Raw genomic sequence first — 119,396 nt, 5'->3', positions numbered from 1 at the left:
ACATTAATGTCTTGTTCAAGTCTTGTTTTAACTTTGCATATTCCCAGGTTTTTAATTATTTTCCATGTCTGAGCAGTGGAAGATGCGTTATTGAATTTATGGGAATAGAAATTTGCCTTGGCGGTGTCAGTAAGTTTGGTCACTTTTTTTCTCAATGACTTGAACACTGCGTAAGCTTGAGGTGTCCTGTACCTTCTCCACTTATTGTACGCCCCGTCACGCTGTAATATTGCGTCTTTGATGTTTCTTTGGAACCATGGTTTTTCAGAAAAACGAATAACTTTGCTACGAACAGGTACGAAACAGTTATATAAATAACAAATATTGTTTTGTAAAAGGTTAACTTGTTCGTCTACTTCGGAAAGGGAATATATGTCATTCCAATTGCACAAATTAAAGGTGGAGTCCAAAAGGTCATAGTTGATATTTCCAAAGTCCCTAAAAACTATTGGATGGTCAAGGTATTGTAGGTCAAGTGCGTAAGTCAAGTATATGAGGTCATGTTTTGAGAACGATGGGACAATAAGTTGGTCATATGTAGCTACTTTGTCTGTATTAGACACAAAAAATAAGTCTAAAAGCGAGTTGCGGGTTTTGGTAAAATGCGTAGGGGACACAAAGTTAACCAACTTCATCCCCAGCGATTTCATGTCCTCTGCAAGGTGGGAATCCCTTAAAATATCGCTATTAAAATCGCCTGTTATAATTACGTCTGAATAATTAATTGACACGTCAGGAATGATGTTTAAAAATTGTTCATAGTCAATACGGCAGTTAGGTCGGTATACACACCCAATTAGTAGCTTATCAGCATATCTTTGGCATCTAATTTCTATAAATAAGTATTCAATTGCACTACTGGTTGAGTGTTTACATATAAACGTGGAACATAACTTTTTACTAACATATATTGCAACCCCACCCCCATGACTATCACGATCATAGCGATGCAAATTATAACCATCACATTCAACTTAAACATCACATAAATTAGGAACAAACCAAGTTTCAGAAACACATATAACATCTACACTCGAATTGATAAAGAGGTATCTAAATTATTCAATTTTTCGTGTGAGGCTTTGAGCATTTATATGACACACATTAAGACCAGCTCTCTTCTCTCCGAGAACCCTTAACATCGCATGGCTATTTGATCGATTTGGATTTATGCTTATGTTATTGTTGTTGCTGTCACCCATTTTAAATTATTTAATTGAAATATTAGCTGCGCTCGCAGTCTATAAATATTTATGACATAAAGACACACCACACCAAGAAACAAAATAAAATTAATGCGACTGATACTAATCCTAAATAAATATAATAAAACTACTGATAATTTCACAACAATGGTATATAAATATAAGCGCCTCTTAGGTGCGAAATGAATTATCATTTAATGTCCCAGAACTAGCAGCTTCCAGCGCAGCTAATTCCTCGGGGGTGCAAATCTCCATTTGAGCCAGTTCGCCCAGGCTTTGCACGCAAATGGCCTCCCCTCCCTTTCTCTCCTTTACGAAGATATCTCCACGGCGAGAGAAAACAGCTGTTAGGCGCTTCAGCCTCTTGAGATGCATCGCCCACTTGAAAATTTCATATTTTGTTTTGGTCAGCTGTTCGTTTATATATAAACGCTGGCGAGTCTAGGCCGATGAGCTTTAAGCTCAATTGCGTTTTGTTTTATTTTCGGTATGCCCCGATCGCACGCAGCAGTGTCGCCTTATCGTGCACGTGTTCCATTTTAATAATTATAATTGGATCCACTTTTGTACGGGTCGATTTTCGCGGTCGCGTTCGAAAAATCGTACGTACTTTAGGCGGCGAGGTCAGTTTGAGAGAGAAGCACAGTGCGTGAAAAAGTGCTTTCACATTTTCCCCCTGGACTTGTGGGACCCCATGCCAACGCAAGTCACAGGCGACTTCAGACGCCGCCTGTGCGTTGCAGGAGGCCACCCACTTTGCCTCCAACTCGTCAACGCGCTGATCCTGGCAGTTTTTAGACAGTTTCGCCTCCAGCTCCTGGACCCGCTGCCTCAGAATCCCCATCTCTCTCACCTCGCTCTCCAATTGAGTGACTCTCAGTGTGAGTTTGTTGCAGTCAGCTGCTATTAACTTAAATTTTTCTTCCAGAGTGCCGGTTATACGTGCCTCGCCATCACGGATCTTCCCTGCAAGACTTTCCTTTAGCTCGGAAAATCTGAGGTCGATCGTGTGAAGCAGTTGAGCATCGGAGTCACGGGCTCCCTTCAGATCGGAGTGAGTTTCCTTCCTAAGACGCTTTGCTGCTGAAGACATTATTGTGTTGGTGCCGAGAGGGTTGAGTGTTTTGATGTGTTGAGTGTTTTGATGTGCTGAGTGTTTTGTCTCTGTGCTCTTGTGTTTTGCTATGCACTGTTTCTTTATTGGATTGTTGTTGCACTTAATTGTGGATTTATTAAGAAGCGATTTACTGCTTAAAACCGATTTATTCCGGGCAACAAGAACTTTTACGTGTTGTACTCTTATTTATGATGCTGCCGTAAGCAGTTTTTAATTTTTTAAGCCGAGTTTAAGGTGTTTGTCGGTGTTTAAACCGGAGCTTCACAAAAGTGCGTCTATTTCTCTCTCACGGTTTGTTAATGCTTGAACGAATCGAAATGATAGATCAGGGAATAATTCGTAAATCGAAATCTCCTTACTGTTCACCCATCTGGATGGTCCCTAAGAAAACTGATAGATAGTAATAGACTACAGAAGTTTAAATGAAATAACAATTAATGACAAATTCCCAATACCCAGAATGGATGAAATATTAGATAAATTGGGAAGATGTCAATATTTCAATACAATTGATTTAGCTAAAGGATTCCATCAAATTCAAATGGACCCTGAATCAATTGCCAAAACAGCATTCTCCACAAAGAATGGTCATTACGAATATACACGAATGCCATTCGGACTTAAAAACGCACCTGCCACCTTCCAAAGATGTATGAACAATTTACTAGAAGACTAATTTATAGGGATTGTTTAGTTTACTTAGATGATATAATAATTTTTTCCACTTCATTGGAAGAACATATTTTATCATTGAGAAAAGTATTTGGAAGACTTCGGAATGCAAATTTAAAATTACAACTAGATAAATGCGAGTTTTTGAGAAAGGAAACAGAATTTCTAGGTCACGTAGTCACCACAACAGGCAAAAAACCAAATCCCAAAAAGATTAGTGCAATTATAAATTTTCCTTTACCAAAAACGCCAAAAGAAATAAAATCATTTTTAGGACTATGTGGATTCTATAGGAAATTTATACCAAACTTTGCAAACGTAGTTAAACCCATGACCTTGAAATTGAAAAAAGGTGCCACAATAAACATTAAAGAAAAATCATACATTGAAGCATTTGAAAAAATGAAAGTTTTAATCACCTCTGACCCCATATTAATTTATCCCGACTTTGATAAAACATTTTCTTTAACTACAGACGCTAGCAACATAGCTATAGGAGCAGTTCTATCACAAAACCATAAACCAATATGTTATGCTAGCCGAACGTTAAATAAACATGAAATTAATTATTCAACAATAGAAAAGGAACTTTTAGCAATTGTATGGGCCACGAAATATTTCAGATCATATCTTTACGGCAGACCTTTTGAAATCTTAAGTGATCATAAACCTTTAGTTTGGTTAAACAATATCAAAGAACCAAATATGAAACTACAAAGATGGAAGATTAAATTAAATGAATTCGATTATCAGATAAATATTTACCAGGAAAAGAAAATTATGTTGCCGACGCACTATCAAGGGTTAAAATAGAAGAAAATATGTTCGAAGACATCCCCGAAGAAAATTTATTAGGAGAAGCTGCAAATAGCATAGATGCAACAGTGCATAGCGCAATTGAAGTTAATCAGAATTACATTGCAATCACATAAAGACCAATCAACTATTATTCTCGACAGATCGAATTTGTTAAGGGAAATGAAGAAATTAGAGATATACAACATTATTTTCATAAACTAAAAATCAAAAAAACTTACATAAACATGTCAAACACTTTCGCAAAAGATATCATCAAGGAATATTTGTGTACAAAAAAGAGTGCATTATACTTTCATGATGATTCAGATTTTCTCATATTCCAACAAGCATATCTAGAAATAATCAACCCAAATCATTTAACAAAAGTAGTAAGATGCACCAAAAAATTAGAAGATATCCTCACTTATGCAGAATTCAAGGAAAAAATATTAAAAAGACATAAAGACTTATTACATCCGGGAATTGAAAAAACAGCTAATTGGTTTAGAGGCGAATATTATTTCCCTGACTATCAAAAATTAATACAAAACATAATTAATGAATGTGAAATCTGTAACATCGCAAAAACAGAACATAGGAACACGAATTTATCTTTCGAAACTACACCAGAAATACAAAATATAAGAGAAAAATTTGTCATAGATTTTTATATAGTAGGAAACCAACAATTCTTGTCCTGTATCGATATTTACTCCAAGTTCGTCACTCTCATAGAAGTCACAAGTAAGGATTGGTTAGAAGCTAAAAGAGCTATAATAAGGGTATTTAATGAAATGGGAAAACCACAGGAAATTAAGGCAGATAAAGATTCAGCATTTATGTGTGTAGCCTTACACAATTGGTTAAATTCAGAAGGAGTTCAAAATCAAGTAACTACGAGCAAAAACGGTATATCTGATATAGAAAGGTTCCATAAAACAGTAAACGAAAAATTAAGGATAATAGGAAACGAAACAGACATAGAAAACAAGTATACTAGGCTCGAATTAATTCTTTACATTTATAATAACAAAACTAAACATAATGCGACGAATAGAATACCGGCTGACATATTCATGTATGCAGGAAGTCCCGAATATAATACACAAGAAAGAAAAACGAAAAAGATTGACAGGCTAAATGAGAAACGACATGATTTTGAAATAGATACAAGATTTAGACAATCACCATTAGTAAAGTCGAAAACTACAAACCCATTTAAAAAAACAGGAAGTTTGAGGAAAATAGACGATAAACATTTTGAAGAAACTAATAGAGGTAGAAAGATAACTCATTATAAATCAAAGTTTAAAAAAAAAAGAAAATTAATAAAAGTAAATACTATAATTCCAGGGAAGCAGAAGGAAACCAAAGTGCACAGCAATCTGTTTAAGATTATCACTCTGTCGAAAATTTTATTGACTATAACTAAAATGGCAAAGGGACAAAACATTGAGATAAATTCGATTAAAGCCCAAAATGGATACCTTGTATTCAAAACCGGCTCAATAGATATTCCAACCAATTTTGAATATCATTATCTAAGCATAAACATAACCAAAACTGAGCAAATATTTGAAAGTCTTTTAAAAGAAGCAAATGAATTTAATGACATTTTACAAATTCGTTAATTAGCAGCAAACTCAAACGAGAAATAAATGGAATTAAACTAGCCAAACGTAACAAACGAGGATTATTTAATATTATTGGCACAACTTACAAATATTTATTCGGAACATTAGATCAAGATGATAAGGAAGAGTTAGAGCAGAAAATAAGTAACCTATCAGAAAATAGCATACAAAACACGGATTTAAATATGATTATTGATGTAATAAATAATGGCATTGAAGTTATTAATAAGTTGAAAGAAGATGATGAAAGGGAGCAACAAGTTAGTGTTTTAATATTTAACTTACAACATTTTACGGAATACATAGAGGATATTGAGTTGGGAATGCAGTTGACGAGACTTGGTATATTTAATCCAAAATTATTAAAACATGATTATTTAACAAGAATAAGTTCTGAGAAATTGTTGAAAATTAAAACTTCCACTTGGCTAAAAACAGACACAAATGAAATTTTGATAATTTCCCACATTCTTACAGAAATCATAAAAGCACCAATTTTTGAAATAATTCCGTATCCAGATGATAATAATACCATTCTAACAGAAAATATATTTGATAAGTATTACCTTCACGAAGAAAAAGTACTTAATAAAGAAACAGGAAAAGTAGTATTCGATGAATGTATAAATGGAATAATCAAACAAGAATCCACAAGCTGTAAATATACCAGAACACATAAAAATTTCCAAATTAATTATGTTGAACCAAATATTTTATTGACATGGAATATCCCTTAATTGTTCAGTACAGCTCGATGAATTCATACTTTCAAATACCAATTTAGAATATACACAAAGCATTTATATAAACAATAATGTAACAAAATTAGAACCGCTGTCATATATCCAAACAAAAGAAATTATAAAAGCACATACAAAATATAATAATGTATTTCAAATAATAACAGCAACTACTTTTGAAATTACAATCATAAGCATATTGTTGTATCTATTCTATAAGTTTAAGAACATACCAAGAAAGTTAATTGTAAAATATGTAAAACCAAAGGAAGAGACACTAAAAAGTACAGAAATTGTAAACGATCTACCAAACTCAGTTAAGATAGAAGAAAATATAATGTTATATCCACCCCTTTCCACCTGAAGACAGGCCAAATTCAAAGTATGGGGGAGTGACATATCCATAATCCCATATAAATCTTATGCACATGTCCACACACCTACATACACATACACCCTTAGTACCCAAATCAGCCGATATCTAATTGCCTTAGACTAAACATCCAAAACGAATCAGCCGATACCCGATACCCATGCCTTAGACTAAACATCCAGAACGAATCAAATTACGTTATCAGTTCGTTCCCACACTTTCGGATCCCCAGGGAAAATTACCATGCGAGCAAAACCCCAAGATTCTAGGCTAAACAATTGGATTGAGTGGCTGGTGCATTATCAATCAACAATCCAAAGGGCAATTAGAAAACTCACTCAATTAACGCCAACTCCACTCTTAGAAAGCTCTAAAGCTCAAAACCGAGGTATGATCGTCAAAGAAGTTTAAGTTAAGAAGCGAGTTCAGTTTGAGACCTAAAACATATAGGACGTGTTCTTCCAAATAATAATAATTGTACTAGTTGATAAATAAAATTAAATAAAGTTTTTTTATGTAAAACTTATAGTACGAATATTTAATTATATATATTTTATATACATTCTTTTTAGAATACATGCTTAAAAATTATAAATTTTTTCCGAGAGCTGCGACATAAAAAAATATCCAAAGCTTGAGCAACCAATTCCACTTGGGACAGTGGAAATATTCAACAGGTATTTATTGTTACATTCCATTCATTCCGTCACATTAATGGCATATATTAATTATGTAAATATCAGTGCGTCATTCCATACTCAAAATAATAATAACCAACTCAAGCAAGCAACCTGAGGGCAAACAAAATATAAATTAATAATAATATACGAAAATAAATAATACATCTTTAATTGTTTTGGTGTGTTCCGACTAACATTATAATTAATTTTTCATCATACATTCACTACTAAGTAATCATTGCCAAATCCCACAGCAGCGTGACTGTTCGGGATATACAAAAATTACATTTTTTAATATATATTTTCGCGATCTTAGCTCTCTGCGAGATTCTTTTGGGTGCGTGCTATTCCTTACTTGCTTCCTCCAAGGTACCGAGCAGTGAAGTCTTCCACGAATTCTGGTTTTCGCCATCGCCGCCTCGCAGGCGTTGCTCGTGTTGTCGTGATCTATAATTCTAATTGTACCAATATCTTGGATTATAACGAATAGTTTAAAGACAATTAAAATTACACTGCGAATCATTAAAAATAAATCAACCAAAGATCACTGAACATAACATTGTTCATTGTTGACAAGTGTCCTACATACATATAAGTAAAACATTTTACTGCTACCTCTCATTTGAATTTGTTGCTGAAATATTATAAAATATATTATAACATATAATATTCATATTTTTATCATAACCCAATAGTGAGTACGCCCATATTGCTAGGGTACTAAGTTTGAAAAGTAGGAAAAGACAAAATATTCTTGATGCGCCGAAATGAAATAAACGCATACATGCTCCCGTTTATGAGAATGTGTCCGCGCCAAGGAGGGCCACTGTCGATGTTATTCTTTAACAGTCTAGAGCAGTTATGGCCAGATGAATTCTCATCTCGCTCTCGGTCTATTAACATTATCCACCCCCGCTCTCCTAGCATTAGATTTAAGTAGAGTTAGTTAGTTACAATTATGAAGGCTAAAATTTAAGTTCATTATTGTGATCGTGATATGTAATAAAAGTGGAAAATAAATTAAACCAGCGAGTCGCCATTTACTACCAGCAAATTCTACAAGCAGAAATCCGCCACCCTCCCAAATACTAATTTTGGTTCTTCGGCCGGATCGATCTGCAATTTCCAGCGGCACCGGTGGATGTCCGTCAATTTCCAGAATAATCCGAGATAAGTACGATTTTACCATTTGCAACCGATCGCCATTTTGCGACTCCACGGTTTTTTCCATTTCCATTTTTATGTACATAACTACAGACTACGTACATTTCCAAACCCATATTCACATACATACATACGTACATTTTTAAAGCCATATATATAGGAGATCGGGGGTCTGGTTCGTCTGCCATTATGGAATTTTATTTTCTTCAGCGCAGCGAGTCGCAATGATTTCTCTGCATGGTCGTCTGTTCAGTTTCGCACTCTTTCTTGAACTGCCTTCCTCTCGCTCAAAATTCTCTACCTCTCATTGCGCCACGCTCAGCAGGGATTTCGCTCTCCTTCCCCACCGCGCTCTCACTCAAAAGCTTCTCTCTTCCTTATATCTTTTTAACTTTATTTATTCAATGCACTCAGAGACTTACAATCATTGCATTTCAAATTAATCTCCGACATATACAAATTAATCTTAGTTGTATGCCGGCTAGCGGCTTGTGGTTGCCTCTCGTAGATGCGGGGGAATGAGTCGGCACCCGCACGTGAGGGTAGGCTTTTGGAAACTGCTACTTGGAGTCGCCTCCCGTAAACGCGGGAGGAATGTGATTTTTGCTGGTCGCACTTGCTGCAGCCCGCTCGGAAGTGCGGGAAGAGGAGTTGTTCTTAAATTCGTTGTTGTACTTGGAGATCGGGGATCCCTCGTCGCAGTCAGAGCCGGATGGTTGGGAGGTGACTACCCCCTTCGCCTGCTGGCCTAGAGACTCAGTCAGTGCAAAATAATAAAGATAGTTTAACGGCTATTGCCAGAGTTTACTGTATGAGCGATGTGCTCTTTATTGAATCTAAATCAGAAATGAACTTAAGGGATTGACTTAAAGTTAACAGAAGTTCGCAGCGGCCTCGCAAATATGCAGTGCTTGCCGTCTGCGCACGAGCATTCGGCTCATTGCATGGTCAGCAATTTGGCCGGAGCGATGGCCACAGTTAACTACTCCCTTTTCTAAGTTAAAGCCGCCCTCGGCCGATCCTTCCCTGCAATTACTTCCCTTATTTGGATTGCGGATCTTTTTGCTCTACTAAGTCGCTGGTAAGTTAGGCCAATGCAGATGAGCGCGCAGCATATTGCTCCTACAATAGTTGCTGCGAGATGCGTTTGGTTGTTGTCGATCTCATTTCTGAGATTTCTCCGCCGCATGTCTAGGATCTGCAGCATTGTCTCTCTATGGGCGACTGGAAAAATGGTTAATTTTATTTTAGGAAATTTTATGATGAAGTGTAAAACGTTAACGGACTGTAGAATCTGCAAAATATCCCCTATGGGAGTGTTGGTGATTTCCTCAAGCCAAACTGATTTTTAGTCTTCGTGGTCTAAAATATTTGGAATAACAATATTAATTTTGGCAAGGGTTATTATTAAGTTCTGTAATTCCATCATCAGCATTCTGTTCCTAGCAAGTAGTGTCTCATATAAGTGTCCAGTATCTACTTGTGATTTTTTGGCTGATCTCAGAATTTGATTAACGGTAAAGGTTAGCTGATTATTTTGATTTTGAATTTTAGTGTTTATTTGAATTTGCCTATTACTTGACTCAACTAACTTCATTTCGGTAAATCTGATTTTTTCTAAAACGCCGGCGTCCGGTCTCCCTGCTACGACCTTTAGCACTGATCCTAAGAAATCTAAACTCCTAGCTACTCGATGATGAATGCCAGCGACTCCAACAAGTCCTGGAGGTGGGCGGTATTGACGCTTATAAGCTTCTTCATATGGGACAGTGGAAACATGCTGATCAAATTTTCTGTTTCCCTCCACTAAGCGCGCATAATCCGAGAGGTTCGCTGTATGGGTGACGAACGCGAACTCCTCACACACTAGTATTTGGCCGTCAATAATGGGAATATACTTGGCGTGCGAATAATCAGTTATGTGAGCCGACGCCAAGGATAGGAAGAGATAAAATATGAGTCCGAACCTGTGGATTTGAACATTATCTATTTTTTGCTCATAGAGTGGTATCCCACCACCAATAAAATAACGTAAACCAAGAAGTATGCCGACTGCGCACGAGCATCCGGCTCATTGCATGGTCAGCAATTTGGCTGGAGCGATGTTGTTTACGTAAACTGTGGTCAGCGACTTTGGTTTGGCTGTCCACAGTTAACTACTCCCCTAAGCCGCCCTCGGACGATCCAAAATCTGCAATTACTTCTCTTATTCGGATTGCGGATCTTTTTGCTCTACTAAGTCGCTGGTAAGTGAGGCCAATGCAGATGAGCGCGCATCATATTCCTCCTACAATAATTGCTGCGAGATGCATTTGGTTGATGTCGACCTCGTTTCTGAACTCCTTGATAAACTCCAAGTTTCGTTCACTCAAGCGGTGAAGGTACGGGAGGCTGAGAACATCTTGGTTGGCAGTGATGTTCAATAGGGGGGAACTTACTGCCCCCGGAGTTCTCTTCTGAGCGTTAGCGTTTTTGATGAAGAGGGCTTCGTTTATCATGGCCCGTTTGTCGAAGGAGATGAGGTGATGAGGACTTCTGTCCCATTGTCCACCCGAACCTTGGCTGACCTGTCGTTGATGGTTATGATCCCTTCATCCACGTATGTGATTGGGTGTAGGTCGCTCTGTTGTGTTCGGCAATGCGCCACCCCACCTGCATGCAGTTCTTTGGCGCGTGAATTCTCTGACGCCAAACGGCAGAATGTGGCTCCCGGTGAAATGGAGCAGTTTTTAATGGCGTGAATTCCGCCGCACTCCGCTATAATGTTGCCTAGTATCTGAAGCATTGTCTTACTATTCTATTTTATTTTAGGAAATTTTATGATGAAGTGTAAAACGTTAACAGACTGTAGAATCTTCACGGACGAAACAGACAAAAGATCTCCTATGGGAGTGTTGGTGGGTTCCTCAAGCCAAACTGATTTTAGGTCTTCGTGATCTAAAATATCCGGACTAACAATATTAATTTTGGAAAGGGTTATTGCAAGCGTTAAATTCTGTAATTCCATCATCAACATTCTGTTTCTAGCAAGTACACTAGTCGGCATAATTATTTTGACGAAAAACTAATGGTTCAAATTTGTATGTAACTTTTAATGGTTTAATATAACTCAATGATTTTTTTTCTTACTTAGTGCTAATACAAAAATAATTAATTCAACATTTTGTCATATGAACTTAAAAAAATATAAGCTAAGTAATTTTCATGTGGTGGCATAAGTATTTTTACAAGCACCTTTTAATATGAATAAAAAAGTTTAAACTTAAAAAAAACCAATAAAAAAAAATAATTTAGAAAAATATATAATTTTCTTTGGTTTTAACAACTTTTTGAATCGACCAAATTTTGGATAATCTCTAGAGATATCTCTTCCAAAGGGAAGTGACCTCAGAAATTGTCACCTCTCTGGTTTTATTCAACGATACTGTTCTTTTACGTTTTATAAGAGACCAGACGTTTTCAATTATATTTAAATTAGGATTTTGAGGTGGCCAGTCCAAAGTGGTAAAACCAACATCCTTAAAAAGTGTTGTAATCATCTTGGCTTTGTGGCATGGGGAGTTATCCTGTTGCAAAATGAAGGTTTGTCCAATAAGCCTGTCTCCGGAACTAAACGCATTATCATTTAGAACCCGCAAATATTGGCCTTGGTTCATCGAGCCAATGACAGGAATGAGGTCACCCAGTCCATTATACGCCACAGAACATCACAGACCCTCCAACTTGGCTTAATTTTTGGCAAACGGGCCGCCGTTTCTGCCTTTGTACCATTGGTAATCTTAAAAAAAATGTATTTTTTGATGAATTATACTCAAAGGAGCTTTCATCTGTCCATAGAACGCTTCTCCAGAACTCCTTTGGCTTATGAAGATGTTCCTTTGCGAAAGACAGTCTTTTGAGCTTGTTTTTTTCGCATTCTTTTAATCGCCGACGGACTGTGCGCTCACTAATTGGTGTCTTAGCTGTCAAAGGAATTGATCTGGTGCGGATTGGTGCTTTAAAAAAATATTCTTTTTAAATTCCCGTAGAAGGACCCGGTCTTCACTGAGATCTGTTTTGCGCTTAGCACCCGATCTTTACTAAATCCTTATGCTTTTAAAACTTTTTAATTTGGTAGTGCACAGTTTGACGCGACACATTAAACTCATTGGCAATGTCTTTGACTGCTATTCCAGCGTTAAACTTTGCTACTATTGAAGATCTGGTAACCAAACTTAGCTCAGCCGTTTTACCGATGTTATTGACTATTTTTTACTACCATTCTGTTTTAATAACAACGTTTAATATTACTCAAAGTTAAACACAGAAGTTCATTATTTCTCGCGTGCTTAAAAGTGTGAAAATATTTTTATAAAGATGCTGTCAAAATACTTGTGCCACGCAAAAAAACCGTTGTCTGCATGCATTCATATCAGTGGAAGGTGAATGCAAAAGGTAAAGGAAATAATATTAGGCATGCACATAGTTAAAAATATATTCCTTGCTTTGCGCCTCATTTTCGCACCGTTATTTGACAATTTCAAGCAATGCTAAGTTCAATAGTCAAAAAAGAGTTTCGTCAAAATAATTATGCCGACTAGTTTAGTGTCTCTTATAAGTGTCCTTGTGATTTTTTGGCAGATCTCAGAATTCGATTAACGGTCGAGGTTAGCTGATTAATTTGATTTTGAATTTTAGTGTTTGTTTGAATTTGCCTATTACTGGACTCATTTCGGTAAATCTGATTTTATTTTAGAATCTTCTTCATATGGGACAGTGGAAGCATGCTGATCATATTGTCTGTTTTCTCAACTAACTTCATTTCGGTAAATCTGATTTTTTCTAAATCGCTGGCGCCCGGTGTCCCTGCTACGAACTTTAGCACTGATCCTAAGAAATCTAAACTCCTAGCTACTCGATGATCAGTGCCCATCGACTCCAACAAGTCCTGGAGGTGGGCGGTACCTACGCTTAGAAGCTTCTTCATATGGGACAGTTGAAACATGCTGATCATATTGTCTGTTTCCTCCACTACGCGCGCATATTCCGAGATGTTAGCTGTATGAGTGTCGAACGCGAACTCCTCCCACACTAGTATTTGGCCGTCAGTTATGGAAATATACTTGGTCTGCGAATAATCAGTTATGTGTGCCGACGCCAAGGATATGAAGAGATAAAATATGAGTCCGAACCTGTGGAATTGAACTTTAGCTATTATTAGCTCATAGAGAGGTATCCCACCACCAATGAAATAAACTTAAACCAAAAAGTATGCAGGTGGCAATGAATCTTATAGCTAGTCAGAATTTATGCCAAGTGGCTTAAAGGCGTAATAAAAATGAATAAAGAAGGACATCGTTGGTTGTATCATTTAAGATTGTCCTTGTGGACCACCCTCCCCTTAATGAGGACCGTGGTCCCCAAATCCGCTTCTACGGCTCTCTCCTCACACAAGGGTGTAAGCTTATTTCCTAGACTTCTGTTGGATTTTACCAATACCTTTTCCCCAACCTCGAAGAACTTATTCTCCGCTATAATGTTGCCTAGTATCTGTAGCATTGTCTTACTATTCTATTTTATTTTAGGAAATTTTATGATGAAGTGTAAAACGTTAACAGACTGTAGAATCTTCACGGACGAAACAGACAAAAGATCTCCTATGGGAGTGTTGGTGGGTTCCTCAAGCCAAACTGATTTTAGGTCTTCGTGATCTAAAATATCCGGACTAACAATTTTAATTTTGGAAAGGGTTATTGCAAGCGTTAAATTCTGTAATTCCATCATCAACATTCTGTTTCTAGCAAGTACACTAGTCGGCATAATTATTTTGACGAAAAACTAATGGTTCAAATTTGTATGTAACTTTTTAATGGTTTAATATAACTCAATGATTTTTTTTCTTACTTAGTGCTAATACAAAAATAATTAATTCAACATTTTGTCATATGGACTTAAAAAAATATAAGCTTAGTAATTTTCATGTGGTGGCATAAGTATTTTTACAAGCACCTTTTAATATGAATAAAAAAGTTTAAACTTAAAAAAACCAATAAAAAAAATAATTTAGAAAAATATATAATTTTCTTTGGTTTTAACAACTTTTTGAATCGACCAAATTTTGGATAATCTCTAGAGATATCTCTTCCAAAAGGGAAGTGACCTCAGAAATTGTCACCTCTCTGGTTTTATTCAACGATACTGTTCTTTTACGTTTTATAAGAGACCAGACGTTTTCAATTATATTTAAATTAGGATTTTGAGGTGGCCAGTCCAAAGTGGTAAAACCAACATCCTTAAAAAGTGTTGTAATCATCTTGGCTTTGTGGCATGGGGAGTTATCCTGTTGCAAAATGAAGGTTTGTCCAATAAGCCTGTCTCCGGAACTAAACGCATTATCATTTAGAACCCGCAAATATTGGCCTTGGTTCATCGAGCCAATGACAGGAATGAGGTCACCCAGTCCATTATACGCCACAGAACATCACAGACCCTCCAACTTGGCTTAATTTTTGGCAAACGGGCCGCCGTTTCTGCCTTTGTACCATTGGTAATCTTAAAAAAAATGTATTTTTTGATGAATTATACTCAAAGGAGCTTTCATCTGTCCATAGAACGCTTCTCCAGAACTCCTTTGGCTTATGAAGATGTTCCTTTGCGAAAGACAGTCTTTTGAGCTTGTTTTTTTCGCATTCTTTTAATCGCCGACGGACTGTGCGCTCACTAATTGGTGTCTTAGCTGTCAAAGGAATTGATCTGGTGCGGATTGGTGCTTTAAAAAATATTCTTTTTAAATTCCCGTAGAAGGACCCGGTCTTCACTGAGATCTGTTTTGCGCTTAGCACCCGATCTTTACTAAATCCTTATGCTTTTAAAACTTTTTAATTTGGTAGTGCACAGTTTGACGCGACACATTAAACTCATTGGCAATGTCTTTGACTGCTATTCCAGCGTTAAACTTTGCTACTATTGAAGATCTGGTAACCAAACTTAGCTCAGCCGTTTTACCGATGTTATTGACTATTTTTTACTACCATTCTGTTTTAATAACAACGTTTAATATTACTCAAAGTTAAACACAGAAGTTCATTATTTCTCGCGTGCTTAAAAGTGTGAAAATATTTTTATAAAGATGCTGTCAAAATACTTGTGCCACGCAAAAAACCGTTGTCTGCATGCATTCATATCAGTGGAAGGTGAATGCAAAAGGTAAAGGAAATAATATTAGGCATGCACATAGTTAAAAATATATTCCTTGCTTTGCGCCTCATTTTCGCACCGTTATTTGACAATTTCAAGCAATGCTAAGTTCAATAGTCAAAAAAGAGTTTCGTCAAAATAATTATGCCGACTAGTTTAGTGTCTCTTATAAGTGTCCAGTATCTACTTGTGATTTTTTGGCAGATCTCAGAATTCGATTAACGGTCGAGGTTAGCTGATTAATTTGATTTTGAATTTTAGTGTTTGTTTGAATTTGCCTATTACTGGACTCATTTCGGTAAATCTGATTTTTTTTTAGAATCTTCTTCATATGGGACAGTGGAAGCATGCTGATCATATTGTCTGTTTTCTCAACTAACTTCATTTCGGTAAATCTGATTTTTTCTAAATCGCTGGCGCCCGGTGTCCCTGCGTGTATCATTGCTAGCGTATGCAGGTCGCAATGAATGGCATTTACGCCCTTGGGGACTATGGTGTCCGCGAGCTCCTCAAGCAGAGACTCCATGCATGTGAAGTCAATGTTGTGCCGTCTATTATTTCCAAAGAGCACGAAGCTGCGTTTAGACGGAAAGCGTGCTTCCTCCAGAGTTATCTGATTCTGAAAGCAATTCAATGGCTTCTCCGTTGCATCGATGGTGTGTGTGAGCGACACTTCACTGCACACGAATAAGCTTCTTCCGCCTCCACAACGTTAAGTTGCTGTCTGGAGAGGGCATCCGAGACGAGATTCTCCTTGCCGGGCTTATAAAACATTTTAGCGCCGGACTCGTTGATGCGAGCTTTCCATCGTTTGATTTTCGCATTCGGATTGGATTCCGATACTGCGAATGTTAATAGCTGGTGGTCAGTATAGATGTTTATATCTTTTACTGCATATAAATAGTTTCGCAGCTTGGCCAGTGCCCAAATTATGGCAAAGAGTTCTCTCTCGTTTGTGGCGTAGTTAACCTCCCTGTCCTTGAGATCACTGTTATTGGGCGACCCTCTTGGGACAATACTGCGCCAATGCAGTCACTCGCAGTCAGAGCCGGATGGCTATCCCTTCACAATTGCTGATTAGGATGACTTACGTTGGGAGGTGACTGCCCCCTTCGCCTACTGGCCTAGAGACTCCGTCAGTGCAAAATTTAACGGCTGTTGCCGGAGTTTACTGTATGAGCGATGTGATCTTTATTGAATCTAAATCAGAACTGAACTTAAGGTATTGACTTAAAGCTAACAGAGGCTCGCAGCGGCCACGCAAATATGCAGTTTTTGCCGTCTGCGCACGAGCATCCGGCTCATTGCTTGGTCAGCAATTTGGCCGGAGCGATGTTTACGTAAACTGTGGTCAACGACTTTGGTTTGGCTGGCCACAGTTAACTTACATACGTACATAATTTAAAAGAATAATTTTACATGTCCACATTTATATATCCGTGAAACATGTATACGAAAACAAAATACAATACAGTCCACAACCAAAAAACATTTCCAATTGTCGAAGAAATATTTTTTCCACACATATATTTTCTTCCCACACACAAACATTTCCAGCGTTCATTGCGTCAAAAATTGAATTCCAAATTCACAAACACAATAATTACATCCCAGCCGTTTGTGTGTGTTGACAAATAAACACCTAGTAAACATATTTCAAATAAATTTATATTTTTGTCAAGTATTTATTTACATATATTTAAACAAGTTTATGTGAGAAATACCCAGACATAACAATAGGGCTCTACGCACTACACAACGAAGCAGCAAATAAATTTAATACCGAAATTCTCCAGCTCCACTTGCGTTTTTTGTAAATTTATTTCCTTATATATACATTCTGTTTACAATACATGCTTGAAGTTTATAAATTTTTCCGGGAGCTGCGAAATAAAAAAAATATCCAAAGTTTGAGCAACCAATTTCACTTGGGACAGTGGAAATATTCAACATTCGACATATTCGCCATTCCATACACAATATAATACAAAGTAACTCAAGTAAGTAACCTGAGGGCAACCAAAACATAATTAAATAATAACATACGAAAATAAATAATACACCTTTAAAATTGTTTTGGTGTGTTCCAACTAACGTTAATTATTAATTTTTCCTCATAGAGTTACTAAGTAGTCATTGGCAAATCCCACAGCAGCGTGACTGTTGTAAATATACAATTTATATTTTGATATATTTCTTATATATTTTGTTCCAAAAATTGCCATTGCTCCATTTCATAAATTCCAGGTTTTATTTACTGCTTATTAACCAATTCATATTAAAATAATTTTGGAATCAATATCAATACGAGTCCATTGATTTTAATAGAAATTTTTTTCTTTATTTACGGCGAATAGAAACAATTTCTGAGCATTATACTAGCATGCCCATAGGGGATAAGAAAAATTTGAAGACAGCTTTGCGGGTAAGCTTAGAGCGACCACGATCAGCGTCTTCTTGCGTGGCTCAGGGTAAACAAAAACCCAAAGCTTTGATTTCCAACGCAAAAAGCGACAGCTTTTGTCATCGGTCGAAAAACGTTTCCATCTCAACGCTATAACTAGCGGCGAGGCTAAGGCAGTACTAGCCAAGTCTTCTCTTACAAATGAGGGTTTCGATTCAGCATGGGAAGCGCTTCGAGACCATTTCGAAAATAAAAGACTGCTAGTAAATAGCCAACTCAAACTCCTTTTAAATTTGGGTTCCGGAAATCCCGAATCTGGCCAATCTAGATCCAGCGCTGGCTCAATCCAACATTTCCAAAGAGAACTGGGACTGTCTCCTGGTATTCCTGGTATGGGAGCAGTCCCTGTCATCCAAGTCCGATATTTCGACCTGGGATGAAATGAAACCGTTTCTTAGCTAACGATACCGAACGCTAGAGGCGATTGACCATATGAAACCCAGCCATAGCAATTACTCTAACGCTAAAATTCAATCCGTTCCCAGGAAGCTCAACACTTTCGAAGATAAGGTGGTCACTAAACCAAAGAATTGCGACCACTGCCCAAAAAGAGTCATCCAGTGCGCTTATGCCAGCGTTTTATCCAGATGTCTGTGGATGCGCGAACGATCTACATTAAAGCAGCTTTACCAAAATTGTTTTGCTAGAGGACACCAGCTACGTGAATGTACTAGCACTCACAGCTGTTTCACATGCCGAGCTCGGCGTCATACAGTGTTGCATAAAGGCAACCCCATTTCCCGTGGGTCAACTTCCGCAATTAGTTCTTCTGCAAGCCCACAAAATCCAGCGGTACAGGGGTCCGCCAACGGTTTAGAAAAGCCGCCCAGTATCCAGAACTATTTCGCAACCGGTGCTAGAGCGGTTTTGCTGTGCCACTTGGGAACGAACTACAGGTCTCGTGCTTTAATAGACTCGGGTTCTGAGGCCACATTTACATTTGCTGTGCCACTTGGGAACGAACTACAGGTCTCGTGCTTTAATAGACTCGGGTTCTGAGGCCACATTTATTTCGGAACGCCTGTTCAAGCTGATTAAGCTGCCATTCCGCCTTATCCAAGCCCAAGTTTTGGGCTTAAACCAGACCGTTTCCGCTCAAGCGACCAGGCTCTGCCAGTTTTCTATTTCTACTGGGTGCTTACCGGACCAGTGTCCAACGAATCAAGCCAAAAGCGGGTAGCCGCTTTCACGTCCCAGATAACCGAAACGAGTGACAGGGTCTTAGAAAAACTTCTCACTACGTTTGGGAGGTGGAGAATATACCAACAAAGACGGTAAAGGAATCCGATTCCTATTGCGAGAGCAATTTTTCTCCAAACCACCACTAGAGACGCAAGCGGGAGATACGTGGTAAATTGGGGCACTCGCGATCCATTGCCGCGAGAACACTTAAACGGCCAACGCCAATTCCAACAACCTGCCCAATCTGTTTTGTCCGGTTGCCGACTACCGCCATGCGATACTGAGGTTTTCGAAGGAGACTATTTGAAATGGCCAACATTTAGGGATCTTTTTACAGCAGTTTATGACAACAATCTTAGGTTGACAATTTCCTGAGCCTTATCTAAGCATGCCCATAGGGGAAAATAAATATTTGAAGACAGCTCCGCGGGTAAGCTTAGAGCGACCACGATCAGCGTCTTCTCTCGTGTCTCAGGGTAAACAAGAACCCAAAGCTTTGATTTACAACGCAAAAAGCGACGGCTCCTTAAACTCTCCTGTAGTTCCACAGATAAAAGTCACGCGATCTAGCGTAAAGACGGCCCAACACGACGCAGTATTAGACAAATGTATTTCGATCGCTGACCGTCTGAGCACATTTGAAGCCAGAATAAACGTTTCAGGCGCTTCAGATCCTACGGTCCACGTAGTGACCAAGTTCGAAGTGACCAAGTCAAGGCATTATGGGACAGAGAACGAATACATACAATGTTAGAACTTTGGCAAGCCAAATATGAGCACTGCTATGAAGTTTACGAATTTTCTACCGCGAAACTCAGTTAACAAATTGAGCGAGTGAAAACTCAAACGACCAACGCCAATTCCAACACCCTGCCCAATCCGTTTTCGTACGCTTGCCGACTACCGCCATGCGATACTGAGGTTTTCGAAGGAGACTATTTGAAATGGCCAACATTTAGGGATCTTTTTACAGCAGTTTATGACAACAATCCTAGGCTGACATCGGTCGAAAAACTTTTCCATCTCAACGCTAAAACTAGCGGCGAGGCTAAGGCAATCGTAGCCAAGTCCCCACTTAAAATTGAGTGCTTCGATTCAGCATTGGAAGCGCTTCGAGACCGTTTCAAAAATAGTAGCAAACTCAAACTCCTTTTTAATTTGGGTTCCGTAAATTCAGAATCTGCCCAGGCTCTGAAAGACCTACGGAGCACAATCCAAGGGTGTTTGATAGCGCTGGCTCAATCCAACATATCCAAAGAGAATAGGGACTGTCTCCTGGTATTCCTGTGCGCCAGTAGATTGCCAAAACTGACCCTCTCCTTATGGGAGCAGCCCCTGTCATCCAAGTCCGACACTCCGACCTGGGATGAAATAAAACCGTTTCTTAGCAAACGAAACCGAACGCTAGAGGGATTGAGGATATGAAACCCAGCCACACCAATCACTCTAACGATAAGAGTCAACCCGTTCCCAGGAAGCTCCTTCGAACCCAAGGTGGTCACTAAACCAAAGAATTGCGACCTGAGCTTAAAAGAGAGTCATCCAGTGGGCATATGCCAGCGTTTTCTCGAGATGTCTGTGGATGCGCGAACGATCTACAACAAAAAAAAGCAGCTTTGAATAAATTGTTTTGATACAGGACACCAGCTACGTGAATGTACTAGCAGTCACAGCTGTTTCACATGCCGAGCTCGGCATAAAGGCAACCCCATTTCCCGTGGTTCAACTTTCGCAACTAGTTCTTATGAAAACCCACAAAATCCAGCTGTACAGGGGTCCGCCAACGGTTTAGAAAAGCCGCGCAGTGTCCAGAACTATTTCGCAACCGGTTCTAGAGCGGTTTTGCTGTGCCACTTGGGAACGAACTACAGGTGTCGTGTTTTAATAGACTCGGGTTCTGAGGCAACATTTATTTCGGAACGCCTGTTCAAGCTGGTTAAGCTGCCATTCCGCCTTATCCAAGCCCAAGTTTTGTGCTTAAATCAGACCGTTTCCGCTCAAGCAACCAGGCTCTGCCATTTTTCTATTCAAGCCCCTAACAAGCCAGGCCTTCAGCTAGAAACCACAGCTTACGTTTTGCCCGAACTGGCTGGAATGCTTCCGTCGTACCCAATTCCACGAGATGCGCTGGTTGATTTACCGGCCATTCCCCTGGCAGATCCAACATTTTTGGAGAGTTCCCAGATAGATATTCTGATCGGAGCCGACATTTCACCGTCCGTGTTGCTGAGCGGCACGCGCACCAACATTTGCGGCTCTCTGCTGGGTCAAGTAACTATTTTCTGCTGGGTGCTTACCGGCACAGTGTCCAACGAATCAAGCCAAAAGCGGGTAGCCGCTTTTAGGTCCCAGATAACCGAAACGAGTGACAGGGTCTTAGAAAAACTTCTCACTATGTTTTGGGAGGTAAAGATTATACCAACAAAGAGGAAAAAGGAATCCGATTCCTATTGCGAGAGCAATTTTCTCCAAACCACCACTAGAGACTCAAGCGGGAGATACGTGGCAAATTGGGGCACTCGCCATCCATTGCCCTAGCTCAGTTTCTTAGGAACGAAAACCGTTTGAAAAGAGACTTTCCACTAAAAGAGCAATAAGACTCAGTCATTCAAGAATATTTGGATCTGAGTCACATGAGAGAAGTTCCCCCGTCTTACGATACTCCGAACTATTATCTTCCACACCACGTTGTGATCAAACTCAAGAGCACCACCACTAAACCTCGCGTGGTATTCAATGCGTCTAGCTCTTCAGCAAATGGGAAAAGCTTGAGGAATATTACTCATTCATTCAAGAACATCTGGGTCACATGAGAGACGTTCCCCCGTCTTAAGCAAATGGGACAAGCTTGAACGATTTTCTTCATGCTGGTCTAGTCCTCCAATCTGATTTAACCATTCAGATCTTAAAGTGGCGTTATTTCCAGTACGTGTTCAATGCAGACATTAAAAAAAAAAGTACCGTCAAATCTGAGTCGATCCCGAGCATACGCCGTACCAAAGAATTTTTTATGTCCTACTTCAACCCGCAAGTATATTGCGGCCCCATATGCCTTCTGCGACGCATCACAAAACCCATGATGCTTTACCTTCACTTCTGGCTGGAAACCAACCCACCTAGGAATACGGATGTGCTTGAGCTCGGAATAACTGCGCAAAAACTCTTGCCATCTTTGATTCATTTCTGTGGGGATATTTTCATCCCATCCCAACTCTTGCTACCAAATTTCTTGCATAAAGAGCGGATATTGAACGGTGGCTGTCCCCGGGGTCAAAAAGTTTCGTGAATTGGAAAAGAACCTCTCTCTTCGTATCAATATATTTAATCGAAACTAGCGCTGGAACAAAATAGAACTCGTACGGGGTCGCATTCCAACACCATGTGTTTTGGCAGTGCTTTCGGAATTGATATCGCGAAAGTCATCGTGGAGTAGGTTCTCGTTAGGATATCTTCGAGTATGCTATTCTGATTAGCTGTCCACTTTTTCAACGGGAACCCGGCGAGGTTAAAAGCGTGGCAAAGCTCGCTGATAGTAAGTCGAGCCTCTTCTATGCAATTGGCCCCTGCCAGTACGTCGTCTACTTACATAAAATGCCGAATTATATTGGTTGCTTTGGGTAAATCCGTTTCTACATCGTCTGCTAATAATTGGAGTACGCGCAGTGCCAGAAACGGTGCACAGTTGATACCAAAGGTGACGCTTTTTAGCTCGAAATCGCTTACTTCTCCTTTTTTATTCCGGAATAAAATTCTTTGGAATGGCGTATGCTTGGGATCGACCCAGATTTGACGGTACATTTTTGTAATGTCTGCACTGAATACGTATTGGAAATAACGCCATTTCAAGATCTGAATGGTTAAATTAGATTGTAGGACTGGACCAGCATGAAGAACCCAGCTTGTCCCATTTGCTGAAGGGCTAGAAGCATTGATCACAGCGTGGTGTGGAAGATAATAGTTTGGAGTATCGTAAGATGGGGAACTTCTCTCATGTGACCCAGATCCAAATACTCTTGAATGACTGAGTCATATTGCTCTTTTAGTGGAAAGTCTCTTTTCAAACGGTTTTCGTTCCTAAGAAACTGAGCTAGGGCAATGGATCGCGAGTGCCCCAATTTGGATCCGAAATTTCAGGTTCGCGAAACGGTAAAGTTACCACGTAACTCCCGCTTGCGTCTCTAGTGGTGGTTTGGAGAAAATTGCTCTCGCAATAGGAATCGGATTCTTGTACCTTTTTTGTTGGTATATTCTCCACCTCACATATCTTAAAGAAAATTTTTCTAGCACCCTGTCACTCGTTTCGGTTATCTGGGTCGTATACGCTTCTACCCGCTTTTGGCTTGATGCGTTTTTATCTAAAGGCCTGGCTTGTTACGGGCTTGAATAGAAAAATGGCAGAGCCTGGTCGCTTGAGCGGAAACGGTCTGATTTAAGCTCGAAACTTGGGCTTGGATAAGGCGGAACGGCAGCTTAAGCTATTAGAGTTCGATCCCAAGTGGCATATATCAATAATGGCCGTGCCTAACAAAACCGCTCTAGCACCGTTTGCGAAATAGTTATCCACACTGGGCGCATTTTCTAAACCGTTGGCGGACCCCTGTACAGCTGGACTTTGTGGGTTTTCATAAGAACTAGTTGCGAAAGTTGAACCACGGGAAATGGCTGTGAGTGCTAGTACGTAGCTGGTATTCTCTAGCAAAACAATTTAGGCAAAGCTGCTTTTTTTTATGTAGATCGTTCGCGCATTTACAGACATCTGCAGAAAACGCTGGCATAAGCGCACTGGATGACTCTCTTTTGAGCACAGGTCGCAACTCTTTGGTTTAGTGACTACCTTGGCTTCGAAGGAGTTGAGCGTTTTGGAAACGGGTTGACTCTTAGCGTTAGAGTGATTGCTGTGGCTGTGTTTCATATCCTCAATCGCCTCTAGGGTTTGGTATCGTTCGCTAAGAAACGGTTTCATTGCATCCCAGGTCGGAATGTAGGACTTGGATGACAGGGACTGCACCCATAAGGAAAGGGTCAGTTTTGGCAATCTACTGGCGCACAGGAATACCAGGAGACAGTCCCAGTTCTCTGTGCAAATGTTGGATTGAGCCAGCGCTATCATCACCCTTGGATTGTGCTCTGTAGGTCTTTCAGTGCCTGGCCAGATTCGGGATTTACGGAACCCAAATTTAAAAGGAGTTTGAGTTGTCATTTACTAGCAGTCTCTTATTTTCGAAATGGTCTCGAAGCGCTTCCCATGTGATTTGTTCTCGCTCACTCGCTCAATTTGTACTCAGAGTTTCGCGGAACAGGGTTCGTAAACTTCATAGCAGTGCTCATATTTGGCTTGCAGAAGTTCTAGCATTGTAAGTGCCTCCCCGCCCCCCCGCAAGAATACCGTCTGTACACACTTCGTATTAGTTGTGTACCATGTCCCATAATGCCTTGATTTGGTCACGTCGAACTTGGCACGTGTGGATCTGAAACCCCTGAAACGCTTATTCTGGCTTCAAATGTGGTCAGACGGTCAGAGATCGAAATAAATTTGATTACTTAGTATCTCTATGAGGAAAAATGTTAGTTGGAACACACTAAAACCATTTTAAAGGTGTATTATTTATTTTCGTGTATTATTATTTAATTAAGTTTTGGTTGCCCTCAGATTACTTGCTTGAGTTATTATTTATTATTTTGTGTATGGATGGCGCACTGATGTTTATAAATAATATTATTAATATATGCCATATATGTGACGGAAAGAATGAACAATAAATACCTGTTGAATATTTCCACTGTCCCAAGTGGAATTGTTTGCTCAAGCTTTGGAAATTTTTTTTATTTCGCAGCTCCCGGAAAATTTATAATCTTCAAGTATGTATTGTAAGCAGAATGTATATAAAAGGAAATAAATTTACAAAAAAAAACGATATTGTCCCTATTCGCCGTAAATAAGGAAACATATTTCTATTAAAACCAATGGACTCGTATTGATGTTGATGCCAAAATTATTTTAATAGGAATTGGTAAATAAGCAGTAAATAAAACCTAGAATTTATGGAATGGAAAAAATGGCAATTTTTGGAACAAAACATATAAGAATAAATGAAAAAATATAAACTGTATATATCCCGAACAGTCACGCAGCTGTGGGATTTGCCAGTGACTAGTAACTCTATGAGGAAAAATGTTAGTTGGAACACACCAAAACAATTTTAAAGGTGTATTATTTATTTTTTTATACTATTATTTAATTATGTTTTGGTTGCCCTCAGATTACTTGCTTGAGTTATTATTATTTTGTGTATGGCGCACTGATGTTTATAAATAATAATCAATAATATAAATATAAGCCATATATGTGACGGAATTGATGAACAATAAATACCTGTTGAATATTTCCACTGTTTCAAATGGATTTTGTTGCTCAAGCTTTGGATATTTTTTTATTTCGCAGCTCCCGGAAAAATTTAAAATCTTCAAGCATGTAGTGTAAACTGAATGTATATATAAGGAAATAAATTTACAAAAAACGCAAGTGGAGCTGGAGAATTTCGATATTAAATTTATTTGCTGCTTCGTTGTGTCGTCTGGGTATTTCTCACATACACTTGTTTAAATATATGAAAATAAATACTTGCCAAAAATATAAATTAACTTAAAATATGTTTACTATGCGTTTATTTGTCAACACACATAAACGACTGGAATGCAACATTTGACGCTATGTTTGCTGGAAATGTTTGTGTGTGGGAAGAAAGATCTGTTTCGCGGATATAGAAAAGTGGATATGGAAAATTATTCTTTTAAATTATGTACGTGTGTATGTATGGCTTTAAAAATGTACGTATGTGAATATGGCTTTGGAAATGTACGTCGCAAAATGGCGATCGGTTGCATATGGATTATTCTGGAAACTTACGGAAATCCGCCGGTGCCGCTGGAAATCGCAGATCGATCCGGCCGAAGAACCAAAATGAGTAGTTGGGAGGGTGGCGGATTTCTGCTTGTAGAATTTGCTGGTAATAAATGGCGACTCGCTGGTTTAATTTTTTTTCCACTTTTATTTCATATCACGATCACAATAATGAACTTCAATTTTAGCCTTCATAATTGTAACTAACTAAGAAGTGTTACTTAAATCTAATGCTAGGAGAGCGCGGGTGGAGAATGTTAACAGACCGAGAGCGAGATGAGAATTCATCTGGCCATAACTGCTCTCGACTGTTAACGAATAACATCGACAGTGGCCCCTTCTTGGCGCGGACACATTCTCATACACGTTTATTTCATTTCGGCCCATCAAGAATATTTTGTCTTTTGCTACTTTTCAAACTTGGTATTTTCTATTGGGTTATAATAAAAATATGAATATTACATGTTATAATATATTTTATAATATTTCAGCAACAAATTCAAATGAGAGGTAGCAGTAAAATGTTTTCATATATGTATGTAGGACACTTGTCAAAAATGAACAATGTTATCTTCAGTGATCTTTGGTTGATTTATTTTTTATTGATTCGCAGTGTAATTTTAATTGTCTTTAAACTATTCGTTATAATCCAAGATATATGTACAATTAGAATTATAAAATTATTATCATTAAATATTATTTGAACAAAAAATGCTGATTTTTATATTTGTTCTAAGCATGCAAACCTCTGCGATCCGCCAACTCAGGAGGCCCAAGAAGCCATGAAATGCAGCGCTCTCAGGTCAAGCGGAGGACAGGGGGATGTAAGACACTATTGCGATCGATATAACGGACATCGACGAGTCGACAATAGGCGATGAAGTCCAGCGAGGAACGCAAGCTGCGGTGATTAGGATGAAACCCAGCCTCGCCGAGCATCGGATAAATAGTCTGCAGAATTAGGCGAAAAGTGGAAGTAAGAAGATGCTTCCAGTGCATGATGCATGGATACACCGCCGTGTCTAAGGAAACGTGCTTCAAAAGCGGACAACCTGGCCACTTCTTCGACCTGGTCAGCGATACGCGCGGAAAGTTACCAGTAATCATTGATGGAGATTTCAACGCCTGGCAAACGGGAGCGTTGAAGACTACGCAAGCACGATAGCACGAGCCACGCCTGCGAGGCTGCGAAGCCCCACAGAGTGGGGATCCAGACTCACAAGGCCGCGAGGAACATCGCTGCTGGATGCTTTGACTGCTCTAAATGTATGCATATTTAACGTCGAAAGCCAGCCAACTTACAGCAAGGCAGAGAAGGAGTCGATCATCGACCTGATCTTGCAGAACCTTCAGGTGGACAATGGAACCCCTATAGACCCACAGCGATCACTTCCGGGTGATTACGAATTCTGGCGCCGATAGCGTCAAAACCTCTTTTACGCCTGGAGCCACACGATATAGGGAGGGAACGCTGAACAAAAGGCTGCTCCTTCGTGCAGTACTTGGCCTGACGGCAAACGGGAGCGCTGAAGACTACGCGAACACGACAACACGAGGCGGCGATGGCGAAAACCAGAATTGGTGGAAGACGTCACTGCCCGGTAGCTTGGTGGAAGCAAGTAAGGAATAGCACGCACCCAAAAGAATCTCGCAGAGAGCTAAGATCGCAAAAAACAAGATCAACCATGCGCAAGTCCTCTTTAAAGAGAGGTCTTAAAAGATGACATCATGCGAAGCTAGCGCTAGTACAGCTATAAAACAAAATAAAACTCTTCCGATATTTCTCGACGGCTTCTTTATGGTCGTTCCAGTTGCTAGGTTGAGCACGAGGCCCATATTTAATAACAAACGGATACTTAACAGGTTAAGGAATTGCAAAGTAATTCATTTTTATTTAGAATTATTTAAGTACATTATTTTGCTTTTTATTATTAATTGTATTTTTTAACAGTCAGCTTTTTGTAAAAAATTTGAAAAATTTCGGCTTTTTCCTTGAACTTACGACGTCCTTATCCACTTCAGTCCTACAAGGACTGCGATTATTTGCTACTACCAGTGAGATCTGTGCCAATGGCAGCTCCATGCAGCCTTACGCCAAGTTACTCCTTCCTACTCTCTAAAGTATCAAAATTTATATTACAAGTAATATACATCATCTACGGTACGCCACACATTTTAAGGGCTAGTTGCATTGACAGGTGTGTTGTTACACACTCCTGCTGTTTTAAGCAACCAACGCCTTTAAGTCTCTGCAAGAGTTGTTCACAGCGCCAGTTCTGTTTGCCAAAAGTGGCAACCTAAAACTTCATCTCAAGGAAGTTAAGATTCTTACCCATTTCAAGTTGTAGAATAGGTTAAGATCGTTTCGACCCTATGGCCTCTAATCATTCGCTTTACCAGATAAGATTATTTTATATAACATTAAAATGCACCATCTACTAGATGGTTCGATTGGCCTTTAACCCCTCTACTCAATTCTTGACTTCAACCTGCTAATAAAGCAAACAAGGCACACTATTATTATAATATTATTTTAATTATTCATTTTTAATGACGAATATTCAGGTTTATCGGTCTTAACCTCTAAGCAGTTTCACATACTGTTTACCTCTCTATTCAGAGTACTTTTCAACTTTCACTCACAGTCCTTGTTTAGTTTTAGACGGAGTTTACCACCCACTTAGTGCTGCACTATTAATCAACACGACTCTTTGGAAATCATTAACCTTATACGGGCCTGGCACCCTCTATGGGTAAGAGGCCTCATTTAAGAAGGACTTAAATCGTTAGTTTCTCATACTAGGGTATTCACGCTCCATACACTAAATCTCACATTTGTTATATAGACAAAGTTACTTAGTGCTGAACTGAATTCTTTTCGCTCGCCGCTACTAAGAAAATCCTTGCTAGTTTCTTTCCTCCCCTAATTAATATGCTTAAATCAGGGGTAGCCCCATATGAGTTGAGGTTGTATATAACTTTATACTAATTAATTCTTTGTATATTATAAGAAAAAATTTTATAAATTCGTTTATAATAACGAAGAGCAATAACCTTTCCAAAAGCTTTCGGTTTTCTAATAATTAATAAGGGAAAATTCTATATTAAAATCATTTAAAAATTTGTTATGCCAGACATTTCTCAGTATCATTTGATTGAAAACGAAAATATTTTTCTTCGTTTATCAAATTTCATATATTTTTTAATTATATTTTACAATGACCAAATACCAGCATTTCTATCGCAGCATGCCTCTTTGGACTCAGCATCTTGCCAATTCCATTTTACAACGGACACAAGAAATGACAAGGCAAAAGGATTTGTTGGAGAGGTTAATGCAGCTCGATCGCAACTGTAAAAAGAAACGCCCAATCAGAACATCAAAGCCTTATTTCCTTCAGCGCCTTATCATGTTGGATGAATATTTTTCGACAAATCTGTACAACCAATTTGTTAAAGAATATAATCGGATTTATTGCGTCATTTTTTTCTTAGCCTTCCTTTTATGATAGTTTCCTACTGCTTATACTCGAAAATGGTTGCCTCTCTTACAAGGTCGGGACCACATGGCGCTGACCGAATCCGCGTATGCTGTTGCCTGGGATCCCGTTGTGAAACGCTTCAAACAATGCACACTATGACTTCACTCTACGGGCACGATCAGGTTTACAAGGAAGCTGCTGAAGGTATTAGGCGGGACGCCTAAAAATAAACATTGACTCTTGCAATCACTAGCTAGTGCACACCCTGCTTACCAAGCTGCCATGCACCACCACGCATGCCTGGGAGCACTCGCTGTGAAGCACGGTCGTATGACCCACCTTTTTGATGTTGGAAAAGTTTCTATGGGAGTGGCTTGTCAAGCAACACATAGTCCGTCCATCCACGGGCTTAAAAAAGACTTAAGAACAGCCTTACGAACCGAAAGCACAGTTTCCATGTCACTACGGAACCCAGGACAACACAGTGTACTTTGCCAACGGAACCACGTTCTACGGAGTCGTTCGGATTTTCTCGCATAGGACTGCTTTGTTCGTAAGACGATCGTGGATCGATTGTCTCATTTCGGTAGCAGTAGCTCTCGCAATTGCTTACAGTGCGGCCAACGGCATCACACGCTCCTAAATTTTCCAAGTGTAGCACCCCATTCTAGCAGCTCTGGCCTATCGCGACAGCCAATAACGAACGGTGGTTGTAGCGCCTAGTCAGACCAGCAGAGCGCAACAGCACAAATCATCCTCCGGCTCATCGGTTTCGAAAAACATGAAACTCCTCAAGGCAGTTTCCACCACAGTTCTGGCTACAGCCCAAGTCCGAATGTCGGGGGTATCACACATCGCGAGACGATCGACCGGTAAAACAACGATACTACCTAAAGAATCCAGAGTTATCGACGAACACTGTGAATGAATTATTAATCGAAGGACAGTTAAAACCGTCCAAAAGCCCATACAGAGCACCAATCGTCCTAATGCTTAAAAATAACGACGAGTGGCGGATGTGTGTGTCGATTTCCGACAATTAAACGCGAGATCCATTTCAGACGCCTACACGACTCCTCGTATTAATTATATCCTACATTTTCGGAGACTGAGGGTAGCCAACCTACGTGATAACTGTCTGGGGAACGGGATGCAGTTTTGGGAAAGTTAAAATCTTTCGGGGCACTGTCGTGGGAACTGAGGAAAGGCTAACGCAGCACAGCCGTGCGAAAGTTTAAGGTCTTTCAGGGCGCTGGCTTGGGGAAGTCAAATAGGGAACAGTCTGAGAAAATTGAAATCTTTCGGGAAACTGTCTGGGGATCACGAAGAATAGAAGTTTGGCGGGGAATTAGAATAAGCATCAGGGACGGGGAAGTCACCACTTTCAGTATGTTTTCGAAGAAAGGAGGAAATGTGAGGAATCTGGGCAGACAGGCCAAACGGTAAACAATAGACCTTGGACCTTCACGGTTTGCTCGGGTCCAAGGTCTATTGTTTACCGTACCAAGCTGGACTTTGGATTCTCATAAGGCGTGGGTGGACTTCGGACCCGTACAAAAAGCAAACTTTCATACTCTATAGAAGCTTTAACGACAAAAGGTGCATGTAAGCTCAAGAAACCATAGTATACGGCAACGGCTTTAACGACAAAAGGTGCATGTAAGCTCAAGAACCCAAAGTATACGGCAACGGCAAAAATTGCAAAGCCTCTGATCTGATCCTAAGAGAAGTTTTCGACGTTTAGCCGCTGTACCCAGAGATAGCTGATGAGTCTGCGGTGATGTGCAGACACTCCCTGGGGAATGCTCGTGTGATGAAAGTTATCTAAAAATTTGTGTTATAAAGATTTATAACTAGTGCTAGGTCGTGGTTAAATCGAGTTTAAGGATTCCTACTTCTACTCGTTAGGAGATACACCTTGCCGGCCACAGTAGTGAGGTTCGCATAACATCCAGAGTCTTGGTGGAGCCGTCACGATTCTGACACCAGCAAGCCAACGACGAGGAGCGACGCCGCAAAATACAGCGATGAGATGCGACGACGAGGAGCACCACTGGCGGAAGAGCCGCGAGGCTATATTTAAGGAGACTGTTGCAAATATTAAATAAGTTGAGATTTAATTAGTGGAACACGTTTATATTGAAATGAAATTAAAAAAGTTTATTTCTGGTATTCTTTAAATACAGCTTTAAAAGTTCCTCTTTTTGGTTCTCTGCAACAAAATTATATATATTGTGCTTTCAATTGGAGGTGATAAAGCCTATCTGGATGCACTGCGGATTGGACTTGTATCAAAGAATTAAACAATTATCAACAGAGAAAAATAAAACTCTTACGATCCCAACACAACCCTTGCGTAATCTTTTGGTCAAAGGCAATCCCCCTATATAAATTTGCTGGAACGATCCCATAACCTCTCAGAGCTAGCAGCTCTTCGAGCTGTTCAGGCGCAATATGGAGAAGGCGGCGCAAAATATGGCGCGCGAGTATTCAAAACACGGTCTAGGCTCAGGAGCACCACTTGTCCAAGGATCGAGAAGGTATCGCAGCAATATTGGTCCCTAGATAGGAAGAGCCATTAAAAATAACACACGTAAGCCAGCTAAAGACCAAATGCGCGGATATCGTTGGTAACGAACACATACAAAGGAAAAATCCATAAGAGGCACGGAGGGTGAGTCCCGTTATCGGTACGGGACTCTGCGAACAACATAACCGATAAACTAACTGCACGGAACAGGTCTTTTCAAAGAGATCTATCGATCTATCTATCGAGAGGCAAATGTCGCAGGCGCGCTTTGCGAATGCAATGCGCACTATCGAGTTGGAGGGGCGGTGGTGGCATCAGCAGTCGACGGCGTGTGCACGGCCAGCAGATTCTTCATGCTCAAGTCTATTCCAATTAAGGTAAAACAAATGTCACGTCCTTCACTTCAGTGCAATGTTCCACACTCTAAATTATTTAAGAATGTCTAAAGAAAGACGATAGGGTACTAGCAGCTGCAAAAAATGCAGTGTCATCTGCAAAGGTGGCAGAGTGTGTACCGCAAGCAAGTGTATAAGACCAGTCCAAGGTCGCTTTCTTGCGGGACTCCTGCACGAATAGGCCGTAGTCCAGATCGATGTCCACGGATACCTACACCAAACTCCTTTTTATCCAAAAATGACACAATCAGCTTCCGTATTCTCTCAGCCACAGTCTGAAAAACAAACCTTGACGAACATAGAAACTTGACGTTGAACACACTAGACACACTGCAGAGCAATATTAAGATAGAAAAATAAAATTAAATATCAAAATCTAGAGCTAACGCATATCTGTATATGTATTTATGCATGTATATATGTTTGTATTTCTTTTTTTTAACAAATCATCGTAGGAGAAAAGCCCTACCTTCTCGCCCACGGTTTAAAGAGAGTGATGCTCTAAAGTGATCAACAGTGAAGCTTGTGTAAATTTGACTTTCCCAGGCTTTCTCGTGTAAAAATTAAAACAATGTTTACCATAGTGGTCAAACTCTTTTTTCTTTAAGAGTTAAACATAATTTTAAATATTGTTTCTTAAAAAAATGTGTACCTTGAATGAAAATTTTTGGTTTTATTTAACAAACATGGAATGCAAACAAAATTGATTTAAAATTAATTGCTTTACATCAATTACTTTTATCCACCTTTATTGACTTGATTATAAATTACAATACAAATATAATATTTATGTGTATATTGAATAGCTTAACTTTGGATTCTGCATTTTAATGAATAAATTAACAGGCATCTCTGTTAAGCCGTACCAAGCTGGACTTTGGATTCTCATAAGGCGTGGGTGGACTTCGGACCCGCACAAAAAGCAAACTTTCATACTCTATAGAAGCTTTAACGACAAAAGGTGCATGTAAGCTCAAGAAACCATAGTATACGGCAACGGCTTTAACGACAAAAGGTGCATGTAAGCTCAAGAACCCAAAGTATACGGCAACGGCAAAAATTGCAAAGCCTCTGATCTGATCCTAAGAGAAGTTTTCGACGTTTAGCCGCTGTACCCAGAGATAGCTGATGAGTCTGCGGTGATGTGCAGACACTCCCTGGGGAATGCTCGTGTGATGAAAGTTATCTAATAATTTGTGTTATAAAGATTTATAACTAGTGCTAGGTCGTGGTTAAATCGAGTTTAAGGATTCCTACTTTTACTGGTTAGGAGATACACCTTGCCGGCCACAGTAGTGAGGTTCGCATAACATCCAGAGTCTTGGTGGAGCCGTCACGATTCTGACACCAGCAAGCCAACGACGAGGAGCGACGCCGCAAAATACAGCGATGAGATGCGACGACGAGGAGCACCACTGGCGGAAGAGCCGCGAGGCTATATTTAAGGAGACTGTTGCAAATATTAAATAAGTTGAGATTTAATTAGTGGAACACGTTTATATTGAAATGAAATTAAAAAAGTTTATTTCTGGTATTCTTTAAATACAGCTTTAAAAGTTCCTCTTTTTGGTTCTCTGCAACAAAATTATATATATTGTGCTTTCAATTGGAGGTGATAAAGCCTATCTGGATGCACTGCGGATTGGACTTGTATCAAGGAATTAAACAATTATCAACAGAGACAAATAAAACTCTTACGATCCCAACACAACCCTTGCGTAATCTTTTGGTCAAAGGCAATCCCCCTATATAAATTTGCTGGAACGATCCCATAACCTCTCAGAGCTAGCAGCTCTTCGAGCTGTTCAGGCGCAATATGGAGAAGGCGGCGCAAAATATGGCGCGCGAGTATTCAAAACACGGTCTAGGCTCAGGAGCACCACTTGTCCAAGGATCGAGAAGGTATCGCAGCAATATTGGTCCCTAGATAGGAAGAGCCATTAAAAATAACACATGTAAGCCAGCTAAAGACCAAATGCGCGGATATCGTTGGTAACGAACACATACAAAGGAAAAATCCATAAGAGGCACGGAGGGTGAGTCCCGTTGCGAATGCAATGCGCACTATCGAGTTGGAGGGGCGGTGGTGGCATCAGCAGTCGACGGCGTGTGCACGGCCAGCAGATTCTTCATGCTCAAGTCTATTCCAATTAAGGTAAAACAAATGTCACGTCCTTCACTTCAGTGCAATGTTCCACACTCTAAATTATTTAAGAATGTCTAAAGAAAGACGATAGGGCAGGCAGCTGCAAAAATGCAGTGTCATCTGCAAAGGTGGCAGAGTGTGTACCGCAATCAACTAGGCTTGGAAATAAACAGTGTATAAGACCAGTCCAAGGTCGCTTTCTTGCGGGACTCCTGCACGAATAGGCCGTAGTCCAGATCGATGTCCACGGATACCTACACCAAACTCCTTTTTATCCAAAAATGACACAATCAGCTTCCGTATTCTCTCAGCCACAGTCTGGAAAAACAAACCTTGACGAACATAGAAACTTGACGTTGAACACACTAGACACACTGCGGAGCAATATTAAGATAGAAAAATAAAATTAAATATCAAAATCTAGAGCTAACGCATATCTGTATATGTATTTATGCATGTATATATTTTTGTATTTCTTTTTTTTAACAAATCATCGTAGGAGAAAATCCCTACCTTCTCGCCCACGGTTAAAAGAGAGTGATGCTCTAAAGTAATCAACAGTGAAGCTTGTGTAAATTTGACTTTCCCAGGCTTTCTCGTGTAAAAATTAAAACAATTTTTACCATAGTGGTCAAACTCTTTTTTCTTTAAGAGTTAAACATAATTTTAAATATTGTTTCTTAAAAAAATGTGTACCTTGAATGAAAATTTTTGGTTTTATTTAACAAACATGGAATGCAAACAAAATTGATTTAAAATTAATTGCTTTACATCAATTACTTTTATCCACCTTTATTGACTTGATTATAAATTACAATACAAATATAATATTTATGTGTATATTGAATAGCTTAACTTTGGATTCTGCATTTTAATGAATAAATTAACAGGCATCTCTGTTAAGCCGTACCAAGCTGGACTTTGGATTCTCATAAGGCGTGGGTGGACTTCGGACCCGCACAAAAAGCAAACTTTCATACTCTATAGAAGCTTTAACGACAAAAGGTGCATGTAAGCTCAAGAAACCATAGTATACGGCAACGGCTTTAACGACAAAAGGTGCATGTAAGCTCAATAACCCAAAGTATACGGCAACTGCAAAAATTGCAAAGCCTCTAATTTGATCCTAAGAGAAGTTTTCGACGTTTAGCCGCTGTACCCAGAGATAGCTGATGAGTCTGCGGTGATGTGCAGACACTCCCTGGGGAATGCTCGTGTAATGAAAGTTATCTAATAATTTGTGTTATAAAGATTTATTACTAGTGCTAGGTCGTGGTTAAATCGAGTTTAAGGATTCCTACTTCTACTGGTTAGGAGATACACCTTGCCGGCCACAGTAGTGAGGTTCGCATAACATCCAGAGTCTTGGTGGAGCCGTCACGATTCTGACACCAGCAAGCCAACGACGAGAAGCGACGCCGCAAAGTACAGCGATGAGATGCGACGACGAGGAGCACCACTGGCGGAAGAGCCGCGAGGCTATATTTAAGGAGACTGTTGCAAATATTAAATAAGTTGAGATTTAATTAGTGGAACACGTTTATATTGAAATGAAATTAAAAAAGTTTATTTCTGGTATTCTTTAAATACAGCTTTAAAAGTTCCTCTTTTTGGTTCTCTGCAACAAAATTATATATATTGTGCTTTCAATTGGAGGTGATAAAGCCTATCTGGATGCACTGCGGATTGGACTTGTATCAAGGATTTAAACAATTATCAACAGAGACAAATAAAACTCTTACGATCCCAACACAACCCTTGCGTAATCTTTTGGTCAAAGGCAATCCCCCTATATAAATTTGCTGGAACGATCCCATAACCTCTCAGAGCTAGCAGATCTTCGAGCTGTTCAGGCGCAATATGGAGAAGGCGGCGCAAAATATGGCGCGCGAGTATTCAAAACACGGTCTAGGCTCAGGAGCACCACTTGTCCAAGGATCGAGAAGGTATCGCAGCAATATTGGTCCCTAGATAGGAAGAGCCATTAAAAATAACACATGTAAGCCAGCTAAAGACCAAATGCGCGGATATCGTTGGTAACGAACACATACAAAGGAAAAATCCATAAGAGGCACGGAGGGTGAGTCCCGTTATCGGTACGGGACTCTGCGAACAACATAACCGATAAACTAACTGCACGGAACAGGTCTTTTCAAAGAGATCTATCGATCTATCTATCGAGAGGCAAATGTCGCAGGCGCGCTTTGCGAATGCAATGCGCACTATCGAGTTGGAGGGGCGGTGGTGGCATCAGCAGTCGACGGCGTGTGCACGGCCAGCAGATTCTTCATGCTCAAGTCTATTCCAATTAAGGTAAAACAAATGTCACGTCCTTCACTTCAGTGCAATGTTCCACACTCTAAATTATTTAAGAATGTCTAAAGAAAGACGATAGGGTACTAGCAGCTGCAAAAAATGCAGTGTCATCTGCAAAGGTGGCAGAGTGTGTACCGCAAGCAACTAGGCTTGGAAATAAACAGTGTATAAGACCAGTCCAAGGTCGCTTTCTTGCGGGACTCCTGCACGAATAGGCCGTAGTCCAGATCGATGTCCACGGATACCTACACCAAACTACTTTTTATCCAAAAATGACACAATCAGCTTCCGTATTCTCTCAGCCACAGTCTGGAAAAACAAACCTTGACGAACATAGAAACTTGACGTTGAACACACTAGACACACTGCGGAGCAATATTAAGATAGAAAAATAAAATTAAATATCAAAATCTAGAGCTAACGCATAAATGTATATGTATTTATGCATGTATATATGTTTGTATTTCTTTTTTTAACAAATCATCGTAGGAGAAAATCCCTACCTTCTCGCCCACGGTTAAAAGAGAGTGATGCTCTAAAGTAATCAACAGTGAAGCTTGTGTAAATTTGACTTTCCCAGGCTTTCTCGTGTAAAAATTAAAACAATTTTTACCATAGTGGTCAAACTCTTTTTTCTTTAAGAGTTAAACATAATTTTAAATATTGTTTCTTAAAAAAATGTGTACCTTGAATGAAAATTTTTGGTTTTATTTAACAAACATGGAATGCAAACAAAATTGATTTAAAATTAATTGCTTTACATCAATTACTTTTATCCACCTTTATTGACTTGATTATAAATTACAATACAAATATAATATTTATGTGTATATTGAATAGCTTAACTTTGGATTCTGCATTTTAATGAATAAATTAACAGGCATCTCTGTTAAGCCGTACCAAGCTGGACTTTGGATTCTCATAAGGCGTGGGTGGACTTCGGACCCGCACAAAAAGCAAACTTTCATACTCTATAGAAGCTTTAACGACAAAAGGTGCATGTAAGCTCAAGAAACCATAGTATACGGCAACGGCTTTAACGACAAAAGGTGCATGTAAGCTCAATAACCCAAAGTATACGGCAACTGCAAAAATTGCAAAGCCTCTATCCTAAGAGAAGTTTTCGACGTTTAGCCGCTGTACCCAGAGATAGCTGATGAGTCTGCGGTGATGTGCAGACACTCCCTGGGGAATGCTCGTGTAATGAAAGTTATCTAATAATTTGTGTTATAAAGATTTATTACTAGTGCTAGGTCGTGGTTAAATCGAGTTTAAGGATTCCTACTTCTACTGGTTAGGAGATACACCTTGCCGGCCACAGTAGTGAGGTTCGCATAACATCCAGAGTCTTGGTGGAGCCGTCACGATTCTGACACCAGCAAGCCAACGACGAGGAGCGACGCCGCAAAGTACAGCGATGAGATGCGAGGACGAGGAGCACCACTGGCGGAAGAGCCGCGAGGCTATATTTAAGGAGACTGTTGCAAATATTAAATAAGTTGAGATTTAATTAGTGGAACACGTTTATATTGAAATGAAATTAAAAAAGTTTATTTCTGGTATTCTTTAAATACAGCTTTAAAAGTTCCTCTTTTTGGTTCTCTGCAACAAAATTATATATATTGTGCTTTCAATTGGAGGTGATAAAGCCTATCTGGATGCACTGCGGATTGGACTTGTATCAAGGATTTAAACAATTATCAACAGAGACAAATAAAACTCTTACGATCCCAACACAACCCTTGCGTAATCTTTTGGTCAAAGGCAATCCCTCTATATAAATTTGCTGGAACGATCCCATAACCTCTCAGAGCTAGCAGCTCTTCGAGCTGTTCAGGCGCAATATGGAGAAGGCGGCGCAAAATATGGCGCGCGAGTATTCAAAACACGGTCTAGGCTCAGGAGCACCACTTGTCCAAGGATCGAGAAGGTATCGCAGCAATATTGGTCCCTAGATAGGAAGAGCCATTAAAAATAACACATGTAAGCCAGCTAAAGACCAAATGCGCGGATATCGTTGGTAACGAACACATACAAAGGAAAAATCCATAAGAGGCACGGAGGGTGAGTCCCGTTATCGGTACGGGACTCTGCGAACAACATAACCGATAAACTAACTGCACGGAACAGGTCTTTTCAAAGAGATCTATCGATCTATCTATCGAGAGGCAAATGTCGCAGGCGCGCGGTGGTGGCATCAGCAGTCGACGGCGTGTGCACGGCCAGCAGATTCTTCATGCTCAAGTCTATTCCAATTAAGGTAAAACAAATGTCACGTCCTTCACTTCAGTGCAATGTTCCACACTCTAAATTATTTAAGAATGTCTAAAGACGATAGGGTACTAGCAGCTGCAAAAAATGCAGTGTCATCTGCAAAGGTGGCAGAGTGTGTACCGCAAGCAACTAGGCTTGGAAATAAACAGTGTATAAGACCAGTCCAAGGTCGCTTTCTTGCGGGACTCCTGCACGAATAGGCCGTAGTCCAGATCGATGTCCACGGATACCTACACCAAACTACTTTTTATCCAAAAATGACACAATCAGCTTCCGTATTCTCTCAGCCACAGTCTGGAAAAACAAACCTTGACGAACATAGAAACTTGACGTTGAACACACTAGACACACTGCGGAGCAATATTAAGATAGAAAAATAAAATTAAATATCAAAATCTAGAGCTAACGCATAAATGTATATGTATTTATGCATGTATATATGTTTGTATTTCTTTTTTTTAACAAATCATCGTAGGAGAAAATCCCTACCTTCTCGCCCACGGTTAAAAGAGAGTGATGCTAAATTAAATTAAACTTTCCCAGGCTTTCTCGTGTAAAAATTAAAACAATGTTTACCATAGTGGTCAAACTCTTTTTTCTTTAAGAGTTAAACATAATTTTAAATATTGTTTCTTAAAAAAATGTGTACCTTGAATGAAAATTTTTGGTTTTATTTAACAAACATGGAATGCAAACAAAATTGATTTAAAATTAATTGCTTTACATCAATTACTTTTATCCACCTTTATTGACTTGATTATAAATTACAATACAAATATAATATTTATGTGTATATTGAATAGCTTAACTTTGGATTCTGCATTTTAATGAATAAATTAACAGGCATCTCTGTTAAGCCGTACCAAGCTGGACTTTGGATTCTCATAAGGCGTGGGTGGACTTCGGACCCGCACAAAAAGCAAACTTTCATACTCTATAGAAGCTTTAACGACAAAAGGTGCATTTAAGCTCAAGAAACCATAGTATACGGCAACGGCTTTAACGACAAAAGGTGCATGTAAGCTCAAGAACCCAAAGTATACGGCAACGGCAAAAATTGCAAAGCCTCTGATCTGATCCTAAGAGAAGTTTTCGACGTTTAGCCGCTGTACCCAGAGATAGCTGATGAGTCTGCGGTGATGTGCAGACACTCCCTGGGGAATGCTCGTGTGATGAAAGTTATCTAATAATTTGTGTTATAAATATTTATAACTAGTGCTAGGTCGTGGTTAAATCGAGTTTAAGGATTCCTACTTCTACTGGTTAGGAGATACACCTTGCCGGCCACAGTAGTGAGGTTCGCATAACATCCAGAGTCTTGGTGGAGCCGTCACGATTCTGACACCAGCAAGCCAACGACGAGGAGCGACGCCGCAAAGTACAGCGATGAGATGCGACGACGAGGAGCACCACAGGCGGAAGAGCCGCGAGGCTATATTTATGGAAACTGTTGCAAATATTAAATAAGTTGAGATTTAATTAGTGGAACACGTTTATATTGAAATGAAATTAAAAAAGTTTATTTCTGGTATTCTTTAAATACAGCTTTAAAAGTTCCTCTTTTTGATTCTCTGCAACAAAATTATATATATTGTGCTTTCAATTGGAGGTGATAAAGCCTATCTGGATGCACTGCGGATTGGACTTGTATCAAGGATGTAAACAATTATCAACAGAGACAATAAAACTCTTACGATCCCAACACAACCCTTGCGTAATCTTTTGGTCAAAGGCAATCCCCCTATATAAATTTGCTGGAACGATCCCATAACCTCTCAGAGCTAGCAGCTCTTCGAGCTGTTCAGGCGCAATATGGAGAAGGCGGCGCAAAATATTTAGCGCGAGTATTCAAAACACGGTCTAGGCTCAGGAGCACCACTTGTCCAAGGATCGAGAAGGTATCGTAGCAATATTGGTCCCTAGATAGGAAGAGCCATTAAAAATAACACACGTAAGCCAGCTAAAGACCAAATGCGCGGATATCGTTGGTAACGAACACATACAAAGGAAAAATCCATAAGAGGCACGGAGGGTGAGTCCCGTTATCGGTACGGGACTCTGCGAACAACATAACCGATAAACTAACTGCACGGAACAGGTCTTTTCAAAGAGATCTATCGATCTATCTATCGAGAGGCAAAAGTCGCAGGCGCGCTTTGCGAATGCAATGCGCACTATCGAGTTGGAGGGGCGGTGGTGGCATCAGCAGTCGACGGCGTGTGCACGGCCAGCAGATTCTTCATGCTCAAGTCTATTCCAATTAAGGTAAAACAAATGTCACGTCCTTCACTTCAGTGCAATGTTCCACACTCTAAATTATTTAAGAATGTCTAAAGAAAGACGATAGGGTACTAGCAGCTGCAAAAAATGCAGTGTCATCTGCAAAGGTGGCAGAGTGTGTACCGCAAGCAACTAGGCTTGGAAATAAACAGTGTATAAGACCAGTCCAAGGTCGCTTTCTTGCGGGACTCCTGCACGAATAGGCCGTAGTCCAGATCGATGTCCACGGATACCTACACCAAACTCCTTTTTATCCAAAAATGACACAATCAGCTTCCGTATTCTCTCAGCCACAGTCTGGAAAAACAAACCTTGACGAACATAGAAACTTGACGTTGAACACACTAGACACACTGCGGAGCAATATTAAGATAGAAAAATAAAATTAAATATCAAAATCTAGAGCTAACGCATATCTGTATATGTATTTATACATGTATATATGTTTGTATTTCTTTTTTTTAACAAATCATCGTAGGAGAAAATCCCTACCTTCTCGCCCACGGTTAAAAGAGAGTGATGCTCTAAAGTGATCAACAGTGAAGCTTGTGTAAATTTGACTTTCCCAGGCTTTCTCGTGTAAAAATTAAAACAATGTTTACCATAGTGGTCAAACTCTTTTTTCTTTAAGAGTTAAACATAATTTTAAATATTGTTTCTTAAAAAAATGTGTACCTTGAATGAAAATTTTTGGTTTTATTTAACAAACATGGAATGCAAACAAAATTGATTTAAAATTAATTGCTTTACATCAATTACTTTTATCCACCTTTATTGACTTGATTATAAATTACAATACAAATATAATATTTATGTGTATATTGAATAGCTTAACTTTGGATTCTGCATTTTAATGAATAAATTAACAGGCATCTCTGTTAAGCTGTAAAACCTTTTTTTTTTGAAAATTATTTTGTGTTGCACGCTACACATGGGTGGTTTTAGTTTTCGTGTTTGTCAGAAGTAATCAAAGATCCACAATATTCGGGTATTAAGTGCAAGGCAGGTAAAAGCTTGTCATTATTCTTGTGCTGTTATAAGAGGCGCACGTGTTTATCACGACCAATAATCCACAGGTCCGCTGGGTGTCGTTTGCGGAAGCGACGTGTAGCAATACGTCTAGCCAGACGGTTCGTGATGATCCAGCAAGCGATCTCTATATCGATTTGAAAAGATAAAAACTGTCTCCGTAAACGTCGGCACTCCCGATTCCTTAAACAACACACGATTTTCGACATAAGGGTGCCGTTTCACACCCAGTATCCTCCTGTACGCTTGCACTCTTTTAAGAGATGAATCATAGGCTGTGCTCCAGCAAGTTATTCCCCAATTTAACTCCCGATGTTAAATTGGGGAATAACTTGCTGGACGGTCCAATGTTACATCAAGGTAGGTCACCTTGCCTTCAAGCTCAAGCCTATGTGTGCAACTGGGTTTGGAAGATCCAACGTATATATTGTATAAAGAACCGGCCCAAGAACGCTTCCTTGTGGGACCCCAGCACGAATTGGGCGTAGTCCAGAACGATGTCCACGGATGTCGACAACAAACTCCCTTTTATTCAAGAATGACACGATTAGCTTCCATAATACCTCAGGCAAATATGGCATAAGTTTGTAAAATAGACCTTTGTGCTAAACCCTGTCAGGCCTTTGACATCAAGAAAGCCAGCTGAGCAGTATCTTTTCTTTTTTATGGTACCATTGTAACTAGAGCACGTTTTTAGGGGGCTGGAGGACTTTTTTATATTCTGAAACAGCAGCCTTCCACCTTGCCATTTCGATGGTATGCCTCGTCCTCATTCAGACGCGGCGGAGTGCATGACCTTTTCTGGCCAAGGCAGCAATTTCTGGCTTTGAAGCAGACCAAAATGGTGGTGGAATAGGAAAACTTCTAGCAGGAGGGGCAGCTTGGTGGATCTGGTCAACTAAGAACTCATCAAAAAATTAACTCGTGCACCTTAACTTCTTATATCCGTCCAACAGTATAGCAATGCAGAGATAAAGCAAACTCCGAGATAGCAAGGTGGCTGCACGGGATGCCTCTGAACACCGTTAAACTAATAGCCGTCGGATGAATTTTATTAATGAAAGGAAAATGCGTAGATGCGCCATATTTGAGTTAGAAGGAAGCGTTAACCAACAGAGCCAAACAGACGCAGGTACCCAATAGACCAATAGAACAGAAGACATCACCAAACAAAATTTTATTAAACCAAGTGACCAAAATTATGGCAACTGCTTGCAGGTTGGGCTCTGATATTGTTGCGCTCAGGAGATAGTCGAGGGAGGACTTAACGATAACGGCAGCACTACCACGTTGCGTGGCATATCCATAAATACGGAACAAAGAACGGCTGGAAAATCAGAGTTTTAATTGTGGACGGTATACACCAAAGACAAGAGCAATGGATCTTTCCGGGGACTTTTTTGTGTATTGGGGGTTTTAAGTCCACAGATTTTGTTACCCATTACCCAAGGCCCGTGTAGGCCTTCCGGATCAATCCCCATTGGTTCCTGAGAATCAACCCGATTACTTTTCGATCCTTCACGACCTCTGCAAACATTTAGATCAAGGGCCCCGGTTTGTAGTCTTTACCTTCTTGCTGGAGGGCTGCACTGCCTCCATTGATCTCTCCCGCTTATTTGTGTTGAAGGGGACCTTTGTAATGTGAATGTCGGCGATAACCGCCTTTGCTAAAGTAACGTCCTTTTGAATTTTCAGGCCTATGGTGATGGGTATTGTGGCCAGACGCTTTAAAACGCTATCTTGCGTTCTTGGGATTCTGCCTGTTGTGGCGTCATCCTCTTAAACTCATCAGCCCTCGTGCTCACCATGAGACCCGCCTTTGGCTGTCCCTCTGACGTGGAGGGCTGGAAGCCACCTGCTGGTCCGGGTGCACAGTGGTCGGGCTAGTATGGGAGCCGCGGCCATAAATACTTCTAGAGGGGCTATAGCTTTGAAACTTGTACCAAAAATCTAGAAAAATGTTATAAATATATAGGACAAGAATTGGCCAGATCTTACCACTATATCCTATAGCTTTCATAGGAACAATCGGAAAAAAAATTATAATTTCTTTTTACATTTTGTTAAATATTTAGTAATAATTAAATATTCCCGAGTTTCGGTTTTAGTATTATTGAAGTCGGACAACTATATCATATAGCTTTCATTGATACGACACAGAAAAGAACGCAATCGTGAAATTTGACACTCCCAAGGAAATAATAAGCTATTATTTTAAAAGAATATAAACACAAAACATAACACAACAAACGACAATACAAACCAACAAACGGCAAACAAACTACAACACACAACAGAAGCATACTTTTTTTAAAAATTAAGTTTAGGTTACCTTTTCGTAAAACTGCAGGCCGCTCGCACATTTCGGCATTTGAATTAAACATTCGTATATTCTTAAAATGCTTAAGAATATTATACAAAAAAATTTGTTTGTGCTGAAGAATGCCATCACAACTAAAACTCTAACCAAAAACACAGAAAAGGCAAACCAAGGAAGCTCACAATTATGTACTAAATACAATACTGATTTACACAAAAGACAACACATACTACATCGACTTTTAATTGTAAAATGGAAGTTAATAACATTATTTAAAATATTAAGCACTTTCATTGCACTAAAACTTGTTAACTTAAAAATTTTTTAAGGAAAGCTTCCCTTGCACGTTGCTTACGCTGAAATGCCCAATGAATATCATACTGTCTCTTTCGATGCTAATCTTGAAGAGGACAGATAGAGCAAAACAACAAGATGAATAAATTTAAATAGCTGGAACAACTATAAATAAGAATTGTTACATTTAAAGTCAAAATTTTGTCTTTTTCATAAGCTTAAACAATTTTTTAAGGAAAGCATCCCTTGCTTACGCTGAAATACCAAATGAATATCATGCTCTCTCTTTCGATGCTATTTTCGAAGTGGACAGATAGAGCAAAACAAAAAGATGAATAAATTCAAATAGCTAGACCAATTATAAATAAGAATTGGTACATTTAAAGTCAAAATTTTGACTTTGATTTTTATATTAATGGCCTATGTAACCAACCACTGTGCGGTTTTGGCTGATGTGGACGTGGCCCCTTTTGGTATATCGCTGAGGGGTGAGGCGTTGGTTGCACCTTCCGGCTTTTTTAGAGTGCCGGTCTCTTTTTGCTTGTCTTTGTTAATTGTAGCTTTCTCCATAAATATTCCCACTGGCTGGGCAGAAGGTACAGACTGACTTCCGGCACGGTCCGAGTGACACCTTAATAAGATTAATGAGAATGTCCCTTTTGCTTTTCAGTCAGTTCTTTACATGCTAGAAGTTCTTTTCCAGCAGCCGTTCCACTTAAAATTGAATTCAAGCTCTATGAAAAATTTTTAATTATAATTAATATTAGACTTAGGTTGTTGGTTATCAATTTAACTGAATAAATACAAACATTTTAAGATTAAACTTATTAAGGTTACATAATAATTAACTTCTTCTGCTTCCTGGCTATTCGCCCGGAATAACCATTCCCTAGCGACCGCCAGCCATCAGCCGTTCTGGGGGCTTTGCCACGTATGCTGCCCTGTCAGTTTGGTTCATGACGTAACACTCCCCTCTTCGCAAACAAGCCTCGACGATTTCCTTGCAATACTTCTGGTTACCTTTTGGTCAACCTCCGTAGCTGGTCTTCTGATATCAGCAACCCAGTAGCAGTGCGTATAACCGCGTTGCGTGATATCCCGTCTTTGAAGGTTCGATATTTGGTATTTTTTGCAGCTCTTTCAATGAGATCCTCTCGATTTCTTCTTGTAACAGACAGCTCGCTCCTCGAAAATTAGTCCATTGTCTGAAATTATTTTCTTTGGCACTTCGCCACAAACATTTCAACAATAGTGAGCTAAGAACGGATTTACTGAATTCAAGAAGACATTTTCTTAGATCACAACTGTTTTTTAAGACTGAACATACTCGATTTCAGAATATGTCTTCTAGGCTTCGAGAGTAAATCGTTCTCAAAATCAAAAATGAAATCATTAATGACTTGAAAACGAGAACGCCTATGCTTGGACTCAAGAACCTATTCGTTCTCAGAACCAGGAAGACCTATTCTCAAAGCAAGAATAATCAGCCTTAAAAACCATTCTCGATTTGAAAATAAGTCTTCTTGGCTTCGAGAGAAAACCGTTCTTACCTATACGTTCTCAAAACCAAAAAGAATTATTCATAAATCCAGGATTTTCAGTTTTAAAAAAGCAGTCTCGATCTAAGAAAATGTCTTTTTGATTTCAGTATATCCGTTATTGGCCCACTATTGAGCACGCATATGCTGAAATCGAGACTGTTGAGAACGGTTTTTTTTGTTCAACAAAAATTCCAAATCCCAAAAATTTTATAAATTGTTTTTGGTTTTTATTTTTTTCTTTTATTTGTTTTTTTTATTCATTTATTTCGAAATTATAAATATATATATATTGTAATCATATAGTTTTCTTATCATTATTTATGACACATGTAAGTATGAGGAGGAGGTGTGAAAAAACCGGAGAGCTCGTCCAACAAATTTGGTAAGCTGCTTACTTGAAGGTTGATGTTGTTGTTTTTGATTTCCTCAATAATATGATTAATGAAAATGTCTCTTTGCTTTTCAGTCAGTACTTTACATGCTAGAAGTTTTTTTCTAGCAGCCGTTCCACTTAAAATTGAATTCAAGCTCTATGAAAATTTTGTAATTATACTTAATATTAGATTCAGGTTATTGGTAATCATTTAAGTGAATAAATACAAAAATTTTTAAGATTGAACTTATTAAGGTTACAACTTAAAGGCTTATACCTTGTTAAGAGTGTATTTGAATTTAGTCGCATTAGACGGCAACGAAAATAAAAGTGCTCTCGGTGCCTTTTGTGGCGATGGCTTTGGAGACGATAGTTGCGAAGATATTTCTTGAGTAAACTATAAAATAAACAAAGAAAGTTACCAAGAAATTTGTAAAAAGAGATAATAACTTCTTACCTTTGTTTTTTTTCGCGGAAGTCTACTCTATTTCCGATTGGCTGAATCGCATCCTTAATTTCCACCTCGGTGATAAATTTCAGTCAGTGGAAATTTACATCGGCGCCTGAAAAAAAATACTTAAACAGTGTAACAATTTTTATACTCAAATTTCGAAACCAACTCTATTTCCAATTGGCGGATTCGCCTCCTTAATTTCCTCCGCGGTGATAAATTCCAAACAGTCGAAAAAAATAATTAAACAGTATACCAATTTTTTCTCAAATTTCGAAACTAACTAAAAAAAATGTTAAAAAAATTTGAATCGTGGCTCTGCTACAAAAAGTATTTATTTAAATTTATTTATTTTAATTTAACACGAGTTGTAAAATAGCAATTTACTGCAAGTCACGCTGCTGCAGTCCATGTATGGATGTGTTTTTGATTCCTTTGATTATTATTCTTTAACGTCTTGCAAATGCTCGCACAACATGCATACATACAGAAAGTATACATGAACTGCAGCAGCGTGACTTCCAGTAAATTGCTATTTTACAACTCGTGTTAAATCATTCGTTTTACTAAAGCACGATAGTAAATTTAAGCATTCGAAACACGTTTATTTTATTCACCAATAAATTAATACAATAACACTTGCTTAAAATAAATAAAAATTATTATATAAAATATTATTTCTTCATATATGTTAGTTTTCATTTTATAAAATATTAATTACTTACCGTGCTAGTATCGCTGGGCCTCCAACAAATCAAACGAGACCAATAGGTCGAATCTATTGTCTCCGTCTCCATGTTTCCACTTTTCAGCACTCAATCAATCAAAGACAAAACTACCCCGCGCTGCGTCCGAAAATTTTAAAGGGAAAAGACGAGACCCGAAGTATACTTTGGTAACTTTCCGAACCATTTGAGAGAGAACTACTCTCCCAATTTTTATCTCTTTCAATTTTGTTTCCATTTTAGACTAATTTCTTCTCGAGTTTAAGATCTTTTATTCTCGAGTTCAAGATCTTTTCTTCTCGATTAGCGAAATCGAGAACAAAAAGAACAACTTCTCCTCGATTACAAGAGCGTTTCTTCTAGATAAAGTGAGAAGTAAAAATACTGAAATAGAGAAGATTTGCTCTTGGTTTTTTCGTTCTCAAATTTTCTCGGTGAAGGATTAGCATAAGTGTACGGCTCTCTTTCCGGGGGATTATCTCTCATCTCCGTTGCCGCTTTTTTATTGCGACATCTCTGGCAAGCATTCGCTACAATTTTGGTTAGTTGGTGGTGAAACTTGCGGTGAAAATAATCAATCAGAAGATTGGTGACTTTGTGTCCTTTGGGTAGAATTACTGGAATTTTTAACGTTCATATGCACACCGCAAATTCGATCGATCCGGCCGCGTATTCTCAGCACCTCCAGATACGGCGAAATTTTATAGAACGAGCTCTTCCATCCTACGATGGTTCCTTAACGCAGAAGATTTATTTCATCCGCATACAACTCCTTTTGAACCATCCTCTAAATCACGTTGTGTACATCATGCAGGTTTCGAAAACGTGCGGCACTTATTGCTTCCTCCGACGTTAATTATGTCTGGCATATTTGGCTTAAAAAAGGCATGACGTACTTTAGAGTACCTCGCAGCTTCTCCCACTTGCCAGTCTTGATAAAGTGGTTTCCTTTAACTCGTAAGCGTTTGTCCTCTCCAGAGTGTGCGGGCTTAGCTCCCTTACCGTCCAGTGATCTTCTGCTTCTAATAAGAATGTTGTTCGTGCAAGCCATCTCGAGTCTGCCCGAAAGCTCAATTCCCTAGTCCACTTTGTCTATTCCACTTTGTCCCGTTCAGCGAAGATGAATTCAATTTCCATTCGAATTGTAATTCCCAGTAAGTGTGAATCGTTAACTCGCATTGATTACGTCCCTGTCCTTTGTACACACCGCCCGTCGCTACTACCGATTGAATTACTTAGTGGGGTCTCCGGACGTGATCACTGTGACGCCTTGCGTTTTACGGTTGTTTCGCAAAAGTTGACCGAACTTGATTATTTAAAAGGAAGTAAAATTCGTAACAATGTATTATATATCAATAAAATATATCAAAATAATTTATCTCATTTAAAGCGTTTTAATGAAAGAAAAAGTCCAGTCCAATGGACTTAAATAGCTCGAGCAAATGGTGTCCAATGCCGAGTAATTATTATGAGATATCAATTACAAGTCAAGGGGAGGCTCTGATGTCCATAAAATAAAAATCGATCTAGCCAATCGATTAGAGATACAGATAGATAGATATATATACGATATGTTAAATATATAATATAATACACTCATTGTGTGCATATGGACCATAACATACACGCGTTGCGCGTATGTATAGTTCCTCTCAGTTATTGGCATACATTGGTTAATGCAACAACCTAAAATATATAATGTTGTACCCGGTTAATAATCAGCTTAATGTTTTATATAAAATGCCATATATATCAAACTTAAATAGAAATAAAACGTGCAAATGAAAATTGGTATTATATTGTTTATATGAAACTAAGAAATTTCGCAACATATATTTTAGGTATAAAAATACATTTATTGAAGGGATTGACTTATGCCAGTAAAATGGTGTATTTGTAATTTCTTTCAATAAAAACACACTTGACGAAATTAAAAAAACAAATATTATATAACTCTAAGCGGTGGAGCACTCGGCTCATGTGTCGATGAAGAACGCAGCAAACTGTGCGTCATCGTGTGAACTGCAGGACACATGAACATCGACATTTTCAACGCATGTCGCAGACCATGCTGTTATGTACTTTAATTAATTTTATAGTGCTGCTTGGACTAAATATGGTTCAGGGTTGTAAGACTATGCTAATTAAGTTGTTTATAAAATTTTGAAATAAAATATTAAAATACTTCCGAGCATCTGAACGTTTCCAATATAAAACGTATTTGGAATGTGTCCAAAAAACACGTATTATTACGCTGATGGACAACTCTTGCTCCAACAACATTGTTAATCGCAGGATTAAAATGCCAGCCATTAGAACAATTAGAAATTGATATTGGTTTTGCCGGCGCGACTCTCGTTTTAGAGACCAGTAGCGTGCATTGTACTGTTCTTCGAACCTTAGGTAGGCCACCGCTGCGAAATCATTGATACATCCATCTGTAAAAATGTGTAGTTGAGTATTAGTAGAGTTGTTGTTTGAGTTGCCTTATACACAGAGCCCAACGACTATGCTCAAGTGTTTTAATTTCACCCAAGAACGCACGTATTTCTGTTGACAAGTTTGATATCCAGCCCCTCAAAGCCTCCTTCTTTGTGTATGTTTCAGACTTCCTGAGCTAGGCGGGCCATTCCTTCTTTAGAACTTTGGAGCTAGTCGTCAACAAATGTGTTCCTTAATATGGCTCTGACTGCCCTTAAGTGTTCATTAAGGAATTGCTTAGCGTTCCTATCTTTTATCTCATTTGCGGATAAAACCCAACTTCCCATAGCGTTGGATATGTTTAACTGTCGTAGCTCCTTGTCTCTCGCCATACGACTTTCCAAACACTGAAGTCGGCGCATGGCCATCTGACGGGAGGTTTGACGGAGGTTTGACGTTATCGTACCTCCACAGAAGTCCCGTCCACCACCTCTTCACTTCTGTCATACATCGTTAGATAGAGTTGGCTAAGAGAATACTCACGCCAACAGCAATTGCTGATCGTTATAACATTCGGAGATGTGCATTACAACCGAGCTTGCAAGGTCGCCATCATCACCGTTACGGCCATAAATAGACCATCCGAGCCTACTCCGATGAGTACGTACAAATGGGTCCTTGTACGTACAAATGGGTAGTTTCTCGAGATGCGAATGTAATATCAGTGTAGAATCCAGGTTCTGGATGGTTCTCACATTATGCAGCTTAAACTGATCTGCGTCGAAGCTTTGTGAGATCGTTAAATTTATGAGTTTTTTTTCAACTTCCATCGTAGGCACAGGGCCATCGATAACCAACTTTTTTGCTACATACGTTTCGATCAGAGTGCAGCCTGATCCCTCGTCAATTATTGCGAACGTTTCCAATGTACAACACCAATATAATTTTTTTTTGTAAATTCATCCACGGAAAAGTTTTGCGATGTCTGCAATGTCTTCCAAAGCATCTCCAGCACAATCTTCTCTCCTTTCTAAAACTCCATCTATCGGGCACTCTTAAGGCGTGAAATGCTCTGCTATCTTTCTGGGTGCCAGTGCACTTTCTACATGAAGGCAAAGAACTGATGTCGCTTTGAACCATAGGAAGAACTCTAAACTTCCTCTCTCGTTGTCTGTCGTCGTTGCCATAATTTATTGACATCACCTTGCTCGCGCAGTTTGCTACTTTGAATAGACAGTCATCAAAAACTTCCATATCTGCACCTTTCAAACATTTTTGCAACCTATAAGACTTTCTCGCTCGCTAAATCCACACCTTTCGGTAGACTGGATTTCCAGAATAGCAAGGCAAGTCCTTACTAATGGCTTGCCTTGTTGCTATCTGCGATGCGTTTTTTGAATTCATATGCGGGCAATATACACTTTCTTTTAACTTTGTGAGGTCGTTAAATTTATGCGTTTTGATTCAACCTCCGTTTGAGATATTTCTCGTGTCCACCGTAGGTAGAGCTTGTCTGAAGGGCCATCGATACCCACCTTTTTTGCTACATTCGTTTCGATCAGAGTGCAGCCTGATCCCTCGTCAATTATTGCGGAGTTCCAGGGTTTTTAATAGGAATGAGGATAGACTTATCAGTCTAAAATCTTTAGAAGATGTTTGTGACGGTCTCACAGCTTTTGGGAAAAAGTTGTCTTTTATAGTTGTAAAATTACTTGCTCGTTTTTTTAAGGGTTCCTTGCAGGAGTATGTGACGATGTCGACTTTCTTCTGTAGTTTTTCCCGGGAAAATGGAGGTGGGGTCCTTAGGTTAATAGCCATGGATTTGTGTAGAAAACCGAGTTGGTTTTCAAAGATTGTTTATTTTCGCGGAGAAGGAGTGGACATCCCATAACCCTCCAATCACCGATTTGGTCAATCAGAGTTTCAGAGGATATATAATTCTATGTATCGGTGGTCGGAGAAGGAGTGGTCATCCAATAACCCTCCAATCACCGATTTGGTCAATCAGAGTCTCAGAGGATATGTATTGTCCAAAACTTCCCTTCTATTCTTGGATGTCGTGTATGGATGTTTAAAGTCGAATAAAGGTGCGACTTAATAAAGAATCAGGTTCTTGGTTTGTCCTTACCTTTGTTGTAATAATTCTATATCTGGGGGTTTAAAGTCCACAGATTTTGTTACCCACTATATCAGGCGGCCATCTGTGGCTGCCTTTAAATGGTGCAAGTTAATTTGCTGGACCTGCATCATATGAAGTGATTGTTTAGGCCTCCATCTTCTCTGGTAAGTCTGAAAGTCTGCTCTGGGTGCCGGCTTAAGTGTGCCGCACAAGTTCTTTACCGGTTGACAGGCCGCCAGTTTGTCCGTATCATATATCGGAAGCTTGGTCTTCTTGAGCCCGTAGTTCACAACTTTCTATAGGGCTGCGAGGGGCTCTAGACTCTGGGAGCTTAGCAGGAGCATGACGTTAATTGTGTTCTTTTCGCTTTTATTCGTTTTCACCACATTTCACCCGTCTGTATAACACATTGGGGTGAAGCGGTTGAAATATCGGAGATATTCGTGGAAAGGCCTTCCGTATCGATCCCCATTGGTTCCTGGAAATCCTCCCGCTATCGTCGTTACTGTTCACGTCGCCAATTATTTGCGACCTCATAAACTCTTTCGTCCTCGTGCTCACAATGAAACCCGCCCTTGGCTGTTCCAAGTACGTGGAGGGCTTGTCAGCCGTCCCGTTACCTTTGAAAGCCACCTGCCGGTCCCGGTGTGCCGTTGGCCTTGGCTGGTGGGGGTGTGGCGCTAAGAAGTGAAGCGTTCTAAACAAGGCCTTCCGACTTTTGAAGAGTGCCGGTCTCTTGTTTTTGATTTCTTTAGAGCTCTGCTCTTCCCGGGAAAGGCCGAACTAGAACAAACGGTCGCCCCTTGTCTGAGACTAGGATATTTGATAGCTCGGGCCCCAGCCAGTCTGACTTCCGGCACGGTCCGAGTGACACCTTAGCCCGGCCCGTGGTGAGATGATTGTTGGCGGAAAAGGATAGTGGTAGGCAAGTGTTTAGGAGGAGGGGCACAACGTCGGTAATGCTACGCTTTAGATACCCGCTGACTGTAACGCTTATTTGCATTACTGTCTTTCAGTCATTAGCGGTTGTCAATCCTTCGGAGTTTCACGCTTATTCACAGCAGCCCTGCGTATAAGAAGGGCTTTCGTTTTCCGAAGCCTGTGCCCCGATCGGTTGCCATCCACGCATTCTCCGTTCATTCTGGGGAACGACAAACAGTTTTGGGAAAGTTGAAGTCTTTCGGGGAACTGTCTGGGGAACGAGATGCAGTTTTGGGAAAGTTAAAATCTTTCGGGGCACTGTCGGGGAACTGAGGAAAGGCTAACGCAGCACAAGCCGCTGGCTTGGGAAATTCTAATTGGGAATAGTCTGGGAAAGTTGAAGTCTTTCGGGAAACTGTCTGGGGATCTCGGGGAACAGTGGCCGGGAATTTAAATAAAAGAACATTAGAGGTGGGGAATTCACCACTTTCCTTACGTTTCCGAAAAAAAAGGGAAATGTGCAAAATCTGGGCAGCCAATAGACGTAAACAATACGGTAAACAATAGACCTTGGACCCGAGCAAAACGTGAACTCACGGTACCAAGCTGGACTTTGGATCCTCACACGGCGAGGGCAGAAAAGTCCAATGGTAAAAGGAAACTTTCATACACTCAAGATCCCAAAGTGTACGGCAACGGCAAAAATTGTAAAGCTTCGATCTGATCCTAAGAGAAGTTTTCGAAGTTTAGCCGCTGTACCCAGAGATAGCTGATGAGTCTGCGGTGATGTGCAGACACTCCCTTGGGAATGCTCTTGTGATGAAAGTTATCTAAAAATTTGTGTTATAAAGATTTATAACTAGTGCTAGGTCGTGGTTAAATCGAGTTTAAGGATTCCTACTTCTCCTTTCTAGGAGATACACCTTCCCGGCCCCAACAGTGAGGTTCGCATAACATCCAGAGTTTTGGTGGAGCCGCCACGATTCTGACACCAGCAAGCAGTCAACGACGAGCAGCGACACCGCAGAGTACAGAGATGGAAGCGACGACGAAGAGCAGCAGTAACGGAAGAGCCGCGAGGCTATATTTAAGGAGACTTTTAAAAAGTTAAGATTTAATTAGTAGAAAACGTTTATATTGAAATGAAATTGAATTTAAAAGTTATTCTTTCCGGTTTTCTGCAACAGAATTATATATATTGTGCTTACAAATGAAGGTGATAAAGCCAATCTGGATGCACTGCGGATTGGACTTGCATCAAGGATGTAAACAATTATCAACAGAGACAAATAAAACCCTTACGATCCCAACACAACCTTAGCGTAATCTTTTGGTCAAAGGCAATCCCCCAATATAAATTTGCTGGAACGATCCCAAAACTTCTCAGAGCTAGCAGCTATTCGAGCTGTTCAGGCGGAATATGGAGAAGGCGGCGCAAAATCTGGCGCGCGAATATTCAAAACACGGTCTAGGCTCAGGAGCACCATCTGTCCAAGGAACGAGAAAGTATCGCAGCAATATCGGTCCCTAGATAGGAAGGGCCATTACAAATAATAAGTCTCATAAGCCAGCTAAAGACCAAATGCGGGGAGGAGCAGCCACAGAGAGTCCGTCGTATTAAAGGCGCACAGTACCGGAGGTGAAGAAAGCAAAAAAGTAACGTACACACCTAGACGGTGTACGATACAATTTTTGGTAGTAAGGTTATAGGTGTAAGCGACTTATCATGAATAATAAATATTAAGTTAGTAGTATGTAAGGTTATAGGTGTAAGCGACGCATAATGGATAATAAATATTAAGTTGAAACCGAATATTAAGCCGTAGTTAAGTTCCAAACCCGAGTGGCAACGCCAACCGATATTTAGTGAGTAATAGAAAATACTAGAAATTAAGGAATATACTAGAAATCCCGAAAGCGAGAAAAGGGAGCGTGGGAAAGGGTGTCATACACCGATCAGGCGAGCGGTCTCTTGTATCGGAATGGTAAGACGGGGCGGACGTGTCTCCCGCAGTAATTTTCCGTGTAATCCGAGTAACGCCTCGACCGCGCGACGGCACGCGACCAGTTAATAAGTGGACTGATCAGTGTTTTGAGGTTAGTGTACATAAAATTCCTCCCCCTTAAGCAAAGACGGTGTAGCGGACTCGGAGGAGGATAGTAGTTAAATAAAAATAATCTAGAAAAAAATAAAGAGAAGAAGAAAAAAGTGAAACCCCCGTTTGTGATTCTTTTTATTCGTAGTCGATCAGTAGCTTTGAGACCTGCACGTGGACACCCGTCCCGTTTGGTCTAGTATCTTAGATTCCCTCCTCGTACCGGTACGCGGACGCCGGAAGGACCTAGAAGACTTGAGATGGAAGTTAACAGCAAACTAAATCGAAGAGGACAACAATCAATGAGTAACCCCAAGGAATCCGACGCTGAGTACGAAGAAGCCGATTTTTTTAAGAATCCAGGCATAGGAGTCCGCTGGATATACGCTCGCCGAAAAGACGAACTCAGCTCTCTCGCCCTGGAGTTTGGTTAAAAGCCGACGGTACCGTCGAGCAGACCAGGAAGGCATTCGACAGCCTCGTCAACACAGGGTCGTTTCCACAGAGTGTGTGGGACCGACTGCCTCAGTTCCAGGAGCAATATAGCAGCCGGGCCCCAAGCCCGAATCCTTCAGGAAGGAACGGTGAGACGGGGCAACTCACGGAATCCCTCACCATTCCCATGACTTCCGGAGCTACATCGATCGGAACTCCAGCCCGCCATCGAGGGATTCACCCAGGATCGACGCTCGGTACCTGGATGCCACCGGTAGACGCCCGCTTACCTGCCGATCTACAAGGACGAGACACACGGAGCAGCACGGCTCCCACTCAACATCTGCTCCCCGAGAAGATGCATAAATGGAATTTGCGGTTCGATGGGCGTTTGGATCCGTTGACTCTCATCTCCGCGCTCGAGGAAACGATGACGACGTACAGGATAAATCCAGAGAACGTACCCCGCGCTATGTCCGAGATCTTGGAGCGGCACGGTGGTTTCGCACGAGCCACCTACAGTCGGCCTCATGGGGAACTTTCAGCAGGGAATTCCTCGACTTCTTCCTACCACCTCGATTTCGAGCGGTTGGAAGATGAGACCCACGTGCAGCGTAGAGGAGAGCCTTTCAAGACCTACTTAATCGAACTCAGAACCAAGATGCAGCAAGCCGGTTATCGAGAAGAGGAAGAATTGCATACGAAAATATGGCTCCAGAATACCGACTGTATATTAAACGCAGTGAATTCGTGACTTTGACACAGTTGACCCATATGGCCACAGAATATGAGAGTGTCAAACAACTCGAGACGACTCGACGCTAGCCAAGAGCAACCATGGACAGGAACCAAGAAGAACCTCAACTTCGCCGATCGCCGAACCCATTCCGGAATCCGGTGAATACAACGCAGATAGGACACGTGACCCACCAGATGATCGGGTAAGGAACCTCTCGAGTGGACATACGGCGGGCTTGTAATCGCTGTGGGGAGAACGGACATCTCCAAAGGAACTGCCCCAACCCACGTCGGGATTTCTGTTGGGACTGTGGGCGACCAGGAGTTTTAACTATAGACTGTTGCCGTCGAAATGTGTCGGGAAACGGGGAACGCCTCCGCCGGAACCCGGGTGCGGCGGAGACGAACGGAGCAGCAACATGACCACCATGTTAGATCGTATAATACTTGGGGGACTTCCTCAAAGTAGCGGGAACTCAGGTGCGATGTGGACGAGCTACCCTCGAATTGCAATATGAATCCCAAGCGGTAGGAGACCCTCTCTTACAGCCAGTACTTATTAAGACGCGAGGCAGCCAGGAGGAAACGGTACGCCCTGTTGAGGTTGGGGTCCATTTGGGAACTGCCAGGCCAGAAGAAGCAGAGGCACCCAGTCCTATTCCTAAGCGAGCTACGACCCCGAACATCGACGCCGGCGCGCCCATTAGGATGGTGACGGTAAAAAACGACGAGCAGCGACAGAGCAAAAAAGCTTCATCTGCATGGGGTGTCTCACGTCGCCGAGCACACTATCGTCATGCGCGACGACAAGCCCGTAAAACAAAGGTATTATCCCCGGAACCCCGCGATGCAACATGTCATCGATGCCCAAGTACACGACCTGCTCCGTGACGGGGCAATCGAACCGTCCAGAAGCCGCACAGCGCTCCATCGTATTGGTCAAGAAGAAGACTGGCGATTGGCCCATGTGTGTAGACTACCGTCAGTTAAACACACACTCAGTGCCCGACGCGTACCAAGTCCCGAGAATCAATCACATTCTGAAGAAATTACGCCACGCCCAATATATCTCCACGTTGGACTTGAAGCACGGATATTTGCAAATTCCCATGGCTAGGGATAGTCGCCAATATAGAGCATTCACGGTTCCTGGGAGAGGATTGTACTAATGGAAGGTCATGCCCTTCGGGCTGCATTCTGCCAGTGCCACGTTTCAACGCGCTCTGGATAGTGTAATCGGTGTGGAGATGGAACCGGTCGCCTTCGCTTACCTAGACGATATTATTGTCATAAGCGCGACAGAAGAACAGCACTTCACTCATCTCTCGGAAGTTTTCCACAGATTGCGGGCGGTGAATTTAAAGATAAATCCAAAGAATTTGGATGACGGCCACGTCATCAGTAGCGACGGAATTCAGACGGATCCCGAGAAGGTGTCTGCGATCAACGGGTTAAAGGCCCCCTCTAACCTAAAGGAACTCCGTCAATGGATCGGGATGGCTTCATGGTATCGGCGATTTGTCCCTAATTTTGCGACTATCTTACAACCGATGACTGCGCTACCAAAAAGAAAGGACGGAAGTGGACCTGGGGACCAGAACAGCAAGCCGCCTTGGTAGAAATTAAAAGATGCCTGACTACTGCTCCCGTATTAGGCTTTCTGGATTTCGACCAGAAGTTCATTTTGCAAACAGACGCGAGTGACGTCGGCTTATCACAGGGCTCCGAAAGTCAAGAAAAGGTCATCGCTAAGCCCTGCGGAACAGAACTACACTACCACGGAGAAAGAGTGTCTGGCCAATCAGGAAGATGCGGTGCTACCTGGACGGGTACCGATTCGAGGTCGTTACTGACCATGTAGCTCTCAAGTGGCTAAATTCTATTGAGAGCCCTTCCGGCCGAATAGCGCGTTGGGCGCTAGAATTGCAGCAATTCCAATTCGACGAGGGAAATTGAACGTCGTGACCGACACACTTTCTCGACAGCCCTGTGAGGTACTGCAAGGCGCTGTCGAACTCGAAGACCACTGCGACTGGATCAAAAGGATGAAAGACCAAATACAGGAGAAACCCGAGAAGTTCGCCGACTAAATGATCGAAAACGACCAGCTCTATAGGAACATGGGCTACCGAGCTGACGATATGGACTACTTCCCGTGGAAGCTCTGTGTTCCCACTTCCCGTAGAGGCCGCGTCTTACGTGAGTGCCACGATTCTCCGACAGCAGGACACCTGGGAGTCCGAAAAAACGATCACGCGTCTGACCCAGAGGTATTTCTGGCCCGGTATGTATCGCGACGCGAAACGCCATGTTCGCCATTGTGAATCTTGTCAAAAGTTTAAACGGAACAAACCAAAGCGGCAGGTAAGATGCTAACCCTGGTCGTCAGTGAACCTTTCGACATTCTCTGTGCGGACTTTGTAGGTCCACTACCCCGGTCGAAACAAGGAAATACTATGCTTCTGGTGTTTCACGACGTATTCTCGAAATGGGTAGAACTGATCCCACTCCGGAAAGCCACGGTAGCTCAAGTGCAGAATGCGTTTTGGGAACGCATACTTGCACGAGTGGGCATTCCCCGGAAGTTCGTATGCGACAATAGTACCCAATTCACAAGCCGGGTCCCAAAGGACTATTTCACCAAACTCGGCGTAGAAATCCAGTACACGGCTCCATATTGTCCACAGGAGAATCCCACAGAAAGGACCAACCGCACTGTGATGACGCTGATATCCCAGCTGTTGGAAGGCGACCAGAGTTCGTGGGTAGCAGTATATCGGATTCGACGGGGTATAGCCCCGCGTTCCTAACTCAAGGACGGGAACCACGCTTGCCTGCGATGCTGTATGATGAACGCACCCCCGGATCGGCGGTCGTGCATACAAGTCCTGAAGACAAGGCGTCTCACCTCAAAGGAATCTTCGACATCGTACGAGCGAATCTTCAGCGAGCGTCTCAAGACCAGGCGAAACATTGTAACCTACGAAGGCGACAATGGAGACCCATGCTCGGCAGTCAAGTCTGGCTGCGACAGCATCTCCTATCGAAAGCAGCCGAGGGATTCGCCGCCAAACTTGCTGCCAAGTATGACGGCCCTTACACCGTTACGAAGTTCACATCTCCGAACTTGGTACGCCTGCAGCGCCCCGGAGATCGACGGCGCCAACATATCCCAGCTCAAACCATACTACGCAGGAGCCACTCCAGATAGGATCGACGATAGTATTACCGGACCGAGCAACGCGATACAGTAAGCGGCATACAGCCGCCGAATAGTCTAACAACTAGTCTAATAACCATTGTATAACCACTGTATAAGCCGCCAATAACCATTGTATAACCGCTGTATAACCACTGTATAACCATTGTATAACCAGTTGAATAACCGTTGTATAACCATTGTAACAGATTAAGACCGAGTCCTTTGTTAGCTACACCGTCAGGTAGGGAGCTCGAAAAGGTGGGGCAATAAGAAGTTTAGTTTACCGTTTCAGATGGATGAAGTAATTGTGTTGTCGGACGACTCCAACGACACGGAGGCCTTCCACATGGAGATGGATTACGGTGACAGAGGCGACGAAGCAATGGAGGAGGAGTTCCTCACGTCGGACGGCGAGGCAGACGGTAGATCGGTGGAGACAGACGACGGTTTCCGGTTTCCGGTTCGCAGGACTCCGCGGAGGCTTGTGGAGCCCCCGACCCGACGGGTCGCGGCAATATTATCAGCCGACGTCGCCCCAATCAGCTTCCTACCGCCTGGAAGTCGACGAAGATGACGCCAGTGACCGGGATTCGGAGCTATTCAGCAGGCCCCCACGTTCCGGGGGCCAGCGGTTACCCCAACGGAGGACAACCAGGGGAGCCGTATTATACGGAGTCCCGACGGCCCACCTCGGAGGATGATTACCGGTGGACCCGACGTGACCCTCGGTCTGGCCATCCGGGTTACCCAAGACCAAGTCCTCCAAGATTCCCGCACGTGGAGCATTCGTATCATCACACGTCCAAAGACCAGGTCTGCCGGTACGCTGGACACGTATCGCTTATGCGTATCGACGTCCGCTCGGTGGTGATCAAAGTCCCGGGGTTGCTTGCAGAGGGACCCTACGTCGACGAACCGCCATCTCCACCTCTGCCCCCGGCGTTGGAAAATGCAGAGTGGCAGATCTCGACGTTGACGTCGAGAAGGCAGCCGGCGAGAGGGCAGGACAACCGAGGACCCCGCCCCTACGGACTGTGCTGTCCCCCGTTTCGATTTCTCAAGGGGTCAAGACATCCCCAGCCGTGGAGCGGGTCAAGAAGGCGAAACTGTCTAGCCGGAGTACTCAGACCTCTCCGTCTAACCAAGGTCGGTTGCGGGATGTAGAACCAGTACAGGCAGCAGGACTCCCCGCACCCAGGTGCGAACCCAAGGTCATAACGTCGGACTCCCCGGATCCCGTATACCTAGCGGAATTCGAGTTGATCTCAGACAGCGAAGACGACGAGGGAAAAAGGCCACTATTCCGCCGATGCTTCCAAACATCGCCGCAGCAAGATCTGCAGGGCGTGGACACTTCGGCCAGATTATCTACACACCTAGACGGTGTATAATACAAATTTTGGTAGTATGTAAGGTTATAGGTGTAAGCGACTTATCATGAATAATAAATATTAAGTTAGTAGTATGTAAGGTTATAGGTGTAATAATAAATATTAAGTTGAAACCGAATATTAAGCCGTAGTTAAGTTCCAAACCCGAGTGGCAACGCCAGCCGATATTTAGTGAGTAATAGAAAATACTAGAAATTAAGGAATATACTAGAAATCCCGAAAGCGAGAAAAAGGGAGCGTGGGAAAGGGTGTCATACACCGATCAGGCGAGCGGTCTCTTGTATCGGAATGGTAAGACGGGGCGGACGTGTCTCCCGCAGTAATTTTCCGTGTAATCCGAGTAACTCCTCGACCGCGTGACGGCACGCGACCAGTGAATAAGTGGGCTGATCAGTGTTTTGAGGTAAGTGTACATAAAATTCCTCCCCGTTAAGCAAAGACGGTGTAGCGGACTCGGAGGAGGATAGTAGAAAAATAAAGACCCGCACGTGGACACCCGTCCCGTCTGGTCTAGTATCTTAGCCTCCCTCATAGTAGTATTGAGACCTGCACGTGGACACCCGTCCCGTTTGGTCTAGTATCTTAGATTCCCTCCTCGTACCGGCACGCGGACACCCGGCCCGTCTGGTCTAGTAACCTAGCTTTCCTCCTCGTAGCGCATGCGACTGGCACGCGGACACCCGGCCCGTCTGGTCTAGTACCCTAGCATTCCTCCTCGTAGTGCGTGTAACCTGCGCGCGGACACCATTTCCGACTGGTCGATCATACCGCCATCCTTTTCCCTTCGATCCCCCCACGTCCGACAAATTCTACCCGGCTTGGCCTCGCCCGAAGGTCCAGCCCGGTGGATTTTTGGCCTCCGGTACGTGGAAAACGACTTGCGCGTGACGTCACCTGCCGGCCCCACTCTCGCGAAAAAGTGTCCTGCGTCCTCTTTGTGCGGGTCCGAAGTCCGCCAATTTACCGTTCGACCCTGTTGCCCTTGCCGTGTGAGGGTCCAATGTCCAGCGTGGTACCGTTAGTCCACGGTGTCTCCGCTTTGCCCGGGTCCAAGGTTCGTTGTTTACCGTTTTACCTTGTTGCCCTCGACTCCTTGATCAGACCATTGCTATTTATTTAGTTTAAAATTATGAATGAAAATTCTTTAACCTATCCTTATGAACTGTTTGTTTTTTATTTTTATTATTTGAAATTACTATGCTATCATTTTCTTCTATGCTTTCAACCTTATAGGGTCCAATATATTTAAAGTCAAGCTTATGCCCGTTTTATTTTTTCAATAAAACCTGATCTCCTATTTTTAAATCAAAATCTAAAGTATTTTTGTCATAGCTTATTTTTTGTTTTTGCTTATTAGCTTCTGACATTAATCTAGCTTTCTTAAATGCTTCCATATTATATAGGGGTTTTATCTTATCTATACTATTAAATTTGAAGTTTTACCAAAAACTAACTCATATGAGCAATAGTCATGTGCCATAGATTGGGTTGTATTAAAACAATACACGAAGTATTTGAGCCACACGTCCCAATCTGTTTTGTCAACTGAGATGTATGATTGGATGAACTCATTAAATGTTCTGTGCTTTCGCTCCACGTTACCTACAGTCTGATGATGATGTGCGGTAGAAGTTATGTTTTTGATATTCAAATTTTTTCATAATTTTTCTATAAATAAATAAACTCTTCAAATATAGCTTTTGCTACTGTATTTGCACTTTTATTCGGTATTGGTATTGCTACAAGATATTTTACTGCATATTCATTTCCTTGTTCAGATTTGGGTAGTGGACCGATCGTATTCACAATTACCCTGTCGAAAGCCATTTGTGGTGTTTCAGTGATAGTCAATGGGGTCTTTGTGTGTTTCGCTGTTTTTGATTTTTGGCATTTGAGGCATTTTCTTATATACTTTGATTTATCTCTTGTCATGTTTTTCCAATAATAATACCTTTTTTTGTTGTTCTAGCTATGCCTGTGTGACCAATTTGTATTGGATCGTCTTGGAATGTAAACAGTATTTCTTCTTTCTCTTTATCATTATTTGATAATAGGGTCACCGGCTTGAGTAGCGTTACTCTTAGAGATTGTAATATTTTATTGCCCAATATTTTAAAAAGATTCCATTGATTCCATTCCGATCTGATCCTAAGAGAAGTTTTCGAGGCTTAGCCGCTGTACCCCGAGATAGCTGATGAGTCTGCGGTGATGTGCAGACGAAACTAGCGCAGTCTCGATCTAAGAAAATGTCTTTTTGATTTCAGTAAATCCGTTCTTGGCTCACTATTGAGCACGGAAATACTGAAATCGAGACTGTTGAGAACGGTTTATTGTTCAGTAAAAATTCCAAATCCCAAAAATTTTTAAAAATTGTTTTTGGTTTTTATTTTACTCTTTTATTGTTGTTTTTATATTATATATTTTATATTTTTTTGAAATAATAAATCTATATATTGTAATCTTATAGTTTTCTTATCATTATTTAAGACATATGTAAGTATGAAAAGAGGTGTGAAAAACCCGAAGAGCTCGTCCAACAAATTTGGAAAACTTCTTACTTGAAGGTTGATGTTATTGTTTTTGTTTTCCTCAATATTAATATTTATGAGAATGTCTCTTTGCTTTTCAGTCAGTTCTTTACATGCTAGAAGTTCTTTTCCAGAAGTCGTTCCACTTAAAATTGAATTCAAGCTCTATGAAAAATTTTTAATTATAATTAATATTAGTCTCAGGTTATTGGGTATCAATTTAAGTGAATAAATACAAAAATTTTTAAGATTAAACTTATTAAGGTTTCATAAATATTACAACTTAAAGACTCATACCTTGATTGAGTAAAAAAAACACATACTTACATGAACTGCAGAAGCGTGACTTGCAGTAAATTGCTATTTTACAACTCGTGTTAAATCATTCGTTTTACTAAAGCACGTGTTAAATAGTAAATTTAAGCAGTCGAAACACGTTTATTTTGTTCACAAATATATTAATACAATCACGTTTTCTTAAATAAAATGAAAATTATTATATAAAATATTATTTATTTATTATATTATAATAATAGTTATAAACTTAGTTTTCATATTATAAAATATTAATTTCTTACCGTGCAAGTATCGCTGGGTCTCCAACAAATCAAACGAGACCAATAGGTCAAACAACCGGTCACCTATTGTCTCCGTCTCCATGCTTCCACTTTTCAACACTCAATCAATCAAAGACAAAACTACCCTGCGCCGCGGCCGAAAATTTTAAAGGGAAAAGACGAGACCCGAAGTATACTTCGGTAACTTTCCGAAAAATTTGAGAGAGAACTTCTCTCCCAATTTTTATCTCTTTCAATTTTGTTTACATTTTAGACTAATTTCTTCTCGAGTTTAAGGTCTTTTATTCTCGAATTCAAGATATTTTCTTCTCTGTTAGAGAAATCTAGAACAAAATGAACAATTTCTCCTCGATTTCAAGAATAAAGTGAGAAGTAAAAATACTAAAATAGAGAAGATTTGCCTTGGTTTTTTCGTTCTCAAATTTTCTCGGTGAAGGATTAGCATAAGTGGACGGCTCTTACATTTGAACGTTCAACTCGAATGGTCCAAAAATATCGATACCAGTGTTAGTGAAAGGTGGCTCATTAATAGCAAGTCTTTCTGGAGGATTATCTCCCATCTCCGGTGCCGCTTTTTATTGCGACATCTCTGGCAAGCATTCGCTAGGGCTCAAAACTCTGGCTCTTAGTCCCGGGGCGTGATTTCATTGTCTACAATTTCGGTTAGTTGGTGGTAAAACTTGCGGTGAAAATAAGGACACTTTGTGTCCAATGGGTAGAATTACTGGTCTTTTCACGTTCATATGCACACCGCGAATTCGATCGATCCGTCCGCGTATTCTCAGCACCTCCAGATACGGCGAAATTTTATAGATTGAGCTCTTCCTTCTTACGAAGGTTCCTTAACGAAGAAGATTTATTTCATCCGCATAATCACGTTGTGTACATCATACAGGTACCGAAAACGTACGGCAATTATTGCTTAAAAATGGCATGACATACATCAGAGTACCTCGCTGCTTCTCCCACTTGCCAGTCTTGATAAGTCGTCTCCTTTAACTCGTAAGCGTTTATCCTCTCCAGAGTGTGCGGGTGTAGCTCCTTTACTGTCCAGTGATCTTCTGCTTCTAATAAGAATTTTGTCCGTCTGTCCGTCCGTTTCTACGCAAACTAGTCTCTCAGTTTTAAAGATATCTGCAAGAAACTTTCACAAAAGTTGTCTTTCTATTGCAGGCAGTATATAAGTCGGAACGAGCCGGATCGGGCCAGTGGTGGGCAAATTGCTTGATTGAGTTTAAACGTAATATGTTTGCATTTTTGTTCATTGACTTGTATGCGCCAATCTGCTAGCCATTTTTCTACGGCCCCCAGGTGGTTTTTTTATTACGCTGTTGCTGTTTGAACATTTTGAACGACTGATTAGCTGTGTCATCAGCAAAGGTGGATAGAGTTGTCTGACTGCTTGTGGGCATGTCAGCCGTGTAAAAGACAAGATCGGACCGAGTACACTTTCTTTGGGTACTCCAGCTTCGATTTTGTGGTTGGTTGAGAAGAAATGTTTGCATCTGACTGTAAATACTCTGTCCTTAAGTTAAGATTCAAGTAATTTGTGGGTGTTTTGTGGTAGGACAGTCTTGATTTTATGAACCAGACCGTCAATTTAAACGCGGTCGAAAACTTGAGATAAGTCTAGGAATAAGGCACTGCAGTATTCCCTGCATTCAAACGCTGTGCGTATTTCAGCTGTTATGCGTCTTACCTGTTCGGTAGTTCCATGCTTTTCCCTGAAGCCGAACTGATTCAGGGGATCGCTCTGTCGTTTTGGAGGTGTGTTCTGAGGTGGCACAAAAGCAGTTTTTCAAATAGCTTTGATAGGCACGGAAGGAGGATTGGGATTTGTCTTTGCCTGGTTTAGGAGCATTGTAATAACACCCTTTTTCCATTGTGTGGGAAAATAGCCCCCTTTAAGAATTGAGTTAAATATGGTGGTTATGCTTTTGACTGTCCATAGAGGCAATTCAGTTATCATTTTAGGTGAAATTAAATCATGGCCAGGGGCTTTTTTTTAGATTCATCTGTTCTGCAATGGCTTTTATGATTGTGCTTGTTCCAAGAATTATTGTGGAGGAAAGCTCCGCTAGTGAGATGTTTGGTAAAGTGAATTGGTTTGTCGGCGGATGAGGTTGGAAGACATTTTTTAAGTAAGAGGCGAATATGTTGGCTCCCCACCTGTTAGTGATCGAATTGGAAAATCGGGTTTAATTGGTGGTTTAATGTTTGGGTGCGTTCTCCAGAGTGGAAATTTGTTGCTGGTGGGCGAAAGATGCGCTATATAGGCACGTTGAGTCTGATTCTTTTCAGTTAGTAAAGCTTTATACAACTTCCGACAAGCTTCTTTAAACCTTTGTTTAGTGGCTGGGGAGAGGTGTGCCTGGCAGTCTCGGCGAAGTCGCCGCTTTTCTTGAAGGAGCGACTGGATCTGTGTATTTGTACGTGTAGTGCGAATGTGAAATCAGTGAATCCAGGTTCTGGACGGTTCTCACATTTTGTGCTTCTGCGTCGAAGCTTTGTGAGATCGTTAAATTTATGCGTTGTCATTCAACTTCCGTTAGAGATATTTCTCGTGTGCACTGTAGGCACCGCTTGTCTGAAGGGCCATCCATACCCAACTTTTTTGCTACATTCGTTTCGATCAGAGTGCAGCTTGATCCCTCGTCAATTATTGCGAACGTTTCCAATGTACAACTCGGTCCGTACACCTTTATGGGCACGAATCTGAACAACGCCCTTTCGTTCTACCCTGCATAACGGGTTCGCTATCGTTTGCCCTGTTTTTAGCTCTGGTTACATTGATTGCCGTTGTGAAAAAATTATTTTTTTTGTGAATCCATCCACGGAAAAGTTTTGCGATGCGGGCAATATAAAATTTTGTTACAGATATAGTGTGGTAAAAAAATATCAGGCAAATCAAAAACGTTAAAATTTATAGAAATACATTTGGAAAAAATTCAAAATCCGTTTAGTTTCTAAAAAAGGAATCCTATTTCTTAGTGCAAGTGCCCTTGTTCTTTGTAACTTCGGGGCATGTAAGCTTGGTGATTGAGTCCCATTTGCGTTCAGAGAGACTAGTAACAGTCTGTTTTAGAAGTAGCTAGCTTGATGGGATAAAAACCTTTTATAGTTTTGTGAAGCTTAGAAAGGGAGTGACATAGTCAGTTGTGCTGGGTAAGTTGTTAAAGGTCTGTAGGATGGAAGAGTAGCTCGTTGGTCCTGCTTGCAAGTCCAGGATAAATGTTCCGATTGGTATCTTGGGCGTCAGTGGGGTTCGTGCGGAACGCGCCACTGATGCAGAGTTCAACGCTTTTTTGAATTTTGAGTAATTTAGCCGGTTTCTTTTCTTGTAATGGAGTTCCACCAAACGATGATCCCTTACAGAAGGATTGGTCTGACTATTGCTGTGTATAGCCAGTTCCAGGGCTTTTAATAGGAATGAGGATAGACCTATCAGTCTGAAATCTTTAGAAGATGTATGTGACGGTCTCACAGCTTTTGGGAAGTAGGTGTCTTTATAATTGTAAAATTACTTGCTTGTTTTTTTTTAAGGGTTCCTTGCAGGTGTATGTGACGATGTCGACATTCTTCTTTAGTTTTTCCCTGGCAAATGGAGGTGGGGTCCTTAGGTTAGTGGCCATGGATTTGTGTGGAAACCCGAGTCGGTTTTCAAAAGATTGTTTATTTTCGCGGGGATTGGAAATGCCATGTGCTATTAGTGAATTCTATGTGTCGGTGGTCGGAGAAGAAGTGATCATCCCATATCCTTCCAATCACCGATTTGGTCAATCAGAGTCTCAGAGGATAGGTAATGTCCAAAACTTCCCTTCTATTCTTGGATGTGGCATAAAGGTGAGACTTAATAAAAAATCAGGTTCTTGGCTTGTCCTTATTTTTGTTGTAGAAATTCTGTATCTGGGAGTTTTAAGTTCACAGATTTTGTTACCCACTATATCAGGCGGGCATCTGTGGCTGCCTATAAATGGGGCAAGTTAATTTGCTGGACCTGCATCATTTGAAGTGATTGATTAGGCCTCCATCTTTTCTGGTAAGTCTGAAAGTCTGCTCTGGGTGCCGGCTTAAGTGTGCCGCACAAGTTCTTTGCCGGTTAACAGGCCGCCAGTTTGTCCGTATCATATATCGGGAGCTTTGTCTTCTTGAGCCCGTAGTTCACAACGTTCTGTAGCGCTGCTAGGGGCTCTAGAATCTGGGAGCTTAGCAGGAGCACGACGTTTGTCGTGTCCTTTTATCCGTTTTCACCACATTTCACCCGTCTGTAGGTCACATTGGGGTGAAGCGGGTGAAATTACGGAGATACCCGTGGAACGGCCTTCCGTATCGATCCCCATTGGTTCCTGGAAATCCTCCCCATTTGTTCCTTGGACCCGAGCAAAACGTGAACTCATGGTACCAAGCTAAACTTTGGATGCTCACACGGCGAGGGCAGAAAAGTCTAATGGTAAAAGGAAACTTTTTACACTCAAGAACCCAAAGTGTACGACAACGGCAAAAATTGCAAAGCTTCTGATCTGATCCTAAGAGAAGTTTTCGAAATTTAGCCGCTGTACCCAGAGATAGCTGATGAGTCTGCGGTGATGTGCAGACGAAACTAGCGCTAGTCCTATCTGAGTCCGGAGATCACTCCCTGGGGAATGCTCGTGTGATGAAAGTTATCTAAAAATTTGTGTTATAAAGATTTATAAAAAACTATAACCTCAAGTTAATCAAGTGCCGAGTGCCATGATCAAAATCGCAAAGTCGAGACGCCGAATGACGTTAAGTCAACAATGCTGAGGATACAACGAGTGCTAGGTCGTGGTTAAATCGAGTTTAAGGATTCCTACTTCTACTTGCTAGGAGATACACCTTGCCGGCCCCAACAGTGAGGTTCGCATAACATCCAGAGTCTCGGTGGAGCCGCCACGATTCTGACACCAGCAAGCAGCCAACGACGAGCAGATGAGGAGCGACGACGAAGAGCAGCAGTAACGGAAGAGCCGCGAGGCTATATTTAAGGAGACTGTTGAAAATATTAAATAAGTTAAGATTTAATTAGTAGAAAACGTTTATATTGAAATGAAATGGAATTTAAAAGTTATTCTTTCCGGTTCTCTGCAACAAATTATATATATTGTGCTTTCAATTGGAAGTGCTAAAGCCTCTCTAGATGCACTGCGGATTGGACTTGCATCAAGGATGTAAACAATTATCAACAGAGACAAATAAAACCCTTACGATCCTAACACAAGCTTAGCGTAATCTTTTGGTCAAAGGCAATCACCCAAAATAAATTTGCTGGAACGATCCCACAACTTCTCAGAGCTAGCAGCTCTTCGAGCTGTTCAGGCGCAATATGGAGAAGGCGGCGTAAAATCTGCACCATTTGTTCAAGGAACGAGAAGGTATCGCAGCAATATCGGTCCCTATATAGGAAGGGCCATTACAAATAATAAGTCTCATAAGCCAGCTAAAGACCAAATGCGCGGAGGAGCAGCCACAGAGAGTCCGTCGTATTAAAGGCGCACAGTACCGGAGGTGAAGAAAGCAAGAAAGCACACAAACATAAACATTAGGGTTTAAAAGCGTGCATATCGTTGGTAACGAGCACACACAAAGGCAAAATCCGTAAGAGGCACGTAAACGGAGGGTGAGCACCGTTACCGCCTCGTTACCGCGAACAACATAACCGATAAACTAACTGCACGGAACAGGTCTTTTCAAAAAGATCAATCAATCTATCTATCGAGAGGCAGTTGCCGCAGGCTCGCATTGTGAAAGCAATGCGCACTATCGAGTTAAAGGGGCGGTGGTGGCATCAGCAGTCGACGATGTGTGCACGGCCAGCAGATTCTTCATGCTCAAGTCTATTCCAATTAAGGTAGAACAAATGTAACGTGCTTCAGTTCAGTGCTATGTTCCACTCATTAAATTATTTAAGAATGTCTGAAGGAAGTCGATAGGGTACTAGCAGTTGCAAGAAATTCAGTGTAATCTGCAAAAGTTGCCAAGTGTGTACCGCGAGCGACTAGGCTTGGAAATAAACTGTGTATAAGACCAGTCCAAGGCCGCTTTCTTGTGGGACTTCTGCACGAATGGGACGTAGTCCAGAACGATGTCCATGGATACCTACAGCAAACTCCCTTTTATCCAAGAATGACACGATTAGCTCCCATAATACCTCAGGCAAAAGTGGCATAAGTTTGTAAAATATACCCTCTTGCTAAACTTTGTCAAAGGTCTGTCGAACATCAAGAAAGCCAGCTGAGCAGTATTTGCGATTTTCCGAAACACCCTGTACATGATTTACTACTCTGTACACTTGCTCAACAGCACAACTGGCGACTACGACTACTGGTGGTCCAGAAGCGATTCATCAAACCCAGCTACAGCTAAGCATATATCAAGCATGATTCGCTCAAAAATCTTGGAAAAAGTGAATAGGAGACTAATCGGCCGATAGGAATTTGGGGAAGGCAAGGCAGCAATTTCTGGCTTGAAGCAGACCAAGATGGTGGAGGAACAACTCGTTCACCTTAGCTTCTTATATCCGTGCAACGGTATAGCAATAGAGAGATAAAGCAAACTCCGAGATAGCAATGTGGCTGCACGGAATGCCTCTGAACACTGTAAAACTAATAGCCGTCGGATGAATTTTATTAATGAAAGGAAAATGCGTAGATGCGCCATATTTGAGTTAGAAGGAAGCGTTAACCAACAGAGCCAAACAGAAGCAGAAAACCAAAGAAAAAAACAATGGATCTTTCCGGGAACTTTTTTGTGTATTGGGGGTTTTATGTCCACAGATTTTGTTACCCATTACCCAAGGCCCGTGTAGGCCTTCCGGATCAATCCCCATTGGCTCCTGAGAACCCACCCGATTATTTTTCGATCCTTCACGACCTCTGCAAAGATTTAGATTAAGGGCCCCGGTTTGTAGTCTTGGCCTTCTTGCTGGAGGGCTGCACAGCCTCTATTGATCTCTCCCGTTTATTTGTGTTGAAGGCGACTTTTGTAGTGTCAATGTCGGGGATAACTGCCTTTGCTAAAGTAATGTCCTCCTGAATTTTCAGGCCTATGGTGATGGGTATTGTGGCCAGACGCTTCAAAATGCTTTCTTGCGTTCTTGGGGTCATGCCTATTGTGGCGGCATCCTCTTGAACTCATCAGCCCTCGTGCTCACCATGAGACCCGCCTTTGGCTGGAATTGGTACATTTAAAGTCAAAATTTTGACGGTTTCATAAGCTTCAACAATTTTTTAAGGAAAGCTTCCCTTGCACGATGCTTACGCTGAAATACCCACTGAATATCATATCTCATATCTCTTTCGATGCTATTTTTGAAGTGGACAGGTCGAGCAAAACAAAAATATGAATAAGTTCAAATAGCTAGACCAATTATAAATAAGAATTGGTACATCTAAAGTCAAAATTTAGACTTTGATTTTTATATTAATGGCCTATGTAACCGACCACTGTGCGGTGCGCCGGTACCCGGGTCAAGCTGACTGACTTCCGGAACGGTCCGAGTGACACCTCAACACGGCCCGAGGTGAGATGATTTCGTGAGCAAGGCTTTCGCTATCCGGAATAAAAAATTTGTTGTAATGATAGATCTAAGAGTCCCTCAACAAAGTCAGGATCAAGAAATATCTGGGAGATTAAAACGGCCAAAAATCACTGTCAGAAAGTAGAGATAGAACCAATTTTATAGCATACAAATGACGTTAAAAAAATAACGAAAGAAACGTTTTATATTAAACAATTCTTTTCACTAGGGAACAACTGAAATTTTTTTTTTTCACCACCACCAATACCTTGAATATTTTAAACATTTTCGGATGTAGGATCCTGCCGGTATAAGCCTATTATAAATATTAAAAATTTAATTGGGACAGTTTCTTTCTGTGAAACAGAATCTAAAATGCACCCAAGGACGCGTTTTTTTACGTTTCGGTATCAGGGCAGCGCTGGGAAATTGTCAATTCCAGTGTGGGATGATATCGGCCTCTGGGACAACTACATCGTGCGGTCGAATCTTCATAGAACATCTCTAGACCAAGCAAGGCACTACAACCTTAAAGGAAGCGAATGGAGACCAACGCTTGGGAATCGGGTTCGGCTATTTCGACATCTCTTATCAAGAGCGGCCGGGGGATTCGTTGCCAAACTGGCCCGTAAATACAACGGCTTTTTCATCGTTCCGAAATTTATATCTCCGAACTTACTGTGTGTAACACCCTTAAGTCTGCCAAGTATCGGCATAGTGTCTTTCAGAACCGTTATATATAAATACCGTGTAATAGGCTAAAATTAACGGGTCCATTGTTAGCTGCACCCGGTCGTGAATTCGAAAAGGTAGGGTAGTGGATCCCCACCCGGTGAAACTAGACGATCCTATAAGCCGACTTCACCCCATAAATCTTCCTATGAGCTCGAGGAAATCCCCGGGTTTTTCCAAGGAACGACGGTCAGGGGAGCCGAAGGACGAATTCCAATGGACTAGGCGTGACCCTTGTGACGGTCACCCGAGGTTATGTGGCATTCATGTGCATCGCCGCCCAGTCCGTGGTAATAAGGATACCAAGATTACTTTCGGAGGTTCCGAACCCGGACCACTGCCACGCCCGGCACTGAAAGCCAGCATCGAGTCTCACACTGGAGTACGCAGCTCGAAACATGGTGTACCTACCCAGTCGGAACACCCGAGAACCCCAAACACCCGTTGACTCTCATAATCCATCCATCCCCAAATGCCGAGAAGGGCCGCCAAAAAGACGCGTCATCCCGAAGCACCCAAACTTCGACCCTAAGCCGACATCCCTCAGCGCAATTGTTGTCGAGGTGGAAGTTCTGGGTCAAGGCGTATCTCGCGGTCCATCACCTAATACCTGACAGAGTTTGAGCTGGAGACCGACAGCGAAAACAACAGGGAAGCACCGCCAGAAACCCTCGACGGACGACCAAACCTTTGCCATAAGAGCACCTTGTCAGGATCTCGCAGGAGAATTGACGGTCAGCGTTCTCCATTTGCGCCCACCCTTGCGACCCGCTCACCGACTGGGTGGACCAGATGCTCGACCAGATCATCCTCGATCTGCAAGGGACCAACTGCCGGCGATACCCTCACACGTATACCAGCGGCCAAGAAAGAATAGCAACAATCGGCTTTGAGACGGACGGCGACCAGGCATGCGGAATGGGTCGGACGTGGAATCTTACGGCGGAAATTTCGCGGTTATACAAACATTCGTTCGCAACAACGCTCGCCCCGGCAGAGTCGAACCCATGTAAGGAACGATAAAGAAAACAGTGAATATAAAATAAAAGAAAATCAAGAGAGAATGCTGTCGCGCAGCCAACAAATTGATAGAAATTGATTGTTAATGGGACACAAGAAAAAAATAAAAAACTTGCTCGGATCTCCGGCTTAACTTCTTCTGCCTCCTGGATATTCGCCCGGAATAACCATTTCCTAGCGATTGCCAGCCATCAGCCGTTCTGGGGGTTTTTCCACGTATGCTGCCCTGTCAGTTTGGTTCATGACGTAACACTCCCCCCTTCGCAAACAAGCCTCGCCGATTTTCTTGCAATACTTCTGGTTACGTCTTGGTCAACCTCCGTAGCTGGTCTTCTGACATCTAGATTGGCCAAATTGACGGAAAGCTGCTTACTTGAAGGTTGGTGTTATTTGATTTCCTCAATAATAAGATTAATGAAAATGTCTCTTTGCTTTTCAGTCAGTACTTTACATGCTAAAAGTTCTTTTCCAGCAGCCGTTCCAATTAAAATTGAATTCAAGTTATTGGGTAGTGTCAATGTTGGGGATAACTGCCTTTGCTAAAGTAATGACCTCCTGAATTTTCAGGTCTATGGTGATGGATATTGTGGCCAGTCGCTTCAAAATGCTTTATTGCGTTCTTGGGGTCCTGCCTGTTGTGGCGGCACCCTCTTGAACTCACCAGCCCTCGTGCTCACCATGAGACCCGCCTTTGGCTGTCATCCTGAAGTGGACTTATAACGTTTTTGTTTTTTACATTTGTTTTATTTTTTTAATATTTAGTAATAATTTAATATTCCCGAGTTTCGGTTTTAATATTATTGAAATCGGACAGCTATATTATAAAGCTTTCATTGATACGACACAGAATAGAACGCAATCGTGAAAATTGACACTCCCAAGGAAATAATAAGCTAATATTTTAAATAAAAGAATATAAACACAAAACATAACACAACAAACGACAATACAAACCAACAAACGGCAACAAACTACAACACACAACAGAAGCACACTTCTTTTTTAAAAATTAAGTTTAGGTTACCTTTTCGTATAATCGATAGGGTACTATCAGTTGCAAGAAATTCAGTGTCATCTGCAAAAGTGGCCAAGTGTGTACCGCGAGCGACTGGGCTTGGAAATAAACTGTGTATAAGACTAGTCCAAGGCCGCTTTCTTTTGGGACTTCTGCACGAATGGGACGTAGTCCAGAAGGATGTACATGGATACCTACAGCAAACTCCCTTTTATCCAAGAATGACACGATTAGCTCCCATAATACCTCAGGCAAAAGTGGCATAAGTTTGTAAAATATACCCTCTTGCTAAACCCTGTCAAAGGCCTGTCGAACATCAAGAAAGCCAGCTGAGCAGTATTTGCGATTTTCCGAAACATGAAACACGAAACATGAAACATCCAGTACATGATTTACTACTCTGTACACTTGTTCAACAGCACAATGGCGACTACGAAAGCCAAACTGGTGGTCTAGAAGCGATTCATCAAACGCAGCTACAGCTAAGCATATATCAAGCATGACTCGCTCAAAAATCTTGGAAAAACTGAACAGGAGACTAATCGGCCGATAGGAATTTGGGGAAGGCAAGGCAGCAATTTCTGGCTTGAAGCAGACCAAGATGGTGGAGGAACAACTCATTCACCTTAACTTCTTATATCCGTGCAACAGTATAGCAATGCAGAGATAAAGCAAACTCCGAGATCGCAAGGTGGCTGCACGGGGTGCCTCTGAACACCGTAAAACTAATAGCCGTCGGATGAAATTTATTAATGAAAGGATAATTCGTAGATGCGCCATATTTGAGTTAGAAGGAAGCGTTAACCAACAGAGCCAAACAGACGCAGATATCCAATAGACCAATAGAACAGAAGACATCACCAAACAAAATTTTATTAAACCAAGTGACCAAAATTATGGCAACTGCTTGCAGGTTGGGCTCTGATATTGTTGCGCTCAGGAGATAGTCGAGGGAGGACTTAACGATAACGGCAGCACTACCACTTTGCGTGGCATATCCATAAATACGGAACAAAGAACGGCTGGAAAAACAGAGTTTTAATTGTGGTCGGTATACACCAAAGACAAGAGCAATGGATCTTTCCGGGAACTTTTTTGTGTATTGGGGGTTTTAAGTCCACAGATTTTGTAACCCATTACCCAAGGCCCGTGTAGGCCTTCCGGATCAATCCCCATTGGTTCCTGAGAATCCACCCGATTACTTTTCGGTCCTTCACGACCTCTGCAAAGATTAAGATTAAGGGCCCCGGTTTGTAGTCTTGGCCTTCTTGCTGGAGGGCTGCACAGCCTCTATTGATCTCTCCCGTTTATTTGTGTTGAAGGCGACTTTTGTAGTGTCAATGTCGGGGATAACTGCCTTTGCTAAAGTAATGTCCTCCTGAATTTTCAGGCCTGTGGTGATGGGTATTGTGGCCAGACGCTTTAAAATGCTTTCTTGCGTTCTTGGGGTCCCGCCTGTTGTGGCGGCATCCTCTTGATCTTATCAGCCCTCGTGCTCACCATGAGACCCGCCTTTGGCTGTCCCCCTGACTTGGACTTATAATTTTTTCGTTTTTCACATTTTGTTTTATTTTTTTTAATATTTAGTAATAATTAAATATTCCCGAGTTTCGGTTTTAATAATATTGAAGACGGACAACTATATCATATAGCTTTCATTGATACGACACGGAATAGAACGTGAAAATTGACACTCCCAAGGAAAAAATAAGCTATTATTTTAAATAAAAGAATATAAACACAAAACATAACACAACAAACGACAATACATACCAACAAACGGAAACAAACTACAAGTTTGGGTTACCTTTTCGTATAATTGAAAGCCGCTCGGCACCTTTCGGCACTTGAGTTAAACATTCTTATATTCTTAAAATGCTTAAGAATATTATACAAAAAAATTTCTTTGTGCTGAACAATGCCATCACAACTAAAACTCTAACCAAAAACACTGAAAAGACAAACCAATGAAGCTCACAATTATGTACTAAATACGATATTGATTTACACAAAACACAACACATACTACATCGACTTTTTGTTGTAAAATGGAAGTTAATACCATTATTTAAAAAATTAAGCATTTTCATTGCACTAAAACTTGTTAACTTAAACATTTTTTAAGGAAAGCTTCCCTTGCACGTTGCTTACGCTGAAATACCCAATGAATATCATACTGTCTCTTTCGATGCTATTCTTGAAGAGGACAGATAGAGCAAAACAACACGATGAATAAATTTAAATAGCTTGAACAATTACAAATAAGAATTGGTACTTTTAAAGTCAAAATTTTGACTGTTTCATAAGCTTAAACAATTTTTTAAGGAAAGCTTTCCTTGCACGGTGCTTACGCTGAAATACCCAATGAATATTATATCTTCATCTTTCGATGCTATTTTCGAAGTGGACAGGTAGAGCAAAACAAAAATATGAATAAGTTCAAATAGCTAGACGAATTATAAATAAGAATTGGTACATTTAAAGTCAAAATTTTGACTTTGATTTTTATATTAATGGCCTATGTAACCGACCACTGTGCGGTGCGCCGGTACCCGGGTCAAGCTGACAGACTTCCAGCACGGTCCGAGTGACATCTTAGCACGGCCCGAGGTGAGATGATTGCGTGAGCAAGGCTTTCGCTATCCGGAATAAATAATTTGTTGTAATGATAGATCTAAGAGTCCCTCAACAAAGTCAGGATCAAGAAATATCTGGGAGATTAAAACGGCCAAAAATCACTGTCAGAAAGTAGAGATAGAACCAATTTTATAGCATACAAATGACGTTAAAAAAATAACGAAAGAAACGTTTTATATTAAACAATTCTTTTTACTAGGGAACAACTGAAATTTTTTTTTTCACCACCACCAATACCTTGAATATTTTAAACATTTTCCTGCCGGTATAAACCTATTATAAATATTAAAAATTTAATTGGGACAGTTTCTTTCTGTGAAACAGAATCTAAATTGCACCCAAGGACGCGTTTTTTTACGTTTCGGTATCAGGGCAGCGCTGGGAAATTGTCAATTCCATTGTGGGATGATATCGGCCTCTGGGACAACTACATCGTGCGGTCGAATCTTCATAGAGCATCTCTAGACCAGGCAAGGCACTACAACCTTAAAGGAAGCGAATGGAGACCAACGCTTGGGAATCGGGTTCGGCTATTTCGACATCTCTTATCAAGAGCGGCCGGGGGATTCGCTGCCAAACTGGCCCATAAATACAACGGCTTTTTCATCGTCCCGAAATTTATATCTCCGAATTTCCTGTGTTTCCAGCGCCCAGGAGCCCGACGTTGGCGGATCGCCAATATTTGCCAGCGTAAACACCACTGTTCAGAATATAAAGCGGACGAGATCGACGACGACGGATCGCCACCATCAGCCGGCTTAAGCTCCTCGGCCCAAAAGACCCCAGGCTTAAAAACAACGGCAACACCCTTAAGTCTGCCAAGTATCGGCATAGTGTCTTTCAGAACCGTTGTATAAAAATACCGTGTAATAGGCTAAAATTAACGGGTCCATTGTTAGCTGCACCCGGTCGGGAATTCGAAAAGGTAGGGTTTTGGATCCCCACCCGGCGAAACTAGACGATCCTATCAGCCGACTTCACCCCATACAGCTTCTTATGTGCTCGAGGAAATCCCCGGGTTTCTCCAAGGAACGACGGTCAGGGGAGCCGAAGGACGAATTCCAATGGACTAGGTCTGACCCTTGTGCCGGTCACCCGAGGTATACGGAGTTTAGACCACGGTTATCCGGCGTTTACCTTTACTACCAACCCTCATCTGAAGACCAAGTGAGCCGGTACCACGGTTATGTGGCATTCATGCGCATCGCCGCCCAGTCCCTGGTAATGTGGATACCAAGATTACTTTCGGAGGTTCCGAACCCGGACGAACTTCTGTCACCACTGCCACGCCCGGCACTGAAAGCCAGCATCGAGTCTCACACTGGAGTACGCAGCTCGAAACATGGTGTACCTACCCAGTCGGAACACCCGAGAACCCCAAACACCCGTTGACTCTCATATTCCATACATCCCAAATGCCGAGAAGGGCCGCCACGAAGACGCGTCATCCCGAAGCACCCAAACTTCGACCCTAAGCCGACGTCACTCAGCGCAATTGTTGTCGAGGTGGAAGATCTGGGTCAAGGCGTATCTCGCGGTTCCATCACCTAATACCTGACAGAGTTTGAGCTGGAGACCGACAGCGAAAACAAGAGGGAAGCACCGCCAGAACCCCTCGACGGACGACCAAACCTTTGCCATAAGAGCACCTTGTCAGGATCTCGCAGGAGAATTGACGGTCAGCGTTCCCCATTTGCGCCCACCCTTGCGACCCGCTCACCGACTGGGAGGACCAGATGCTCGACCAGATCATCCTCGATCTGCAAGGGACCAACTGCCGGCGATACCCTCACACGTGTACCAGCGGCGAAGAAAGAGTAGCAACAATCGGCTTTGAGACGGACGGCGACCAGGCATGCGGAATGGGTCGGCCGTGGAATCTTACGAGCGGAAATTTCGCGGTTATACAAACATTCGTTCGCAACAACGCTCGCCCCGGCATAGTCGAGGTCGTATACAGATTAGAATAGATCGACGCGTGTGAGTTTTCCAAAACTGACTGTGCAATGAACCCATGTAAGGAACGATAAAGAAAACAGTGAATATAAAATAAAAGAAAAACAAGAGAGAATGCTGTCGCGCAGACAACAAATTGATAGAAAATGATTGTTAATGGAACACAAGAAAAAACTAAAAAACTTGCTCGGATCTCCGGCTTAATTTCTACTGCCTCCTGGCCATTCGCCCTGAATAACCATTCCCTAGCGATTGCCAGCCATCAGCCGTTCTGGGGGTTTTTCCACGTATGCTGCCCTGTCAGTTTGGTTCATGACGTAACACACCCCCCTTCGCCAACAAGCCTCGCCGATTTTCTTGCAATACTCCTGGTTACGTCTTGGTCAACCTCTGTAGCTGGTCTTCTGACATCTAGATTGGCACACTTGACGATCGGTCGGGTCAGCAATCCAGTAGCGGTGCGTATAACCGCGCTGCGTGATATCCCGTCTTCGACGATTCGATATCTGGGATTTTTTGCAGCTCTTTCAATAAGATCCTCTCGATTTCTTCTTGTAACGGAAGGCTCGCTCCTCGAAAATTCGTCCATTGTCTGAAATTATTTTCTTTGGCGCTTCGCCACAAACATTTCAACACCAAGAAATAAAACCGTCCTCAACAGTCTCGATTTCAGCATTTCAATTCAAGAAGACATTTTCTTAGATCAAAACTGCTTTTTTAAGACTGAACATACTCGATTTCATAATATGTCTTCTCGGCTTCTAGAGCAAATCGTTCTCAAAATAAAAAATGATTTACTCTTGAAAACGAGAACGCCAATGCTCGGACTCAAGAACCTATTCGTTCTCAGAACCAAGAAGACCTATTCTCAAAGCAAGAATAATCAGTCTTAAAAAAAATTATCGATTTGAGAATAAGTCTTCTTGGCTTTCAGAGAAAAAACCGTTCTTACCTATTCGTTTTCAAAACTAAGAAGACTTATTCTCAAATCCAGTATTTTCAGTCTTAAAAAAGCAGTCTCGATCTAAGAAAATGTCTTTTTGATTTCATTAAATCCGTTATTGGCCCACTATTGAGCACGCATATGCTGAAATCGAGACTGTTGAGAACGGTTTTTTTGTTCAATAAAAATTCCAAATCCCAAAAATTTTATAAATTGTTTTTGGTTTTTATTTTTTTCTTTTATTTGTTTTTATTATTTTTTTTTTCTTTTTTTCTTTTATTTTTTTTTTCGCTCCTCGAAAATTAGTCCATTGTCTGAAATTATTTTCTTTGGCACTTCGCCACAAACATTTCAACAATAGTGAGCCAAGAACGGATTTACTGAATTCAAGAAGACATTTTCTTAGATCAAAACTGCTTTTTTAAGACTGAACATACTCGATTTCAGAATATGTCTTCTAGGCTTCGAGAGTAAATCGTTTTCAAAATCAAAAATGAAATCATTAATGACTTGAAAACGAGAACGCCTATGCTTGGACTCAAGAACCTATTCGTTCTCAGAACCAAGAAGACCTATTCTCAAAGCAAGAATAATCAGTCTTAAAAAAAATTCTCGATTTGAGAATAAGTCTTCTTGGCTTCGAGAGAAAACCGTTCTTACCTATTCGTTTTCAAAACTAAGAAGACTTATTCTCAAATCCAGTATTTTCAGTCTTAAAAAAGCAGTATCGATCTAAGAAAATGTCTTTTTGATTTCAGTAAATCCGTTCTTGGCTCACTATTGAGCACGGAAATACTGAAATCGAGACTGTTGAGAACGGTTTATTGTTCAGTAAAAATTCCAAATCCCAAAAATTTTTAAAAATTGTTTTTGGTTTTTATTTTACTCTTTTATTGGTGTTTTTATATTATATATATTATATTTTTTTGAAATAATAAATCTATATATTGTAATCTTATAGTTTTCTTATCATTATTTAAGACATATGTAAGTATGAAAGGAGGTGTGAAAAACCCGAAGAGCTCATCCAACAAATTTGGAAAACTTCTTACTTGAAGGTTGATGTTATTGTTTTTGATTTCCTCAATAATAAGATTTATGAGAATGTGTCTTTGCTTTTCAGTCAGTTCTTTACATGCTAGAAGTTCTTTTCCAGAAGTCGTTCCACTTAAAATTGAATTCAAGCTCTATGAAAAATTTTTAATTATAATTAATATTAGCCTCAGGTTATTGGGTATCAATTTAAGTGAATAAATACAACAATTTTTAAGATTAAACTTATTAAGGTTTCATAAATATTACAACTTAAAGACTCATACCTTGATTGAGTAAAAAAAACACATACTTACATGAACTGCAGAAGCGTGACTTGCAGTAAATTGCTATTTTACAACTCGTGTTAAATCATTCGTTTTACTAAAGCACGTGTTAAATAGTAAATTTAAGCAGTCGAAACACGTTTATTTTGTTCACAAATAAATTAATACAATCACGTTTTCTTAAATTAAATGAAAATTATTATATAAAATATTATTTATTTATTATATTATAATAATAGTTATATTCTTAGTTTTCATATTATAAAATATAAATTACTTACCGTGCAAGTATCGCTGGGTCTCCAACAAATCAAACGAGACCAATAGGTCGAACAACCGGTCACCTATTGTCTCCGTCTCCATGCTTCCACTTTTCAACACTCAATTTAAAGGGAAAAGACGAGACCCGAAGTATACTTCGGTAACTTTCCGAAAAATTTGAGAGAGAACTTCTCTCCCAATTTTTATCTCTTTCAATTTGTTTACATTTTAGACTAATTTCTTCTCGAGTTTAAGATCTTTTATTCTCGAATTCAAGATATTTTCTTCTCTATTAGAGAAATCGAGAACAAAATGAACAATTTCTCCTCGATTTCAAGAATAAAGTGAGAAGTAAAAATACTAAAATAGAGAAGATTTGCTCTTGGTTTTTTCGTTCTCAAATTTTCTCGGTGAAGGATTAGCATAAGTGGACGGCTCTTACATTTGAACGTTCAACTCGAATGGTCCAAAAATATCGATACCAGTGTTAGTGAAAGGTGGCTCATTAATAGCAAGTCTTTCTGGAGGATTATCTCCCATCTCCGGTGCCGCTTTTTATTGCGACATCTCTGGCAAGCATTCGCTAGGGCTCAAAACTCTGGCTCTTAGTCCCGGGGCGTGATTTCATTGTCTACAATTTCGGTTAGTTGGTGGTAAAACTTGCGGTGAAAATAAGGACACTTTGTGTCCAATGGGTAGAATTACTGGTCTTTTCACGTTCATATGCACACCGCGAATTCGATCGATCCGTCCGCGTATTCTCAGCACCTCCAGATACGGCGAAATTTTATAGATTGAGCTCTTCCTTCTTACGAAGGTTCCTTAACGAAGAAGATTTATTTCATTCGCATAATCACGTTGTGTACATCATACAGGTTCCGAAAACGTACGGCAATTATTGCTTCCTCCGATGTTAATTATGTCTGGCATATTTGGCTTAAAAATGGCATGACGTACTTCAGAGTACCTCGCTGCTTCTCCCACTTGCCAGTCTTGATAAAGTCGTCTCCTTTAACTCGTAAGCATTTATCCTCTCCAGAGTGTGCGGGTATAGCTCCTTTACTGTCCGTCTGTCCGTTCCTTTCTACACAAACTAGTCTCTCAGTTTTAAAGATATCTGCAAGAAACTTTCCCAAAAGTTGTCTTTCTATTGCAGGCAGTATATAAGTCGGAACGAGCCGGATCGGGCCAGTGGTGGGCAAATTGCTTGATTGAGTTTAAACGTAATATGTTTGCAATTTTGTTCATTGACATTGTATGCGCCAATCTGCTAGCCATTTTTCTACGGCCCCCAGGTGGTTTTTTTATTACGCTGTTGCTGTTTGAACATTTTGAACGACTGATTAGCTGTGTCATCAGCAAAGGTGGATAGAGTTGTCTGACTGCTTGTGGGAATGTCAGCCGTGTAAATGACAAGATCGGACCGAGTACACTTTCTTTGGGTACTTCGATTTTGTGGTTGGTTGAGAAGAAATGTTTGCATCTGATTGTAAATACTCTGTCCTTAAGTTAAGATTCAAGTAATTTGTGGGTGTTTTGTGGTAGGACAGTCTTGATTTTATGAACCAGACCGTCAATTTAAACGCGGTCGAAAACTTGAGATAAGTCTAGGAATAAGGCACTGCAGTATTCCCTGCATTCAAACGCTGTGCGTATTTCAGCTGTTATGCGTCTTAGTGAATTGGTTTGTCGGCGGATGAGGTTGGAAGACATTTTTTAAGTAAGAGGCGAATATGTTGGCTCCCCACCTGTTGGTGATCGAATTGGAAAATCGGGTTTAATTGGTGGTTTAATGTTTGGGTGCGTTCTCCAGAGTGGAAATTTGTTGCTGGTGGGCGAAAGTTGCGCTATATAGGCACGTTGAGTCTGATTCTTTTCAGTTAGTAAAGCTTTATACAACTTCCGACAAGCTTCTTTAAACCTTTGTTTAGTGGCTGGGGAGAGGTGTGCCTGGCAGTCTCGGCGAAGTCGCCGCTTTTCTTGAAGGAGCGACTGGATCTGTGTATTTGTACGTGTAGTGCGAATGTGAAATCAGTGAATCCAGGTTCAGGACGGTTCTCACATTTTGTGCTTCTGCGTCGAAGCTTTGTGAGATCGTTAAATTTATGCGTTGTCATTCAACTTCCGTTAGAGATATTTCTCGTGTGCACTGTAGGCACCGCTTGTCTGAAGGGCCATCGATACCCAACTTTTTAGCTACATTCGTTTCGATCAGAGTGCAGCTTGATCCCTCGTCAATTATTGCGAACGTTTCCAATGTACAACTCGGTCCGTACACCTTTATGGGCACGAATCTGAACAACGCCCTTTCGTTCTACCCTGCATAACGGGTTCGCTATCGTTTGCCCTGTTTTTAGCTCTGGTTACATTGATTGCCGTTGTGAAAAAATTATTTTTTTTGTGAATCCATCCACGGAAAAGTTTTGCGATGCGGGCAATATAAAATTTTGTTACAGATATAGTGTGGTAAAAAAATATCAGGCAAATCAAAAACGTTAAAATTTATAGAAATACATTTGGAAAAAATTCAAAATCCGTTTAGTTTGTAAAAAAGGAATCCTATTTCTTAGTACGAGTGCCCTTGATCTTTGTAAGTTCGGGGCATGTAAGCTTGGTGATTGAGTCCCATTTGCGTTCAGAGAGACTAGTAACAGTCTGTTTTAGAAGTAGCTAGCTTGATGGGATAAAAACCTTTTATAGTTTTGTGAAGCTAAGAAAGGGAGTGACATAGTCAGTTGTGCTGGGTAAGTTGTTAAAGGTCTGTAGGATGGAAGAGTAGCCCGTTGGTCCTGCTTGCAAGTCCAGGATAAATGTTCCGATTGGTATCTTGGGCGTCAGTGGGGTTCGTGCGGAACGCACCACTGATGCAGAGTTCAACGCTTTTTTGAATTTTGAGTAATTTAGCCGGTTTCTTTTCTTGTAATGGAGTTCCACCAAACGATGATCCCGTACAGAAGGATTGGTCTGACTAATGCTGTGTATAGCCAGTTCCAGGGCTTTTAATAGGAATGAGGATAGACCTATCAGTCTGAAATCTTTAGAAGATGTATGTGACGGTCTCACAGCTTTTGGGAAGTAGGTGTCTTTTATAATTGTAAAATTACTTGCTTGTTTTTTTTTAAGGGTTCCTTGCAGGTGTATGTGACGATGTCGACATTCTTCTTTAGTTTTTCCCTGGCAAATGGAGGTGGGGTCCTTAGGTTAGTGGCCATGGATTTGTGTGGAAACCCGAGTCGGTTTTCAAAAGATTGTTTATTTTCGCGGGGATTGGAAATGCCATGTGCTATTGGTGAATTCTATGTGTCGGTGGTCGGAGAAGAAGTGATCATCCCATATCCCTCCAATCACCGATTTGGTCAATCAGAGTCTCAGAGGATAGGTAATGTCCAAAACTTCCCTTCTATTCTTGGATGTCGCATAAAGGTGAGACTTAATAAAAAATCAGGTTCTTGGTTTGTCCTTACCTTTGTTGTAGAAATTCTGTATCTGGGAGTTTTAAGTCCACAGATTTTGTTACCCACTATATCAGGCGGGCATCTGTGGCTGCCTATAAATGGGGCAAGTTAATTTGCTGGACCTGCATCATTTGAAGTGATTGATTAGGCCTCCATCTTTTCTGGTAAGTCTGAAAGTCTGCTCTGGGTGCCGGCTTATGTGTGCCGCACAAGTTCTTTGCCGGTTAACAGGCCGCCAGTTTGTCCGTATCATATATCGGGAGCTTTGTCTTCTTGAGCCCGTAGTTCACAACGTTCTGTAGCGCTGCTAGGGGCTCTAGAATCTGGGAGCTTAGCAGGAGCACGACGTTTGTCGTGTCCTTTTATCCGTTTTCACCACATTCCACCCGTCTGTAGGTCACATTGGGGTGAAGCGGGTGAAATTACGGAGATACCCGTGGAACGGCCTTCCGTATCGATCCCCATTGGTTCCTGGAAATCCTCCCCATTTGTTCCTTGGACCCGAGCAAAACGTGAACTCATGGTACCAAGCTAAACTTTGGATGCTCACACGGCGAGGGCAGAAAAGTCTAATGGTAAAAGGAAACTTTTTACACTCAAGAACCCAAAGTGTACGACAACGGCAAAAATTGCAAAGCTTCTGATCTGATCCTAAGAGAAGTTTTCGAAATTTAGCCGCTGTACCCAGAGATAGCTGATGAGTCTGCGGTGATGTGCAGACGAAACTAGCGCTAGTCCTATCTGAGTCCGGAGATCACTCCCTGGGGAATGCTCGTGTGATGAAAGTTATCTAAAAATTTGTGTTATAAAGATTTATAACTAGTGCTAGGTCGTGGTTAAATCGAGTTTAAGGATACCTACTTCTACTTGCTAGGAGATACACCTTGCCGGCCAAAACAGTGAGGTTCGCATAACATCCAGAGTCTCGGTGGAGCCACCACGATTCTAACACCAGCAAGCAGCCAACGAAGAGCAGCGACGCCGCAGAGTACAGAAATGAGGAGCGGCGACGAAGAGCAGCAGTAACGGAAGAGCCGCGAGGCTATATTTAAGGAGACTGTTGAAAATATTAAATAAGTTAAGATTTAATTAGTAGAAAACGTTTATATTGAAATGAAATGGAATTTAAAAGTATTCTTTCCGGTTCTCTGCAAAAAAATTATATATATTGTGCTTTCAATTGGAGGTGATAAAGCCTATTTGGATGCACTTCGGATTGGACTAGCATCAAGGATGTAAGCAATTATCAACAGAGACAAATAAAACCCTTACGATCCCAACAGAACCTTAGCGTAATCTTTTGGTCAAAGGCAATCCCCCAATATAAATTTTGCTGGAACGATCCCACAACTTCTCAGAGCTAGCAGCTCTTCGAGCTGTTCAGGCGCAATATGGAGAAGGCGGCGTAAAATCTGGCGCGCGAATATTCAAAACACGGTCTAGGCTCAGGAGCACCATCTGTCCAAGGAACGAGAAGGTATCGCAGCAATATCGGTCCCTAGATAGGAAGGGCCATTAAAAATAACACACGTAAGCCAGCTAAAGACCAAATGCGCGGATATCGTTGGTAACGAACACATACAAAGGAAAAATCCATAAGAGGCACGGAGGGTGAGTCCCGTTATCGGTACGGGACTCTGCGAACAACATAACCGATAAACTAACTGCACGGAACAGGTCTTTTCAAAGAGATCTATCGATCTATCTATCGAGAGGCAAATGTCGCAGGCGCGCTTTGCGAATGCAATGCGCACTATCGAGTTGGAAGAATGTCTAAAGAAAGACGATAGGGTACTAGCAGCTGCAAAAAATGCAGTGTCATCTGCAAAGGTGGCAGAGTGTGTACCGCAAGCCACTAGGCTTGGAAATAAACAGTGTATAAGACCAGTCCAAGGTCGCTTTCTTGCGGGACTCCTGCACGAATAGGCCGTAGTCCAGAACGATGTCCACGGATACCTACACCAAACTCCTTTTTATCCAAAAATGACACAATCAGCTTCCGTATTTTCTCAGCCACAGTCTGGAAAAACAAACCTTGACGAACATAGAAACTTGACGTTGAACACACTAGACACACTGCGGAGCAATATTAAGATAAAAAAATAAAATTAAATATCAAATCTATAGCTAACGCATATCTGTATATGTATTTATGCATGTATATATGTTTGTATTTCTTTTTTTTAACAAATCATCGTAGGAGAAAATCCCTACCTTCTCGCCCACGGTTAAAAGAGAGTGATGCTCTAAAGTGATCAACAGTGAAGCTTGTGTAAATTTGACTTTCCCAGGCTTTCTCGTGTAAAAATTAAAACAATGTTTACCATAGTGGTCAAACTCTTTTTTCTTTAAGAGTTAAACATAATTTTAAATATTGTTTCTTAAAAAAATGTGTACCTTGAATGAAAATTTTTGGTTTTATTTAACAAACATGGAATGCAAACAAAATTGATTTAAAATTAAAATTACTTTTATCCACCTTTATTGACTTGATTATAAATTACAATACAAATATAATATTTATGTGTATATTGAATAGCTTAACTTTGGATTCTGCATTTTAATGAATAAATTAACAGGCATCTCTGTTAAGCTGTAAAATCTTTTTTTTTTTGAAAATTATTTTGTGTTGCACGCTACACATGGGTGGTTTTAGTTTTCGTGTTTGTCAGAAGTGATCAAAGATCCCAAATATTCGGGTATTAAGTGCAAGGCAGGTAAAAGCTTGTCATTATTCTTGTGCTGTTATAAGAGGCGCACGTGTTTATCACGACCAATAATCCACAGGTCCGCTGGGTGTCGTCTGCGGAGGCGACGTGTAGCAATACGTCTAGCCAGACGGTTCGTATGATCCAGCAAGCGATCTCTATATCGATTTGAAAAGATAAAAACTGTCTCCGTAAACGTCGGCACTCCCGATTCCTTAAACAACACACGATTTTCGACATAAGGGTGCCGTTTCACACCCAGTATCCTCCTGTACGCTTTCACTCTTTTAAGAGATGAATCATAGGCTGTGCTCCAGCAAGTAATTCACCAATTTAACTCCCGACGTTAAATTGGGGAATAACTTGCTGGACGGTCCAATGTCACATCAAGGTAGGTCACCTTGCCTTCAAGCTCAAGCCTATCCCATCAAGGTAGAGGCTACGCTAACGGCCAAAGCGGAGAGCAAATGTAGCGTGCTGCGTTTTGTCGACGTTCAGTGCAATGTTCCACCGAGAAGCCCAACACTCGAATTCATCTCAGAATGTCTGGACACGCCGGGAGGCAGACGATTGGGTATTACCAACTGCAAAAAATGCAGTGTCATCTGCAGGCCAGGAGTATACCGTGTGCAACTGGGTTTGGAAGATCCAGAACCGGCCCAAGAACGCTTCCTTGTGGGACCCCAGCACGAATTGGGCGTAGTCCAGAACGATGTCCACGGATGTCGACAACAAACTCCCTTTTATTCAAGAATGACACGATTAGCTTCCATAATACCTCAGGCAAATATGGCATAAGTTTGTAAAATAGACCTTTGTGCTAAACCCTGTCAGGCCTTTGACATCAAGAAAGCCAGCTGAGCAGTATTTGCGACTTTCCAAAACACCCAGTACATGATTTACTACCCTGTTCACTTGCTCAACAGCACAATGGCGACTACGAAACTGCCAAACTGGTCGTCTAGAAGCGATTCATCAAACGCAGCTAAGCATATACAAGCATGATTCGCTCAAAAGTCTTGAAAAGGTGGACAGGAGACTAATCGGCCGATAGGTATTTGGGGAGCACGCGTCTTTCCTTTTTTTGGTACCATTGTAACAAAGCAAATTTTTAGGGGGCTGGAGGACTTTTTTAAGTTCTGAAACAGAAGCCTTTCACCTTGCCTTGTGTGCAAGGTGGCGGAGTGCATGACCTTTTCTGGCCAAGACAGCAATTTCTGGCTTTGAAGCAGACCAAGATGGTGGAGGAATAGAAACACTTCCAGCAGGAGGGGCAGCTTGGTGGATCTGGTCAGCTAAGAACACAGCAAAAAAATCAACTCGTGCACCTATACTTCTTATATCCGTGCAACAGTATAGCAATGCAGAGTTATAACAGAAGCGGAATATTAGCAGAGGAAAGGCTCGGACACTCCGAGATAGCAAGGTGGCTGCACGGGATGCCTCTGAACACCGTAAAAATAAGCGCCGTCGGAAGAGTTTTATTAATGAAAGGAAAATGCGTTGATGCGCCAGAGTCTTCATATTTGAGTTAGAAACAACCAAAACCACAGTGTTTCCCCAACAGTTCCAACTCTTGCATCCCTAGAAAAGTGTGGTGGGCCTTTCAGTCCTCTCCATAGATACGGAAAAAAGAACGGCTGGAAAATCAGACACAAGGGGAATGGATCATTCCGGGGACTTTTTTTTGTGTATTGCGGTCATGTACTAAGAGTGTTCGTCAGCAAAAATAGTAAACTCCCATTATATAGGCTACCTAATTAAAAATGTTAAAAAAAAAAAAAACAAATTGTAAGTTACAGCCGCTTGGGCTATCACAGCACCATCTTGTTGGTTCCTAAATTTATCAAAAAATTTCCGAGCTTATCCAAGGTTTGGCTGGTTAGGGCTGACTTGAAGATACAGAAATACGTGAGATAAACCAGCGTTATGAGACGGGGGTATAGCAGGAGGAAGCACTATTGTTAGAACCACAGTTAATGCACTCAAACTGTTCTTATTTCGTGGCCAGACACTTTGGCAAAAGAGGCCAACAAATTTTAAAATGCCCAAAATCGTCAAATCGGACCCTCAAGGCCCATTTTTTCTGGAGCTGCACATCTACTGTCACATAAAATCTCCTCACAGTAATTTCGGCTATTTCAGTTAAAACATGCTGGCTCTTAAATTGAAAAGTGTTTACAGGCATATTTTTATCTTTACACTGCTTCTGTACTACACTTATAGCTTCCGTCATACACAGTAAATCTACAGGAAGACCTTCAAGTCCTCTTTGGGGAAAACCAGTGACTGCAAATGAAAGTAGCAACTAGTTTCCAAAAATCAGTGAAAGAATGGTGGACGGGGATCGCGTTTCCTGTTTTTAACTCCAAAAGAGGCGTTGTGTGGCAACACCGCAAAAATGTTAGCTTGGACAGGTTCACGCCCATCCAGCATCCAGGTTAACTTATATCTTTTGTCATTTTTTCTTGTATTGCTATGATCTCTGATTGCAACACACTACAGTTGTTTGGCAGTCGAAAGAAGTGATTAATGCCCAGCTGCGAGAAGTTGACTCCGCCCTTTGCTTTTTTGTTTAATTTCAACCCGACCATATAGAAATTGATGGCGTTTTCCACCCGTTGTGGTATTTTTGCCCAATCTGTACGTTATGGGATGATGTACTTGAGTTGTTTTTTGAAGAAAAGGAGTGACATAGTCAGTTGTGCTGGTTAAGTTGTTAAAGGTCTGTAGGATGGATGAGTCGCCTGTTGGTCCAGCTTGCTACGCCATTATTGCACGCATTCTCAGTGCGGTTGCCGCAGAGTGGTTCTTAGCAAGTTCCAGGTTCAGAATTGTATCTAGGGCTTGTAAGGGTTGTGCGGAGCGCAATTACAATTACTACGTTGTCCGCATAAGCGACTATCTTAAATCCCCCTTTTTCTAGAAGTTGTATTTGTTGTTTGACTACTATGACCCAGATTAGAGGGCATAAAACTCCTCAAGGTGGAGTTTCCCTGCTGACGAGTCTTGTAGCGAAAGCTGATCCAATAGTTGAGATCACCACTCTGCAGGTGAGCATTGAGTTTATAATTCTCACCAGGGATGGTTCAACTTCATGACTTGTTAGTGCTCTGATGATTGCTTCTGAGTTGACGTTGTTGAAAGCCTATATTATGTCTAGAAAAGCTTCCATGATGTATTCTCTATGGTGGAATCCTTTTTCTATCTTGGAGACCTGTGTATGGGGTGCGGTTTTAGTCAATTTTCCCTTTCGGTAGGCAAGTTTTGCGTTTGAGGAAAGGTTCGGGTCTACTGAAGTTCCAGGGTTTTAAGTAGGAATGAGGATAGACTTATTGGTCTTAAGTCTTGTTTGAGGGTTTCCCAGCTTTTGGGATGAAGAAATAACTTTTAACGGAAAATATTATGAAGGGTATTTTGCAGTTGTGCTGGGAAATGACCATCTGGTCCTGGGGACTAAAAGGGCTTATAGCCCATTTACGAGATTTTGATAGAATCTTCCTAAGACGAGCTGCCTTGGCTGTAGCCTTAATGCTAATGCAGAACTGGCCAATTATTTCCGTTTGGCCGTTCTAATTTTTTTTTATACACGCTTAGTTCTTGTTACATTGTTGTCTACTGAAGTATCACATTCCTGATCACACTTTAAAACATCAAGTTCTTTTTGTATATTTAAATTCTTTATTTGGAGAAGCAGCAATAGTGCCGCTCAAACGTTTAAATGTTTCTGATCCTTACATTATTCTTTAATTCTAAGTAAGACTAAGTCTCGTCGCTGCGCTGCCACAGACGGCGGCAGAGAAACGGCTATGTATATGCCGTTGTATATGGGCTATGCTCTCTTAAGCGGGAGCGCGAGGTTTATAAACATGAGGTCCGTTCGTGCTACAATTATGCCGAATTTCCAAGGCAAAGGCCAAAGTGTTACAGTGTGTACTCTTTAAAAACTCTTGGTACAGTGGGTATTCAATATGTGTGCATACTACATCTCCCTCCATTTGAAAAATAACGTAATTAAAAGAAGTTGTTTTCCAGTCATTATGATTAATTGTTTAAAATATAACATGTCGGAAAATTTAAAAATGTTTTAATTATTTATTATTTATTATTTGGTTTGGTTTTTATTTATTTGTCTTTTATTATTATATATATTTTTTTTTGTTATAAAATGGAATCTGTAAGAATTGGTATTGGTTTTACTTCGTATATTAGTATAACTTATGTAACGACCTGATTTCTATGTATTCTCGCTCGCTACGTTAACGGGCGGCTAGCTCAGAGAGTTTATGGGTTCGTTCCACCAAATTTATATTGGGTGATTGCCTTTGACCAAAGAATAACGCCAGAGTTCTGTTGGGCTCGTAATTGTCTTTATTCGTCTCCTTACACAAGCCTCGCGGCTCTTCAGCTGCTGCTGCTCCTCGTCGTCGTCCTCTGCGGCGTCGCTCCTCGTCGCTGTCCTTCGCGGCGTCGCTCCTCGTCGTCGACTGCTTGCTGGTATCTGACTCGTGACGGCTCCTTCGGACTCTGGATGTTATGCGAACCTCACTGTCGGGACCGGCAAGGTGTTTCGCCTAGCAGGTAGAACGAGGTTCTGCCTTTTCGCCTAGCCACCTTTATCGCAGGCTCCCTAAGTCGGTCCGGATTGTGTCGGCAAGGTGTATCGCCTAGCAGGCTGAACTCGGTTCGACCTCTTCGCCCAGCCACCTGTATCGCTGACTCCACGCAAGGACTTCCTGAGCTCAATTTAACCACGACCTAGCACCCGTTGGATCTCAGCGTTGAAGCCTCAGCCTTGTAGACTCTCAGTCGTTCGGCGTCTCGACTTTGCGATCTTGATCCTGGTACTCGGCACTTGATTAACTTGCTACTGGTCTCGCGTACACGCACTCGCTTTGATTCTCGCACTATTACTCCCTCTGTGCTGCGCTTGCGCCGCCTTTTATAGCCTGTGATGGTCCCGTTATTTCCCTTTTTCAGCTCGCGTGATCGGGTCCAAGGTCCGCACCGTAAGTTCACGGTGCGTTCTCTTTGTGCGGGTCCGAAGTCCGCCAATTTACCGTTCGACCCTGTTGCCCTTGCCGTGTGAGGGTCCAATGTCCAGCGTGGTACCGTTATTCCACGGTGTCTCCGCTTTGCCCGGGTCCAAGGTCCGTTGTTTACCGTTTGACCTTGTTGCCCTCGACTCCTCCGGCATTCTCGCCTCCTTCGCTGCTGCTATGCAGCGCTTCTGCCTTGGAATTTGTGGGGAGTTTTAAGATTCCTCACATTTCCCCCTTTCTTCGGATATGTTATGAAAGTGGTGATCTCCCCGCCCCAGTTGTTCGTTCATTCAAAATCCCCGCCAAACTCGTTCTCCTTGTGACCCCATACAGTTCCCCAAAAGACTTCAACTTTCCCTAAACTGTCCTCGCAAGACTCCCCCCAGACAGCGTTCTGAAAGACCTTTAACTTTCCCATGGCTGTGCTGCGTTAGCCTGTTCCCCAGACAGTTCCCAAAAAAAACTTGAACTTTCCCAAAACTGCATCTCGTTCCTTAGACAATTCCCCGCGTAGAATTTGAATTTCCCGCCCAGACGTTTGAAGTCACCATTCCGATTCCCGTCGTCTGGCCACTCTATCGATAGTGGGTCCAGCATTGCCATCGTTGTTGCCGTTATCGTTAGATTGCAAGGTGGCTGCACGGGATGCCTCTGAACACCGTAAAACTAATAGCCGTCGGAAGAATTTTTTAATGAAAGGAAAATGCGTAGATGCGCCGTATTTGAGTTAGAAACAACCAAAACCACAGTGTTTCCCCAACAGTACCAACTCCTGCATCCCCTGAAAATTGTGGTGGGCATTTCAGTCCTCTCCGAAAAGGAAGCGTTAACCAACAGAGCCAAACAGACGCGGTATCTGCGCCAACAGACCAATAGAACAGAAAACATCACCAAACAACATTTTATTAAACCAAGTGACCAAAATTATGGCAATGGAGATAATCGAGGGATGACTTAACGATAACGGCAGCCACCACCACGTTGCGTGCCATATCCATAAATACGGAACACAGAACGGCTGGCAAGTCAGAGTTTTAATTGTGGACGGTATACACCAAAGACAAGAGCAATGGATCTTTCCGGGAACTTTTTTGTGTATTGGGGGTTTTAAGTCCACAGATTTTGTTACCCATTACCCAAGGCCCGTGTAGGCCTTCCGGATCAATCCCCATTGGTTCCTGAGAATCCACCCGATTACTTTTCGATCCTTCACGACCTCTGCAAAGATTTAGATCAAGGGCCCCGGTTTGTAGTATTGGCCTTCTTGCTGGAGGGCTGCTCAGCCTCTATGGATCTCTCCCGTTTATTTGTGTTGAAGGCGACTTTGGTAGTGTCAATGTCGGGGATAACTGCCTTTGCTAAAGTAATGTTCTCCTGAATTTTCAGGCCTATGGTGATGGGTATTGTGGCCAGACGCTTCAAAATGCTTTATTGCGTTCTTGAGTCCTGCCTGTTGTGGTGGCATCCTCTTCAACTCACCAGCCCTCGTGCTCACCATGAGACCCGCCTTTGGCTGTCCCCCTGACGTGGACTTATAACTTTTTAGTTTTTCACATTTTCTTTTATTTTTTTTTAATATTTAGTAATAATTGAATATTCCCTAGTTTCGGTTTTAATAAAATTGATAACGGACAACTATATCATATAGCTTTCATTGATACGACACGGAATAGAACGCAATCGTGAAAATTGACACTCCCAAGGAAATAATAAGCTAATATTTTAAATAAAAGAATATAAACACAAAACATAACACAACAAACGACAATACAAACCAACAAACGGTAACAAACTACAACACACAACAGAAGCACACGTCTTTTTTTAAAAATTAAGTTTAGGTTACCTTTTCGTATAATTGCAAGCCGCTCGGCACCTTTCGTCACCTGAATTAAACATTTTTATATTTTAAAAATGCTTAAGACATTTTGGTACATTTAAAGTAAAATTTTGAGCTTAAACAATTTTTTAAGGAAAGATTCCCTTGCACGTTGCTTACGCTGAAATACCCAATGAATATCATATCTCTTTCGATGCTATTTTCGAAGTGGACTGATAGAGCAAAACAAAAATATGAATAAGTTCAAATAGCTAGACGAATTATAAATAAGAATTGGTACATTTAAAGTCAAAATTTTTGACTTTGATTTTATATTAATGGCCTATATAACCGACCACTGTGCGGTGCGCCGATACCCGGGTCAAGCTGACTGACTTCCAGCACCGTCCGAGTGACACCTTAGCACGGCCCGAGGTGAGATGATTGCGTGAGCAAGGCTTTCGCTATCCGGAATAAATAATTTGTTGTAATGATAGATCTAAGAGTCCCTCAACAAAGATCAAGAAATATCTGGGAGATTAAAACGGCCAAAAATCACTGTCAGAAAGTAGAGATAGAACCAATTTTATAGCATACAAATGACGTTAAAAAAATAACGAAAGAAACGTTTTATATTAAACAATTCTTTTCACTAGGGAACAACTGAAATTTTTTTTTTCACCACCACCAATACCTTGAATATTTTAAACATTTTCGGATGTAGGATCCTGCCGGTATAAACCTATTATAAATATTAAAAATTTAATTGGGACAGTTTCTTTCTGTGAAACAGAATCTAGATTGCACCCAAGGACGCGTTTTTTTACGTTTCGGTATCAGGGCAGCGCTGGGAAATTGTCAATTCCATTGTGGGATGATATCGGCCTCTGGGACAACTACATCGTGCGGTCGAATCTTCATAGAGCATCTCTAGACCAGGCAAGGCACTACAACCTTAAAGGAAGCGAATGGAGACCAACGCTTGGGAATCGGGTTCGGCTATTTCGACATCTCTTATCAAGAGCGGCCGGGGGATTCGCTGCCAAACTGGCCCATAAATACAACGGCTTTTTCATCGTCCCGAAATTTATATCTCCGAATTTACTGTGTTTCCAGCGCCCAGGAGCCCGAAGTTGGCGGACCGCCAATATTTGCCAGCTTAAACACCACTGTTCAGAAGATAAAGCGGACGAGATCGACGACGACGGATCGCCACCATCAGCCGGCTGAAGCTCCTCGGCCCAAAAGACCCCAGGCTTAAAAACAACGGCAACACCCTTAAGTCTGCCAAGTATCGGCATAGTGCCTTTCAGAACCGTTGTATAAAAATACCGTGTAATAGGCTAAAATTAACGGGTCCATTGTTAGCTGCACCCGGTCGGGAATTCGAAAAGGTAGGGTTTTGGATCCCCACCCGGCGAAACTAGACGATCCTATCAGCCGACTTCACCCCATACAGCTTTTTATGTGCTCGAGGAAATCCCCTGGTTTCTCCAAGGAACGACGGTCAGGGGAGCCGAAGGACGAATTCCAATGGACTAGGTCTGACCCTTGTGCCCTTGGTCACCCGAGGTATACGGAGTTTAGACCACGGTTATCCGGCGTTTACCTTTACTACCAACCCTCATCTGAAGACCAAGTGAGCCGGTACCCCGGTTATGTGGCATTCATGCGCATCGCCGCCCAGTCCCTGGTAATGTGGATACCAAGATTACTTTTGGAGGTTCCGAACCCGGACGAACTTCTGTCACCACTGCCACGCCCGGCACTGAAAGCCAGCATCGAGTCTCACACTGGAGTACGCAGCTCGAAACATGGTGTACCTACCCAGTCGGAACACCCGAGAACCCCAAACACCCGTTGACTCTCATATTCCATACATCCCCAAATGCCGAGAAGGGCCGCCACGAAGACGAGTCATCCCGAAGCACCCAAACTTCGACCCTAAGCCGACGTCACTCAGCGCAATTGTTGTCGAGGTGGAAGTTCTGGGTCAAGGCGTATCTCGCGGTTCCATCACCTAATACCTGACAGAGTTTGAGCTGGAGACCGACGGCGAAAACGAGAGGGAAGCACCGCCAGAAACCCTCGTCGGACGACCAAACCTTTGCCATAAGAGCACCTTGTCAGGATCTCGCAGGAGAATTGACGGTCAGAGTTCCCCATTTGCGCCCACCCTTGCGACCCGCTCACCGACTGGGAGGACCAGATGCTCGACCAGGTCATCCTCGATCTACAAGGGACCAACTGCCGGCGATACCCTCACACGTGTACCAGCGGCGAAGAAAGAATAGCAAAAATCGGCTTTGAGACGGACGGCATGCGGAATGGGTCGGACGTGGAATCTTACGGGCGGAAATTTCTAAGTACCCAAACCACGTACGCCCCGGTAGATTCGAGGTCGTATACAGATTAGAATAAACAAACCCATGAAAGGAACGATAAAGAAAACAGTGAATATAAAATAAAAGAAAAACAAGAGAGATAAAAATTGATTCTTAATGGAACACAAGAAAATTTAAAAAACTTGCTCGGATCTCCGGCTTAACTTCTTCTGCTTCCTGGCTATTCGCCCGGAAAAGTTTTGCGATGTCTGCAATGTCTTCCAAAGCATCTCCAGCACAATCTTCTCTTCTTTCTAAAACTCCATCTATCGGGCACTCTTAAGGCGTGAAATGCTCTGCTATCTTTCTGGGTGCCAGTGCACTTTCTACATGAAGGCAAATAACTGATGTCGCTTTGAACCATAGGAAGTACTCTAAACTTCCTCTCTCGTTGTCTGTCGTCGTTGTCATAATTTATTGACATCACCTTGCTCGCGCAGTTTGCTACTTTGAATAGACAGTCATCAAAATCTTCCATATCTGTACCTTTCAAACATTTTTGCAACCTATAAGACTTTCTCGCTCGCTAAATCCACACCTTTCGGTAGACTGGATTTCCAGAATAGCAAGGCCAGTCCTTACTAATGGCTTGCCTTGTTGCTATCTGCGATGCGTTTTGTGAATTCATATGCGGGCAATATACACTTTCTTTTAACTTTGTGAGGTCGTTAAATTTATGCGTTTTGATTCAACTTCCGTTTGAGATATTTCTCGTGTCCACCGTAGGTAGAGCTTGTCTGAAGGGCCATCGATACCCACCTTTTTTGCTACGTTCGTTTCGATCAGAGTGCAGCCTGATCCCTCGTCAATTATTGCGGAGTTCCAGGGTTTTTAATAGGAATGAGGATAGACTTATCAGTCTAAAATCTTTAGAAGAAGAAGTTGTCTTTTATAATTGTAAAATTACTTGCTCGTTTTTTTAAGGGTTCCTTGCAGGAGTATGTGACGATGTCGACTTTCTTCTGTAGTTTTTCCCGGGAAAATGGAGGTGGGGTCCTTAGGTTAATAGCCATGGATTTGTGTAGAAAACCGAGTTGGTTTTCAAAAGATTGTTTATTTTCGCGGAGAAGGAGTGGACATCCCATAACCCTCCAATCACCGATTTGGTCAATCAGAGTTTCAGAGGATATATAATTCTATGTATCGGTGGTCGGAGAAGGAGTGGTCATCCAATAACCCTCCAATCACCGATTTGGTCAATCAGAGTCTCAGAGGATATGTATTGTCCAAAACTTCCCTTCTATTCTTGGATGTCGTGTATGGATGTTTAAAGTCGAATAAAGGTGCGACTTAATAAAGAATCAGGTTCTTGGTTTGTCCTTACCTTTGTTGTAATAATTCTATATCTGGGGGTTTAAAGTCCACAGATTTTGTTACCCACTATATCAGGCGGCCATCTGTGGCTGCCTTTAAATGGTGCAAGTTAATTTGCTGGACCTGCATCATATGAAGTGATTGTTTAGGCCTCCATCTTCTCTGGTAAGTCTGAAAGTCTGCTCTGGGTGCCGGCTTAAGTGTGCCGCACAAGTTCTTTACCGGTTGACAGGCCGCCAGTTTGTCCGTATCATATATCGGAAGCTTGGTCTTCTTGAGCCCGTAGTTCACAACGTTCTGTAGGGCTGCGAGGGGCTCTAGACTCTGGGAGCTTAGCAGGAGCATGACGTTAATTGTGTTCTTTTCGCTTTTATTCGTTTTCATAACATATAACACATTGGGGTGAAGCGGTTGAAATATCGGAGATATTCGTGGAACGGCCTTCCGTATCGATCCCCATTGGTTCCTGGAAATCCTCCCGCTATCGTCGTTACTGTTCACGTCGCCAATTATTTGCGACCTCATAAACTCTTTCGTCCTCGTGCTCACAATGAAACCCGCCCTTGGCTGTTCCCCGTACGTGGAGGGCTTGTCAGCCATCCCGTTACCTTTGAAAGCCACCTGCCGGTCCCGGTGTGCCGTTGGCTTTGGCTGGTGGGGGTGTGGCGCTAAGAAGTGAAGCGTTCTAAACAAGGCCTTCCGACTTTTGAAGAGTGCCGGTCTCTTGTTTTTGATTTCTTTAGAGCTCTGCTCTTCCCGGGAAAGGCCGAACTAGAACAAACGGTCGCCCCTTGTCTGAGACTGGGATATTTGATAGCTCGGGCCCCAGCCAGTCTGACTTCCGGCACGGTCCGAGTGACACCTTAGCCCGGCCCGTGGTGAGATGATTGTTGGCGGAAAAGGATAGTGATAGGCAAGTGTTTAGGAGGAGGGGGAGTGTGTGAGCTTTTTAGCAGAGGCGGCAGAACAAGCACAACGTTGGTAATGCTACGCTTTAGATACCCGCTGACTGTAACGCTTATTTGCATTACTGTCTTTCAGTCATTAGCGGTTGTCAATCCTTCGGAGTTTCACGCTTATTCACAGCAGCCCTGCGTATAAGAAAGGCTTTCGTTTTCCGAAGCCTGTGCCCCGATCGGTTGCCATCCACGCATTCTCCGTTCATTCTGGGGAACGACAAAAAGTTTTGGGAAAGTTGAAGTCTTTCTGGGAACTGTCTGGGGAACGAGATGCAGTTTTGGGAAAGTTAAAATCTTTCGGGGCACTGTCGGGGAACTGAGGAAAGGCTAACGCAGCACAGCCGTGCGAAAGTTTAAGGTCTTTCAGGGCGCTGGCTTGGGGAAGTCAAATAGGGAACAGTCTGAGAAAATTGAAGTCTTTCGGGAAACTGTCTGGGGATCACGAAGAATAGAAGTTTGGCGGGGAATTAGAATAAACATCAGGGACGGGGAAGTCACCACTTTCAGTATGTTTCCGAAGAAAGGAGGAAATGTGAGGAATCTGGGCAGACAGGCCAAACGGTAAACAATAGACCTTGGACCTTCACGGTTTGCTGGGGTCCAAGGTCTATTGTTTACCGTACCAAGCTGGACTTTGGATTCTCATAAGGCGTGGGTGGACTTGGGACCCGCACAAAAAGCAAACTTTCATACTCTATAGAAGCTTTAACGACAAAAGGTGCATGTAAGCTCAAGAAACCATAGTATACGGCAACGGCTTTAACGACAAAAGGTGCATGTAAGCTCAAGAACCCAAAGTATATGGCAACGGCAAAAATTGCAAAGCCTCTGATCTGATCCTAAGAGAAGTTTTCGACGTTTAGCCGCTGTACCCAGAGATAGCTGATGAGTCTGCGGTGATGTGCAGACACTCCCTGGGGAATGCTCGTGTGTTATAAAGATTTATAACTAGTGCTGGGTCGTGGTTAAATCGAGTTTAAGGATTCCTACTTCTACTGGTTAGGAGATACACCTTGCCGGCCACAGTAGTGAGGTTCGCATAACATCCAGAGTCTTGGTGGAGCCGTAACGATTCTGACACCAGCAAGCCAACGACGAGGAGCGACGCCGCAGAGTACAGCTATGAGATGCGACGACGAGGAGCACCACAGGCGGAAGAGCCGCGAGGCTCTATTTAAGGAGACTGTTGCAAATATTAAATAAGTTGACATTTAATTAGTGGAACACGTTTATATTGAAATGAAATTAAAAAAGTTTATTTCTGGTATTCTTTAAATACAGCTTTAAAAGTTTCTCTTTCCGGTTCTCTGCAACAAAATTATATATATTGTGCTTTCAATTGGAGGTGATAAAGCCTATCTGGATGCACTGCGGATTGGACTTGTATCAAGGATGTAAACAATTATCAACAGAGACAAATAAAACCCCTACGATCCCAACACAACCCTTGCGTAATCTTCTGGTCAAAGGCAATCCCCCTATATAAATTTGCTGGAACGATCCCATAACCTCTCAGAGCTAGCAGCTCTTCGAGCTGTTTAGGCGCAATATGGAGAAGGCGGCGTAAAATCTGGCGCGCGAATATTCAAAACACGGTCTAGGCTCAGGAGCACCATCTGTCCAAGGAACGAGAAGGTATCGCAGCAATATCGGTCCCTAGATAGGAAGGGCCATTAAAAATAACACACGTAAGCCAGCTAAAGACCAAATGCGCGGATATCGTTGGTAACGAACACATACAAAGGAAAAATCCATAAGAGGCACGGAGGGTGAGTCCCGTTATCGGTACGGGACTCTGCGAACAACATAACCGATAAACTAACTGCACGGAACAGGTCTTTTCAAAGAGATCTATCGATCTATCTATCGAGAGGCAAATGTCGCAGGCGCGCTTTGCGAATGCAATGCGCACTATCGAGTTGGAAGAATGTCTAAAGAAAGACGATAGGGTACTAGCAGCTGCAAAAAATGCAGTGTCATCTGCAAAGGTGGCAGAGTGTGTACCGCAAGCAACTAGGCTTGGAAATAAACAGTGTATAAGACCAGTCCAAGGTCGCTTTCTTGCGGGACTCCTGCACGAATAGGCCGTAGTCCAGAACGATGTCCACGGATACCTACACCAAACTCCTTTTTATCCAAAAATGACACAATCAGCTTCCGTATTTTCTCAGCCACAGTCTGGAAAAACAAACCTTGACGAACATAGAAACTTGACGTTGAACACACTAGACACACTGCGGAGCAATATTAAGATAGAAAAATAAAATTAAATATCAAAATCTATAGCTAACGCATATCTGTATATGTATTTATGCATGTATATATGTTTGTATTTCTTTTTTTTAACAAATCATCGTAGGAGAAAATCCCTACCTTCTCGCCCACGGTTAAAAGAGAGTGATGCTCTAAAGTGATCAACAGTGAAGCTTGTGTAAATTTGACTTTCCCAGGCTTTCTCGTGTAAAAATTAAAACAATGTTTACCATAGTGGTCAAACTCTTTTTTCTTCAAGAGTTAAACATAATTTTAAATATTGTTTCTTAAAAAAATGTGTACCTTGAATGAAAATTTTTGGTTTTATTTAACAAACATGGAATGCAAACAAAATTGATTTAAAATTAATTGCTTTACATCAATTACTTTTATCCACCTTTATTGACTTGATTATAAATTACAATACAAATATAATATTTATGTGTATATTGAATAGCTTAACTTTGGATTCTGCATTTTAATGAATAAATTAACAGGCATCTCTGTTAAGCTGTAAAACCTTTTTTTTTTGAAAATTATTTTGTGTTGCACGCTACACATGGGTGGTTTTAGTTTTCGTGTTTGTCAGAAGTGATCAAAGATCCCAAATATTCGGGTATTAAGTGCAAGGCAGGTAAAAGCTTGTCATTATTCTTGTGCTGTTATAAGAGGCGCACGTGTTTATCACGACCAATTATCCACAGGTCCGCTGGGTGTCGTCTGCGGAGGCGACGTGTAGCAATACGTCTAGCCAGACGGTTCGTATGATCCAGCAAGCGATCTCTATATCGATTTGAAAAGATAAAAACTGTCTCCGTAAACGTCGGCACTCCCGATTCCTTAAACAACACACGATTTTAGACATAAGGGTGCCGTTTCACACCCAGTATCCTTCTGTACGCTTGCACTCTTTTAAGAGATAAATCATAGGCTGTGCTCCAGCAAGTTATTCACCAATTTAACTCCCCACGTTAAATTGGGGAATAACTTGCTGGACGGTCCAATGTCACATCAAGGTAGGTCACCTTGCCTTCAAGCTCAAGCCTATCCCATCAAGGTAGAGGCTATGCTAACGGCCAAAGCGGAGAGCAAATGTAGCGTGCTGCGTTTTGTCGACGTTCAGTGCAATGTTCCACCGAGAAGCCCAACACTCGAATTCATCTCAGAATGTCTGGACACGCCGGGAGGCAGACGATTGGGTATTACCAACTGCAAAAAATGCAGTGTCATCTGCAGGCCAGGAGTATACCGTGTGCAACTGGGTTTGGAAGATCCAGAACCGGCCCAAGAACGCTTCCTTGTGGGACCCCAGCACGAATTGGGCGTAGTCCAGAACGATGTCCACGGATGTCGACAACAAACTCCCTTTTATTCAAGAATGACACGATTAGCTTCCATAATACCTCAGGCAAATATGGCATAAGTTTGTAAAATAGACCTTTGTGCTAAACCCTGTCAGGCCTTTGACATCAAGAAAGCCAGCTGAGCAGTATTTGCGACTTTCCAAAACACCCAGTACATGATTTACTACCCTGTTCACTTGCTCAACAGCACAATGGCGACTACGAAAGCCAAACTGGTCGTCTAGAAGCGATTCATCAAACGCAGCTAAGCATATACAAGCATGATTCGCTCAAAAGTCTTGAAAAGGTGGACAGGAGACCAATCGGCCGAAAGGAATCTGGGGACAACGGGTCTTTTCCTTTTTTTGGTACCATTGTAACTAGAGCACGTTTTTAGGGGGCTGGAGGACTTTTTTATATTCTGAAACAGCAGCCTTCAACCTTGCCATTTCGATGGTATGCCTCGTCCTCATTCAGACGCGGCGGAGTGCATGACCTTTTCTGGCCAAGGCAGCAATTTCTGGCTTTGAAGCAGACCAAAATGGTGGTGGAATAGGAAAACTTCTAGCAGGAGGGGCAGCTTGGTGGATCTGGTCAACTAAGAACTCATCAAAAAATCAACTCGTGCACCTTAACTTCTTATATCCGTCCAACAGTATAGCAATGCAGAGATAAAGCAAACTCCGAGATAGCAAGGTGGCTGCACGGGATGCCTCTGAACACCGTAAAACTAATAGCCGTCGGATGAATTTTATTAATGAAAGGAAAATGCGTAGATGCGCCATATTTGAGTTAGAAGGAAGCGTTAACCAACAGAGCCAAACAGACGCAGGTACCCAATAGACCAATAGAACAGAAGACATCACCAAACAAAATTTTATTAAACCAAGTGACCAAAATTATGGCAACTGCTTGCAGGTTGGGCTCTGATATTGTTGCGCTCAGGAGATAGTCGAGGGAGGACTTAACGATAACGGCAGCACTACCACGTTGCGTGGCATATCCATAAATACGGAACAAAGAACGGCTGGAAAATCAGAGTTTTAATTGTGGTCGGTATACACCAAAGACAAGAGCAATGGATCTTTCCGGGAACTTTTTTGTGTATTGGGGGTTTTAAGTCCACAGATTTTGTTACCCATTACCCAAGGCCCGTGTAGGCCTTCCGGATCAATTCCCATTGGTTCCTGAGAATCAACCCGATTACTTTTGGATCCTTCACGACCTCTGCAAACATTTAGATCAAGGGCCCCGGTTTGAAGTCTTGGCCTTCTTGCTGGAGGGCTGCACAGCCTCTATTGATCTCTCCCGTTTATTTGTGTTGAAGGCGACTTTTGTAGTGTCAATGTCGGGGATAACTGCCTTTGCTAAAGTTATGTCCTCCTGAATTTTCAGGCCTGTGGTGATGGGTATTGTGGCCAGACGCTTTAAAATGCTTTCTTGCGTTCTTGGGGTCCCGCCTGTTGTGGCGGCATCCTCTTGAACTCATCAGCCCTCGTGCTCACCATGAGACCCGCCTTTGGCTGTCCCCCTGACTTGGACTTATAATTTTTTCGTTTTTCACATTTTGTTTTATTTTTTTTAATATTTAGTAATAATTAAATATTCCCGAGTTTCGTATTATTGAAGTCGGACAACTATATCATATAGCTTTCATTGATACGACACAGAAAAGAACGCAATCGTGAAATTTGACACTCCCAAGGAAATAATAAGCTATTATTTTAAAAGAATATAAACACAAAACATAACACAACAAACGACAATACAAACCAACAAACGGCAAACAAACTACAACACACAACAGAAGCATACTTTTTTTAAAAATTAAGTTTAGGTTACCTTTTCGTATAACTGCAGGCCGCTCGCACCTTTCGGCATTTGAATTAAACATTCGTATATTCTTAAAATGCTTAAGAATATTATACAAAAAATTTGTTTGTGCTGAAGAATGCCATCACAACTAAAACTCTAACCAAAAACACAGAAAAGGCAAACCAAGGAAGCTCACAATTATGTACTAAATACAATACTGATTTACACAAAAGACAACACATACTACATCGACTTTTAATTGTAAAATGGAAGTTAATAACATTATTTAAAATATTAAGCACTTTCATTGCACTAAAACTTGTTAACTTAAAAATTTTTTTAAGGAAAGCTTCCCTTGCACGTTGCTTACGCTGAAATGCCCAATGAATATCATACTGTCTCTTTCGATGCTAATCTTGAAGAGGACAGATAGAGCAAAACAACAAGATGAATAAATTTAAATAGCTAGAACAACTATAAATAAGAATTGTTACATTTAAAGTCAAAATTTTGACTTTTTCATAAGCTTAAACAATTTTTTAAGGAAAGCATCCCTTGCTTACGCTGAAATACCAAATGAATATCATGCTCTCTCTTTCGATGCTATTTTCGAAGTGGACAGATGGAGCAAAACAAAAAGATGAATAAATTCAAATAGCTAGACCAATTATAAATAAGAATTGGTACATTTAAAGTCAAAATTTTGACTTTGATTTTTATATTAATGGCCTATGTAACCAACCACTGTGCGGTTTTGGCTGATGTGGACGTGGCCCCTTTTGGTATATCGCTGAGGGGTGAGGCGTTGGTTGCACCTTCCGGCTTTTTTAGAGTGCCGGTCTCTTTTTGCTTGTCTTTGTTAATTGTAGCTTTCTCCATAAATATTCCCACTGGCTGGGCAGAAGGTACAGACTGACTTCCGGCACGGTCCGAGTGACACCTTAATAAGATTAATGAGAATGGCCCTTTTGCTTTTCAGTCAGTTCTTTACATGCTAGAAGTTCTTTTCCAGCAGCCGTTCCACTTAAAGTTGAATTCAAGCTCTATGAAAAATTTTTAATTATAATTAATATTAGACTCAGGTTGTTGGTTATCAATTTAACTGAATAAATATAAACATTTTTAATAATTAACTTCTTCTGCTTCCTGGCTATTCGCCCGGAATAACCATTCCCTAGCGACCGCCAGCCATCAGCCGTTCTGGGGGCTTTGCCACGTATGCTGCCCTGTCAGTTTGGTTCATGACGTAACACTCCCCTCTTCGCAAACAAGCCTCGACGATTTCCTTGCAATACTTCTGGTTACCTTTTGGTCAACCTCCGTAGCTGGTCTTCTGACATCAGCAACCCAGTAGCAGTGCGTTTAACCGCGTTGCGTGATATCCCGTCTTTGACGGTTCGATATTTGGGATTTTTTGCAGCTCTTTCAATGAGATCCTCTCGATTTCTTCTTGTAACAGACAGCTCGCCCCTCGAAAATTAGTCCATTGTCTGAAATTATTTTCTTTGGCACTTCGCCACAAACATTTCAACAATAGTGAGCCAAGAACGGATTTACTGAATTCAAGAAGACATTTTCTTAGATAAAAACTGCTTTTTTAAGACTGAACATACTCGATTTCAGAATATGTCTTCTAGGCTTCGAGAGTAAATCGTTCTCAAAATCAAAAATGGAATCATTAATGACTTGAAAACGAGAACGCCTATGCTTGGACTCAAGAACTTATTCGTTCTCAGAACCAGGAAGACCTATTCTCAAAGCAAGAATAATCAGCCTTAAAAACCATTCTCGATTTGAGAATAAGTCTTCTTGGCTTCGAGAGAAAACCGTTCTTACCTATACGTTCTCAAAACCAAAAAGAATTATTCATAAATCCAGGATTTTCAGTTTTAAAAAAGCAGTCTCGATCTAAGAAAATGTCTTTTGATTTCAGTAAATCCGTTATTGGCCCACTATTGAGCACGCATATGCTGAAATCGAGACTGTTGAGAACGGTTTTTTTTGTTCAATAAAAATTCCAAATCCCAAAAATTTTATAAATTGTTTTTGGTTTTTATTTATTTTTTTATTCATTTATTTCGAAATTATAATCTATATATATTGTAATCATATAGTTTTCTTATCATTATTTATGACACATGAAAGTATGAGGAGGAGGTGTGAAAAAACCGGAGAGCTCGTCCAACAAATTTGGTAAGCTGCTTACTTGAAGGTTGATGTTGTTGTTTTTGATTTCCTCAATAATATGATTAATGAAAATGTCTCTTTGCTTTTCAGTCAGTACTTTACATGCTAGAAGTTCTTTTCTAGCAGCCGTTCCACTTAAAATTGAATTCAAGCTCTATGAAAATTTTGTAATTATACTTAATATTAGATTCAGGTTATTGGTTATCAATTTAAGTGAATAAATACAAAAATTTTTAAGATTGAACTTATTAAGGTTACAACTTAAAGGCTCATACCTTGTTAAGAGAGTATTTGAATTTAGTCGCATTAGACGGCAACGAAAATAAAAGTGCTCTCGGTGCCTTTTGTGGCGATGGCTTTGGAGAAGATATTTCTTGAGTAAACTATAAAAATAAACAAAGAAAGTTACCAAGAAATTTGTAAAAAGAGATAATAACTTCTTACCTTTGTTTTCCTCCAAGAGAACAGCTTTTCGCGGAAGAGTACTCTATTTCCGATTGGCTGAATCGCATCCTTAATTTCCACCTCGGTGATAAATTTCAGTCAGTGGAAATTTACATCGGCGCCTGAAAAAAAATACTTAAACAGTGTAACAATTTTTATACTCAAATTTCGAAACCAACTCTAATTCCAATTGGCGGATTCGCCTCCTTAATTTCCTCCGCGGTGATAAATTCCAGACAGTCGAAAAAAATAATTAAACAGTATACCAATTTTTTCTCAAATTTCGAAACTAACTAAAAAAATGTTAAAAAAATTTGAATCGTGGCTCTGCTACAAAAAGTATTTATTTAAATTTATTTATTTTAATTTAACACGAGTTGTAAAATAGCAATTTACTGCAAGTCACGCTGCTGCAGTCCATGTATGGATGTGTTTTTGATTCCTTGATTCTTATTCTTTAACGTCTTGCAAATGCTCGCACAACATGCATACATACAGAAAGTATACATGAACTGCAGCAGCGTGACTTCCAGTAAATTGCTATTTTACAAATCGTGTTAAATCATTCGTTTTACTAAAGCACGATAGTAAATTTAAGCATTCGAAACACGTTTATTTTATTCACCAATAAATTAATACAATAACACTTGCTTAAAATAAATAAAAATTATTATATAAAATATTATTTCTACATATATGTTAGTTTTCATTTTATAAAATATTAATTACTTACCGTGCTAGTATCGCTGGGCCTCCAACAAATCAAACGAGACCAATAGGTCGAATCTATTGTCTCCGTCTCCATGTTTCCACTTTTCAACACTCAATCAATCAAAGACAAAACTACCCCGCGCTGCGTCCGAAAATTTTAAAGGGAAAAGACGAGACCCGAAGTATACTTTGGTAACTTTCCGAACCATTTGAGAGAGAACTTCTCTCCCAATTTTTATCTCTTTCAATTTTGTTTCCATTTTAGACTAATTTCTTCTCGAGTTTAAGATCTTTTATTCTCGAGTTCAAGATCTTTTCTTCTCGATTAGCGAAATCGAGAACAAAAGAACAACTTCTCCTCGATTACAAGAGCGTTTCTTCTAGATAAAGTGAGAAGTAAAAATACTGAAATAGAGAAGATTTGCTCTTGGTTTTTTCGTTCTCAAATTTTCTCGGTGAAGGATTAGCATAAGTGTACGGCTCTCTTTCCGGGGGATTATCTCTCATCTCCGTTGCCGCTTTTTTATTGCGACATCTCTGGCAAGCATTCGCTAGGGATTAAAACTCTGGCTCTTAGTCCCGGGACGTGCTTTCGTTGTCTACAATTTTGGTTAGTTGGTGGTGAAACTTGCGGTGAAAATAATCAATCAGAAGATTGGTGACTTTGTGTCCTTTGGGTAGAATTACTGGAATTTTTAACGTTCATATGCACACCGCGAATTCGATCGATCCGGCCGCGTATTCTCAGCACCTCCAGATACGGCGAAATTTTATAGAACGAGCTCTTCCATCCTACGATGGTTCCTTAACGCAGAAGATTTATTTCATCCGCATACAACTCCTTTTGAACCATCCTCTAAATCACGTTGTGTACATCATGCAGGTTTCGAAAACGTGCGGCACTTATTGCTTCCTCCGACGTTAATTATGTCTGGCATATTTGGCTTAAAAAAGGCATGACGTACTTTAGAGTACCTCGCAGCTTCTCCCACTTGCCAGTCTTGATAAAGTGGTTTCCTTTAACTCGTAAGCGTTTGTCCTCTCCAGTGTGTGCGGGCTTAGCTCCCTTACCGTCCAGTGATCTACTGCTTCTAATAAGAATGTTGTTCGTGCAAGCCATCTCGAGTCTGCCCGAAAGCTCAATTCCCTAGTCCACTTTGTCTAGTCCACTTTGTCCCGTTCAGCAAAGATGAATTCAATTTCCATTCGACTTGGAATTCCCAGTAAGTGTGAGTCGTTAACTCGCATTGATTACGTCCCTGTCCTTTGTACACACCGCCCGTCGCTACTACCGATTGAATTTCTTAGTGGGGTCTCCGGACGTGATCACTGTGACGCCTTGCGTTTTACGGTTGTTTCGCAAAAGTTGACCGAACTTGATTATTTAAAAGGAAGTAAAATTCGTAACAATGTATTATATATCAATAAAATATATCAAAATAACTTATCTCATTTAAAGCGTTTTAATGAAAGAAAAAGTCCAGTCCAATGGACTCAAATAGCTCGAGCAAATGGTGTCCAATGCCGAGTAATTATTATGAGATATCAATTACAAGTCAAGGGGAGGCTCTGATGTCCATAAAATAAAAATCGATCTAGCCAATCGATTAGAGATACATATAGATAGATATATATACGATATGTTAAATATATAATATAATACACTCATTGTGTGCATATGGACCATAACATACACGCGTTGCGCATATGTATAGTTCCTCTCAGTTATTGGCATACATTGGTTAATGCAACAACCTAAAATATATAATGTTGTACCCGGTTAATAATCAGCTTAATGTTTTATATAAAATGCCATATATATCAAACTTAAATAGAAATAAAACGTGCAAATGAAAATTGGTATTATATTGTTTATATGAAACTAAGAAATTTCGCAACATATATTTTAGGTATAAAAATACATTTATTGAAGGAATTGACGTATGCCAGTAAAATGGTGTATTTGTAATTTCTTTCAATAAAAACACACTTGACGAAATTAAAAAAACAAATATTATATAACTCTAAGCGGTGGAGCACTCGGCTCATGGGTCGATGAAGAACGCAGCAAACTGTGCGTCATCGTGTGAACTGCAGGACACATGAACATCGACATTTTCAACGCATATCGCAGACCATGCTGTTATGTACTTTAATTAATTTTATAGTGCTGCTTGGACTAAATATGGTTCAGGGTTGTAAGACTATGCTAATTAAGTTGTTTATAAAATTTTGAAATAAAATATTAAAATACTTCCGAGCATCTGAACGTTTCCAATATAAAACGTATTTGGAATGTGTCCAAAAAACACGTCTTATTACGCTGATAGACAACTCTTGCTCCAAAAACATTGTTAATTGCAGGCTTAAAATGCCAGCCATTAGAACAATTAGAAATTGATATTGGTTTTGCCGGCGCGAATCTCGTTTTAGAGACCAGTAGCGTGCTTTGTACTCCATCCTGTTCTTCGAACCTTAGGTAGGCCACCGCTGCGAAATCATTGATACATCCATCTGTAAAAATGTGTAGTTGAGTATTAGTAGAGTTGTTGTTTGAGTTGCCTTATACACAGAGCCCAACGACTATGCTCAAGTGTTTTAATTTCACCCAAGAACGCACGTATTTCTGTTGACAAGTTTGATATCCAGCCCCTCAAAGCCTCCTTCTTTGTGTATGTTTCAGACTTCCTGAGCTAGGCGGGCCATTCCTTCTTTAGAACTTTGGAGCTAGTCGTCAACAAATGTGTTCCTTAATATGGCTCTGACTGCCCTTAAGTGTTCATTAAGGAATTGCTTAGCGTTCCTATCTTTTATCTCATTTGCGGATAAAACGCAACTTCCCATAGCGTTGGATATGTTTAACTGTCGTAGCTCCTTGTCTCTCGCCATACGACTTTCCAAACACTGAAGTCGGCGCATGGCCATCTGACGGGAGGTTTGACGGAGGTTTGACGTTATCGTACCTCCACAGAAGTCCCGTCCACCACCTCTTCACTTCTGTCATACATCGTTAGATAGAGTTGGCTAAGAGAATACTCACGCCAACAGCAATTGCTGATCGTTATAACATTCGGAGATGTGCATTACAACCGAGCTTGCAAGGTCGCCATCATCACCGTTACGGCCATAAATAGACCATCCGAGCCTACTCCGATGATGAGCGAAGCGTCCTTGTACGTACAAATGGGTAGTTTCTCGAGATGCGAATGTAATATCAGTGTAGAATCCAGGTTCTGGATGGTTCTCACATTATGCAGCTTAAACTGATCTGCGTCGAAGCTTTGTGAGATCGTTAAATTTATGAGTTTTTTTTCAACTTCCGTTAGAGATATTTCTCGTGTCCATCGTAGGCACAGGGCCATCGATAACCAACTTTTTTGCTACATACGTTTCGATCAGAGTGCAGCCTGATCCCTCGTCAATTATTGCGAACGTTTCCAATGTACAACACCAATATAATTTTTTTTTTGTAAATTCATCCACGGAAAAGTTTTGCGATGTCTGCAATGTCTTCCAAAGCATCTCCAGCACAATCTTCTCTCCTTTCTAAAACTCCATCTATCGGGCACTCTTAAGGCGTGAAATGCTCTGCTATCTTTCTGGGTGCCAGTGCACTTTCTACATGAAGGCAAAGAACTGATGTCGCTTTGAACCATAGGAAGAACTCTAAACTTCCTCTCTCGTTGTTTGTCGTCGTTGCCATAATTTATTGACATCACCTTGCTCGCGCAGTTTGCTACTTTGAATAGACAGTCATCAAAAACTTCCATATCTGCACCTTTCAAACATTTTTGCAACCTATAAGACTTTCTCGCTCGCTAAATCCACACCTTTCGGTAGACTGGATTTCCAGAATAGCAAGGCAAGTCCTTACTAATGGCTTGCCTTGTTGCTATCTGCGATGCGTTTTGTGAATTCATATGCGGGCAATATACACTTTCTTTTAACTTTGTGAGGTCGTTAAATTTATGCGTTTTGATTCAGCTTCCGTTTGAGATATTTCTCGTGTCCACCGTAGGTAGAGCTTGTCTGAAGGGCCATCGATACCCACCTTTTTTGCTACGTTCGTTTCGATCAGACTGCAGCCTGATCCCTCGTCAATTATTGCGGAGTTCCAGGGTTTTTAATAGGAATGAGGATAGACTTATCAGTCTAAAATCTATAGCAGATGTTTGTGACGGTCTCACAGCTTTGGGAAGAAGTTGTCTTTTATAATTGTAAAATTACTTGCTCGTTTTTTTAAGGGTTCCTTGCAGGAGTATGTGACGATGTCGACTTTCTTCTGTAGTTTTTCCCGGGAAAATGGAGGTGGGGTCCTTAGGTAAATAGCCATGGATTTGTGTAGAAAACCGAGTTGGTTTTCAAAAGATTGTTTATTTTCGCGGAGAAGGAGTGGACATCCCATAACCCTCCAATCACCGATTTGGTCAATCAGAGTTTCAGAGGATATATAATTCTATGTATCGGTGGTCGGAGAAGGAGTGGTCATCCAATAACCCTCCAATCACCGATTTGGTCAATCAGAGTCTCAGAGGATATGTATTGTCCAAAACTTCCCTTCTATTCTTGGATGTCGTGTATGGATGTTTAAAGTCGAATAAAGATGCGACTTAATAAAGAATCAGGTTCTTGGTTTGTCCTTACCTTTGTTGTAATAATTCTATATCTGGGGGTTTAAAGTCCACAGATTTTGTTACCCACTATATCAGCCGGCCATCTGTGGCTGCCTTTAAATGGTGCAAGTTAATTTGCTGGACCTGCATCATTTGAAGTGATTGTTTAGGCCTCCATCTTCTCTGGTAAGTCTGAAAGTCTGCTCTGGGTGCCGGCTTAAGTGTGCCGCACAAGTTCTTTACCGGTTGACAGGCCGCCAGTTTGTCCGTATCATATATCGGAAGCTTGGTCTTCTTGAGCCCGTAGTTCACAACGTTCTGTAGGGCTGCGAGGGGCTCTAGACTCTGGGAGCTTAACAGGAGCATGACGTTAATTGTGTTCTTTTCGCTTTTATTCGTTTTCATAACATATAACACATTGGGGTGAAGCGGTTGAAATATCGGAGATATTCGTGGAACGGCCTTCCGTATCGATCCCCATTGGTTCCTGGAAATCCTCCCGCTATCGTCGTTACTGTTCACGTCGCCAATTATTTGCGACCTCATAAACTCTTTCGTCCTCGTGCTCACAATGAAACCCGCCCTTGGCTGTTCCCCGTACGTGGAGGGCTTGTCAGCCATCCCGTTACCTTTGAAAGCCACCTGCCGGTCCCGGTGTGCCGTTGGCTTTGGCTGGTGGGGGTGTGGCGCTAAGAAGCGAAGCGTTCTAAACAAGGCCTTCCGACTTTTGAAGAGTGCCGGTCTCTTGTTTTTGATTTCTTTAGAGCTCTGCTCTTCCCGGGAAAGGCCGAACTAGAACAAACGGTCGCCCCTTGTCTGAGACTGGGATATTTGATAGCTCGGGCCCCAGCCAGTCTGACTTCCGGCATGGTCCGAGTGACACCGTAGCCCGGCCCGTGGTGAGATGATTGTTGGCGGAAAAGGAGGAGGGGGAGTGTGTGAGCTTTTTAGCAGAGGCGGCAGAACAAGCACAACGTCGGTAATGCTACGCTTTAGATACCCGCTGACTGTAACGCTTATTTGCATTACTGTCTTTCAGTCATTAGCGGTTGTCAATCCTTCGGAGTTTCACGCTTATTCACAGCAGCCCTGCGTATAAGAAGGGCTTTCGTTTTCCGAAGCCTGTGCCCCGATCGGTTGCCATCCACGCATTCTCCGTTCATTCTGGGGAACGACAAACAGTTTTGGGAAAGTTAAAGTCTTTCGGGGAACTGTCTGGGGAACGAGATGCAGTTTTGGGAAAGTTAAAATCTTTTGGGGCACTGTCGGGGAACTGAGGAAAGGCTAACGCAGCACAAGCCGCTGGGTTGGGAAATTCTAATTGGGAATAGTCTGGGTAAGTTGAAGTCTTTCGGAAAACTGTCTGGGGATCTCGGGGAACAGTGGCCGGGAATTTAAATAAAATAACATTAGAGGTGGGGAATTCACCACTTTCCTTACGTTTCCGAAAAAAAAGGGAAATGTGCGGAATCTGGGCAGCCAATAGACGTAAACAATACGGTAAACAATAGACCTTGGACCCGAGCAAAACGTGAACTCACGGTACCAAGCTGGACTTTGGATCCTCACACGGCGAGGGCAGAAAAGTCCAATGGTAAAAGGAAACTTTCATACACTTAAGATCCCAAAGTGTACGGCAACGGCAAAAATTGTAAAGCTTCTGATCTGATCCTAAGAGAAGTTTTCGAAGTTTAGCCGCTGTACCCAGAGATAGCTGATGAGTCTGCGGTGATGTGCAGACACTCCCTTGGGAATGCTCTTGTGATGAAAGTTATCTAAAAATTTGTGTTATAAAGATTTATAACTAGTGGTAGGTCGTGGTTAAATCGAGTTTAAGGATTCCTACTTCTACTTGCTAGGAGATACACCTTGCCGACCCCAACAGTGAGGTTCGCATAACATCCAGAGTCTCGGTGGAGCCGCCACGACTCTGACACCAGCAAGCAGCCAACGACGAGCAGCGACGCCGCAGAGTACAGCGAAGAGGAGCGACGACGAAGAGCAGCAGTAGCGGAAGAGCCGCGAGGCTATATTTAAGGAGACTGTTGAAAATATTAAATAAGTTGAGATTTAATTAGTAGAAAACGTTTATATTGAAATGAAATGGAATTTAAAAGTTATTCTTTCCGGTTCTCTGCAAATAAAATTATATATATATATATTGTGCTTTCAATTGAAGGGGATAAAGCCCCTCTGGATGCACTGCGGATTGGACTTGCATCAAGGATAGAGACAAATAAAACCCTTACGATCCCAACACAACCTTAGCGTAATCTTTCGGTCAAAGGCAATCCCCCAATATAAATTTGCTGGAACGATCCCACAACATCTCAGAGCTAGCAGCTCTTCGAGCAGTTCAGGCGCAATATGGAGAAGGCGGCGCAAAATCTGGCGCGCGAATATTCAAGACACGGTCTAGGTTCAGGAGCACCATCTGTCCAAGGAACGAGAAGGTATCGCAGCAATATCGGTCACTAGATAGAAAGGGCCATTACAAATAATAAGTCTCATAAGCCAGCTAAAGACCAAATGCGCGGAGGAGCAGCCACAGAGAGTCCGTCGTATTAAAGGCGCACAGTACCGGAGCTGAAGAAAGCAAGAAAGCGCACAAACATAAACATTAGGGTTTAAAGGTATGGATATCGTTGGTAACGAGCACACACAAAGGAGGGTGAGTCCCGTTACCGGTACGGGACTCTGCGAAAAACATAACCGATAAACTAACTGCACGGAACAGGTTTTTTCAAAAAGATCTATCGATCTATCTATCGAGAGGCAGCTGCCGCAGGCGCGCTTTGCGAATGCAATGCTCACTATCGGCCGCAAGGGCAAACTTATGCAATCTAAACCGGTGAGTCGAGTACAGCTCCTCTTGGATAGTTGGTCCTACCATTTTTTCAGCGTTTACATTCTTGTCAGAGGCACATCCCTTACACTATTCAGCCGAGAACTGTCTTTTGTAAGATGGGGAATTCAGGCCCCTGCTTTATCTGGCAAATATATAAAAATTCAAAGAATGTATCAGCGCCGATAAGCATATCTATTTTTTGGGGCTTGAAGTAGAATGGATCTGCCAACTGAATATTTTCAGGCACCCTCCACCCGCTGGTGTTCACCGCTTGATCCGGATGATAACCAGAAATATTTTTCATAATCCAAAAATCGGACGACAACTGGCTGTTCCCTCTGAGCAACGCTCGAGCTAATACAAACTTGAACGCTCACAACAGCAGTTGCAAGAATGACTCGATCCGATACAGTCGCATGCAAAACATGCGAAGTGGATGGAGTCTCCTGCATGAGCGTGGTCTGAGAAGGGGGTGGCAACGCCAGATTTGTGTTTGGGGAATATATGTGTTGCAACGTGCAACACTTGCACACTCTACATCTGTTTGAATCTTTGCTGAACTGTTAGGGCGCAGGAAGCGCAGTTTCCAATTTGACGTATATCTGAGTTGCAATACACGCATTGGCAGCGATAAACGAAAAACTCCTATTTCCCTTTTTCTTAGGGTTAAATTGGGTCTGCTGAACAGTTTTGGGCTTGGAAGCCTCTTCCGCTACCATATGTTGGTATCGCCTTTTTGGTGCGACAACTCCACCAACTGCGTCGGCGCAGATCGGCACATGAACTATCTGAATCCTACTGCAGTCACACAAGTTTCGCGTTCGTTAATACAAACTTGTATTAAATTTTCATAGTGACCCCGACGTGATCGCAGTAAAATTTGCGATTTGTTACCAATTTTTTTTTTTTGGTGAAAAACTAGAACAATTATTAACAAACATATACAAGCAAATTAGTCGTGTCGGTTCGGGTAAAAAATTAATAAGTTTAATCTTCCGAAATAAGTTTCGTTGCTGGAACTTTTCTGTCGTTCCTTTAGTTGTTGCCCAAGCGGTTTCTTCGTCGCCGCTGCAACTTTAATTGTTTTTTTTTGCTGCTTCCGCTGGAACATGGATTTAAAAAAGGAAGTTGCAATTATCGAGTCGGCCAACCAGGTATAGACTGCTAAAAGTTTAAAGGTAATCTGTGGCGTTTTGTAAATTGTGTTTGTAATTGTAATTAGTGGACTGCTCGCCGATACTCCCCCTCCTGCGTCCTGACGTCCGCCACGCGAACCTTGCTATCGGCGCCGGCGTGCACCGCTACCACACGGCCTATCTTCCACTGCTGGGGCGGAAGGTTGTCTTCGGCGACAACGACGAGCGCTCTCACGGCGATGTTGGTGCCTGAGAGACAAGACACCTCGCAATCGTCGCAAGCAGGTCAGGAAGATCTGGTCCGGGAGCGCTGCAGATGGTGGGGCCAGAAGTGGGCAGCCGATGAGCAGATGACCGGGGGTCAGGGCTTCGCCGTCGTTCGGGTCGCTGCTTAGAGCTCCGAGGGGCCTGGAGTTGAGCACGGTGCTTTTCAGACTTCACGCCTGCCGAAGTGCGGTGCTCTGGGCGGTATGAACATAAACTCGCATCCTTTTTTTGATGCTCCCCCAGACGGGCTCGGAACTCCCTCATATGCCGATCTGGTTGATGGTTGATGGTTGGTGGCCACACTTCTCCGGAATCCCGCGACGACTCACGAACCTTTGAAATGCCAACAAGAACGCATCAGTGATTAGGTCAGGCATTAATTATAAGAGGACCGCTTTGAACGCAAGACAGACGAACAAGACCACGAACGAAAGCAGCGCATGCACGACCGAACTGTTCGTCGGCAGACTTCTTGAGCATTAACTAGCCATATTTTCTCGCCCAGACGACTTACGAGAGCTCGTGGGCCAGCGTGACAATTCGTAACGTGCAGGTATGACACATAGGATCTGACGAACTGTGAGCTTTTAGACAGCAACAACGGGAATTTGGCTTTGTACGGGATAGGAGCATTCAATAACCGACCACAACTTTATTTTCCTGAAAAAAAGGGTTTAACTTTTGAATATTTGTTGCAACAAGTTTTTTTTTCCGAATTTTACTTTTTTCGTCACTGAATTCTTGAAGTTGGATAGCTTCGACAATTTTTTCAAAAGCGAAATCCAGTTCTCTTGGCGAAATACATTTTTCAAAGGGCTTCGACACCTTTCTGCACCATTGAATAAAACGAAAAAGCTTCAGAAGCTTCAAGTGCGACGAAAATGACTCTATTTCTGAACCAATAATTTGGTTGAGGGTTGACTACGAGAGCTAGTGATCTGCTAAAAGGTGAGCTGCACACAGCTCAAGGCGAGGCAAAGTTTTCGTCTTGAGGGGAGCTACTTTCGATTTGGCGGTCAATAAAGACACTTTCAAACCTTCAGCAGTTTGAGTACGAACGAAGAAGCGTAGCGAAACCATGTATTTGAATCGGGACTTGTGGATCTGTGTTGACGAATCGCGATACCTTAATTACCTTAATTTTCGGCAGCTGCAGAAGCGTCGCTTTAAATGTCTCCCACGATTTAAGCAACTGCATCGGTAGCGACTCGTCCCAATTTAATTTTCGAAGCCACAGTTCCTGCAACAACATCTTTGCCTTTGTGACCAAAGGACACAAGAGGCCAAGTGGGTCGAAATGTCGAGCATAAAAGAGTCATCTAACCGAAATCTTTAACCGGTAACCAAACCACGCCAAGGGTCTTAGTTACGTCTGAGTCTGCCATAAGTGTCATTACAGCGCTATCAGATGCGGATAACTCTGGGCAGTTTGAAAATCACTTTGCCAATTCAAAACCTGCCTCTTTCAAGACCTGAGAGACTTCGTCTTGAAGACTTTGCAGGTCTTCAACGCATCCGGCGCCAGTCAACAAATCGTCAACATAACAATCATTCTGAGGAACCTTTGCGACTTTTGGAAGAGTTGCTTGCGCCATCTCTCCTAGCCGCATTAAACACCGAATCGCCAAAAAGGGAGTTGGCGAAGTTTTATATGTAACGGTGTTTAACCTAAAGATTTTCAGGGATTCGGAAGAATCTCCATACTATGAGCTGGAAGTTTCGGTCAGCTTCGTCCACCATCAATTGGCGATACATCTTTTTGACGTCAGCCGCAAGGGCATGCTTATGCATTCGAAACCGAAGCAGAGACGAGTAGAGCTCCTCTTGAGCCTGCAATCAAGATGTTATTCAACGCAACCTGCGTGGAAGTACGGCTCGATGCATCGAAAACTACTCTCAACTTAGTTGAAGTACTTTGTGGCCGTAGAACGCATTAGTGCGGAATGAAACAGTGCGGAGTATTCGGAATTTTGTCATTGGTGGAGTA

The 119,396-nt window shown here is 41.5% G+C and overlaps 1 long non-coding RNA gene and 2 pseudogenes across 2 annotated transcripts; 2 read left to right on the top strand and 1 right to left on the bottom strand.

Annotated features, from left to right (window-relative positions):
• Positions 1–45,832: 45,832 nt before the first annotated feature.
• On the bottom strand, positions 45,833–107,942 carry LOC128265932 (uncharacterized). 2 transcript variants are annotated; one of them, XR_008268957.1, is made up of 3 exons: positions 107,835–107,942; positions 47,364–47,483; positions 45,833–45,906 (listed from the first exon to the last, which is right to left on the bottom strand). It is a non-coding gene; the product is annotated as an uncharacterized LOC128265932 (long non-coding RNA). The 2 variants fall into 2 exon arrangements; XR_008268956.1 differs by lacking the exon at positions 45,833–45,906 and adding an exon at positions 47,088–47,243.
• LOC128265933 (5.8S ribosomal RNA) lies at positions 50,214–50,392 on the top strand (annotated as a pseudogene).
• Positions 107,943–110,565: 2,623 nt separating the features above from the next.
• On the top strand, positions 110,566–110,744 carry LOC128265934 (5.8S ribosomal RNA; annotated as a pseudogene).
• Positions 110,745–119,396: the final 8,652 nt, after the last annotated feature.

This window comes from Drosophila gunungcola, unplaced genomic scaffold (assembly GCF_025200985.1).
Source record: "Drosophila gunungcola strain Sukarami unplaced genomic scaffold, Dgunungcola_SK_2 000180F, whole genome shotgun sequence".
Classification (NCBI taxonomy): domain Eukaryota; kingdom Metazoa; phylum Arthropoda; class Insecta; order Diptera; family Drosophilidae; genus Drosophila; species Drosophila gunungcola.
The sequence above is the reverse complement of the archived record's forward strand: the minus strand, read 5'-3'. Positions and strand labels throughout refer to the sequence as shown.